Here is a 144,179-nt window from a genome sequence, read left to right as displayed (position 1 = left end):
TGGCCTGGTTTCAGGTTCTGGATTGGTTTGTAGCACTGGCCTGGTTTCAGGTTCTGGAGTGGTTTGTAGCACTGGCCTGGTTTCAGGTGCTGGAATGGTTTGTACCACTGGCCTGGTTTCAGGTTCTGGAGTGGTTTGTAGCACTGGCCTGGTTTCAGGTTCTGGATTGGTTTGTAGCACTGGCCTGGTTTCAGGTTCTGGAGTGGTTTGTAGCACTGGCCTGCTTTCAGGTGCTGGAATGGTTTGTAGCCCAGGCCTGGTTTCAGATGCTGGAATGGTTTGTAGCACTGGCCTGGTTTCAGGTGCTGGAATGGTTTGTAGCACTGGCCTGGTTTCAGGTGCTGGAATGGTTTGTAGCCCTGGCCTGGATTCAGGTGCTGGAATGGTTTGTAGCACTGGCCTGGTTTCAGGTGCTGGAATGGTTTGTAGCTCTGGCCTGGTTTCAGGTTCTGGAGTGGTTTGTAGCACTGGCCTGGTTTCAGGTGCTGGAATGGTTTGTAGCACTGGCCTGGTTTCAGGTTCTGGAGTGGTTTGTAGCACTGGCCTGGTTTCAGGTTCTGGAGTGGCTTGTAGCACTGGCCTGGTTTCAGGTGCTGGAATGGTTTGTAGCACTGGCCTGGTTTCAGGTGCTGGAGTGGTTTGTAGCACTGGCCTGGTTTCAGGTGCTGGAATGGTTTTAGCACTGGCCTGGTTTCAGGTTCTGGAGTGGTTTGTAGCACTGGCCTGGTTTCAGGTGCTGGAATGGTTTGTAGCACTGGCCTGGTTTCAGGTTCTGGAGTGGTTTGTAGCACTGGCCTGGTTTCAGATTCTGGAGTGGTTTGTAGCACTGGCCTGGTTTCAGGTTCTGGATTGGTTTGTAGCACTGGCCTGGTTTCAGGTTCTGGAGTGGTTTGTAGCACTGGCCTGGTTTCAGGTGCTGGAATGGTTTGTAGTGCTGGCCTGGTTTCAGGTTCTGGAATGGTTTGTAGCACTGGCCTGGTTTCAGGTGCTGGAGTGCTTTGTAGCATTGGTCTAGTTTCAGGTGCTGGAGTGGTTTGTAGCACTGGCCTGGTTTCAGGTGCTGGAGTGGTTTGTAGCACTGGCCAATTTCAGGTGCTGGAATGGTTTGTTGCACTGGCCTGGTATCAGGTGCTGGAATGGTTTGTAGCACTGGCCTGGTTTCAGGTGCTGGAATGGTTTGTAGCACTGGCCTGGTTTCAGGTGCTGGAGTGGTTTGTAGCACTGGCCTGGTTCCAGGTGCTGGAGTGGTTTGTAGCACTGGCCTGGTTTCAGGTGCTGGAATGGTTTGTCGCACTGGCCAATTTCAGGTTCTGGAATGGTTTGTAGAACTGGCCTGGTTTCAGGTGCTGGAATGGTTTGTAGCACTGGCCTGGTTTCAGGTGCTGGAATGGTTTGTAGCACTGGCCTGGTTTCAGGCGCTGGAGTGGTTTGTACCACTGGCCTGGTTTCAGGTGCTGGAATGGTTTGTAGCACTGGCCTGGTTTCAGGTGCTGGAATGGTTTGTAGCACTGTCCTGGTTTCAGGTTCTGGAGTGGTTTGTAGCACTGGCCTGGTTTCAGGTGCTGGAGTGGTTTGTAGCACTGGCCTGGTTTCAGGTGCTGGAGTGGTTTGTAGCGTTGGTCTAGTTTCAGGTGCTGGAGTGGTTTGTAGCACTGGCCAATTTCAGGTTCTGGAATGGTTTGTCGCACTGGCCTGGTTTCAGGTGCTGGAATGGTTTGTAGCACTGGCCTGGTTTCAGGTGCTGGAATGGTTTGTAGCACTGGCCTGGTTTCAGGTGCTGGAGTGGTTTGTAGCACTGGCCTGGTTTCAGGTTCTGGAATGGTTTATACCACTGGCCTGGTTTCAGGCTCTGGAGTGGTTTGTAGCACTGGCCTGGTTTCAGGTGCTGGAATGGTTTGTAGCACTGGCGTGGTCTCAGGTTCTGGAGTGGTTTGTACCCCTGGCCTGGTTTCAGGTGCTGGAGTGGTTTGTAGCACTGGCCTGGTTTCAGGTGCTGGATTGGTTTGTAGCACTGGCCTGGTTTCAGATGCTGGAATGGTTTGTAGCACTGGCCTGGTTTCAGGTTCTGGAGTGGTTTGTCGCACTGGCCTGGCTTCAGGTCCTGGAATGGTTTGTAGCACTGGCCTGGTTTTAGGTTCTGGAGTGGTTTGTAGCTCTGGCCTGGTTTCAGGTTCTGGAGTGGTTTGTAGCGCTGGCCTGATTTCAGTTGCTGGGATGGTTTGTAGCACTGGCCTGGTTTTAGGTTCTGGAGTGGTTTGTAGCTCTGGCCTGGTTTTAGGTTCTGGAGTGGTTTGTAGCGCTGGCCTGATTTCAGTTGCTGGGATGGTTTGTAGCGCTGGCCTGTTTTCAGGTGCTGGAGTGCTTTGTAGCACTGGCCTGGTTTCAGGTGCTGGAGTGGTTTGTAGTGCTGGCCTTGTTTCAGGTTCTGAAATGGTTTGGGCTGCTGCAGCACCCTGTGATCCTGTGGCAGCTACAGGTGCTGCGGTGGTTTGAAGTGCCAGGGTAGTTGCAGGCAGTGGGGTGAGTTTGGCTGCTGGATTAGTTCTCAGGTGTTGGGGAGGTTTCTGCTGCGAGGTTGATTGGGTTACTGTGTTAGCTTTGGGTGCTGGGGTGGTTTGGAGTTACAAGTTGAGTTTGGAGTGCAGCACACTTTGCAATGCTGATTTAGTTTGAGAGGGTGGGTTGGTATCAGTGACCTTGATTGGTGTGTGGGGGCTGAATTAGTTTGAGCTGCTGGGTTAGTTTAGGTGCTGTTTCAGAGTGGATATTGTCTTGGGTAGTTGCAGCATTAATCTGAGGGACTATATCGGTTTGATGTGTGGGGGTGTTTTCAGGCACTGCAACGGTACGAGGGTTTAGTTTGCTGTGTGATTTTGATGCGCTGACAAGGTTTCCAGTGCTGGCTTAAACAGGGATGCTGGGTGTTGGGGTAGTTTTTGGCGTGGGTTAGTTGGAGATACTGGGGTAATTTGGGTGCTGTGGTGCTGCGTTAGGATGAGGTGATGTTGTGGTTTGGAGCACTGGGTCAGTTTGGAATGCTGCTTTAGTCTGAGGTGTTGTATTAGTCTGAGGTACAGGTATTAGTTTTAGATTCTGGTGTGGTTTGGGATTCTGGATCGGTTTGGCCTGTAGAGAATATTTAGGCAGCAGTGGTGGTTTGGGGCGTTGGTTGAACTTAAGGTGCCGGGTTAGTTTGGGGTGTTGGGTGAAGGGGTGGTTTCGGATGACTGGTTAGTTTGAGCTGCTGGGCTTGTTTGGCGTTGGGTATCTGGTTGAATTTGAGGACACTCACAGATTATGTGACCAGTTTCTCTCTCTTCTGCTTGGTGCATTTTCCCTCCATATTTGAAGCCTGGTGGCCTTCAGTTTCCTGTTGAACCCAGAGACTCAGATGTTGGCATGACGTTGGGTTTGAATTTTCCGTCTGTCAATTGTTCACTTCTAATCCCCTGTAAAATGGGATAATGAAGATCAGTGCTGTAACCACGGGATAGAAATTCACAACAAACAATTTCACTTTCTATAGTCCGTTCCTTCTTCTTCCTCCATGATGCCGTTCCTCCTGCCTGCATTCTCACTGGGATAAATTCATGCCGTATCACAATCTCTCCTAATCTGTGTCGCCCCCTTTGGACTTCTTCTTTCAACTCTTCTCCCCAAGGAGCTCCCACAGGTTTCATTATAGCCTCCCCTCCGCTTTAATATCTCCCCAATAAATGGCCACTGTTAGAATGTTTTAAGATGTTTTAAATGGTCAATTTATTCCAGCATCCTTTTGCTTAGTGTTGTGTCCGTGTATAATAAGACACAGACTGCGGACAACGGTACAACAGGTGTTTACTCAACGTGGCTCACACTGCAACTGATCTGTGCAGATTACTACTCAGGGCTATATACAGGTGTGGTCAGTGCCGGTACTACAGTATACATGAGCTGTAAAAGATAGTTCCCCACTGAAAGGTATATACATTACACTTTGGTTCTTAGTGTTATAGCAATAGTGGAGTAAAGGGAAAACCTTAAATGTGTCTCTATATATGAACAGCAGACAGTCTGGAAATGCAAGGACACATATTGATAAACACCCAGGTCATAGAAACATAGAAGATAGCAGCAGGAGTAGGCCATTCAGCCCCTCGAGCCTGCTCCGCCATTTAATGAGATCATGGCTGATCATCCAAATTCAGTACCTTGTTCCTGCCTTCTCTCTATCCCTTGATCCCTTCAGCCTTAAGAAATATATCTAACTCTTTCTTGAATATATTTAATGAATTGGCCTCTACGGCCTTCTTTGGCAGAGAATTCCACAGGTTCACCACTCTCTGGGTGAAGAAATTCCTCCTCATCTCTGTCCTAAATGGCTTACCCCTTATCCTTAGACTGTGACCCCTGGTTCTGGACTCCCCGACCATCGGGAACATCCTTCCCGCATCTAGTCTGTCTAGTCCTTTTAGAATTTTATAAGTTTCAATGAGATCCCCTCTCATTCTTCTAAACTCCAGCGAGTATAAGCCCAATCGACCCAATCTCTCCTCATACGTCATTCCTGCCATCCTAGGTATCAGCCTGGTGAATCTTCGCTGCACTCCCTCCATGGCAAGAACATCCTTCCTCAGATAAGGCAACCAAAACTGCACACAATACTCAAGATGTGGTCTCACCAAGGCCCTGTACAACTCAGCAAGACATCCTTGTTCCTGTACTCAAACCCTCTCGCTACGAAGACCAACATACCATTTGCCTTCTTAACCGCCTGCTGCACCTGCATGCTTACCTTCAGCGACTGGTGCACAAGGACACCCAGGTCTCGTTGCACTTCCCCTTCTCCCAATCTATTGCCATTCAGATAATAATCTGCCTTCCTGTTTTTGACACCAAAGCGGATAACCTCACATTTATCCACGTTATATTGCATCTGCCATGCTTCTGCCCAATCACCCAACCTGTCCAAATCATACTGGAGTTTCTCGGCATCCTCCTCACAGCACACACGCCCACCCAGCTTTGTGTCGTCTGCAAACTTGGAGATATTACATCTAGTTCCCTCGCCTAGATCATTAATATATATTGTGAATAGCTGGGGTCCAAGGACCGATCCCTGCGGTACCCCACTAGCCACTGCCTGCCACTCGGGAAAAGACCCGTTTATTCCAACTCTTTGCTTTCTGTCTGCCAACCAGTTCTCTATCCAAGTCAATACCTTGCCCCCAATCCCATGTGCCTTAACTTTTCATGCTAATCTCTTATGCGGGACCTTATTGAACGCCTTTTGAAAGTCCAAATACACCACATCCACTGGTTCTCCCTTATCTATTTTACCAGTTACATCCTCAAAAAATTCCAGTAGATTAGTCAAGCACGATTTACCTTTTGTAAATCCATGTTGACTTTGTCTGATCCGGTCACTGTTTTCCAAGTGCTCTGCTATTACATCTTTTATAATGGACTCTAGCATTTTCCCCACTACCGATGTCAGGCTTACTGGTCTGTAATTCCCCATTTTCTCTCTACCACCTTTTTTGAATAGTGGGGTAACATTAGCTACCCTCCAATCCATGGGTACTGTTCCAGAGTCTATCGAATTTTGGAAGATGACCAGCAATGCATCTACTATTTCTAGGGCCACTTCCTTAAGTACCCTAGGATGTAGATTATCAGGCCCTGGGGATTTATCATCCTTCAATCCCATCAATTTCCCTAACACCATTTCCCTACAAATACTGATTTCTTTCAGTTCCTCCCTCTCATTAGACCCTATGTTCCCCGACATCTCTGGTGTAGTGTATGTAACCTGTACCACCTTAAGAGGATACCTTAAGGTGATGGACTACTTTTTGATGGCTCCTGTACATTGTAGTACCGGTGGTGACCACACCGGTATATAAACCCTGCGGAGCAAAGTGTAACCCAGTTCAGCCCTGACCCTCAATTACTAAAGACCTGTTTACTTACTTCTGTAGTCTGTGTCCTGTTATTCAGTATAACTGCAATTGAAACCACAGACTCAACAGTGGCGACAAGTCTGATCTTACCTTGCGGCAGTTTTGCATCAAAGGAAGCTTCATCCTCAGAAACGGGCGTCGAAAAAGGGCATCCGCCCTCAACATCCTGCATCGCACGGGAGGCCATCGGAAACCCAGGTTGGTTTGCTAACCACGAAGTCAAGCATCAGTGAGCATCCCTTCTACGACAGCGGCGGGTAAGCCCGATCGAGCAGCACGGGGGGGGGGGGGATGTCGGCCGAGTTGTCAGTGGGAGAAGGGGAGGGGAAAGGACGAAAAGGGCGGAGAACATGACCGCAGCCGGTGTCAGGGGCCGGACTGCAATCGGGCAGAGATGCGCAGCAGCCAGAAAAGCGTTTATGGCCACAAGGACCGCGGGAGCGGCGGGGGAACAAGAGCAGCAACGCAGGGGAAAATAAAGGACCGCTGGGAGGCGTGGACGGCAACAGCGTGGAAATCGCCATTTTGAGTCGGCGGGGGGGAAGAAGACAAGCGCGGGAAAAGCCGCCAAGCGCGGGAAAAGCCGCCATCTTGGAAAAAAAAAAAAAATAATAATATCCAAAGGGGAAGGAGAAACTCAGCAAGGATGCCAAAAATGGGTAACATCACTGCTTTTGATAACGATGTGGAGGATTGGGCCACTTATGTGGAACGCATCGAAGTTTACTGTACAACGAATGAGGTACCGGATGATAAGAAAGCACTAACCCTATTAAACTCAATGGGTGCGAAGATGTACGGGTTATTAAGGAACCAGACAAACCGGTAGGAAAGAGTTTCGCGGATATTGTTACTATCCTGCAGGAACATTTAAACCCCACGCCGCTGCTGATAGCGGAACGATTTAAATTCTACAAAAGAATTCAACTGAAAGCAGAAAGCAACGCTGAATTCCTAACAGAACTGCGCAAGTTATCAAAGTACTGCCAGTTCGGAACAGGACTAGCAGACGCACTGAGAGATAAGTTTGTGTGTGGGCTCCTCAGGGAAGGAACCCAGAAGCGACTGCTAGAGGAAAAAGACCTTACGCTGGACAAAGCTTTCAGCATTGCAGCATCCCACGAGGCAGCAGCACGGGGCGCTGCAGAGATACAGCAAAGGCCATTGGAATTCAGCACCAATGAAATGGCATTGGGCACAGTAAAGTGCTATCGTTGTGGAAGGACAACGCATGACCAGAACCAGTGCTGGTTCAAAGATAAAGAATGCAGGCAATGTGGCAAACTTGGTCACATAGCGAGAGTATGCCGGTCCGGAAAGAAGACCAGCAGCAAGAAGTCACCGCAGGAGAAATACAAAAAAGTACACAAGGTGACAGAGAACAGTTCGGATGAACAGAAGACGGATTCAGACTCCAGCAGTAAGCAACTGGGTTGTCTGAAAATACATAATGTGGGTAACACAGCAGACCACCAAACTATCTGGGTCATGCTTCGGATTGCAGGAGTCCAAGTGAAGATAGAATTGGACACTGGGTCGGCATTAACGGTCATGAATAAGCATGATTACAAAAGGTTATTCTCGCACATTCCCCTGAGGGATACGGAGATTGTATTGAAAACATACACGGGGCAAATAGTATACCCCAAAGGAAAGATAAAAGTAAGCGTGGTCTACAATGGTAAAGAAAGTCAGAAAATGGACTTGTATGTGTTACCTGATGGAGGTCCGCCACTACTGGGACGAGAATGGATCCGGAGAATAAATGTGGACTGGCATTCCATACAAGCACTGACTGTAGATGCCTGTAAGGAGGACGACGTCAAACCTAAACGACTGTCCAAAATCTTAGACGATGCTAAGGAGGTGTTCCAACAGGGACTTGGAACACTGAAAGGAATTACGGCAACCATCAAGGTTGAAGAACATGCAAACCCAAAATTTTTCAAAGCCAGACTGGTGCCTTATGCGATACGACCTGCTGTGGAAGCAGAGCTAGAAGGGCTAGAACGTTCAGGGGTACTGTCCAAGGTGGATTGGAGCGAATGGGCTACACCCATTGTTCCTGTCATGAAACGTTCGTTGAGCAACAAGCCGGGGGAACCTGGGAAGGTTCGCATCTGTGGCGATTTCAAGATCACTGTTAATCCGGTTCTTCACACGGTGCAATATCCGCTTCCGCGGATTGAAGATATCTTCGCTTCGCTGTCTGGCGGGAAACACTTCACTAAGATAGACCTGGCGCAGGCGTACCTACAGATGGAAGTTGATGAAGCGTCACGTCAGTATCTCACGATCAACACGCATAAGGGCTTATATCGGTATAATAGACTGGTTTTTGGAGTGGCATCGGCTCCAGCGATTTGGCAAAGGGCCATGGAGCAGGTATTGCAGGGAATTCCAGGCACACAATGCTACCTGGATGACATCCTGATTACAGGAGATAACGATAAGGATCACCTCGCGAATTTGGAGCAGGTGCTCATCAGATTGAAAGAATATGGGCTCAGAGTTAATCGCCAGAAATGCGAGTTCTTTCAAAAGCGAATCTCGTACTGCGGCCATGTCATTGACCGGGAGGGGCTCCATAAGTCACCTGACAAGATCGAAGCTGGTGTAAAAGCTCCTGCACCGGAAAATGTATCCCAGTTGAGGTCGTTCCTCGGGTTGGTTAACTATTACCACAAGTTTCTTCCAAATTTATCCACGGTGTTACACCCGCTCAACACTCTTTGCAAATGGGAATACCATGGAAGTGGAGCGATGATTGTAAGCGGGCTTTTCAAAAGAGCAAGGCACTGATCACCTCTAAGGAAGTGTTGGCTCACTTTAACCCAACGCTGCCTATTCGCTTAGCTTGTGATGCTTCTCCATATGGTATCGGGGCAGTGCTCTCACATAAGTTTCCAGATGGCTCGGAAAGGCCAGTCGCTTTCGCATCCAGATCATTGACCTCCGCTGAGCGCAACTATGCTCAGATAGATAGGGAGGCTCTCAGCCTCGTGTGGGGAGTTAAGAAATTTAACCATTACCTGCAAGGCCAAAAGTTTACGCTGCTGACAGATCACCAGCCGTTGGTTTCCATTTTCAACCCTAAGAAGGGTGTTCCGGTAATGACGGCGCAGCGGCTTCAGAGATGGTCCCTTTTCCTAGGGGCACATCAATATGATATTGAATTCAAAGGTACAAAGCAACATGGTAATGCTGATGGGCTGTCGCGCCTGCCACTACCTACAGCGGAAGAGGCACCGGCAGTTGACCCTGTCGAGATATTTCATTCGACCATCATCGAATGCTTACCAGTCACCAATGCGGGTATTGAGAGAGAGACCCGAAATGACCCGACACTGTCTCGGGTCTACGACTTGACAATGAAGGGATGGCCAGCACATGGCAAACCACTGTTACCAGCATTCTCAGCCAGACGAGAACAGCTGTCCGTATGTCAAGGAACATTGATGTATGGAACAAGGGTGATTATTCCTCCGAAATTAAGAGAGAGAGTTCTGAAAGAATTGCACGAAGGTCATCTGCGGGGAGTCAAGATGAAAAGCCTTGCTAGGGCTTATGTGTGGTGGCCAGGTATCGACAAACAAATAGAGGATCTGACTAAAAGCTGCTCAGGGTGCCAAAAAGTTCAAAACGCACCTCCAATTGCACCGCTGCATCCGTGGGAATGGCCTTCAGCCCCATGGCAACATGTGCATATCGACTTTGCAGGTCCATTCATGGATTCCATGTTTTTGATAGCAGTAGACGCACATTCTAAATGGCCAGAAGTGATTAAGATGTCGACCACTACCTCTGAGAAAACGATCGCAGTTCTAAGAACCATATTAGCAAGGAATGGGTTGCCGGAGCAAATATGTTCAGACAACGGACCACAGTTCGTGTCAGAAGAATTCCAGAAATTCATGAAAAAGAATGGGGTGAAACACTATACATCTGCCCCATATCATCCGGCTACAAATGGGTTGGCCGAGAGATTTGTACAAACGTTCAAAAAGGCGATAAAGGCCATGAGTGAAGACCATATTCCACTACAACACAAGGTGGACAATTTCCTGATGGCATATCGAAACGCCACGCATGCAGTGACAAATCAAAGCCCTGCCATAATGTTCTATAACAGAAGGTTGCGGTCCCGGTTGGATTTGTTAAAACCCAATGTGCGAAGGGAAGTCGAAAACAAGCAATTCCAGCATGTAAATAACAAGGCCACTTGTAGTTTCGAAATAGGACAACCAGTGTTGGCCAGGGACTATAGGGATGATAAATGGCAACCTGGAACAATTCGTGCACGACAAGGACCCTTGATGTACACGGTAGACGTTGGAGAGAACGTAATACGACGTCATGCTGACCAACTTGTGGAATCGAGAACAAGGGTCGACCCCATGTCTACGGCAGAGACACCAGTTGAAGAACTTATTGAGCCTGTAGCATTTACCTCAGACTCGAACGTACCTGATGGTGTTCAATCCATAGGAGATCAAGTGGATGAGTCACCCCAGCAACGAGAACCAGAGACCCCTGAAAGGCATTATCCGGCCCGGATCAGGAGGCCTCCTCAGAGACTGAATCTTTGAACAGTTTTGTGTGTAAATTGTATATATGTTATCCATGTAATGTTTAATTTGGGGTGTACACTGTTAAGCTAAAAGGGGAGGAATTGTAGTGTATGTAACCTGTACCACCTTAAGAGGATACCTTAAGGTGATGGACTACTTTTTGATGGCTCCTGTACATTGTAGTACCGGTGGTGACCACACCGGTATATAAACCCTGCGGAGCAAAGTGTATCCCAGTTCAGCCCTGACCCTCAATCACTAAAGATCTGTTTACTTACTTCTGTAGTCTGTGTGCTGTTATTCAGTATAACTGCAATTGAAACCACAGACTCAACATCTGGGAGGTTATTTGTGTCCTCCTTTGTGAAGATAAAACCAAAGTATGTATTTAATTGGTCTGCCATTTCTTTGTCCCCCATTATAAATTCCCCTGATTCTGACTGCAAGGGACCTACGCTTGACTTCACCAATCTTTTTCTCTTCACATGTCTATAAAAGCTTTTACAGTCAGTTTTTATGTTCCCTGCAAGCTTACTCTCATACCCTATTTTCCCCCTCTTAATTAATCCCTTTGTCCTCCTTTGTTGAATCCTAAACTGCTCCCAATCCTCAGGTTTACTGCTTTTTCTGGCCAATTTATATGCCCTCTCCTTGGATCTTATGCTATCCCTAATTTCCCTTGTTAGCCACGTTTGAATCACCTTTTTTGTTTTATTTTTATGCCAAACTGGGATGAACAAATTCTGTAGTTCATCCATGCGATCTTTGAATGTTTGCCATTGCCTATCCACCGTCAACCCTTTGAGTGACATTCCCCAATCAATCCTACCCAACTCGCGCCTCATACCATCATAGTTTCCTTTATTTAAATTCAGGACCCTAGTCTCTGAGTCAACTACTTCACTCTCCATCTTAATGAAGAATTCAATCATATTATGATCGCTCCGACCCAAGGGGCCTCGCATAACAAGATTGCTAATTAATCCTTTCTCATTATATAATACCCAGTCCAAGATGGCCTGATCTCTAGTTGGTTCCTCGTCATATTGGTCCAGGAAACCATCCCGTATACACTCTAGGAATTCCTCCTCCACAGTATTGTTACTAATTTGGTTAGCCCAATCTATATGTAGATTAAAGTCACCCACGATAACTGCTGTGCCCTTATTGCACGCTTCTCTAATTTCCCTTTTAATGCCATCCCCAACCTCTGCATTACTGTTTGGACGTCTATATACCACTCCCACTAATGTTTTCTGTCAAGAAAAAGGCGCATACCCTGATAAGAGGCTAGTTGCCAAGACATCACATACCACAATTTAAGATAAAGATTGGCCTACGCAATTACTGTATTATAAACAAAGCTTGTAGACCAGTGTCAGCTGTGGCTCAGTGGGTAGCACTCTCTAGCTGGGAGGGGCTCGGAGTGAGCAGGTGCTGCTCGGTGCTTGATTACTGCAGGGAGTTGGATTGGGTTTGTAAAAAGTTGTTAGTTTTTTTCAGATTTTAGGGCCGTTTTGGTCCATAAACAGCAGCCAGAGGGGTCCGGAGTGTTTGGGCCCTCAGGGGACAATGTTCCCAGGATGTCTTTAATCAGGGGAGCAATTGTTAGGGGAAGGGAGAATAAAAGGCCAAAGATTTGGGCCGGGACCCCAGGAGGTTTGGAAAAGAAAGCACAGTGGTAGTTCAGTGAGAGGATAAGGAGATACGAGTTTGGGATATTATCCAGGAGGTAGCTGAGGACTGCGGCGAGGGAAGCTGCTTTGCCTGCCAACCAAAGTCGAATGTTGGGTTTGAGATGACGGTCAGTGGCCGAGAGGAGATACTTTTACTGAGTTTGAAGGTTGGAGATAAGTTCTTGGAGGTATCTCTGCTATATTCTGAAGAGGTGGTGGTCTCATTCTTAAACCTGCCGGTTTTATTGAGGACGATGTGCTAATAAAAAAGTTGGAGTCATGGGACATTAAAATTTGCTCAGCGATAAAAAGGAGATACTATCCAGGAACGCGGGTAGCAGATGGAACCCGTTACGTAAAGGTGCGGTTCCCAGAGGGGGTGAAGTCATTGCCGTATAGCATGAAATTCGAGACAATGGAAGAAGTGCAGTACTTCTGGGTACTGCATGATAACCAGGTGAAGGTTTGTTATTATTGTCTTGGACACAACCATCTTGTAAGAAACTGTCCAGACTTGTACTGTTATAACTGTGGCGAGTCTGGACACATCGCTCGGAGCTGCAAGTTGTGGGGTGTGTCACAAAGGCCCCACCCTTTGTGAGTGTGAGGCGGAAGGAAGCCCTCTGAGTAACGAGGAGATAGGAGAAGGAGAAGGAGCAGGAGGTGTGAGTGGAGTGGCTGGAGGAGCGGAGCAGGCGGAGGACACAGCTGGTGAATGGAAAGAGAAAAGAGCGCAGGAAGAGGCAGAAAATTGCAGAGCAGAGAACAGGATGGAGATGGCGGAAAACACATCAAGTACGGTGGAAAAGGACAAAGACAGCAGCAGACAGCATGGGTCGAGGGCAGAGTCGAGCCATAATATGGCTCGGCTCTCCCTAAAGAATCTGGTATCTGCGGGGGGAGAGGAGATGGGAGCGGGGTGCGGGGTAAGTGTAAGTACTCCAAAGAAAGACGGGGAGTCGGATATCTCGGGGAGCAGGAGGGGGCAAGATAAGGAGAGGGTGCAAGAGGCAGGAGCCTTAAAGGGGCAGTAGGACAGGAGCGGGGAGACAAAGACGTCAGAAGGGAGCAAGATAGGGGCAGATGCGCCATTGTCCCAGAGAGAGAAGAAACGGGGGACAAGAGTCAGTGGCGGAGATGAGGCCGAAGGGAACGACACTGTTGGAGAAACTGTGGTAGCAGGAAGACTCTCTATGGGATGTTATGGGCTCGATTTTCCCAGCCCTGAGGAGGCAGGTTTGGAGGCGTGCGAGTTGTTAAAATCATCAAAACTGGCAGGCGGGCCCGTTCCCGTCTCCATCCCGCCTCTGAGCAATTTTCCCAAGTGCGTGTTTTCTGACCCGCTTTTCATCCCGCCTCCAAGAGGCGGGATAGGCCCTTAAGAATCACTTAATTGCCTCTATAATCCCATTTTGAGAGGCCTTTCCGATTTTAACACATTTCCCCCATCCTACACACCTCCTCTGGAACACGCCAGGTAATCCTGGTGGCCTCACTAGTGGACTGCTTACGAACAGCTGCAGCTCCACCATTACAAAGGAGTTTTCACCGATGATCATTTGCAGGTGGCAGAACTTTGTTGTTTTAGGTCTGGGGGAACTTTTAGCAGGCATACTCAGTGTTGTGGAAGTTTGGAGCCTGACACCCATCTCCAGTGTGACCTCCTTGGAAACCCCTCTCCCCACCTTGACTAAGCGCTTCCTCAACTGAGGCATATACCAGAAGCATGGCAACCATTTAATTCCTTTCCTCCTGGACATCAGATTCGGATGAAGACCAGCCGCGGCAGCAGCAGAACCAGGAGCAACAGCAGCACCAACAGCAGGAGCATCAACAGGAGCGCCAAGCTGCTAGTCACCCACCTGAAGATGCACAGGCCAGATTGTGCCAGCGCGCGACCACATTGCTGCCCGGGATGCAAGGGACGCACTCATCCTGGCCGCATTTGCTTAGCCTGCACAATCAAACACTTTAGTCTCGCTCCTTCTTACCAGATCATCGACAATGGAGAAGAACCTACGGAATCCTGTAACTCTGACCACCATTCTGATAATTGCAAGGCGCCCTAAGCCCTCAATGTGAAAGTCCCATTTGCGAAATGACACAGGCCACCACTTCAACAGTTTGCCATCAAAACACTTTATGATACAATCACAATGGTGGCTGGTCCAAAAACAAAACAACACAGCCCCCAAGTGACTACCCTTGTGACTACTTGTGCTTTATCTTCCTCTTACGCGTGCTCCTACGTGGTGCTTCCCCTGTGGCTTCAGCAGGTGTGGAGGCCCCTTGCTCGCTCTCTTGCTGCTCCTGTCTCGACGCCTTTAGCGGGCATCCTCTGGGGTGGTGAACCTGTGCGGGTTCGCCAACAGTCTGCTGCTCCTACGGCTGTGCAGGGGCTGAGACGCCCATTTCATTTGGGTGAGGACTCTGGTGGGGCTCGGACCGAGGGCTTTGCTGTGGCATGGTCGTGTGAGCGCTTGGAGAGGAGCCCCCACTTCTTTGTTGTCTGCCACCAACATCCCTCTCATGGGTCAGCCCCACTTCAGAACTAGCAAGTAGCTTGACAGCACCTTGTTGCACTGCAGGGGGGCCATGAGGACCCATTTCTGCACTGGATGTCCTACTCCAGAGGTCTGCTTTGTTTGCCCAATAGCTAACCATCACTCCTCAAGAGATGTCATTCTATTCTGAACATTGACCATGTTTTCAATACACTTGCGACTAAGCTCCTCCATGGACCATGGAAGGAGTGAGTGTAGTGAATGCATAGCACAGATGCTTAGAAGGATACGAAGGACCGTCCCTGTGTGTTGTAAGTAGTTGTTGTCATGTCATCACAGTGATAGGAAGTGTGAGGGCTGCATGGTCGAATAGTTAAGTGAATGTGACCATAGAGAGAGAGGGAATGGGTAAGGGTGCAGAGATGTAAGTGTCAAGTGGGATGTGGAGGACGCCCGTTTCCCCTTTGCCTTCCCCTGCCCAGACATGACCAGTTCTCCCGGCAGCGCTGCATTCCATCCGGTCACTGCTTTGCACTGCCATTAACGCCACCCCCCATGAACGAATGTTTGTTTTCCCCAGGAAGTCGACTACGGGAACCTCGCTACCAACATGGCTGACTTCTCCGGGGCCCGTCTTGCTGCGAAAGCACGTGAGGGCCCATAAAATGGACCCCCTGGTCGAGAGGGTGGACCTCCTGCACACCAACCCCCAGTACGCCTATGTGGTATACCCAGACGGGCGGGAGGACACAGTCTCCTTACGAGACCTCGCACCCTCGGGCACCCCTGAGACACCACCGTTACCCCCCACCACCCCCCCAAATCCAGCCCAAGTAGACGGCATGCCGGAACCCCATGAGCCTTCGCCGACCACGCAGACACCAGCATTAACATCGGATACTGCACCACCGCCGCCGCTGCTGCGCCGATCAGAAAGGCTTACGAGGCCTCCGGACAGACTGACAAACCCGAACTGGTAGTACACTTCACCCCGCCGGACTCAAATTTAAACAAGGGGTGAATGTGGTAAACCACTTTTATCGTTCACTATCGTTACACTATGGTTATCACTGTTTACACTGTTGTATCACTACACAAGGTCACCTCTTGCCACGCTGCTATACCTGGGCTGACCACAGCTGACTCTGCCCATGGCTCCGCCTGCTTGCCCAGGTATAAAGGTGGTCGACTGGCTGGTATTCCTTCTTGTTGGATCCGATCACCCACGAGGGTGGGCTCTGTTATTTAGCCAATAAAAACCTATAGTTACTAACTTAACTCGTCGCTTTTCATGAACTGAATTGATAGGTATATCAATTTTATTGGCTAAATTTTGAAATGTCTACAACGGAGCAGCCAAACGACCAGTCAGACGTACAGCCCCAGCCAAACGGCCATCTACAACAGCCCCAGCAGCCGGTCTGGCTACGAGCCCTCCGGCCGTCGTACCTGGATCTAAACCCACAGGCTGCGAATTCAGCCCTCGACTTCGAACACTGGCTGAGCTGCTTCGAAGCCTACCTGGGAGAATCTGGCGTGCCTCCGGCATCCAAACTAAGAGTTCTGACCGCTCAGGTGAGCCCTAAAGTATTTGCACTCATCCGGGACATTGCCACATACGAGGACGCCCTCAACCTGCTAAAAGAACAGTATCGGAGCCCTGTAAACTCAATGTACGCCAGGCATCTCTTAAGATCCCGCTCGCAACAGCCAGGAGAGTCGGTTGATGATTTCTTACGGGCGCTGCAAATACTCGGCAGGGACTGTGACTTTAAAGCCGTAACAGCTGCAGAACATACAGATGGAAACATCCGAGATACCTTCGTGAAAGGCCTTCGGTCAGACTACTCACGGCAAAGACTGCTGGAATCAAAGGACCTCGACCTGAAAACAGCTGCTATCCTCGCTCGCTCCTTGGAAGTGGCCCATCGGGACCTCGAGGCGTACTCCAGGTACTGTGCTGCGCGACCCTGGGACTCGGGCCCAACCCCGGCCGCAATACCCCTCGCACCGCCGCCTCTGGGACCTACCACAGCATCGGTGTCCCAGAACCGATCGGGACCGCCACCCCCGGTACCGGCTGCGACATCGGAGCCCCGCGATCGGGCCGCCGGCTGCTTCTTCTGTGGCCAGGCGAAACACCCGAGGGCGCGCTGCCCTGCAAGAAACGCGACCTGCTCCGACTGCCACAAGAAAAGCCACTTCGCGAAGGCCTGCAGGGGGAAAGCCACAGACGCCAGCAGTGCCTCATGCGAGTTGTGGGGGCGGCCATCTTTCATCAAGGCCACAGATGCCAGTATCCCCTCGTGTGAGTCGTGGGGGCGGCCATCTGTGATCAAGGCCACCGACGCCGGCAGTGCCTCATGTGAGTTGTGGGGGCGGCCATCTTCTCCGCCATTTTATTCAACGTCGTGGGCGCCGCCATTTTGTTCACCACACTCGACCGCCACCTTGTCTCCAGACCTGACCACCGCCTCACCCGCAGACTACAGCAGCTCGCTCAGCCATACACTAGCCTCCGTCACACTTGACCAAGCTCGCCCGCATCACCTGTCCAAGTCCATGATGGACATCAAAGTAAACGGCCACGCCACGACCTGCCTGTTCGACAGCGGAAGCACGGAGAGTTTCATCCATCCAGACACGGTGAGCCACTACTCCCTCACTGTCCGGCCAACGCGCAATCGGATCTCGATGGCGTCGAGGTCCCATTCTACAGACATCAGCGGCTACTGTGCTGTGACCCTGTCGGTTAGGGGCACGGAGTATAAAAATTTTAAACTTCTCGTCCTGCCCCAGCTCTGCGCTGCCGTCCTACTAGGGCTAGATTTCCAATCCCACCTTCAAAGTGTCACTTTGGCATACGGTGGACCCCTCCCCCCACTCACAGTCTACAACCAGCAGCTTTTAAACCGCCCACCGCGTACCACCTGCGGCCTATCCACCCTCAAGGTCCCGCCCCCCTCCCTGTTCGCTAACCTCACCCGCGACTGTAAACCCGTCGCTACCAAGAGCAGGCGGTACAGCGCCGGGGACAGAGCTTTTATTAGCTCCGAGGTGCAGCGACTCCTGAAGGAGGGCATCATCGAGGGAAGCAACAGCCCCTGGCGTGCCCAGGTCGTAGTCGTTAAGACCGGCGATAAACACCGCCTGGTCATCAACTACAGCCAAACCATAAACCGGTACACCCAGCTGGACGCATACCCCCTTCCCCGCATATCTGATATGGTCAATCAGATTGCACAGTACCGGGTATTCTCTACCATCGACCTTAAGTCGGCCTATCACCAACTCCCTATCCGCCCTGAGGACCGCCAGTATACCGCCTTCAAGGCGAATGGCCGCCTCTACCACTTCCTTAGGGTTCCCTTCGGCGTCACCAACGGGGTTCGGTCTTCCAAAGGGAGATGGACCGGATGGTTGACCAGAACGGGCTGCATGCCACGTTCCCTTATCTAGATAACGTCACCATCTGCGGCCACGACCGGCAGGACCATGATGTTAATCTGGAGAGATTCCTCCGTACGGCCCAACGGCTGAACCTCACCTACAATAAGGAGAAATGTGTGTTTAACACCTCGCGCCTTGCCATCCTCGGCTGCGTAGTAGAGAACGGAGTCATCGGCCCCGACCCCGAAAGAATGCGCCCCCTCATGGAGCTTCCCCTCCCCCACTGTCCAAAGGCGCTGAAGAGAACCCTGGGGCTCTTCGCCTACTATGCCCAATGGGTGCCCAATTATGCGGACAAAGCCAGACCCCTCATGAAGTCCACCTCCTTCCCCCTGACGGCAGAAGCATGCGCAGCCTTCTCCCTCATAAAGGGAGACATTGCTAAGGCCACAATGCACGTGGTGGATGAGTCTATCCCTTTCCAAGTGGAGAGCGATGCATCCGACTTCGCCCTAGCTGCAACCCTTAACCAGGCGGGGAGACCTGTGGCCTTCTTCTCAAGGACCCTCCAGGGCCCTGAGATCCGACACTCTTTGGTCGAGAAGGAGGCCCAGGCGATCGTGGAGGCAGTACGACGCTGGAGGCATTACCTGGCAGGCAAACGATTTACCCTCCTCACCGACCAGCGCTCGGTCGCTTTTATGTTTAATAACAAGCTGAGGGGCAAAATCAAGAACGACAAGATCTTGAGGTGGAGAATCGAGCTCTCCACCTACGATTATGATATCTTGTACCGGCCTGGTAAACTGAACGAACCCCCAGATGCTCTATCACGAAGTACATGCGCCAACGCGCAAATTGATAGACTGCAGACCCTCCACAACGACCTCTGCCACCCCGGGGTCACCAGACTTTACCACTTCATTAAGGCCCGCAACCTGCCCTACTCCATCGAGGAGGTCAGGACCATGACCAGGAACTGCCAAACCTGTGCCGAATGCATACCGCATTTCTTTAGGCCGGACAGAGCAAGCCTGATCAAGGCCACCCGCCCCTTCGAGCACTTGAGCATCGATTTTAAGGGGCCCCTCCCATCCTCTGACCGTAATGTGTACTTCCTCAACATTATTGATGAGTACTCCCGTTTCCCCTTTGCCTTCCCCTGCCCAGACATGACCAGTACCACGGTCATCAAATGCCTGAACGACCTCTTCGCCTTGTTCGGGTTCCCGAACTATATACATAGCGACCGGGGCTCATCCTTCATGAGCGAGGAACTTCGCCAGTTCCTACTAGCGAGAGGTATTGCTGCAAGCAGGACCACCAGCTACAACCCCCGAGGGAACGGCCAGGTGGAAAGAGAGAACGCGACTGTCTGGAAGGCCGTTCTCTTAGCCTTAAAGTCTAAGGGCCTCCCAACCTCTCGCTGGCAGGAAGTCCTCCCGGCAGCGCTGCATTCCATCCGGTCACTGCTTTGCACTGCCATTAACGCCACCCCCCATGAACGAATGTTTGTTTTCCCCAGGAAGTCAACTACGGGAACCTCGCTACCAACATGGCTGACTTCTCCGGGGCCCGTCTTGCTGCGAAAGCACGTGAGGGCCCATAAAATGGACCCCCTGGTCGAGAGGGTGGACCTCCTGCACGCCAACCCCCAGTACGCCTATGTGGCATACCCAGACGGGCGGGAGGACACAGTCTCCTTACGAGACCTCGCACCCTCGGGCACCCCTGAGACACCACCGTTACGCCCCACCACCCCCCCAAATCCAGCCCAGGTAGACGGCATGCCGGAACCCCACGAGCCTTCGCCGACCACGCAGACACCAGCATTAACATCGGATACTGCACCACCGCCGCCGCTGCTGCGCCGATCAGAAAGGCTTACGAGGCCTCCGGACAGACTGACATACCCGAACTGGTAGTACACTTCACCCCGCCGGACTCAAATTTAAACAAGGGGTGAATGTGGTAAACCACTTTTATCGTTCACTATCGTTACACTATGGTTATCACTGTTTATATCGTTACACTATGGTTATCACTGTTTACACTGTTGTATCACTACACAAGGTCACCTCTTGCCACGCTGTTATACCTGGGCTGACCACAGCTGACTCCGCCCATGGCTCCGCCTGCTTGCCCAGGTATAAAGGTGGTCGACTGGCTGGCATTCCTCCTTGTTGGATCCGATCACCCACGAGGGTGGGCTTTGTTATTTAGCCAATAAAAACCGAAAGTTACTAACTTAACTCGTCGCTTTTCATGAACTGAATTGATAGGTGTATCATAAGGAAGAGGCTGAAACTGCATGGAAGGTTCAAACAGGAGGTGAAAAAAAGTCAGAGGCTGCAGGAGAAAGCAACAGCTGCCCGAAACGTTGGGAAGGAGCATGAGAGGAGGGAAGGGCTAGAGATTAAATGATGGGGGATTATCAGGCACACTGGTCAATTTTTAAAGTACAATAGCTTAGTATATGTTATGGGAGACAAATTAAATTTCAGGTTTTGATGTTAATATGTGGTGGAGGAATGGCTGTGCAGAGCAGCGGAATGAATTTGTATGACACAATGGAATGATCATGATGTTGTAAATATTTTTAATGTTCAATAAATAATATATTTTAAAAAAGTTGGTAGCACCCTCACCTCTGAGTCTGAAGGTTGTGGGTTCAAGTCCCACTCCAGAGACTTGAGCACAAAAATCTAGGCTGACACTGCAGTGTCGTACTGAGGGAGTGCTGCACTGTCACAGGTGCCGCCTTTCGGATGAGATGTTAAACCGAGGCCCCGTCTGCTCTTTCAGGTGAATGTAAAAGATCCCATGGCACTATTTCGAATAAGAGCAGGGAAGTTATCCCTGTTGTCCTGGCCAATAGTTATCCTTCAAGCAACATCACTAAAACAGATTATCTGGTCATTATCACATTGTTGTTTGTGGGAGCTTACTGTATGTGAATTGGCTGCCACATTTCCTACATTACAACAGTGAAGTACTTCATTGGCTGTAAAGTGCTTTGGGATGTCTGGTGGTCATGAAAGGTGCTATATAAATTCAAGTCTTTCTTTTAGAGGCAAAGGTTATAAGTGGGGTAAACACCTAAAATGTGACCTCAGCTAAGCATGCAATCTATGTAGTAAGTAGGCACAGAGCAAGGTTGTATTATAATATAATAGAGCCTGTTTCCCCCTTTAAAGCAGAGTGTTCTTGTGGGGGGGGGGTGGGTACAAGAGGCATACAGCTACACGGAGCACCTGGAGGGCTGGAGCTGGTCGCTCCAGGTCAGGTCTTGAGAATGGGATGTGTTGTTCTCTTGGGTCGGAGTGCGCTCTTGAGGTTGTCAGAGCCTGGGAACCATGTTATTATTTGCATGTCATCTTGTCATTTAATATAATATAGAAGACCGCTATTAGTCAATGTAATTAATCTTATTATAAAAAACACACGTGCGTGAATCATAAGTGGAGTTATTGTCGCCAGACTAACAACCCTTTTTTGTGACGGTAACCACGGAGAAAATCCATAAAATTTTGCGTCTCCTGGGTTGGCATGAGTTAAAGGTTTGGAAATAACCAGTGTTAATAGATTAACTGGTTTCTGACCAGGGAGAGGTACATATGAAGATGGGGATTTTGGCTGTGACCGAGTTATAGATGGTAGTCAACCCCGGGAGCAGACCTGACCAGGGTAAAGGATAGCAAACTGAGAAAAACCTTGACAATGTACAGACTTAGTGAACATAGCCTGGCGATCGAAAAAGGTAGACACAGGCAGACCCGGCTACCAAGAGAGGACAGGATATGCTCTCACTGCAGTCAGGGAGTGGTGGAGACAGAGATGCACTTCCTCACAGCTTGTAGAAAATACCAGGGCATAAGGGAGAATTTCTACCCAAAATTCACAAAAATATGCCCGGAATTCAGAAATTTGAATGACGACCAAAAACTCCCATACCTACTAGGGGAAGAGAGAAATTGTGTAACCTTAGCGGCACACTATGTTACAGCTTGCCATAAACAGAGGGACAACCACTAAATATAAGAAAAGAGTATATACAAATTATATGAATGCATATTTATACACTCAGGGATATATCTGTTTATACACTGTATGGATAGATCTGTATTTTTGTGTACAACCATGAATGTTTTTCGATGCTTTGGCAACATAAGATGTACCTTGTCATGCCAATAAAGCGATTTGAATTGAATTGATTGAGCAAACAGAAAACATAGAACAGCTAGGGGAGGTGGTTAAATTAGAAGCAGCGTGTAATCGCAGCCAGAGCCTATAAATTCAATTAGTCCAAAACACCCAAACAGAGAATGATTGCATCAAAAATTTGAAAACCCAATTAGAAAAAAACAAAGAAAGCAGGGCCTTAGCCATGTCAGTAGATTATCTTCTACCCGAAGGTGCAAGAAAATGAACATGTAAAGCCAAGCAAGGTCAGGAGGGTTTAAATAAATGTTTAAACAAAAGGTAGAGGAATTAGCCAGTGCCTTAGGTGGGATCCTCAAACAACAACAGGGGAACCGACACAGTGCTGGAGACATGACAGTCCCAGGTACACACTGTCAAAAGGAAATGCAGGAGCTGGAGGAGAATTTAAAAGTGTGAAAGGGTGTGTGAATGTGTGGAAGTTTACGAATGTTTAACAGAGCTATAAGCAGTTTAAACCTCTGTAGTCTTGTCTTTGATAGCTTTTTGTGAAAGTCTGTCTTTAAAAAAGTGTCTGCGTGATGTTTGTTTTTATTGTTAGCACCACCCTCTGTGTTCACAGAGATAAAACCAGTTTAACCCTCTTTAGATGATTGGAAGTATTTAAGCATTTTAATCAATGGTTTTTCTGTAAGCATGTGCTGTTTTAAGTTTGTTAATTGTTTGCTCTATGTATGTATACACATGAGTATTATTCTTGAGATACTTTGAGTCATGTTTTTGGTTTTGAACTGATTTAAACTGTAAATATTCCTTGGGCTCGCGACTGGAAATATCATGTAAAAATTTGGCACTTTTTGAGTTCATAGACCATTACAGGGATCAATATTTCTAAGTTGCACGAAAGTGTGAATATGTTTTTTGAGCATGTTCATTTCAATTCAAGTTTGTGCACCTAGAAGTGGGGAAAACTTTGTGATTTACATTTTAGATTAAAGACGCTGGTGTGTATTTGTTCTGACTAAAGCAGTCTTAGTTGTGCAACTGTAAAAGCAGAAGGGAGTTTGTTTAAAATAATAAGATTCAGCCTTGACATTACGGTTGCTATGGTGTCTGCTATTGGTCAATTTAAACTTTCCACAGCACTTTGATTTAATTTGGTTTGTGAAAACTAATTTTTTCTTCAGTTATATTCAGTATTTTTGCAGTCATTTGGAAAGGCACCTGAAGAAACTTGACACAATTAACTGGGTTTTTGTAAGCACGTGCTATTTTGATTATTTTATCTGTTATGAATTGTGCTTAGTTAATAAATATTGGTCTGAATTAAATTGAAATTATTGAGGTTAACTAACTTATTAAATTGTGAAAACCTGACTTTCATTGTGGCCACAGTGAAATTCAGGTTATTGTAAAAATATGTGCAGGTCTCTGATTCCAGACTTAGGATTCTCACATAAAAATTGGCAGTTTGAATTCCTTAAATGTTTAATGATTTGAAGTAGAAATTGCTATCTCTATGGCAACAATCTGAAGACACCTTGTAATTGGACTGTACTATCTAACCAAAGAGTTAATTCCTATGGAAGTCTTGAAGGTACAAATGGTCTAAATTCGATAGCCCCCGAAAAAGGGTGTGGGGATTGTGGTGCGCGATTAACCTGCGCCCATAGCTTCTGATGTAGGCAGCGCGTAACCTTTGTGCTGCCTGCTAATTTAAATGATTGCAGCGTTGAGGAAGCTAAATGCACTGTTGTGTGGCTGAGTCTTAAAGTGGAGGTGCATTGTGCCTGGACCAGGCGCTGGAAGTGGCTGGGGAAGAGAAACTGACCTGCAAGAACACTGACTAATGGTGCAACAGGGGAGAGAGCGTGCTCCAAGGTTCCCAAATGCTGCACTGGGGCCTTGGTGGAGGAGGTGGGCAGGAGGAGAGAGGTCCTCTAGCCACAGGAGGCCCTCCAGACAAACTCTGCGAAGACAGTGGGAGCAGGTAGCCCTGGAGGTCAATGCCAGAAGTCAACCCCTGAGGATCTGAATGCAGTGCCACAATGACCTCACACAAGCAGTCAAGGTCAGTAAATTCATCATCAAATGCCATATCCCACCAGCTGCACCACTAGCCTCAATGCACCCCCCGCCCCCAATCACTCACCTATCAACAACCTCTATCAATCAGGACTATGAGAGTGAAATCAAGGGATGGTGCTGTGACTTCAGCATCACTGCCTTCTTCCTCTTCCAGTTCTTGCTCCTCCACCACTGCCTGGCCAGGTTGCACTCACTTTCATAGCTTCACATTACCTCATATATTTACCACTGTTGCAAACCTCACACCCACACCTCACACCTTGCACACAATGCCAGCTATTCAACCATGACAGGCACATCACCCAAACATCTTGCACCAAACTCACTCGCAAACTTCCCTTTCTCTTGTAGGCCAAGGAGGTGCATAACTGGTGTCAGCAGCAGCTAACAGGCAGGGGCAAACATGGCTGCAGAACCCGACCCAGCTGGAGGAGACAGTTCTGGATATAATTGGAAGGGCCATCACTGAGGCCGTGGTGATCAGCGAGGCTGAAAGCATTGATGATGATGGTATGATCATACCTAATCCTTCTTCTCACATCCCACTTCCTCCTCATCCCACAATCTCTTATAACTTACAAGCTGCTGATGGTGTAAGCATGCACATCTTGCTTCCTCTCCTCCCCTCACCACAACCCTACCCTTGTGCCTATCTCCTTTCAGATACCTAAGAACTCCAATAAGCCCAACCTGTGCAGGAATAATAAAAGGAGGCAAGTGATAGAGAAGAAGAGACACCGTCACTCGATCTGACACTCGCAGACACCAGCTCAGAAAATGGCACTGCGCACTTTAGAGCATAGTATAGAGGTGAGATCTGCATGTGGTGAGTCAATGGGCATGACTGGGCTGCAGCAAGGGCAGGGGGAAAGGGTAACATAGGTGCCAGCTCCCCGGAGGGCGAGGGTGCACACTAGTTCTGCTGCAGAGGAGCCAGACAAAGACTTCAATGGAATAAAAACAGAAAATGCTGGAAATGCTCAGCAGGTCAGGCAGCATCTGTGGAGAGAGAAACAGAGTTACTGTTTCAGTTCGATGACCCTTCGTCAGAACTGGAAAAAGTTGGAGATGTAACAGATTTTAAAGCAAGTGTAGGGGCAGGGAGAGGGGGGAGGGGAGGAAAGAACAAAAGGGAAGGCCTGTGATAGGATGGAAGGCAGGAGAGATTAAGAGACAAAAGCAATGATGGTGCAAGGCAAAAGGAGATGGTAATGGGACAAGTTAAGAAACAAAAGATGACTCCAGATGAAGTGTAAATGGCAATGGCAGAATGATCGACAGCTGCCATGTGAGAGAGAAAAAATAAAGAGAAAAAAAGATAGGGGCAGAGGTTATGGTCTAAAATTGTTGAACTCGGCGTTGAGTCCAAAAGGCTGTAAAGTGCCTAATTGAAAGATGAGGTGCTGTTCCTCGAGCTTACGTTGAGCTTCATTGGAACAGTGAAAGAGACCGAGGACGGAGAGATCAGAGTGGGAGTTGAGCGGAGAATTAAAGTGACAGCGACCGGAAGCTCGGGGTCACCCTTGCGGACTGAATGGAGGTATTCCGCAAAGCAGTCACCCAATCTATGTTTGGTCTGCTCAATGTAGAGGAGACCGCATCGTGAGCATCGAATACAGCATACTAAATTTTCAAGAAGTACAAGTAAACCACTGTTTCACCTGGAAGGAGTGTTTGGGGCCCTGGATTTCGATGGGGCGGCCTTCAGAAAAAGGGTTGATGGGCATGCACACAGAAAAGTTTGGTGCATTGGCAGGCCTGCCAGAGAGCCTTTTGTCACTGTCAAGGAGTATGGAGGAGTTCGGCTCCAATCTTGGACAGAGCTTTGCGCAGAGCTTGGAGCCCATGATTTCTAGGATGGAAGTGGTGGGCAACTCCATTAGAGCACTTGTGGACCCAACCATGATGCGGCATCTGATGGACGATGTCTCAGCTTCCATTGCAGCACAAGCGGAAGCGATGGAACATCTGAGTGCTGCAGTGAAAGCTCAGACTTCTGTCATGCAAGCTTAGGCTGCTGCCATCATGGCTGCATTTACCAGTGTGGAAAGGGGCTTACAGGGTCTCACAGCAGTCCAGCAATCTGTCCTCCAGTAATCCTAGATTACTAGGATTGCTGAGGCACTGCCGCGGGGGAGTGCCAGTGACTCTGTGGTGCACAAACCTGCTAAGCCTCTCTCATGATTTGTACTTCCACCACTGCTTCGCCCGTGTTCTTGCTGTTGCCTGTTAGCCAGCCACAAAGCCACATTTGTGCAGTCGATGGTGCCCTGAACTATGGGGTAGCCCGATATCCTGGCAAAGCCACGTGTGTGCACCTCCAAGTCCCACAATGCCTAGTGAACTCGTTGCCTCACTTCCAGAGGCTGTTGGAAGATGGAACGCCGCTTCTGGACGCCAACTTCGCTACCGATGCCTGCACTAATGCCACCAGGAGGGCATTACATGGTGAATTAGCGTTGGGCTAAAAACCTTTAGTCCCCAACACAAATTTTTCTCTTCTACCGCTTCAACCATTTTCAGAGGCCGTTAACCCGAGGCCGCGGTGACATCGGCAACTCTCATGGCGGCCACGAATTTCTAGCCCAATGGAATTGAGTGACAGCTACCCCTAGGATCTACCTCCACAGCTTTCTTGTCAGGGGGCAACTACTGTGCTCCTTCCACAATGTAGTGCTGTCTACAAGAAGAAACATTTACTGTGCAGCTTAAGGCTGCTGTGTTAGCAGCCTCTTCTCAATCACTCCCGCATCAACTCTGAAAGCTTGGGTTCAAATGAAGCTCATGGGCAGGTCTGTATCCTCTGACGGCCGTCGTGAACACAAATAAATCCATTCTGACAGCACTAGTGTAGTTCCTAATTGGCATGTCCAGCACAAGCCTGACATTTATTTGGTGCCCGTAATTTCACATCAAGGTGAAGATGACAAAAATTGAACAGATAGCATTGCTGTATTGGGGCTTCTCTTCAGCTTGCAATTTGTTGATTGAGCAAGAATACAGATGATTTAATGAAATTACAGGTATTCTTTTTAAACCAAAACATTTGATCAGTTCTGCATTGTTGTCACTCTAGACTCTAACACATGGACTTACAAGGATAAATGCTGTGATACACGGTGCTCCATGCTCCTGTTTTCCCCCTGATTACTTTTAACGACCTGAAAATTGGGAGCACTGCAAATCAAGACACGCTGACCTCCATCCTCAGTTCTCTAATTCACACTCCCGTTGATTGAAACTCAGGTGCTGGGAGCCTCACCTCACAAAAGTTAACCTATAACCTACTCAAACTAGATCTGGTCATCGTACTGTGCGTATACCCAAACTGATATTAGGACCAATTTTCCTGGGGTCTTTGTTCTGGATTGGAACATAAACACTGGAAATGCCCCCCATCCCCCCTGCTCACTGGTTAGCGCCCTGATTTCCTGTTGTGGTTAATTTTAGTATGGGGGGACAGTAACATGGGCGAGTGCAGAGAAAGAGGGCCAGGAAATTAGAAAACTGCCACAGGCTATAAAAGCCTGAGGCAGCTTAAAGGGGCTGCAGCTTTCTGGTTCTGTGGGAAAGCCTGCGCAGTAAACACTAAAGATTAAAGTATGCCACTTGGAAAGTCTGCAACTTTATTACAAAAATTGTGGCAAGTTATTTGTACCAGAGGTCAAAATAACAAACGCCAACAAAAATAACTAGTATAATAAAAACAGAAAATGCTAGAAATACTCAGCAAGTCAGGCAGCATCTGTGGAGAGAGAAACAGAGTTAATGTTTCAGGTCGATGACCTTTCGTTTGTGCTCTGACATCACAGGAAATTAGAGAGGCGTGCAATAAGAGCACAGCAGTTATCATGGGTGACTTTAATCTACATATAGATTGGGCTAACCAAATTAGTAACAATACTGTGAAGGAGGAATTCCTGGAGTGTTTACGGGATGGTTTCCTGGACCAATATGTCGAGGAACCAACTAGAGATCAGGCCATTATAGACTGGGTATTATGTAATGAGAAAGGATTAATTAGCAATCTTGTTATGCGAGGCCCCTTGGGGCGGTGTGATCATAATATGATAGAATTCCTCATTAAGATGGAGAGTGAAATATTTGACTCAGAGACTAGGGTACTGAATTTAAATAAGGGAAACTACGATGGTATGAGGTGTGAGCTGGGTAGGATGGATTGGGGAACGTTACTTAAAGGGTTGACGGTGGATAGGCAAAGGCAAACATTTAAAGATCACATGGATGAACTACAGAATTTGTTCATCCCAGTTTGGCATAAAAATAAAACAAAAAATGTGACTCAACCGTGGCTAACAAGGGAAATTAGGGATAGCATAAGATAAGATCCAAGGAGAGGACATATAAATTGTCCAGAAAAAGCAGCAAACCTGAGGATTGGGAGCAGTTTAGGATTCAGCGAAGGAGGACAAAGGGATTGATTAAGAGGGGGAAAATAGAGTATGAGAGTAAGCTTTCAAGGAACATAAAAACTGACTGTAAAAGCTTCTATAGATATGTGAAGAGAAAAAGATTGCTGAAGTCAAGCATAGGTCCCTTGCAGTCAGAATCAGGGGAATTTATAATGGAGAACAAAGAAATGGCAGACCAATTAAATGCATACTTTGGTTCTATCTTCACAAAGGAGGACACAAATAACCTCCCAGAGATGTCGGGGAACATAGGGTCTAATGAGAGGGAGGAACTGAATGAAATCAGTATTTGTAGGGAAATGGTGTTAGGGAAATTGATGGGATTGAAGGCCGTTAAACCCCCAGGGCCTGATAATCTACATTCTAGGATACTTAAAGAAGTGGCCCTAGAAATAGTAGATGCATTGCTGGTCATCTTCCAAAATTCTATAGACTCTGGAACAGTTCCCATGGATTAGAAGGTAGCTAATGTTACCCCACTATTCAAAAAAGGTGGTAGAGAGAAAACGGGGAATTATAAACCGGTAAGCCTGACATCGGTAGTGGGGAAAATGCTAGAGTCCATTATAAAAGATGTAATAGCAGAGCACTTGGAAAACAGTGACAGGATCGGACAAAGTCAACATGGATTTACAAAAGGTAAATCGTGTTTGACTAATGTACTGGAATTTTTTGAGGATGTGACTGGTAGAATAGATAAGGGAGAACCAGTGGATGTGGTGTATTTGGACTTTCAGAAGGCTTTCGATAAGGTCCCGCATAAGAGATTAGCGTGTAAAGTTAAAGCACAAGGGATTGGGGGCAAGGTACTGACTTGGATAGAGAACTGGTTGGCAGGCAGGAAGCAAAGATTTGGAATAAACGGGTCTTTTTCCATGGAGGGAGTGCAGTGAAGATTCACCAGACTGATACCTGGGATGGCAGGAATGACTTATGAGGAGAGATTGGGTCGATTGGGATTATACTCGCTGGAGTTTAGAAGAATGAGAGGGGATCTCATTGAAACTTATAAAATTCTAAACAGACTAGATGCAGGAAGGATGTTCCCGATGGCGGGGGAGTCCAGAACCAGGGTTCACAGTCTAAAGATACGGGGTAAGCCATTTAGGACAGAGATGAGGAGGAATTTCTTCACCCAGAGCGTGGTGAACCTGTTGAATTCTCTACCACAGAAGGCAGTTGAGGCCAATTCATTAAATATATTCAAGAAGGGGTTAGATATATTTCTTAAGGCTAAAGGGATCAAAGGATATGGGGAGAAGGCAGGGCTAGGGTACTGAGTTTGGATGATCAGCCATGATCTCATTGAATGGCGGCACAGGCTCGAGGGGCCAAATGGCCTACTCCTGCTCCTATCTTCTATGTTTCTATGTTTCTATGCAGTGTCTCCTGCCCATTTAGGAATATCTCCCTCGTCACAATCTACATACACTGATTCCACACAGGTGCTTGAAAGGATATAATGCATGAAGAAACATTAAGCAGCTACCGCGCTATTTGATCACAACTCCTTATTAATGTGCAGGGTGAGGAGTCAGCTAATATTGGACAGTTTCCCAATACTACTATCAGTAATGAAAGTCTGATATGTCTCTGCAGGAGAAGGCTCTTTTTATCAGAAGACAACCCCTCGCCACTGCAGAAAGACCTGCAACTATCCAAGAAATCTCCCAGTTTAAGTGCTATAGAGCTAAAAGGACTTGAGAGGTAGCAGGAGATGGCGATATGGGTGGGCAAGTCTGAGGGTTTGTAGTTCTTTTAATTTCCCTTCCCCCTTCCATACTCACGCGTTTGGGGAGGAATTACTGCCCCTATGTCTTCACAAGAACAGCACAACAATCAGATTCCAGACTCTCTGCTCAGCTGAATGCAGAGTGGAGGCCAGATTATACGTACGATTGAGTATGATTCCAGTGTGTCAGGTGACCTGGGCTTTGTGGATGATAGTCTGATTCTGATTCAGCCTCTGTCCTGAGAAAGAGGAGTTCAGAGGCTTGAAAGACTGCAGTTACAGAGAGGCAACACCAAAATCTAAATTGAACAACTTCTCCTTTGACTCCACTCATTTCCTCCAAATTAAAGGTGTTGCTATGGGAACTCGCATGGGTCCTAGCTATGCCTGCCTTTTCGTGGGATATGTGGAACATTCTTTGTTCCAGTCCTACTCGGGTCCCCTCCCTCAACTCTTTTTCCAGTATATTGATGACTGTATCGGTGCTGTTTCCTGCTCTTGCCCTGAACTAGAAAATTTCATTCACTTTGTTTCCAATTTCCACCTTTCCCTCACCTTCACATGGTCCATCTCTGACTCTTCCCTTCCCTTCCTCGACTTCTCTGTCTTCATCTCTGGGGATAGGCTATTGACAAACATTCACTACAAGCCCACTGACTCCCACAGCTATCTGGACTACACTTCCTCCTACCCCGCTTCCTGTAAGGACTCGATTCCATTCTTCCAGTTTCTCCATCTCCGCCGCATCTGCTCTGACGATGCCACCTTCCATACTAGTGCTTCCGACATGTCTTGCTTTTTCCTCAACCGAGGAGTCCCCTCTGCTGTGGTTGACACGGCCCTTGACCATGTCCATTCTATTTCCCGCACTTCTGCTCTCACCCCTTCCCTTCCCTCCCGGAACCACAATAGGGTTCCCCTTGTCCTCACCTTTCACCCCACCAGCATCCACATTCAACAGATCATCCTCCGCCTTTCTGCTACCTCCAGCATGATCCCACCACCAAACACATCGTCCCCTCACCTCCTTTCAGCATTCCGAAGGGATCGCTCCCTCTGTGACACCCTGGTCCACTCCTCCATCACCCCTTCCCCTTTGCCCAGCACCTCCCCGTGCAAGCGCAGGAGATGCAACACATGCCTTTTTACCTCCTCCCTTCCCACTGTCCAGGGCCTCAAACACTCCTTCCAGGTGAAACAGCGATTTACTTGTACTTCTTGCAATCTAATATACTGTATTCGCTGCTCACGATGCGGTCTCCTCTACATTGGGCAGACCAAATGCAGATTGGGTGACTGCTTTGCGGAACACCTCTGTTCAGTCCGCAAGTGTGACCCCGAGCTTCCGGTCACCTGTCACTTTAATTCACTGCTCCACTCCCACTCAGACCTCACCGTCCTCGGCCTCTTGCACTGTTCCAATGAGGCTCAACGTAAGCTCGAGGAACAGCACCTCATCTTTCGATTAGGCACTTTACAGTCTTCTGGACTCAACATTGAGTTCAACAATTTCAGACCAGTACCTCTGCCCCTATCTTTATTTCCATTTTTTTTTTTTCTCTTTCACATGGCAGCTGTCTTTCATTCTGCCAGTGCCATTTACACTTCATCTCGAGCCATCTTTTGTTTCTTAACTTGTTCCATTACATCTCCTTTTGCCTTGCACCATCATTCCTTTTGTCTCTTAATCTCTCCTGCCTTCCTTCCTATCACAGACCTTCCCTTTTGTTCTTTCCTCCCCCCCCCCTTTCCCTGTCCCTGCACTTGCTTTAAAACCTGTTCCATCTCCAGCTTTTTCCAGTTCTGACGAAGGGTCACAGACCTGAAACGTTAACTCTGTTTCTCGCTCCACATTTGCTGCCTGACCTGCTGAGCATTTCCAGCATTTCTGTTTTAATACCAAGTTCTATGTTTTTTGAGTGAAAGAATATATAGTGTCACATCCAAAGAGACTTTCCAGGTGGTGTGCGAAATAATGTGAGTACTGAGCAGGGCTGGCGTTACAGGACATCTGACGGCCGAACTCCACACCCGCCTCCTGGCTCACACCAAGCCCACCTCTGGTCTATATAGTATATATGCGTGTACAGTACAGGTAAACTATCCTTTATCTGCACTTCCGAAAATCGAAAACCTCTAAAAACCGAAAGTTTTTTCGTGGAGCGTAAGTCGTGCGACATGACCCGAGTGGCGCCAAACATGACAGGAGTGGTCCGGGAGCTCTGAGGGCAGAGGGTCACAGAGTTCCCTCCTGGGTAGGAGATTGCAGGCTGAGCCGGGCAGTGTGAAGGAGGTACCGGGAGAGTGAACCCAACAATACAGCGGCCCGTCCGATAGCTGCAGCGGCCCGTCCGATAGTCTTTTCTTCACCCCCCCCCCCTGACCTGATTTGCGGGCCAGCTTAGTGTAGGAGTCAGCCGATATCCGGCTTTCCCACAACTGGCGGTGGCAGTCGAGCCCCAGACCTGCGCTAAGTCAAGGAATTCAGATACGGAGCAGGGGGAGCCGGAAACCTCGATCTAACGGCAGAAATCAGCAGCCGTTTTGTTAGGTTTTTTTCTTCCCCTAGCATTTTTTTTCTTCCCCTAGCATTTTTTTAAACAGTCAGGCTGTGGAAAGAGTCTCTGTAGCTTAGCAACAGCTTCAGAGACACTTCCAAGGCAGGGCCCGAGTGTTTACAAGCTGTTGCTAAGCAACAGTGTTTGTTGTCAGATACGGAGATGAAAACCTTCTGAAATCCGAAAAATTCCGAAAACCGAAACACAGCTGGTCCCAAGGTTTTCGGATAAAGGATAATCTACCTCTATACAAATCAGAGGAGAGGTCGGTTCCATTTTTTTTCCATGCGCTTTTTTTTGTGACTGTGGGTCTTATGTAATGACAAATAGTGGTAGACGGCAGGCTCTCTGATTGAGCACACATTTTAAAGTAAACTGTTTTGAACGTCATTTATTGTATACCTTATATAATATGGGTATAGAGTGGAACCTCTATTATCTACCTTCATGATTGACTGCCAAAATTTTCATAGGACAAAACTTTACACGGGACATCAAAGTTACAGGATGTTTTTCTAATTTGTATCGTACTTGGCTTTACTTTCTTGCATCAAGGATAGATGTACCATAAGTGTACGACTGCAATATGGGGACTCAACATTCCGACAATTTCCAGTTAAGAGCAGATAATGAAGGTTTCACTGGATGTAGGAGTATAATATAATACAGGATGTTTTCCTTACATTATGTGTGAATTAAGTATGTGCACGTTATGTGTATAATTACAATTCACAGAATCACAGAAACCCCACAGTGCAGATAGAGGCCATTTCGGCCCATCGAGCCTGCACCGACACATATCCCACCCGATCCCCGTAACCCCTACACCAACACATATCCCACCCTATCCCCGTAACCCCACGTATTTAATCCCCCTAACACTAAGGGTCAATTTATCATAGCCAATCAACCTAACCCGCACATCTTTGGACTGTGGGAGGAAACCGGAGCACCCGGAGGAAACCCACGCAAACACGGGGAGAATGTGCAAACTCCACACAGACAGTCGCCCGAGGCCGGATTCGAACCCGGGTCCCTGGCGCTGTGAGGCAACAGTGCAATCAACACTTATAACAGTGGTAGTAGACCAACACTATGGCACATTTATAAGCCTGTGTTTACCAATTCAGAAAGACTTAGAATCATAAAATCAGAGAATGGTTACAGCACAGAAGGAGTTCATTCCGCCTGTCGAGCCCATTTCAGCTCTCTGTAAGAGCACTTCAGCTAATCCCACTCCCCCGCCCTTTCCCATAGCCCTGCAATTTTTTTTCTTTCAAGTACTTATCCAATTCCCTTTTGAAAGCCACGATTGAATCTGCCTCCACCACCCTCTCAGGCAGTGCATTCAAGATCATAACCACTCGCTGCGTAAAAAGGTTTTTCCTCATGTCACCTTTGGTGGTTCTGCCAATCACCTTAAATCTGTGTCCTTTGGTTCTTGACCCTTCTGCCAATGGGAACACTTTCTCTCTATCTACTCTGTCTAGACTCCTCATGATTTTGAACACCTCGATCAAATCTCCTCTCAACCTTCTCTGCTCCAAGGAGAACAATCCTAATTTTTCCAGTTTATCCACATAACTGAAATCCCTCATCCCTGGAACCATTTTTGTAAATCTTTTCTGCACCCTCCCTAAGGCCTTCACATCCTTCCTAAAGTGTGGTGTCCGGAATTGGACACAGTACTCCAGTTGAGGTTGGACCAGTGTTTTATAAAGGTTCATCATAACTTCCTTGCTTTTGTACTCTATGCCTCTATTTATGAAGCCCAGGATCCCGTATGCTTTTTTAACCACTTTCTCAACCTGCCCTGCCACCTTCAACGATTTGTGCACATATACCCCCAGGTCTCTCTGTTCATGCACCCCCTTTAGAATTGTACCCTTTAGTTTATATTGCCTCTCCTTGTTCTTCCCACCAAAATGTATCACTTCGCATTTTTCTGCGTTAAATTTCATTTGCCACGTGTCCGCCTATTCCACCAGCCTGTTTATGTCCTCTTGAAGTCTATCACTATCCTCCTCACTGTTCACTATACTTCCAAGTTTTGTGTCATCTGCAGATTTTGAAATTGTGCCCTGTATACCCAAGTCCAAGTCAGTCCAAGTCATTAATATATGTCAAGAAAAGCAGTGGTCCTAGTCCCGACCCCTGGGGAACACCACTGTGTACGTTCCTCCAACAAACAACTGTGCACCACTACTCTCTGTTTCCTGTCACTAGGCCAATTTCGTATCCATGCTGCCACTGTCCCTTTTATTCCACGGGCTTCAACTTTGCTGGCAAGCCTATTATGTGGCACTTTACTTGTTTAGTAAAGGGATACTTTAACACTAATGAGTGCATTGTGCTTTCTGGTCCTGTCTAAGAGATGAATAAATGTAACTGAACACAGAATGAGTCTTAACCACCACCGCCACGCTGCAATTACAGAACACAAGTACAGAGTGACTAAACATAAGAACATAAGAAATAGAAGGAGGAGGAGGCCATTCGGCCCCTCGAGCCTGCTCCACCATTCAATAAGATCATGGCTGATCTTCTACCTCCACTCCACTTTTCTGCACTAACCCATATCCCTTAATTCTCTTAACATCCAAAAATCTATCGATCTCTGTCTTGAATATTCTCGACGACTGAGCCTCCACAGCCCTCTAGGGTAGAGGATTCCAAAGATTCACCACCCTCTGAGTGAAGAAATTTCTCCTCATCTCAGTCCTAAATGGCCGACCCCTTATTCCGAGACTGTGACCCCTGGTTCTAGACTCCCCAGCCAGGGGAAACATCCTCCCTGCATCTACCCTGTCAAGCCCTGTAAGAATTTTGTAAGTTTCAATGAGATCACCTCTCATTCTTCTAAACTCAAGAATATAGGCCTAGTCTACTCAATCTGTCCTCATAGGACAATCCCCCCATCCCAGGAACCAGTCTGGTGAACCTTTGTTGCACTCCCTCAATGGCAAGTATATCCTTCCTTAGGTAAGGAGACCAAAACTGTACACAATACTCCAGGTGTGGTCTCACCAGGGCCCTATATAATTGCAGTAAGACGTCTTTACTGTTATACTCAAATCCTCTTGTAATAAAGGCCAACGTACCATTTGCTTTCCTAATTGTTTGCTGTACCTGTATATTAACTTTCAGTGATTCGTGTACAAGGACACCCAGGTCCCTCTGAACACCAACATTTCCCAATCTCTCACCATTTAAAAAATACTCTGCTTTTCTATTTTTCCTACCAAAGTGGATAACTTCACATTTCTCCGCATTATTTTCCATTTGCCATGTTCTTGCCCACTCACTTAACCTGTCCATATCCCCTTGAAGCCTCTTTGCATCCTCCTCACAACTTAAATTCCAACCTAGCTTTGTATCATCAACAAATTTGGATATATTACATTTGGCCCCCTCATTCAAATCATTGATATAGATTGTGAATAGCTAAGGCCCAAGCACTGATCCTTGCGGTACCCCACTAGTTACAGCCTGCCAACCCGAAAATGACCTGTTTATTCCTACTCTCTGTTTTCTGTCCGTTAACCAATCCTCAATCCATGCTAGTATATAACCCCCAATCCCATGAGCCCTAATTTTGTTTAATAACCTCTTGTGTGGCACCTTATCGAATGCCTTCTGAAAATCCAAATACACCACATCCACTGGTTCCCCCTTACCTATTCTGCTAGTTACAACCACAAAAAACTCTAACAGATTTGTCAAACATGACTTCCCTTTCATAAATCCATGTTGAATCTGCCCAATCCTATTATTATTTTCTAAGTGCCCTGTTACCACGCCCTTAATAATAGATTCCAGCATTTTCCCTACTACTGATGTCAGGCTAACTGGTCTGTAGTTCCCCATTTTCTCTCTCCCTCCTTTCTTAAATAGTGGGGTTATATTTGCTACCTTCCAATCCGCAGGAACCATTCTAGAATCTATGGAATTTTGGAAGATGACAACCAACACATCCACTATCTCTATAGCCACCTCTTTTAAAACCCTTGGATGTAGGCCATTAGGTCCAGGGGATTTATCGGCTTTCAGTCCCATTAATTTCTCCAGTACTTTTGTTTTTTACTAATACTAATTTCTTTCAGTTCCTCCTTCTCGCCAGACCCTTGGTTCTCCACTATTTCTGGGAGGTTTTTTGCATCTTCTTCCATGAAGACAGACACAAAGTATTTGTTTAATTTCTCCACCATTTCCTTATTCCCCATTATAAATTCTCCTGCCTCAGCCTGTAAGGGACACATGTTTACTTTTGCTAATCTTATCCTTTTTACATACCTATAGAAGCTTTTACAGTCTGTTTTTATGTCTCTCGCTAGTTTACTCTCACATTCTATTTTCCCTTACTTTATCAATTTCTTGGTCCTCATTTGCTGAATTGTAAAATTCTCCCAATCCTCAGGCTTGCTACTCTTTTTGGCAACATTATAAGCCTCTTCCTTTAATCTAATGCTGTCTTTAATTTCTCTTGTTAGCCACGGTTGGACCATTGTTCCTGTGATGTTTTTGTTCCTTAAGGGAATGTATATTCATTGTGAATTATGAATTATTTCTTTAAATGTGCCATTGCCTTTCTACTGTCATATCTTTTAATCTAGTTTCCCAACCTACCTTAGCCAACTCGCCTCTCATGCCTACGTAGTTTGCTTTGTTCTGGTTTAGGACCCTAGTTTCGGACTTAACTAAATCACTCTCACTATGGTATACAAGTGAAAATACAGTTTACAGGTTTGTGAAAAACAAATCCTATATATGCGTTCTAAAGTTTATATAAGTCTTAAGTAGTATTATCATTTAGTTGCGGGTGAGGGTCTGTGATTACTAATCCATTTGAAATGGGGTCCTTCAAACAAAAAAGTTGGAGAACCACCAGACTAGAACATGCTGTTGTAGATGGGTGCACTATAATCAGCTGGCCACCACTGCCACCTTGTGGAGTATATCCAGCCTTGCAGTATTCAGCTGCTCACTGTTGTGAAGGTTCACGTTTACTTTCCTCTAGTGCTCTTTAACACATAAAATTCCTTTGTACACTGTTTTAATGACGTTGTTAAACAGTTTAAAATAAATGGATCAATGATCACTCAAAGGATGGTACATGGGTGTGTTACCCATATGCTACCAAAGGGATTTAAACCCCTAAGCCATTTACAGTGTGGTACATTATAAAATGTGTCCAATTTACACTTGTGATGTATTGAGAATCCAGAGCATGCATCGCTTTCTAAGCTGGATGACAAAAAGACATGGAAACACTTGTAGGTGTTCCGGTATAGAACCAATGCTTCTCCACTTCCCCCAAGTGTATATAACTATTACTTTCAAACCAATAATCATAAAATCATGGAATGATACAGCATAGAAGGAGGCCATTCGGCCCATTGTGCCTGTGCTGTTTTTTTGGTATAGCTATCCAATTAGTGTCACTCCCCTGCTCTTCCCTATAGCCCTGTAAATATTTTCCATTCAAGTATTTATCCAATTCCCCATTGAAAGTTACTACTGTATTGAATCTGCTTCCACAGTCTTTTCATCACAGCAGAGGGTAGTGTAAGGGCAGGCAATATAAAAGGTAATGTGCTGCTATGAGAAGAGCATCGTAGGTTGTTTTCAACAAAGCAATGGCTCAGGGAAAACAATGATAGGAAGCATCAAATATGATGTGAAAGGCATGGTATCTCTCATCTCTGTTTGACAATCAGTTCAAACAACTGGATGGTCATAAAACATCGAGGGTAGAGTTTCCGCTTTGTGTGCCATTGGCAATCTAGGCGCAAATTTCGCTACTTTTCCCAATTGATTTTATGGTTCAAGTTTCCGCTCAAGCTCATTTGCATCATCACAAATGTAAAATCGTCCATGAACCAGCGCAATCGGGCAGCGTTTTAGAACATAATTGTTTTAATTTCTTGTATTAAAAAAAATTCCTTGAAATATTTTTAGAGTGGTAAGCTGGTGCAGTTTTATTAATACAGCTGAAAATGGGTTTATCACAAAAATTAAGCATTTTCAAATCAAATCAAATCAAATCAACTTTTATTGTCATTGTTAGTGCACAAGTGCAGTACAACGAAATGTAGGCTTGCGGCTCCCGAGAGTGTACATTTAGATTAAGACATTTAAACATTCAACATACATTTGGCTTGTAATACATTAACATAAACATAACCATAATAAAGTACATTAGCAGATGTGCAGGCTTTAGAGTTTATTTGTGGATTTCAGTAGGATGACAGCCCTGGGAAAGAAGCTGTTCCTAAATCTGGTCGTACGGGTGCGAATGCATCTGTAGCGTCTCCCAGATGGCAGGAGGGCGAACAGACTGTGGCTGGGGTGGGTAGGGTCTTTGATGATGGACCGTGACCTCCGTAAACAGCGTTTCTGGTATATGTGCTCTATGGTCGGTAGCCGGGTGCCGGTAATGCGTTGGGCAGTTTTAACTACCCGCTGCAGGGCTTTCCGGTCATAGTAGCTACAGCTGCCATACAATACTGTGATACAGTTTGTCAGGATGCTCTCTATTGTGCAGCGGTAAAAGTTAGAGAGGATCAGGGGTGACAGGTTACATCCCTTCAGCCTCCTTAGGAAATAAAGGCGCTGCTGGGCCTTCTTCACCAGAGGGGAGGTATTGAGGGACCAGGGGAGGTCTTCCGTGATGTGGACTCCGAGGAACTTAAAGCTGTCCACCCTTTCCACCACAGCCCCATTGATGTGGATGGGGGTGTGACTTCCGCCTTTAGACTTCCTGAAGTCCACAATGATTTCTTTGGTTTTCTTGATGTTAAGGGTCAGGTTGTTATCGGCGCACCACTTCACGAGATGCTGGACCTCCTCCCTGTAGGCTGACTCATCGTTGTTGGTGATCTGGCCTACTACCGTTGTATCATCCGCAAACTTGATGGTGTTGGAGCCATGAACAGCCACACAGTCGTGGGTGAAGAGGGAGTAGAGGAGGGGGCTCAGCACACATCCTTGTGGGGCCCCCGTGTTCAGGGTCGGGGGGGGGAGGTGTGGTTACCTAATTTGACAGACTGGGGTCTGTTTGTTAGGAAGTCCAGGGTCCAGTTGCAGAGGGAAGTGTTCAGGCCAAGAGTTTGGAGTTTGGTGGCCAGCTTGTTGGGGATGATAGTGTTGAATGCTGAGCTGTAGTCTATGAACAGCATTCTGATGTAGGTCTCCTTACCATCTAAGTGATTCAGTGCCGAGTGTAGAGCAGTTGTGATTGCATCCTCCGTTGATCTGTTTGCACGATAGGCAAACTGGTGTTGGTCAAGAGAGGCGGGAACACTGGCTTTGATGTGAGCCAGGACCAGTCTCTCGAAACACTTCATTATGATGGGTGTGAGTGCGACAGGTCGATAGTCGTTCAGGCACGTCACAGCCGTTTGTTTTGGCACAGGAATAATGGTAGCGGTCTTGAAGCATGTAGGGACTACTGCCTGGGCCAATGACAGATTGAAGATGGCGGTGAAGACATCAGCCAGCTGATCAGCACATTCCTTGAGTACCCGTCCAGGGATGCTATCCGGTCCAGCAGCCTTTCGTGTGTTCACTCCGCGTAGAACACCCCTTACATCGGAGGTCGACAGAGTGAGCACCTGGTCTTCCGGGGGTGGCAAGGCTTTGGTAGCCGGCTCCCTGTTGTCCCTGTCGAAGCGAGCGTAGAAGTTGTTAAGCTCCTCCGGAAGGGAGGCATCGCTAACCGGGGGGCTGGTGTTTTTGCCCTTGTAGTCAGTGATGGACTGGATGCCTTGCCACATGCGCCAGGGGTCCGAGTTGTTGTGGAAATGATCCTCTATCCGCAGTGTCTGTTTCCTCTTGGCAGTCCTGATACCCTTTTTTAGGTTGGTCCTAGCTGCACTGTAAGCCGCCGTGTCACCAGATTTAAATGCTGCGTCGCGTGCTTTCAACAGTGAGCGGACCTCTCCGTTCATCCAGGGTTTCTGGTTGGGGTATGTCCTGATATTTTTATGGGTCGTGACGACCTCGACGCAGCTGTTAATGTAGAATAGCACTGTGGATGCGTATTCCTCGATGTCATTATGGGCAAACATGCCCCAATCAGTGCGTTCGAAGCAATCCTGAAGCTCCGATACTGCCCCCTCTGGCCATACTTTCACTGCTCTCACTGATGTTCTCCCTCTTTTGATGAGCGGTTTGTATGCCGGGGCTAGAAACAGGGAGAGGTGGTCAGACTTCCCAAGGTGGGGGCAGGGGATGGCCTTATAAGCGTCTACAACGCTCATGTAGACTTGATCCAGTGTGTTCTCCCCTCTTGTGGGGCAGGAAACATTCTGGTGGAATTTCGGTAGTACAGTTTTTAGGCTTATGTGATTGAAGTCCCCCGCGATGATAAAAGCTCCGTCTGGGTGCGCAGTTTGTTGTTCGCTGATGGCCCTGTAGAGGTCCTTCAATGCTAGTTTAGCATTAGCGTGTGGTGTGATGTAGACCGCAGTGATGATAACAGCCGTGAATTCCCGAGGCAGGTAGAAGGGTCTGCACCTTACCATGAGGAATTCCAAATCAGCCGAGCAGGATCTATCGATTATGTCCGTGTTAGTGCACCAGGCATTGTTAGTGTAAATGCACAAACCGCCTCCCTTGCTCTTACTGGAGTCTGCAGTTCTGTCGGCACGGAAGACCGTGCGTCCTTCTAGTTGAATGGTGGTGTCAGGGATGCCGTTGTTCAACCAGGTCTCCATGAAGATCATGGTGCAGCATTCCTTTGTCCTTTTCTGTGTGGAGAGATCAAGTTTGATCTCATCCATTTTGTTTTCTAGTGACCTGACGTTGGCCAGGAAAATACTTGGGAGGGAGGGTTTGTGTGGGGCCCTCTTCAGCCTGTTTTGGATACCGGCCCTCTTACCCAGCTTCTGCTTGCGTTCCCTGCGCGGTCTGCGCCGACTTCCGGCTGGGGAAGGACGCCACGCTGGTCCCGGGGGTCGGGCGATGTCGGGAGGCAGATCGATGTCGCCGAGTGTGAGCCGCCCGCAGTCGGGCCCGATGTCTAGGAGCGTCTGCCGGCTGAACGGTAGGTCTGCCCTCAATTCCCGTATCAGCAGAGTCCAGAAGAGACTCAGAAGGAGGGTGAAAACGCTCAGTCTCGGGAGAGACAAAGCCGCTGCGTCCGTGCGCACCGCCATTTTGTTCATGCAGTGTCTTAGCAAGTGTCTAGTTGACCACCTGTAACTATTTTAAATAACTAAAATTGACTTTAAAAAACTATACAGAACCAGTTACTAGTTTCTTTGGTGTATAGTAGTCAGTTTCTTAGTAAGTTAAAAAAAATTAATATTTAAAAGCTTTTAAAAGGTGTCCTTGCGCCTAAAAATACCCAGCTTAATTTTAAGAGCCTCCTCAAAAGCCTGCAAATGGGCACAAATAGCGGAAACTTGCCATGGTGATTTATTTGATCTGGGCACGTGGCCAGTTTGGTGGGCAGGGCTGGCTTCTAGAGCAATGTTTTTTAAATCAGCGCAAAAGATCACGGAAACTCGATTTTTGCTGAACGTAACTTATGTTTGAAATTCTACAATCTTTTGCGCTGGTTTGGCCGATTTTGGGTGAATTCCGCTGGAAATACCAGCGCAACTGAATGGAAACTCTACCCCCAGATAGGGTTGCATCCAACAGGAAGAGAACCATAAGAGAAAATGGTATAAAGAGATGTCATGATTTTGCTTAGTTAGAAAAAAAGCCTCTTGCTACTTAAGAGACCAGATAGCTTGGAGAAGCCAACTTCACAGGTTAAATCCACGCACACAAGGTTTAGACGTGAGACTAATGTGCATTACTCGGTATGGTTGGTTAGCGTGTTTAAGATTAATGTTTTGTTAATAATAAATGAAGTGAATTATCAAGCACATAATTCTCTAGCTTTATAAATCTGTTTAATGGGTAAAGGAATTAACCATCAAGTTTCATATTGCTATTTGTAGGACCTTGCTGTGCGCAAATTGGCTGCTGCGTTTCCTATGTTACAACAGTGACTACACTTCAGAAGTAACTTCAAAACTTAATTGGCTGTAAAGTGCTTTGGGATGTCCTGAGGTTGTGAAAGGTGCAATATAAATGCAAGTCTTTCACTCTTCTAATTCATGATGACAGTCTTTTCAACCCCAAGTGTAACTGGAGAAACGAGAACAGATAGAGAGCTGGGATCAGGAATGCCCACTGTGGGCAAAGGGAAAAAAAGTGTTTAGTGAAGGATAGGGGGTTTGTTGTGGAGCTTTTCAGGAGAGTTTATGGGGCAAAGAAAACAGGGGTCTAATGTCAGCTGGAAATGTTTAGGCAGATGAACACAATGGTAGAATGCTGCAGGCAGAATCAGTGGCGCTGGATAACCCCAGTCCTTCTTTCTTAGAGTGGAATTAGATGTGATGATGTGCAGTGGAAGGGTCAACCAATTCACTGTGGTGGACGGTAAATAGTTGTTGAGAATTGAAACTTTTAAAAAGGTGAACGTTTTGGAGGAACTGGGGACAATAAGTGAACGGTATCCAGAGGGCTTGATGCCAGCTGTAGCAATTACGTGGCACAATGTGTGAAAAGTAATGTTCCCATTTCTTTATAGCATTTCTGTCAGAGTGCATATCTTTTCCAGTGCTAGCTTATAGCTAATTATTGCACTTTCATTTTAAAACTAGAATGAACAGCAATGAATCAAAGTCAGTTAGTGCTTGAAGGAATAAAGCACAACTTGAATTCTATGAACTGCAGCCATCAGCAAACCATTTCTCTAACTAGCCTTCAAAAAGGATAAAAACCATGAACCAGTTGGCTAGGATTAGCTCATAACCAGGCTCTTTGACATTGGTGTAATTACCTTGAAATAAACTGCCTGATGCTCTACTTAAAATGTTTGTATTTAAAGCATTATTTTATATTAGCTGATTGTTTAGGTATTAAGAACACAAACCCTACAAAACCTTTTCTATGCTATGCTGTACAGTATGTGGACAATCAACAAAGTATCTGTGAAATCCAAAACTTCGGGATTGTGTAGCCACAACTGTAATTATATCATAAACGGTGTAATGATATCAGCAAATAGAGATGGTATTTGCCTGTTCGATTATGATGCCTTAATAGCATGATTGCATGTATTGATTGCTTGTGCCTGACCAGCAGAGGGCATGTGACCGAGAGAAGCAAGGCAGTTAGTTTAGTTTTGGTTTCGTTCTAGATGCATCACAGCATCGTGTCTCCTGTAAAAGCTGTATAAAAGAGTTGAACAGACTTTAGATTAAAACTCATTCTCTTTCATAAATGTCTCATCATTGAACCCACAAAGAAATCAATACATGGTGTCAGAAGTGGGATTTTCTGATTGATTGTCCTTGAATCTGAGTTGTTGCCTCAGATGATGTGTTCTCAGCTGTGTGATCAGGTTGTTCAACAGTATCAGTCTCTTGACCTGCTGTGGCTGGTCCCATGAGAAGATCTCGACGATTTCTTCTCAGAACAGCACCCTCATCTGTCTGAATGGTGTATGATCTTGGTTGAACTTCACTCAGGACAGTTCCCTTCGGAGTCCATATGTTTGTTTTGTCTTTGAACCTTACTTGGTCACCAGTGTGGAGTTCAGGTAGGTTTTGTGTTCCTCTGTCATCGTAGTACTTTTGCTTTTCTTTCTGTTGTTCTTTGAACTTCCTCACTTTCTCCCCCTCTTTTGTTTTCAGGAGGTTCTCCGGGATGGGTAGGTTTGACCTTAGCCGACGTCCCATCAGGAGTTGGGCTGGTGACATACCACACTCGAGCGGCGTTGTGCGGTATACAAGCATGCTCTCGTAGAAGTCAGTTCCACTGTCTTTTGCCTTGTACATCAGTCTTTTCACTGTCTGGACCGATTTTTCCACTAGTCCATTGGACTGTGGAAAGTGAGGACTTGACGTTGTGTGGACAAAGTCCCACTCTTTGGCAAAGTGTCGGAAACTTGCATTGTAAAACTGAGGTCCGTTGTCTGTGAAGACCTCGCTTGCCACGCCATGTCTGGAGAATATGGCTTTCATACATGTTATCACAGCATCTGCAGTGGTGGTGTGCAGTCTACAAACCTCTGGATACAGGGAGTAATAGTCTGTGGCTACAAGATAGTCCTTCCCTTGACATACGAATAGGTCAGCGCCTACCTTCTGGTAAGGTCTGTCTGGTGCTGGGTGTGGCTTTAGTGGTTCTACCGGATTGCTTGCTCGATATTTCAGGCATATTGTGCAGTTTGACACCTCATTTGTCACATCTTGGTTGATTCGTGGCCAATACATCACCTCTCGTGCTCTTTTCTTACACTTTTCGATTCCCAGATGTCCTCCATGGATCTTTTTTAGCATCTCTCTTCTCAGACTCTTTGGGATAACTATTTTACTTCCTTTGTAGATGATGTCTTCGACCACTGATAGTTCCGCCCTGCAGTTCCAGTACTCTGCTATATCAGGTGAGCAGTCTTGCTTCATGTTGGGCCATCCATCCAAGATGCTTTTTCTGAGTCGTCTCATTGTTTCATCTTTGTTTGTCTCAGTCTTTATGAGCTCCATTTTTGCATCTGCTATGGGCAGTGCACTTGTGATCATGTCCACGTAGGCGTTCACTTTGTCATCCATTGTGGTGTTTGCGGGCTCACTTGGGTCTACAGCTCTGGACAACGTGTCTGCTGTATACATCAGCTTACCCGGTGTGTACGCAACATTCAGTGTATAGCGTTGCAGCCTGATCATCATTCTTTGTATTCTAAGCGGACAGCTATTTAGTGGCTTTTGGAACAATGCAATCAAGGGCTTATGGTCAGTCTCTACACCGATTGCTTGTCCTGCCACAAACTGGTGAAATCTTTCACAGGCGTATGTGATGCTGAGCAGCTCCTTTTCTATTTGAGCATATTGCGTCTCCGCGTCTGTCATTGAGCGCGATGTATATGCAATAGGTTGCCAGTAGTCATATTGTTGCAGAAGAACGGCACCGAGCCCACTCTGTGATGCATTAGATGATAGCTTGATGGGTCTCGCTGGGTCATAAAACCTTAGAACTGGTTCCTCTGTGAGCAGTTTCTTTAGATCGCTCCATGACTTCTTATGCTCATGATTCCATTCCCATTCTATGTTCTTTTCAGTTAGTCTTCTCAGTGGCGCCATCTTTTCTGAGAGGTTGGATATGAATTTCCCCATGTAGTTGATCATTCCATTAAACCTCTGCACGTCCTTTTTGCATTGTGGCTTTGGCATATTCTCAATGGCGGACACCTTTCTGGGATCTGGTCTGATGCCCTCACTGCTAAGGATATCTCCCACGAATGTCAGTTCTGTCACCCCGAGCTGGCATTTCTCTATATTCAGCATCAGGTTTGTTTTCCTTGTTGCTTCTAGCACTTTTTTCAGTCTCTCGTCATGCTCAGTTCTCGTGGTTCCCCATACTATGATGTCATCCATTGATGTATCAACTCCCTCCAGGTGCTCATAGATCATATGGATAGTCTTGTGATACACTTCAGGAGCTGAGGCAATGCCAAATGGTAACCTTAGGAATCTGTATCTGCCAAATGGACTGTTGAACGTGCACAGTCTTGAACTTGCTTCGTCCAGCTTCATCTGCCAAAATCCTGATGATGCATCTAACTTGCTGAAATATTTTGCATTTGCAAACTGTGCCATGATTTCCTCACGTGTAGGAAGCTTGAACTGCTCTCTCTTTATTGCTCTGTTTAGATCTCTTGGATCCAGGCAAATTCTGAGCTTTCCATTCTTTTTGTCCACTACGACGAGGGAACTCACCCACTCAGTTGGCTCATCTATCTTCTGAATCACGTTCAGGCTTTCCATCCTGTCCAACTCTGCCTTCAGTTGCTTTTGAAGAGCAAACAGAACTTTTCTGCATGGATGTATGACCGGTGTCATACTTTTATCTACTCTGGTCGTGTGTTCTCCTGGAATGCAGCCTAGACCCTTAAATAGGTCGCTGTACTCTTTCATGAGTTCATCATAGACTGTCTCTCCTTCGCTTTCCACAACGAGGACTCTCTTTACCAGGTTCAGTCTCTCACAGGCTTTTAAACCTAGTATGGCTTGCACATCCTTTGGCACCACGATTAATGCTAGCATGTGCTCTCTGTCCTTGTGTGTTACTTTGACAATGCATCTTCCTTTCACTGGTAAACGGCATTTCTGCCGAACTTCCAGCAGCAGAGCAGGAGAAGCCCCGAGAAATTGAACCCCCCACTTTCTTCCTGTGTTGCTACACTTCATCTCCATTCTAGTTTGAAGCTCTGGATCACCATCTCATTTCCTTCCAGCCTTGGCCACCATTCCGTTTCCATCCTGAGACCCCTTAAGTTCCCACTCAGACCCAATTTCTCACAATTACCAATGCCTTGATGTTTTCTGGATCCATGAGTAACAGCCAGTGTGCTGCTCCAGATCCACCTCGACATCAACATTTAGATCATCTGGCTTGGTATAGAAGCCAGAGACTCTTAGGTTCGCTGCTGCCTCTAAAACCAGTCCTCAATTCCCCCCCACACGCTCCCAACCTGAGCCCGCCCCACACACTATCCCAGCACGAGCCCCCCCCCAACACTATCCCAGCCCGAGCGCCCCCCCACACTATCCCAGCCCGAGCCCCCCCCCACACTATCCCAGCCCGAGCCCCCCCCACACTATCCCAGCCCGAGCCCCCCCCACACTATCCCAGCCCGAGCCCCCCCCCACACTATCCCAGCCCGAGCCCCCCCCACACTATCCCAGCCCGAGCCCCCCCCCCACACTATCCCAGCCTGAGGCCCCCCCCCACACTATCCCAGCCTGAGGCCCCCCCCCACACTATCCCAGCCCGAGGCCCCCCCCACACTATCCCAGCCCTAGCCCCCCCACACTATCCCAGCCTGAGCCCCCCCCACACTATCCCAGCCTGAGCCCCCCCACACTATCCCAGCCTGAGCCCCCCCCACACTATCCCAGCCTGAGCCCCCCCCACACACTATCCCAGCCTGAGCCCCCCCCCACACACTATCCCAGCCTGAGCCCCCCCCCACACTATCCCAGCCTGAGCCCCCCCACATACTATCCCAGCCCCCCCCACACTATCCCAGCCTGAGGCCCCCCCCACACTATCCCAGCCCGAGCCCCCCCCACACTATCCCAGCCTGAGCCCCCCCCACACACTATCCCAGCCTGAGCCCCCCCCACACACTATCCCAGCCTGAGCCCCCCCCACACTATCCCAGCCTGAGCCCCCCCCCACACTATCCCAGCCTGAGCCCCCCCACACACTATCCCAGCCCCCCCACACACTATCCCAGCCCCCCCACACACTATCCCAGCCTGAGCCCCCCCACACTATCCCAGCCTGAGCCCCCCCACACTATCCCAGCCTGAGCCCCCCCACACTATCCCAGCCTGAGCCCCCCCACACTATCCCAGCCTGAGCCCCCCCACACTATCCCAGCCCGAGCCCCCCCCACACTATCCCAGCCCGAGCCCCCCCCACACTATCCCAGCCCGAGCCCCCCCCACACTATCCCAGCCCGAGCCCCCCCCACACTATCCCAGCCCGAGCCCCCCCCACACTATCCCAGCCCGAGCCCCCCCACACTATCCCAGCCCGAGCCCCCCCACACTATCCCAGCCCGAGCCCCCCCACACTATCCCAGCCTGAGCCCCCCCCACACTATCCCAGCCTGAGCCCCCCCACACAATCCCAGCCTGAGCCCCCCCCACATTATCCCAGCCCCCCCACACTATCCCAGCCCGAGCCCCCCCCACACTATCCCAGTCTGAGCCCCCCCCACACTATCCCAGTCTGAGCCCCCCCCACACTATCCCAGTCTGAGCCCCCCCACACTATCCCAGCCCGAGCCCCCCCCACACTATCCCAGCCCGAGCCCCCCCCACACTATCCCAGCCCGAGCCCCCCCCACACTATCCCAGCCCGAGCCCCCCCCACACTATCCCAGCCCGAGCCCCCCCCCACACTATCCCAGCCCGAGCCCCCCCCACACTATCCCAGCCCGAGCCCCCCCACACTATCCCAGCCCGAGCCCCCCCCACACTATCCCAGCCCGAGCCCCCCCCACACTATCCCAGCCCGAGCCCCCCCCACACTATCCCAGCCCGAGCCCCCCCCACACTATCCCAGCCCGAGCCCCCCCCCACACTATCCCAGCCCGAGCCCCCCCCACACTATCCCAGCCCGAGCCCCCCCACACTATCCCAGCCCGAGCCCCCCCACACTATCCCAGCCCGAGCCCCCCCACACTATCCCAGCCCGAGCCCCCCCCACACTATCCCAGCCCGAGCCCCCCCCCACACTATCCCAGCCCGAGCCCCCCCCACACTATCCCAGCCCGAGCCCCCCCACACTATCCCAGCCCGAGCCCCCCCACACTATCCCAGCCCGAGCCCCCCCACACTATCCCAGCCCGAGCCCCCCCCCACTATCCCAGCCTGAGCCCCCCCCACACTATCCCAGCCTGAGCCCCCCCACACAATCCCAGCCTGAGCCCCCCCCACACTATCCCAGCCCCCCACACTATCCCAGCCCGAGCCCCCCCCACACTATCCCAGTCTGAGCCCCCCCCACACTATCCCAGTCTGAGCCCCCCCCACACTATCCCAGTCTGAGCCCCCCCCACACTATCCCAGTCTGAGCCCCCCCCCACACTATCCCAGTCTGAGCCCCCCCCACACTATCCCAGTCTGAGCCCCCCCCCACTATCCCAGTCTCAGCCCCCTCCACACTATCCCAGCCTGAGCCCCCCCCCCCAAAACGATCCCAGCCTCAGCCCCCCACCCAACACTATCCCAGCCTGAGCCCCCCCCACACTAACCCAGCCTGAGCCCCCCCCACACTATCCCAACCTGAGCCCCCCCCACCCCACACTATCCCAGCCTGAGCCCCCCCCACCCCACACTATCCCAGCCTGAGCCCCCCCCACCCCACACTATCCCAGCCTGAGCCCCCCCCCACACTATCCCTGCCCGAGCCCCCCGCAGAGCCCTCCCCACACACTATACCAGCCTGACCCACCCCACTATCCCAAACTGAGCACCCCCCACACTATCCCAGCGCCCCCCACACTATCCCAGCCCCCTCCACACTATCCCAGCCCGAGCCCCCCCCACACTATCCCAGCCCGAGCCCCCCCCACACTATCCCAGCCCGAGCGAGCCCCCCCCCCCCCCCCCCACACACTATCCCAGCCTGAGCCCCCCACACACTATCCCTAGCACCATTTAATATTTTATAAATTTCAAGGAGGTTCCTTTTTAATTATCTTCTTTCTGGACTGTAAAGTTTAAGCTTCTCTGTATTGCCTCATAATTGATCGCCTCTACATCGGAGATCAGTCCTGCTGTTCTTTTTTTTGTAATCTCTCCAATGCAAATCAATCTTTTTTGTGTTATGGTGGCCAAATCTTAAGTTTTCCAAGGGTGGTCTGGCCAGTTTGCTGTAAATCTTCAGCATAATTTCTGTAGAATTATATTCTAGTGCTCTGACTATATATTCTAAACAATATGGAGGCATACAAGGTGAAGTGTTTAAGGTAGTCATCCTTATTTTTCAGCCTTATCTTGAGAGTTTTTTTCTTATAGCAGCAACTATTTTCAGCTGATTTTGGACGCTACATTTGGAGCTTGCTGTCCACAAGCAAATATGGCAGGTCTAAAGTGGGACGCATCATCTTTGTGTGTGCGCAAAAATGTGTACACAAATTCATGTACTGTACATGCATCTGCAATTGGAAAAAGATTTATACACCGTGTATTGCTGAAAAGCAAATAATTGCATAACACTAAAAGTAGCCCTTAAAAGCCTTTACAAAATACTGTAGCTTAAAGGGGCAGTTTTTGTGCAATATTTACTTTACACACACCAGCTGATCCCAACGGCAAGTAACAGAGACTCGAAGAGAGCTGGTGTTATTGATACAGTAAGGAAGACTATCTGGTGAAATTTTTTTTTTTTTTTTCCCCCCCCCCCCCCCAGTGTTCAGAATTTCAGACTTTTCCAGCTGCATAGTTTACCTTACTCTTGGTTTGCGGACTGTAAGGAATCGAAGAATCAAGCAGGGTTAGATAGGAAATGTTTGGTAAAAGTCTATTAAGTCTTTGCAATGAACTTGCTTCTTACATTGAAACAAGATGCTGAGGCATTTGGGTTCCAAGACAAGGTTATTTTGTTTATAAAAAATATGCACCACAACATATTGTATGGTCCCACTGATCAGGTTCTGTTAAATATCTAAGATCGAATTTATTAAAACTTACAAAAATACATTTCTCAAGCCGTTTCGCCCCCTTGAGTCAGCAATTACACCAAAAATAAAATTAAAGTGCATTCTAATTGTCACTTATATTAGTTGAACCAAAATAATAGATGGTCATTGATCTAACTCATTATCATTCTGTAAAGTTTTCATAGCTAGGCCCCACAGCGTCAGGCTAGAGAGGAATGGTCCTTCATTTGTTCTATATGAAACACTAGGTGTGTGATTTCCAAAGGGCACGTTAATGTGAATGTCCAGGCTAGTCACTGATGATCGCACAGTTGAGGGGTTTTGGGATGGCAGGGACTCTTCAGGCCTTGGACTGCTGTCAACAGTGTGAGTGTGGGGCTGATGGGAAGCTTGAGGCTTCTGGGTTTTGGCAGAACTCAAGGCCATCTTGTTTTGATGATCATCCGCTTGTTGTTGGACCAAAGAATTGTATTCAGAAGGAGAATTTTCATGCATAGTTGCTGATGTCTCAGTCACCCCAACAGAAGGCTGTTCTGGATCACCACGAAGCTTGTCTAATGGAGATGCAGGCAACAGTGCAACTTCCATAACCTGGCTGAGTGGCTCAGGCGATCTTTGCTCTACAGACTGTTGATAATTTTCCTCAGACCTGTCAATTTCCTCATTTCTTACTTCGTGATCTCCGTTGTACCTGCAGTGCATTCGTTTGTGTCTGTGCAGAACAGCAGAACGTGTGAAGCACTTGCCACACGTCTCACAGTTATATGGCCTTTCACCAGTGTGTGTTCGGACATGGCGACGCAAGTCACCAGAACCCGCAAACCGTTTTCCTGCAAGTTAAAATAAGAAAGGTCATGTATACATTGTTCATGTAATTCAGCACCAAGGAAAATTGTTTCAGCACCATGGATGAATAAAGACACAAGGGAAAAATTGAGGGTGAGGAAAGATGCATACACTAAGTACATGGACAGCAGGGGAGAGCATGACAAGAATACGGAGGGATTAGGAGCAAAGTCAAAAAAAATTAGAAAGGCAAAAAGGAACTATGAAATTAAATTAGCAAGGAACATCACAAAATAGTAAAATACATTTACAATAAATAAAAAAAAGGAAAATCAGGATCGGAATAGGGCAACTAAGGGATGGACAGGATAATATCACAGGCAGCAATAGAGAGATGGCAGAAATATTAAATAATTACTTTGCTTCAGTATTTACCAGGGAGACAGAACAGGTGGACATGACATCAGATGATGAGATTAGAAATGAGATAATTGCATTTAAAATAAAGGAAAAACATTAAATAAACTAATCAAACTCAAAGAGGATAAAACCCCTGGTCCGGATGGATTACATCCGTGTATTTTAAAAGAATCTAGGGAAGAGGTAGCAGAGGCATTAGTACACATATATAATAATTTGTTAGAACAAGATGTAGTGCCAGAGGACTGGTGGATAGCTAACATAATACCTATATTTAAGGGAGATAGAACATATCCAGGGAACTATAGACCAGTCAGCTTAACATCGGTGGTAGGAAAAATAATGGAATCCCTACTAAAAGGAGAAAATAGAAGAATATCTAGAAACCAAAAATATAATAATGAATAGTCAGCATGGATTTCAAAAGGGAAAGTCTTGCTTGACCAAACTTATTGAATTTTTTTGAAGAGGTAACAGAGAGAGAGTAGACAAGGGTAGGCAATGTAGTAGATGTAATTTATCTAGATTTTCAAAAGGCCTTCAATAAGGTACCACATAATAGACTAATGAATAAGGTCAGACAATGCGGAGTCAGGGGACAAGTAGCAGAATGGAAAATTGCTGGCTTCAAGACAGAAAGCAGAGTAGGGGTAAAGGGTAGCTATTAGAGTGGCAGAAGGTAGAAAGTGGTGTTGCACAAGGATCAGTGCTGTGACCACTGTTCACAATTTATATTAATGATTTAGACTTTGGAATCAAAAACACAATTTCTAAATTTGCAGATGACACCAAATCAGTCAATACTGAGGAGGACTGCAACAAATTACAAGAAGACATTAATAAACAAAGAATGGGCATATAATTGGCAAATTAATTTCAATACAGATGAATGCGAGATATTACATTTTGGTAAGAAAAATAGGGAGGTCACATATTACTTGGAAAATATGAAGAGCAATGGGATCTCAGTAGAAATACACAAAATCACTGAAAGTAGCGGCATAGGTCAACAGGGCCATAAAAATAGCAAACCAAGCACTAGGGTTTATTTCTAGAGGGATAGAATTGAAAAGTAGAGAAGTTGTTCTAAACTTGTATCGAACCTTGGTTAGACTACACTTTGGAGTACTGCATACAATTCTGGTCGCTGTATTATAAAAAAAGATAGAGGCACTGGAGAGGGTGCAGAGAAGATTTACAAGGATGATAGCAGAAATGCGAGGGTATGCCTATCAGGAAAGGATGAACAGGCTGGCTCTTTTTTCTCTTGAAAAGAAAAGGCTGAGGGGTGACCTGAAAGACCTCTTTCATAATTTTAGATTAGACACTGAAAGTGTTTCCACTTGTGGGGAAGAGCAAAACTAGAGGTCATCAATATAAGGTAGTCAGCAAGAAATCAAATAGGGAATTCAGAAGAAACTTCTTTACCCAAAGAGTGGTGAGAATGTGGAACTCGCTACCACAGGGAGTGGTTGAAGGGAATAGTGTAGATGCATTTAAGGGGAGGCTAGATAAGCATATGAGGGAGAAGGGAATAGAGGATTATGCCGATAGAGTTAGATGAGGAAAGGCGGGAGGAGGCTCAAGTGGAGCATAAACGCCGGCATGGGCTGGTTGGGCTGAATGGCCTGTTTCTGTGCTGTATATCCTATGTAATCCTCTGTAAAAACTGGCACCAGTTAGTTACTCTGTGGTGTTCAATGAAGGTAGGATAATGTCAAATTAACATGACATATATGTAATCCCCGTCATCTCTACCTCTAAAACGTTTTAAATAAAGAAAATGACACAAGAAGTATGATAGCAAAATACTGCAGATGCTGGAAATCCGAAATAACAACAGAAAATGCTGGAAAAACTCAGCAGGCCAGGCAACATCCGTGGAGAGAAATTAGAGTCGACGTTTCAGGTCTAACCCTTTTTCAAAACTGGAAAGGAAATGAAATAGATCGAAAGGCAGGGCTGGGAGGGAACAAAAGAAGTGAAGAGACATTAAGAGGTATTCAAAACGAGACGAGATGGTGATAGGACTAGTGGAGACAAAAGACGGCTCAGATTAGGTGTGAAATGTTCTGGCAGAATGAGAATGAGAGACAGGGAGAGAGAAAAAGAGGGGGGGGGGGGGGGAGGGAAAAACCAAAACAAAGGGGTGGACAAAAAATATAAGTAAAAATGTAATAGGGGCCAAGGTTATGATCTGAAATTGTTGAATTTGTTAGCTATTTAACTGAAATATCCATATGTACAAAGATATGCCTTTGAAATTAGTTTTTTGCTCATGCCATTTGTACTATTAAATTAAGTGCTTTAAGTATTTCTATGCTTGATTGTAGTACACCAATACTAGTATATTACGTAACTGTTAGTGACATCTATTTATGAAGAGCCTGCTAAAAATTATGGTCATTTTTATGTTGGTGACTTGTTCTAATCAGTTAGCAGCAACTGAGACTGTAGCGGTCATTAATGTTGATAATGATTTTCCTTATTGTCACAGAGCTTTCGTGTGATAGAAATTGGGGTTTTGCTGGTGAAAAGGGACTGTAGACTGTTTTAACAAGGGCACTATCTATACTTTTAGAATATGTGAATGAATGGTCAAGTATTAGAGGTACACTGCTCACAATAACAATGAATGTAAGAACTTGTCCAAAGGCTTAATGGATATCTGCATCACCAAGTATAGTACTAAATCACAGTTCAGTAAGGTCCCTAGCTTAAATCTCTAATCTATGCTAAGTTAGTTGATCTTGTTTGGGGTGGCATTAAGATGTTATAAATGGGTTTGAGCACCTCTGGTCCAGAGAAGGAAGGTTAGGGAAAAGTGTGTGTGTGGGTGCATGTGTATACATCTAGATAGATAGATGATTCAGCAGTGATATCTTTCACAATTGAAGAACTTGCTGATAAGCACTGCTGTGGATCATATATGAAATAATGGCCACTTGGCTGAGGTACCAAAAGATGTTTGACACCTACAGAACCACATCCCAGCACAAGCCAACGCCCTTATGAGAAATGGAATAAAAACAAAAAGAAAATTTTTTGTTGTAGTATTCCCTCAACTGAATTACTCTTGAAAAGTTATATTTTTAACCTGCTTGTTTTTGTTGCAGGATCAGACATTCCTCAGATATATTATGCAATGCTGGTCTGGCAGTCTTGGGTTCAACCAATTGTTTAGAGCAATGCAGATGAGATTTCAGGAAAAGAAACTTCTAAAAGTATCAGAGCACGAATCATTGTAAGAAAAATATCAAAGTTTTCACAATATAAAAAGTTAAGAAAAAACAAAGCATTTGAGCTAAAAAGAGACTTAATTTTTGTAATCATGTTTGTGATTTTGTGTGTCAGCTGTGGTTCAGTTGGTAGCACCCTCGCCTCCGAGTCAAAAGGTTGGGGGTTCAAGTCCCACTCCAAAGACTTGAGCACAAAAATCTAGGCCAACACCCCAGTGCAGTGCTGAGGGAGTGCTGCATTGTCAGAGGTGACGTCTTTCAGACGAGATGTTAAACCGAGGCCCCGTCTGTGCTCTCAGGTGGACGTAAAAGATCCCATGGCATTATTTTGAAGAGGAGCAGAGGAGTTATCCCCAGTGTCCTGGCCAATATTTATCCCTCAATCAACATCACTAAAGCAGATTATCTAGTCATTATTACATTGCTGTTTATGGGAGCTTGCTGTGCGCAAATTGGCTGCTGCGATTCCCACATTACAACAGTGACTACACTTCAAAAAGTACTTCATTGGCTGTAAAGGGCTTTGGGACTTCGCCCGGTGGTCATGAAAGACACTATATAAATGCAATGATTTGGAAGCTGAAAGTCTGTATTTATATATCTGAACTAAAATCCCACACCTATTAAAAAAGTTACATAATAAAAAAATCCATAAACTTATCAAAACAGAAATTCATTGTTGAGTTCTGGGATTTCCTTTGAGTATTACATCACAATCTAACTATGCAGTGCATTAAGACGTCCCTTCTCTATCCACTCACAACATACGTTCAGGACCCTCATCTGTATTGATTAGTACTTTTTGTGACAGTAAGTACACTTCCCAGCACCACCAGGGATCAAACCAGATCCGTGTGGTCCAGCTACTATCTGGAAAATCTTGCTGAGCCATCAGTAAACCAATAAACATTTTAAACAAAAAAATGTTAAAAGCACAAGCATATCTAGATGTTTTAACAATGAACCTACCGCACGTTAAACAATTATACGGTCGCTCTCCTGTATGACGGATTCTGTGTTTGACAAGCTTCCTCTGCATGTTAAAAGACTTTCCACACTGGTCACAAGTGAACAGTTTATCTGCACTGTGTGTCTTCTTGTGTTCCTTTAAATTACTGAAGTTACTGAAACCTGGGCAAAATTTTAACAAATTAAAATGTTAAAAAAAAAATCACATTGCTGCATACAGCAACACAAGTATTCAGACTTTGATTAGTTTATTAGTAACAAGCAGTGCGGTCACTAGCATGTCAGTACAGTATCAATATGCTATAGGAAACATTGTACATACGTTGATATACTTCTTGTTGGCTACTCTTAGTTTATCACCTCGAATTATCCCCATCATCGTCAGCAGTATTTCTGACACAAGGCAAGTTAGAAGATTAAAATCTATTATTGTATTGCAGGTTTTTTTTTCCAGAATTCAAATAATTATACTTTTCTAAAGTCCTATTGAAAACACTCCCAAGCATGAAGCCATGTGCTTTTTATTCCCAAAGCAAGGGTGTGAAGAAGTCAGCAGAGTGCATCAACATGCTGCGCAGGGGGAGCAGATTTTCCACAAAGCCAGTTACTGTTTGCAGTAGCCATGATGGCAGGGATGGGAGAGACCAGGCTTGTGTCCAGAGGAAGAGTAAAAGAAAATCAGGAAAGTCACACAGGCCTCTTTTGTGCTCCTCACAGATACTGGCCGACAAGCCAAAGCTCATCTGTTTCTCCTGTTGAGTTGTAGAATGGTCTATTTCGGTGTGTAGAAGCTTAAGAAAATGCGAGTAGAAAAAAGGGGCGCAAAGACAAATTAAAATCATGAGTCTGACTACAGTAACCAGCTTTCAAAACAGCAGGTTCTGTAGTTTATTGAAAACAAATGGCAACTGAGGTCTGGGTGGTACACAAAGACTCTTGACCTTTCACTTCTGCGACTGGAGCTGCAACCCAGCCCTAAAGATTGATTTAAAGCATCTTGTGGATTTGAAGGATCCATGGTCAGGTGAATTAAAAAGAGCCCCAGTCTGGTTTCCAGTGACATGTGTCTGCAGCACAAAATAGTCTGAATATAATAGGACATCAACTTGGCAAATCGAATGGAAAAGATTGACAAAATTAGAAATGGAAAAAATTAGAGCATGCTTTAATTGTGCATCAGATCACACTGTTGCTCTACATAGCATTTGACTAAGTAAGAAACTGAGGCTTGAAAAGAGAGGAAGAGAAAAAGACTCAGAATGCAAAGTACCATGATAAAGAGATGCCCAAATACAGAAACTGAGGATACTCACCAACAGACTTGTTTTTTTGTTTTTTTTAAAATTAAAAAAGTTAAACACATTAAAGTTTTACAAATACAATAATGAACTGAGTTAATGTTTCAGGCTGATACCTTTCATCAGAATGATGAAATGACCTGAAACGTTAACTCTGTTGCTCTCTCCATAGATGCTGCCTGACCTGAGTATTTCCAGAAGGTTCTAAGCTGGAATAATGGACTCAGCTTTACCCCATCTTTGCCTTCCATATTGGATCTAGGTCAGAATTTATACATCATCAGTTTATAGATCAAGAGAAATGAAATATTTCAAACACAAACCTCGACCACAAATGTCACACAGATGAGGTTTCTGACCTGTGTGAATAACAATATGGCGCTGTACATCACCCGAGGCAGCAAACCTGAAATAAAGGGCAAGGCTTTAGAAATAAAGAACAAATTTGCTTTTTAAAAAAAAAAATTAAGCATTACAAGTTTCAAAATATTGTACACACTCCTATGCAACAGACTATCTTCGCCCCAAAAAATCTCATGCAAATGTCTAACACCAGACAGTAAAATTACTAGACATTCATAATAACTGTGCATTCTTTTGAATGGTAATCTAGTTATAGAATCATACAATGGTTACAGCACGGAAGGAGGCCATTCGGCCCGTCGCACCCATGTCAGCTTCAGCTAGTCCCACTCCCCCGCCCTTTCCCCATAGCCCTGCAAATTTCTTTCCTTCATGTACTTATCCAACTCCCTTCTGAAAGCCGTGATTGCGTCTACCTCCACCACCCTTTCAGGCAGTGCATTCCAGATCCTAACCACTCACTGAGTAAAAAGGTTTTTCCTCATGTCGCCTTAAATCTGTGTCCTCTGGTTCTCGAACCTTCTGCCAATGGGAACAGTTTCTCTCTATCTACTCTGTCTAGACCCCTCATGATTTTAAATACCTCTATTAAATCTCCTCTCAATCTTCTCTGCTCTAAGGAGAATAATCCCAGCTTCTCCAGTCTATCCACATAACTGAAGTCCCTCATTCCTGGAATCAGTCTCGTAAATCTTTTCTGCACCCTCTCTAAGGCCTTCACATCCTTCCTAAAGTGCGGTGCCCAGAATTGGATGCAATACTCCAGTTGAGGCCGAACCAGTCTTTTTATAAAGGTTCATCATAATTTCCTTGCTTTTGTACTCCATGCCTCTATTTATGAAGCCCAGGATTCCGTAAGCTTTTTCAACAGCTTTCTCAACCTGCCCTGCCACCTTCAATGATTTGTGCACATATACCCCTAGGTCTCTCTGTTCATGCACCCACTTTAGGATTGTACCCTTTAATTTATATTTCCTCTCTTCATTCTTTCTACCAAAATGTTATCACTTCGCACTTTTCTGCGTTAAATTTCATCTGCCACATGTCTGCCCATTCCACCAGCCTGTTTATGTCCTCTTGAAGTCTATCAATATCCTCCTCACTGTTCACTATACTTCCAAGTTTTGAGCCATCTGCACATTTTGAAATTGTGCCCTGTACACCCACATCCAAGTCATTAATATATATCAAGAAAAGCAGTGGTCCTAGAACCAACCCCTGGGAAACACCACTGTATTCCTTCCTCCAGTCCAAAAAACAACCATTCACCACTACTCTCTGTTTCCTGTCACTTAGCCAATTTCATATCCATGCTACCACTGTCCCTTTTATTCCAGGGGCTTCAACTTTGCCGGCAAGCCTATTACGTGGCACTTTGTCAAACGCCTTTTGGAAATCCATGTACACCACGTCAACCACATTGCCCTCACCAACCCTCTGTTACCATATCAAAAAACCCGATCAAGTTGGTTAAACACGATTTGCCTTTAACAAATCCCTGCTGACGTTCCTCAATTAATGCACACTTGTCCAAGTGACTCTTAATTTTGTCCCTGATTATTGTTTCTAAAAGCTTCCCCACTACTGAGGTTAAATTGACTGGCCTTTAGTTGCTGGGTTTATCTTTACACCCTTTTTTGAACAAGGGTGTAACATTTGCAATTCTCCAGTTCTCTGGCACCAGCCCCGTATCTAAGGAGGATTGGAATATTATGGCCAGTGTAGTGTGTGCCTTTAAGAGCCCCAGGTGTGCTGTAATGCCGGTAATTGCCACTCGGGGTATATAAGCCTGTATATTGTGTATATCCGTTAGAACCCCCCCCCGCCAGACTTTGCTTAGTAAACACCTATGAACCAACTCCTGTCTTCAGTGTCTTCATCAACACACGGACACTACAGTGGCGATGAAGTGGAAACGGACTTACCTGCAATTCGGCAGCACCTCAAGGACATCGATTCCTCGGGCGTCCAAAGACTCAAGAAAGTGAGAGAAGCTGTGGTTTCACCAGCTGGCCAAGCTGGTGGCAGGTACTGCGCTAATCCTTCCTGGGCGTCAGGCTGGGGCTACAGCGGCTGGCTCTACAGCCGAGACAGGCAGCGAAATTGGAGGCAAGCAATAACGGACTGGGAGGGAGCACTCAGGAGACGGCCGGCGCGGCAAGCAGGTCAGCGTTCAGACCTGGAGAGAAAGTCCGGTGGGAACGAGTCTCCAACTGTAAATAAAAAGAGAACGGAAACCGCGGGAAACAGCGTCGTCATCGGCAGCAGCGGCGGGAAAGCGCGGGAAGTGCCATATCTTTGCTGCAGAAAAGAAAAAAGCACGGGAAGCGCCATATCTTTTCTGAAATGCCTAAGTCTGGCAATATTGATGCTTTTGATAGCGAAATAGAGGATTGGACCACATACGTGGAAAGAGTAGAGGTATATTGCACTGCAAATGGAATAGATGATGAAAAAAAAGCTTCAGTACTGCTGAACCTAATGGGCGCAAAGACATACGGGCTGTTACAAAATTTAATCACTCCAGCCAAACCAAAGGACAAGAATTTTAAAGAAATTGTTGATACCCTGCAGGAGCACTTAAACCCAACACCGCTGCTGATAGCAGAACGATTCAAATTCTTCAAGAGAAATCAACACAAGAATGAAAGTAATGCTGATTACCTAACCGAATTAAGAAAGCTATCAAAGTACTGCCAATTCGGGGCAGGACTATCAGATTATCTTCGAGACAAATTCGTTTGCGGTCTCTTAAGTGAAGGAACACAAAAAAGGCTGCTTTCTGAAAAAGATTTAACATTGGACAAAGCTTTCAGTATGGCTGTATCATACGAAGCAGCAGCAAGAGGAGCTGCAGAGATACAACAAAAGACACAGGACTTCGGCACCCATGAAATGACACAGGGTTTCGAAAGCTGTTATCGCTGCGGCAGATCCACCCATAACCAGAGGGACTGCTGGTTCAAGGACAAAGCATGCAGGCAATGCGGAAAGATTGGACACATTGCACGGGTATGCCGATCTGGACAAAATAAATCCACAGACAAAAAAAAAAATCAATAAAGGAAAGTACAGGAAGGTACAAATGATGACGGACAGTAGCTCCAAAGACCAAAAGAGCGATAGCGACTCCGAAAACAAGAGACTAAGCTGTCTCAAATTACATAATGTACTTGTCAAAGATGATTACCAAACCATTTGGGTTACCCTCACGATAGCAGGGTCCCCCAGTTAAAATGGAGCTAGATACAGGATCAGCTCTAACCGTAATAAATCGACGGGATTACGAGAGGCTATTTTCACATATACCTCTAAAAGACACATCCATTATCTTAAAAACATATACGGGGCAGAAAGTATACCCCAAAGGAAAAATAAGGGTGCCTGTTGTATACAACGGCAAAGAAATACAAAAGTTGTATTTATACATTCTACAAGATGGTGGTCCACCGTTGTTGGGACGTGAATGGATCAGAAAGATACGTTTAGACTGGCACTCCATTCAGGCACTGACGGTGACCAGTAAGAAAAAAAACAATGATGACATCATACCTGAACGATTAAAAGACATCTTGGCCAACGCCAAAGAAGTGTTTCAAGAGAAACTAGGAACCTTGAAAGGCATCACCGCCTCAATAAAAGTGGAAGATGCAGCAATTCCCAAATTTTTTAAGGCAAGACCGGTGCCATACGCAATTCGTCCAGCAGTCGAGGCAGAGCTGGAGAATTTGGAAAAGGCAGGCGTATTATCCAAAATAGATTGGAGCGAGTGGGCAACACCCATCATTCTAGTCATGAAAAAAGCATTGAATAATGATAAATCTGAGGAACAGAGAAAAATTCGCATCTGTGGAGACTTTAAGGTGACTGTAAACCCAGTCCTTCACACAGTACAGTATCCTCTTCCGAGGATAGAAGATATTTTTGCCTCACTATCCGGAGGGAAACGTTTCACCAAAATTGACTTGGCACAGGCATATCTACAGATGGAGGTTGAGGAGGCCTCTAAAAAGTATCTCACGATAAACACACACAAAGGCCTGTACCAGTACAATCGACTGGTTTTCAGAGTAGCATCAGCTCCAGCTATCTGGCAAAGAGCTATGGAGCAAGTCCTGCAAGGGATTCCGGGGACTCAATGCTACCTAGACGACATCCTTGTAACAGGAAGAAAACGACAACGAGCACCTTGCCAATTTGGAACAGGTGCTCACTAGGCTGAAAGAACGGGGCCTACGAGCAAATTGCCCCAAGTGCGAATTTTTCCAAAATCAGATATCATATTGTGGCCATAGAATTAATAATGAAGGGTTGCATAAGTCACCTGAAAAAATTGAAGCGGTCATAAAAGCCCCAGCACCTGAAAATGTTTCACAATTAAGGTCGTTCCTGGGATTAATAAATTACTATCATAAATTTTTACCGAACTTATCAACTCTTCTACACCCTCTTAATGAACTTCTACAAACAGGAGTGATTTGGAAATGGAACGAAGACTGTAAACGTGCCTTCCATAAATGCAAAGACTTAATCACATCCGAAGAAGTTTTGGCTCATTACAACCCATCACTGCCAATCAGACTGGCGTGCGATGCATCCCCTTACGGCATAGGAGCAGTATTATCCCATAAATTCCTTGATGGCTCAGAACGGCCAATAGCTTTTGCGTCACGCTCATTAAACTCAGCTGAGCGTAACTATGCCCAAATCGACAGGGAAGCACTCAGCCTGGTATGGGGAGTGAAGAAATTCAACCATTACCTACACGGACAAAAATTTACCTTGTTGACTGACCATCAACCCCTCATCTCCATATTCAACCCTAAAAAGGGTGTTCCCATTATGACAGCGCAAAAGCTAGAGGTGGTCCCTTTTTCTAGGGGCACACCAATACAACATAGAATACAAAAGATCAAAACAGCATGGGAATGCTGACGGTTTATCGCGCCTACCGTTGCCAACGGTAGAAGAGGCACCTACAGTAGACCCAGTAGAGATGTTCCACTCTACCATAGTGGAATGTCTACCAGTAACAAATTCTGCCATTAAAAGGGAGACGAGAAATGACCCGACTCTCTCACGAGTCTACGATTTAACAGTGAAGGGATGGCCAGCACATGGCGAACCATTGTTGCCAGCATTCTCGCAAAGAGGAGAACAGCTGTCAGTGTGCCGAGGAACCTTGATGTGTGGATCCAGAGTGGTGATTCCACCCAAACTCCAGGATAAAGTGCTAAAGGAGCTTCACGAGGGGCATCTGGGTGGAGTGAAAATGAAGAACCTAGCTAGGGCGTTTGTATGGTGGCCAGGTATCGATGGAGACATCGAAGAAATGACCAAGAGCTGCCTAGGATGCCAGAAGGTCCAAAACGCTCCACCACAAGCCCCTCTACATCCATGGGAGTGGCCCTCATCTCCCTGGCAAAGGGTGCACATCGACGTTGCTGGTCCATTTATGGACTCAATGTTCTTAATCGCGGTTGATGCACACTCCAAGTGGCCGGAGGTAATAAAGATGTCCTCCACCACCACGGAAAAAAACATCACAGTATTAAGGACCATATTTGCCAGGAATGGCCTGCCGGAACAGATATGTTCTGATAATGGACCGCAATTTGTGTCCGAAGAATTCAGAAAGTTCTTAAAAAACAATGGGGTTAAGCACTACACGTCTGCCCCATACCATCCCGCCACCAATGGATTGGCTGAAAAGTTTGTCCAGACCTTCATTACCCATGGCTTTTATGGCCTTCTTGAAGACATAAAACTTCAGCACAAGGTGGATAACTTCTTATTCGCATACAGGAATGCAACACATATGGTTACCAACCAAACTCCCGCCATGATGTTCTTCAATAGAAACCTAAGATGCCGGCTGGATTTGGTCAAGCCCAACATCAGAAGGGACGTGGAGAACCGGCAGTTTCAAGGCATGAATGAAAGGCCAACTAGAACCTTCCAGATAGGTCAACAAGTTTTGGCCCGGGACTACCGTACCGAGAAATGGCAGCCTGGAACTATCTGCACACGACTAGGACCACTGATGTATACCGTGGACATCGGAGAAAGCATAATAAGGCGCCATGCTGACCAAATCATAAAGTCATCCGAAAAAGGGACAACCTACACCACAACTCTATACATCTAACGATGAAGTAGAGATACCCATATCTACCTCCGATCCGGTGATACTGGAACCCGATGAACCAGACACTGGCATTCAAGCCGAATCAGCCTTGCCAAAAGAACCTACTACACCCCCGAGGCGTTATCTGGACCGAGTCAGGAAGCCTCCTGAGAGACTGACTTATAATTAATTAACTACAGCAATGTGTATATTATTTTTCTTATAACATGCAATTAATAATTACTTAAAATAAGATGTACTGGTTAGCTAAAAGGGGAGGAATTGTAGTGTATGTGCCTTTAAGAGCCCCAGGTGTGCTGTAATGCCGGTAATTGCCACTCGGGCTATATAAGCCTGTATATTTTGTGTATATCCGTTAGAAACCCCCCCAGACTTTGCTTAGTAAACACCTATGAACCAACTCCTGTCTTCAGTGTCTTTATCAACACACAGACACTACAGCCAGTACCTCTGTGATTTCCTCCCTCAATTCCCTCAGCATCCTAGGGTGCATCCCATCTGTTCCTGGTGACTTACCTACTTTAAGTACAGCCAGCCTTTCTAGTACCTCCTCTATCAATTTTTATCCCATCCAGTATCTCCTCTACCTCCTCCTTCACTATGTCTATGGCAGCATCTTCTTCCTTGGTGAAGACAGATGCAAAGTACTCATTTAGCACCTCAGCCATGCCCTCTGCCTCCATGCGTAGGTCTCCTTTTTGGTCCCTAATCAGCCCCACCCCTCCTCTTATTACCCGTTTACTATTTATATGCCTATAGAAGACTTTTGGATTACCTTTTATGTTAGTTGCCATTCTATTCTCATACCCTCTCTTTGCCCCTCTTATTTTCTTTTTCATTTCTCCTCTGACCTTTCTATATTTAGCCTGATTCTCAGATGTAGTCTCAACCTGACATCTGTCATACGCACTCTTTTTCTGCTTCATCTTACTCTCTATCTCTTTTGTCATCCAGGGAGCTCTGACTTTAGTTGCCCCATCTTTCCCCCTAGTGGGAATGTACCTCGACTGTATCCAAACTATTTCCTCTTTAAAGGCATTGTTCAGGTACAGTTTTGCCTGCCAATCTTTGATTGCAATTTACCTGGGCCAGATCCACACTCTTCCCACTGAAATTGAAATTGGTCTTCCCATTGAAGTATTTTTACTCTAGATTGCTCCCTGTCCTTTTCCATAGCTAATCTAAACCTTGAGATACTATAATCACTGTTCCCTAAATGTTCACCTACTGACACTTGCTTCACCTCATTCCCCAGAACCAGATCCAGCAATGCCTCCTTCCTCGTTGGGCCGGAAACATACTGATCAAGAAAGTTCTCCTGAATACACTTTAGAAATTCTTCCCCCCTCTCTGCCCTTTACACTATTACTATCACCGTCTATATTAGGATAGTTAAAGTCCCCCATTATCAGTACTTTATAGTTCTTGCATTTCTTTGCAAATTTGCTCCTCTATATTTTTCCCCACTAGTTGGTGGCTATAGAATACACCTAGTAGTGTAATGGCACCTCTATTATTTCTTAACTCTAGCCATATAGATTCTGTCCTTGACCCCTCCAGGCCATCCTCTCATCCAGCACTGTAACATTCTCCTTAACCAATACTGCCACACCACCTCCCATCTCTCCTTCCCTATCTTTCCTGAACACCTTATATCCAGGAATATTTAGTACCCAATCCTGCCCTTTTTTGAGCCAGGTCTCCATAATTGCCACGACATCATATTCTCATGTGGCTATTTGTGCCTGCAGCTCATCAACCTTGTTTACTATGCTTCGTGTATTCACATACACTGTAAACCTATCTTAGACCAATGTGTTCTCTTAGTCTGACCCCACCTAATACCTTACTATTTCTTACTTTAGTGCCATCAGTCTCTCCCAAGCCTTTGCACCCTTATCTCACTTCTACCCATAGTACAGAAATCTTACCATATTTTTAAATCCCAAATTTAGATCTAACATTGTGTGTGGAGAGGGGAAAACAATTAGAACACTCTATATGATGCGATAATCACTTTTCAAAATAACGGCATGCTCCACACAACAAACAAAACATGACCGTTGCCAGTTAAGCTTCGAAAAATATTCATCCAGGTATCCCTGACTTTACTAAACTCAGAACTCCCTGCCTCTCTACTTATTGTCAACCTTGGCTCTCTGGGCCTTCTTAACCTGACACAACTCTTCAGGTTTTCCCCGCGTCTCCGCAACCTGCCCACTTATCGCAGACTGATCCACGGGGACACAATGGGCTCGATTTTCCAAGCCCCAAGGGGAGGTGGGCATGGAGGCGGGATAGCACATAAAATCGGAGAAATTGGGGGCGGGTGGCAAACCCGCCCCCATCCCGCCTCCGTGCCCTTTTGCCAGGAGGCAGGAAGGTATGCAGCTTCAGGTCCCGTTTCCTAGAGGCGGGAAAGGCTTTTAATCCTTTTAACTGCCGGTTAACAGGTAATTAACAGGCAGAAAAAGGGATTAGTGCTATTTTACCTTCACAGGTGAAGGCTTCCCAACCTTGGAGAACCTCGCCGGGTTGGAGGAGATGTGGAGGAAGTCGTGGAGGAAGTCTGCGGCGGTCGGAAGCACCTGGAAGTAAGGTGTAGAGGTGAGTGATTGGTGCAAGTGTGGAGTGGTAAGTATGCAAGGTGAGTGATAAGTTTAAAAAAGTGTTCACTTACCTTTTTTTTACTTCTGTAGCCTTTAGCCGTGCTGGATCAGGAGAGCGGACATCCACCTTGTCAATTTCAGGTAATGGCTAATGGACCCTCCGATCCATCAGACATCTGAAATTTACTTTTTTACAATGTTTTTTCAGTCCTCACCACAAATACAAATCAAACTCAAGAGAATCAGTGTTTGACAGCTTCACAGAGCTGTCAAACGCTGTCATTTCTTCTTTCAAGAAGTCTTGACAGATAGCACGTCTGAGGTTGACATGATCTGTCAGTGACTTCTTCCCTAATTGACTTGCTGAGCCCACCGGGCGGGCTTAACAAGCTCAATCAGGAGAAAATCCCTCTGAATGGTCAGGCAAGGATGGAGGCGGGACATTGACACGACAAGCAGCAGTCCCGCCTCCAAGTTGCCTCCAATGACAAAATCCAGCCCAATGTGTCCCTTCTAACTGGTAAAATCAGGTCTCATGGATTAAATTTGCTATAAGCAGTTTACACCGCAGTAGATAACAATCAATAATACGTTTGAAAAACAGGTTGCTACCATTACCTTTTGCCACAGATTTCACAAATGTATGGCTTTTCACCAGAGTGTCGTCGTAAATGAGTTTGCAGATTTCCTGCCTGGCAAAAATTAAAATAAAAATTTAAGCCAATATATTGAATCCCACAACACAAAGGGATATACAATCTCAAACAAACAATCAACTTCCCCACTTTATACAGTCATCGTCATTCTTTGAATAGAAGTATCCTTCACACATCAGTAAGAGCGAGGCCAGTCCCCAACAGAAAGGCAATACTGCTTTTAAGAGGCTTTTGTTCGCTCTCATGACAATTACATGATTTGCTCTTTCTCACACCAGATACAAAGGGTGGTTTATATCAGGGTATTAACCTCTGTCCAGCAAAAGCATTGGTAACAGCATACAAGGAATGGTAATACAGCTCCATTATAGCAGAGATAAATCAGACAAATACTGTCTGTCCATACCAAACACGTTAACATAGGCACGTTTTATTGGTTTTTCTAGATAGGGTGATCAGAGAAACTGCAACTTGTGTGTGTCCAAGCCGTTTTGTTTTAATGTTCCCTGACTCAACTCCATACCTCCCCAGGCATCTCCAACCCGGCAACACCACTCGACTCTTCAGACCTCCCTAAGCCTACCCCGTTCTTCACCCTGCAGACCTCCCCTACCTCCACCTGACTGCCCACTCTACTGACCTCCTTGACCTGACTCAAATCTCCAGCCAGCCCCTATCCTAGGCCTAAGCTTTCAGGCCTCCCAGAGTCTTCACAAGCAGCACATATGGTGGACGTAGTCACGCAGAACAAGTTTTCAGGCATGCCCCATGGCTGTTGTAATTGAACAGATAACTTTGCTATAAGCAGCTTACACTATAACAAAATAAACTTCAGCAATAACTCTCTACAGAACTGATCTCTGAAAGGTACAGAACATGGACAATTGGACAGGTGGGTAGTATGTGAATGATGCTTCCATCCATCCATCTATCAACAGGATTCTGACTTAAATGGTACCTCAGAATAAGAATCATCTTTCAGGTCACTATTCAAAAATACAAATACCAAATTCCAACTATTTTTTAGCAGATCCAAACAGCAGTGTTTAGCAGAAGTATCGAGGATAGCTCCAACAATTTTACCGATTCTTTCCTAATTAACCTTGATCCTGAGGTTGGTCTAAGATGTAGCTGCGAAGCAATACTGATGGCTTGTAACATTTATCGATGGTTACCTCCCCACTAAACGGGTAACAGTGTAAAACATATTCCACTAGCTACTTGGCAAGCCTCTATTTGGAAATTAGAGCCCAAACGACATGAGGGCCAGCTGATAAAAATTGTTTTTAATCAACTGATCTAGTCTGGTTCATTGTATGGTACACCTGGAGTTACTAACTTTTTTGGCCCTAAGTTATCAAGACTGCTTTCTATGTGGGAAATTTAAGGTCACAGGAACTGAATAGCTCTAAAAGAAATGTACATAAAGCTTCCAGAAACCAAAATTTAACTCCCACAAAGGCACCAGAATGTTGGAAAATTCTTTCAGGCTCCCTTTACGAATCAGGAGATAAGGGTCTGCTCTCCCAAAAAACATTCTGATAAGGGAAGGAGGAAAAACTGCCACAGCGGACACATATGCACATTTGAAACTTTGAGCTGCTAGAAGTTCTTCAATTTGCAAGATCTCACCAGATACGGGATTGTGGCTTTATACCAGAGAACAGATTTCTTCGATCTCTTATTGGCAGAAGCCTCCTTGAAGACCCATGAAGTCACCAATATCGACAGTGGATGACATTCCTGTAATAACTGAACTCATTCAATATCCTAGACATCAATTGGAAACTGTCTGTGAAAGGATGCAAACTTTTGCCTTTAACTGAGACAGAAAACCTGCTGACCATGACAGTGAGATCAGAAGGTGAAAATCTGAGCAATGTCCATGATTTGCTTTACCAATAAAAGGCAATGAGAATGATCTGAATCTAATCCATCCATTACTTCCGTAGAACTTTAAGAGTTAGAGTAAATGAATGAAACATTCATGTTGCTCAAATATATGGGTCGGAATTTTCCGGGGGGGGGGGGGGGGGGGGGGGTTCAGTGGGCGTGATCGGTGGCGGGTCGGGTGGGAAATTTGGATTTTTTTTGACAGCGGGTCAGGACCATTGCAATGTGCCTATCCCAATGTCAGGTCTTTCAACACTGAACAGACCAGACAGGCAGCGGCGGGCAACCCAATTAAACTCATTAGCATCTAGTTGACAGACGATTAACAGGCTATTTTAACTTACGTTTTGACTTTAACGTCATGGCCTCGGGAACCACACTGTTCGGGAACCATGGCTGTCAACCCAATCAGGAGTTCAGTGGCCATTGCTCCAGCTTCAAATGTACAGTAAAAGCTCCCACCTGACAGATCATCACTTTCCTCAGCCACAAGCGGTTTCTCAGTCCAGTTCCACCTCACTGGGAAGAACTAACACCATTGGCAGAATGCTTCTGCCATCTATTCCATCAACATGGATACCCTTTATACTGTCTCACCTTGGTCCTCAGAATCCCATCACGATCAGCCCCAACACCAGCAGCACCAGGCATACCAGCAGCTCCAACACCAACCTTCTCCGCAATCACCTGATGCCGCACAGGACAGAGGGCATTAGCACCGGAGCACATTGTGGCCAGAGATGGCCTCACCATGACCATTTACTTCACTTGAAGCTGTACACCCTGGCTGCCACATGATGCGCCAGGTTGGCACCACCCCACACCAACACCATAAAGCATCCCTACAATGTCCAAGCCATTCCTTTCACACTCACCACCATTGCCGGGGGGGGGGGGGTACCGTTATGTCTCACCATTCACTGCAAGTCACTAAGCCACTTCCAAAGGTGCACATAAATCTGCCAAGAACGCAAAGTGTTGAAAATAAAGGTTTCAATGTTTGACAGCACATTAACAGAAACTTTACATGAACATTGCATAAAACACCCAAATGGCTACCCTTCTGTGTTGTTAGGTATGACTACACTAGGATGAGGATAAGTATGAGGGGTGGCTAGTGAGATGGGGATGTGCTAATGTAGATAGAGAGGGGGGGAATGGGTGGAGGTGCAAGGTAATTTGGTGTAAGGATGTGCAGGAGTAGGGTTGGGAAGGCAGAGTGATGGGGATGTGATGAGAGGCACAGTAGGATGAAAGTGAGTGTGGTTTTGTACTAACGTTTCGTGATCTAATGAGATCATTGAAAGGTTTGCGCCACTGCAGCCTGGTCCTCCTTACGATATCCCTGCTTGTGACCTCCTCTGCAATGTGCAACCAAGCTGTGTTGGTCTCCTGGGGAGGTGTCTTCCACCCATTGGAAGGGAAGAGAACCTCCCTGTGTGTTGTGACTCCATCCATAAGCATATGGAAGGAGTCAAGGGAGCGCCTAGGTGCAGCCCTGCACCTCTGTGCAGGCATTGTCAGTGTTGCAGCACTTAAATGCTGTAGAACACTGACAGCACAAATGTCAAAATAAAGTTGGCCATGGTCCCTTTAAGGAAACCGTCTGATGATGCGGCATGAATGACATCACCAGACCCGCTTCCTCTAATTGGACCGGAAATGCGCTGGGTGGGCTTAACAAGCCCCATTAATGGAAAATCATTTTCCAGAGCGGGATGGAGCTAGCAGCGGGGCCACGACCCACCACCAACTGCACTGGACCCGCCGAGGTAAGGAAAATCTCGGCCATGGTTAGACTAGGTTCAACAGTTTCGCTAAGTGGAACAAAACTAGAAGTCTCCTACTGGCGTGTGTTAGGATGGGGTTTATGACTGGAAAAGAAAGCAGTGTACCCCCCTCCCATGGCAGAGATCTACTCCTTGAAGGTCTTGGTTTTGATCTGGTCAAAAAAAGCTCTGGCTGGATTTGATTTGTACAGAGACCCAGACTTGCTTAAAAAGACTTTCCCCACTGTTCCTCTGAATCCGAGAGAATTACGATAATGTCATCGACCATGAGATTGCATAAAAACGTTGGCCACGTCACATAAATCTGAGTCTATGGCGCACACAACTTTTGTATTGCTACTGATGCAGCTAAACTGGAATATGTGTCCCGCTGTTTCCTTAATGGATGAATAGCTGTCTGTTAGTTGGGTAAGGCGACCAGAAATATTAAGCAGAACTCTGGAGACACCACTTGAGGGATGTCTAATATTGATCACAGCAGCAACAACCTTAGAAAGAGGACATAATTCAAGAACAACTATACATAAATGTTCAAAGCAGATGGTGATGGGCAGCTCCTGGTATTTAAATGCACTGAAAATGCATCATGACACAGAGGGTCAGTAATGAAGAGTGTAACTCAACACGGAGCATTGGCACCAGAATTTGACAACACACATCCCCAATGAAAGAGTCCCAGGAGGCACAAGATTGGTTGGTAGAGCAGGCCTCAGCATTGAAACTACCAGACGAAGAATGAAGCAATTTCTGTGGATGGGCCCTTCCCCATTCTGGACCTGTGAAGACTCGGTACCATATGGATCAATCTGCCTTTGGTGAGGGTCTTCACTCTACAGCCAAAAACCTATTCCAAATGCTCACTACTGGCCCGTATGAAGCTTGTATTCAAATACTATTTTGATACATTTATGCAACTTCCAAGTTGAGGTTTTGTCATAAGCTGCAGTGATTGGGATGATTTCCAGACTCAGTCCTTTGTAACTTAGCCTGAATAATCTGCAATGACCACCTTTGTTAGGACCAGTGTCAGGCTGTTTCTTCCCGTTACTGCTGCTTGATCTGATTGGAACCAAGCACCAAGAGGTGCCAATGAACATGTTTCATTAGGGTTGGAATGGGAACTTCTTCCTTACAAGAAAAACCCTAGGTGAGGCAACAACTCCAATCATGTTTCAAATGGTGATGTAGGTCATCGTTGTAACCTTGACGAGCATTTTTGTGGAGATCCTGGCCACAAGGACAGACCAAAGGGCAGTATTCAGGTCGGAACTGTTGTGTCCGTCAGTAGTAAGACACAGACTGCAGGAGAACGGTACAACAGGTGTTTACTCAACGTGGCTCACTCTGGAACTGAACTGTACAGATTACTACTCAGTGCTATATACAGGTGTGGTCACTGCCGGTACTACAGTATACAGGAGCTGTAAAAAGTAGTTCCCCCCTTAAAAAAGGTATATACACATTACAATTCCTCCCCTTTTAAATTAACAGTACCATAGCACTCATTTAACAATTAAATATCAAACTAATTACAATTAACACTTTTAACATGCAACGTTAGCTGAAAATAGTTCATTTATATATTCAGTCTTTGGGGAGGCTTTCTGATCCTTTCTGGATAGCGCCTTTCCAGAGTGTCTCGCTCTTTGTGCGGAGGCGAATCTGGCACCCTGTCGTTGGTTGGGTCATCACCTTCCGATGCTACTGTTTCTGGGGTAGATGCGACCTGTACGTTGGGTTCCTCACCAGGTACGTATGGGCGAGGCATGGGGTCGACTTGTTCCTGTGACTCTAGGATCTGGTCAGCATGGCGTCTCACGATGTTCTCCCCAACGTCCACTGTGTACATTAGTGGGCCCTGCCGTGTGCATATCGTTCCTGGCTGCCATTTTTCTGTTCGGTAGTCGCGGGCCAAGACTGGTTGCCCTACATTGAAGCTCCTTGTTGGCTTCTCATGGATGTGCTGGAATTGCTTACTCTCAACATCTCTTCGTACGTTTGGTCTGAGCAAATCCAGGCGAGATCTTAACCTTCGGTTAAAGAACATCATGGCCGGGGCCTGGTTGGTGACTGCATGTGTCGCATTCCGGCAGGTGAACAGGAAATTGTCCACCTTATGCTGCAGCGGAATGTTGTCATTGTACATAGCCTTTATTGCCTTCTTAAAGGTTTGTACGAACCGCTCAGCCAATCCATTTGTGGCTGGATGATACGGGGCGGATGTGTAATGCCTTACCCCATTCTTCTGCATAAACCTCCGGAACTCGTCGGACACAAACTGTGGTCCGTTATCGGAGCAAATCTGTTCTGGCAAGCCGTTCCTGGCAAAAATGGTCCGTAGGACTGCAATAGTTTTCTCCGTGGTAGTGGAGGACATTTTGATGACCTCAGGCCATTGAGTGCGCATCCGCGGCTATTAAAAACATTGGCCCCGATTTTCGGGCAGCTGTCGGGCGGCTTTTCATGCGGCCGTGGTCTGAAAATCGCGGAAAAAGTGGGTCGGGACCACCCCGCCTGATTCCCCGCCCCGTCCGACTTTCGGACCGCCGATTCCACGCGCCCAGCTTCAGTCCCGCCCACCGCTGGCGGGCCTGCTCGTCGGCACACTAATCACCAATGATCACCTTGTTAAGGACGATTTTCCCGTGCCGTTGCGACTTTGGGGCTTTCCCCACCTGAAACCCGCCTGCGGGGAACCCCGCCAAAGAGAGCTGGCGTGAAAACAGCTGGCTTGCTTGCAGCAGCAGGTCGCTGAGGGCTGAAGATATTTAAAGAGGCAGCATTTGCAGGCTGCAGGACCTTGTTGATCAAGGCTTGGGGGGACTATTTGAAGCCTTAGGAGCAGCTGCAGAAAGTTGGAGCCTCACACACTTCTTCAGTGTGAGCTCCTGGGAAGCCCCTCTCACCACCCTAACTCAGGACCTCCTCAACCGAGGCATCTGCTAGAAGCCTGGGAGGCCTTTGGCACCTTCCCTTCCTGGCATTAGAGGATCTCCAACAGCAGAGGTGACAGCAGCAGAACCAGGAACAGCAGGATGATTACCAGGAGCACCAGGCTGCTGCTCACTCACCTGAAGCTGCACAAGCCAGAAGGGGCCAGCGCTTGGAAGTGGCTTGAGAGCACCTTGCTGCGCTTTAGGGGGCCAGTGGGACCCGTTTCTGCACTGGCAGTCCTACTCAGAAGGACTTCCATGAAGATCTGGTTTCTCTGTTCAACAGATGGCCAACGCTCCTCAAGAGATGTCATTCTCTTATGAGCACTCACCATGTTTTCCGTATGCTGGCGAGTTATCTCCTCCATGGAGGTTGCCAACTTTTCCACGGTGCTGCGTTCATGCACCAATGACTCCACAAAGGCTCTGCTCATGGTCGCTATGGACTCCTCCATTCGCTCCACACTCGCAGCGACCCTGGAGACAAAACCTGCCAGAGACTCCTGCATCTGTGCATGGAGATCCATCACCTCTTCTCTTGCGGATGGACCCAGAGGCAGAGGGTCGAGATGCAGCGCAGCTGAGCTGAGCTGGCAGAGCCCTGCGCCCTCCGACAAGGACTCTCCACTGCTGTCCCTGTCTCCAGAATCTGCTGAGGCTCACTTATCAGCTGTGAAACACCAGGTGGCAACACTACTCTATGTCCCGAAGGTCTCCCCCCGAGGTGAGTGTCTGCGCTGGTGCTGGGTGCGCTTACTTCTGCTGACGCTGCACCCTCAGGAGGTTGGAGCTTCCTCTGAGGAGTCTGGCTGCACAGCCTCTTCCTCCTCCACAGTGAGGACAGGGGCTCTGGATGGTACTGTGGGGGAGTAAAGGAAGGAGTTACAGATGTAATGCCAAGGTTCCTCTGGTGACTCCCAGCGAGTTGGCATCTGCTGACACCTGCATCATTGGTCTCAGTGGGAGGCCTCTTCCTCCCTGACCTAGGGAAGAGGACCTCCCTGTGGGCCCTAACCCCATCCAATAATGCCTGCAGTGAAGCCTCGTCGAATTTGAAGGCAGCTCGGGGTCTGGCACTGGCCACAGCTGCTGCAGGCTCCTCTGCCATCCTGTATGGTTCATTTGGAAGCCTTCAGAGGATGCAGTGCTTGCCATGGACCTTGAAAGCACCACGAATGATGACATCATACTGTGGGGATTTCTGACTCGATTTAGACAATTAGCAAGGCTTCCCACATGCTGGGAATTAATTGGCCAATTGAGGGAAAATTGCGTGGGGCTGGCTGACACTTTTTTATGTGCGTCAGAAACCCCACATTCGGGGAAATCCGACCATTTCCCACACAAGCCGAAAATTGGGGCCATTGAGTCCATGAATGGACCAGCAAAATCAATATGCACCCGTTGCCATGGAGATGAGGGCCACTCCCATGGGTGTAGAGGGGCATGTGGTGGTGCATTTTGGACTTTCTGGCATCCTGAGCAGCTCTTGGTCAGGTCCTCGATTTGTTTATCAATTCCTGGCCACCACACATAAGCCCTGGCAAGGCTTTTCATTTTTACCCCTCCCAGATGACCCTCATGAAGCTCATTGAGCACTCTATCCCTTAACTTGGGTGGAATTACCACTCAGGATCCACACATCAAGGTCCCCTGGCACACTGACAGCTGTTCTCTCCTTGTCAAGAATGCTGGCAACAGTGAGTTGCCATGTGCTGGCCATCCCTTCACCGTCAAATCATATACCCGAGACAGTGTCGGGTCATTTCGGGTCTCCTTTTCTATACGAGCGTTAGTTACCGGTAGGTATTCAACTATAGTCGAATGAAATATTTTGACAGCATCCACTGCTGCTGCTTCCTCCGCAGTAGGCAGTGGCAGGCGTGATAGCCCATCAGCATTTCCATGCTGTTTCGTGCCCTTATATTCAATCTCATAGTGGTGCGCCCCTAGAAAAAGTGACCATCTTTGTAGTCGTTGCGCAGTCATCACCGGAACGCCCTTCTTCGGATTAAAAATGGAGACAAGAGGCTGGTGGTCAGTCAGCAAGGTGAATTTCTGCCCGTGCAGATAGTGATTGAACTTTTTCACTCCCCACACTAGGCTGAGGGCCTCCCTGTCAATCTGGGCGTAGTTACGCTCGGCTGAGGTTAGTGATCGTGACGCAAAGGCTATTGGCCTCTCCGAGCCGTCCGAGAATTTGTGCGACAGCACCGCTCCAATGCCGTAGGGTGACGCATCACACGCCAACCGAATTGGTAGTGCTGGGTTGAAATGGGCCAATACCTCTTTCGATGTGATTAGTGTTTTGCTCTTCTGGAAAGCTCGTTTACATTCGTCACTCCACTTTCATGGCACCCCAGTTTGCAGTAGGGTGTTCAGTGGGTGTAGTATTGTAGACAAATTTGGCAAGAACTTATGGTAGTAGTTTACCAGCCCGAGGAACGACCTCAGTTGTGACACATTTTCCGGTGCTGGAGCCTTGACTACTGCCTCAAATCTTTTCTGGGGACTTATGTAACCCCTCTTTATCGATAACGTGGCCACAATACAAGATCTGTTTTTTAAAAAACTCGCATTTGGGGCGGTTAGCTCGGAGCCCATATTCCTTCAATCTAGTGAGCACCTGCTCCAGGTTGGCGAGGTGATCACTGTCATTTTCGCCCGTGACCAGGATGTCGTCCAAATAACACTGGGTCCCTGGGATCCCTTGCAGGACTTGTTCCATTGCCCTTTGCCAAATAGCCGGAGCTGATGCTACCCCGAATACCAGCCGGTTGTATTGGTAGAGACCTTTATGGGTGTTGATTGTGAGGTATTTTTTTGATGCTTCTTCTACCTCCATTTGCAGATACGCCTGGGCCAGATCAATCTTTGTGAAGCGTTTCCCTCCAGATAGCGAGGCGAAAATATCTTCAATCCGCAGAAGTGGATATTGCACGGTGTGAAGGACTGGGTTCACTGTTACCTTAAAGTCCCCACAGATGCGAACCTTCCTTGGTTCCCCATGCGTGCTGCTCAACGACTTTTTCATCACAGGGACGATGGGTGTAGCCCACTCGTTCCAGTCTACCTTGGGCAGTACTCCTGAACGTTCCAAACTCTCCAGCTCTGCTTCGACAGCTGGGCGGATCGCATAAGGTACCGGTCTGGCCTTAAAAAATTTTGGGCTTGCGTTTTCTTCAATTTTAATTGTTGCTGTCATGCCTTTTAGTGTTCCGAGTCCTTGCTGGAACACTTCTTGCGCATCGGTTAGGGTCTTTGACAGTCGCCCAGGTGTGACGTCGTCATCCTTTTTGGCAGCCAGTCAGTGCTTGTATGGAATGCCAATCCAGCTGTATTTTCCAGATCCATTCACGTCCCAGTAATGGTGGTCCTCCATCTTGCAATACATACAGGTCTAGTTTTGGTGTTTCCTTACCGTTATATATAACGGTCACCCTTATTTTTCCTTTGGGGTAGACTTTTTGCCCCGTGTACGTCTTCAAAATAATTTTTGTGTCTCTCAAGGGTATGTGTGAGAATAGGTGCTCATAGTCCTGTCAGTTTATGACTGTTAGGGCTGATCCTGTGTCCAATTCCATTTTTACCTGGACTTCTGCTATCTTGAGTGTGACCCAAATGGTTCGGTGATCCTCCGTTTTGATCACATTATGTAGTTTCAGACAACTCAGCTCCCTGTTTTCGGAGTCGGTATCACTCTTTTGTTCGTCTGAACTATTCTCCGTCACCTTATGTACCTTCTTGTACTTTTCTTTTGGAGATTTCTTATTGCTGGTTTTCTTTCCCGACCTGCAGACTCGTGCTATGTGTCCTACTTTTCCACACTGTCTGCACACTTTGTCTTTGAACCAGCAATCATTGTGGTCGTGTGTTGTTCTGCCAACAATAGCACTTCTCTGTTCTGTATGACATTTCGTTTGTGCCATATTCTTGCGGTCTCTGTTGTATCTCTGCAGCGCCCCGTGCTGCTGCTTCATATGATACCGCAATGCTGAAAGCCTTGTCCAGCGTAAGGTCCTTTTCAGATAAAAGCCGTTTCTGGGTTTCTTCACTTCTGAAGCCCACACACAAACTTGTCCCTTAAGGTATCTGCCAGTCCCGTTCCAAACTGGCAGTGTTTCGATAGTTTGCGCAGTTCTGTTAAATATTCAGCATTGCTTTCATCCTTATGCTGGTTCAGTTTGTGAAACTTGAATCTTTCTGCTATCAGCAGCGGTGTGGGGTTTAAATGTTCCTGTAGTATCGTCACTATGTTTCCAAAACTCTTTTCCACTGGCTTCGCTGGGGTTACTAGATTTTGTAATAAGCCATACGTCTTTGCACCCATTAAATTTAATAATACCGGCGCTTTCTTGTCATCTGACACCTCATTTGCCTTGCAGGATACCTCTATTCGTTCGACATATGTAGTCCAATCTTCGACTTCATTGTCAAATGCGGTGATACTGCCACTCTTCGGCATTTTGGGTGTGGTTTAAAATGGCGTCTCCCGCGCGTTCCTTCTTCCCCCGCTGCTGCCAATGCCGCTCTCGGAGGTCCTCGTGGCAATGGCGGCGCCCTGTAGGTTTCGCGCGCTTCTCCTGCGCTGCTGCTCGGCCCCTGAACACCGGCTGCGCCCTGTGTGCTCTGCCCTCTCTCCCATCGACGCTGCTCGGCCCTTTGCTGTGCCGCTCGGTCGGGCTCTAGCCCGCCGCTGTCCGGGAAGGGTCTGCGCACTACCTGTTGCCAGCCCGTTTCACTGGACCACCGCGACTGGAAAGCCAAGCCTGGCTCTCAACAGCCTCCCCCGCAATTCTCGAGTCTCTGCTGGATGACTGGGTGGTTGCCCGTGGTCGACGCCCGAGTCTCTGGCCTTGACCTCCAATCTACTGGTCTCCAGGAACGAATCCCTGGGAGGTGATGCAGAGTTGCAGGTAGGATTGAATTTGCCTCGTCGCCAATGTTGTGTCCGTCAGTAGTAAGACACAGACTGCAGGAGAATGGTGCAACAGGTGTTTACTCAACGTGGCTCACTCTGGAACTGAACAGTACAGATTACTACTCTGCTATATACAGGTGTGGTCACTGCCAGTACTATATACAGTATACATGAGCTGTAAAAAGTAGTTTCCCCCTTAAAAAAGGTATATACATTACAGGAACCATTAACCACTACTTTAAATTAATGATACCTTCTGGGGTGCACCACAATGGCAACCAGCAGTAGCCACATTGAGGACACTCTCCCATATAGAAGTAAATCCTCGTTACAGTTCAGGATTTTGCGACCATTTTCTATAGAAAGTATTTTGGGGGAAAATGTTACTTTAAATGTTGCGTTTTAAAAGCATAGTTTCTACTTGCAAGTGAAAAAAGGGTCGGAGACTGTAAGTAGTCAGGATACTAATGAGCTAACTGTGATGATGTTTCCTCATAGACTACAAATAATAAGCAATTTAGTGGCTTGTCCCCATTATCAATAAACACCACATACCCATATAGTGTTTAATGTTTTCTTAAATTTCTTTCAGACTGAACAGTCAGGAATAAAGCTGCGTTACAGAACTTAAAAGACTATGGCCCTGAATTTGTGGTTGGCATGACAGCAAACTGTCTCGTTTGCCGTCATACCGCCTTTGAAACGGACCGCAAGTTGCACTAAATCCCGAACTTGTGATCTGTTAAGTTACGAATACACAGAGGCTTCGCTGTGTCTTTCAACTCCCGATAGAAATCAATGTATAGGTGAAAAGTTGGGCTCCCTGCCCACCTACTTCGAAGTAATTATGCTTTCAATTTTTAAGTCTTGTGCAAGCAGGCACAGGCAGACTGGAAGAAAGAACTTCATTCCCAATAAAAAACCTAACAACAATTAATAGGTACCATCGATTGTATATTGTATATAGCCCCGTTAGGCTGTGTATCCTGCAAGAAATTAGTTTGCAATCAGCAAACGCAAATTTGGAACAATCACTGCAGATTGCCTTTTTTGCTTTAATTTAAATCATGAGGATGGAAGCATTTTTATTTTTTAGATGTCCCGAACATGTGTCACCAAATGGTATGTTTAGTGTTGCAATTACTGAGGAAATTGACCTAGATATTTTGTAGAATATACGCCACCGAGGACAGTGACTGCCTTGCTATCTACAGTAACATAACATCACAGAATGACGAGTCAGTCACTAACTCTGTCTGAACAAACCTGGCGGGGAAAAAAAAAGGAAAAATTGTCCATGCTACAGGGACAATACTGTGCTTACACAAACTTGCCTTTTCTCACCACTTTTGCATGGCGACAGATTTGACTTCACTCATTTAAACAACGTTATTAAATGCAAACCATCAAACCAGTTACTTTACAGAATGCTCGTTGCTGACGTGGGGAGACCCGAATGAATGGCTTATAGGCTAAGAATCAGGAAGTGAAATAACCACCGCCCCACATGATCCCAGGTTCGCATAAGCACAATGGTGCACTCCTGGGCTCCATGGGGGGGTACGCTGTGCGGAACTCTGCAGCGTTTTAAAGGAAGTTCTCGCAGGGGGGGAAAATTTGCACGAGGCAGGTGTGGATTTACTTGTGATGTCGACAGCGTACTCCTTAGCTTCGTTGACCACAAATTCAGGCCCAGTCTCATTTTCACAGCAGAGAAGCTGCTGAAGCAGATAGATCCCAGGAAAGGATGGTTTAATAAGTTAGCATGCAGAGGAGTTAATCTGTTTAAGTCAAGCAAGGTGACCCAGTGAGGCAGCGTAGTGTGTTTGTTATCTTTATGTCACAACAGAGATAAATTGTATCAACTGAACAAGGTGAATCTGATCATAACTATCGCTCTATATGTTCATCTTACTATGTAACAAAGCAGCTTAATAATTCGAATCAAGCCTTGCCTCATCTAGTGTTAACTTGGTCCACCTAGAGAGATTGAAGATATACACGTGCAAAAGACGTGGTCCGGATCACGAGAAGACATTATTAAGTCAAGTGACTGGGTTCTGCTATCGTGCAAATGGATACAGGGCAGTATGAGTCGCTGCCATAAAAGTAAGATGCACAGGCCGCTGAAGGGAATGAGTGACACCACGGAACCCCAAAAGGTATTTACGGCAGAACCGAATTTGTAACAGTCCAGCGCCACACAGGCAAGGTTATCCACATTTAACCTTGTTTAAAAAAAAAGACAGCATAAAAATACATTTAGAATACCTTTTACAATAACTATTTTACCTGTGAAAAGTGCTTCCCACAGATGTTACATTCAAATGGTTTCTCTCCTGTTAAACACAATGAAATACATATTAGAAGATAGACAAAACAAAATCACAATGGACATCGGTCATCCTTCCTTTGTATGTGTGTTCTGGTTACCTACATTTAGCAAAGCAAGAATCTATAAACCGATCTCATAGTCAGCAATCACTGAAAAAAGTCATGTAAAGTACCAAATTGTCAGTTACATATTTAATGACAACAGTTACTGCCATCTGGCCTCCCTTCAAGTAAAAAGTAGCCTTAGAGTAAATTCTACTCCTTTTTACGCGCAACAACTTGAATTTATATAGTGCCTTTAACATAATTACAATGTCCCAAGGCGCATCATAGGAGTGTTATCAAACAAAATTTGGCACTGAGCCACGTAGGAGTTATTAGGGCAGATGAGGCCGGAGTTATTAGGGCAGATGAGGCCGGAGTTATTAGGGCAGATGAGGCCGGAGTTATTAGGGCAGATGAGGCCGGAGTTATTAGGGCAGATGAGGCCGGAGTTATTAGGGCAGATGAGGCCGGAGTTATTAGGGCAGATGAGGCCGGAGTTATTTGGGCAGATGAGGCCGGAGTTATTAGGGCAGATGAGGCCGGAGTTATTAGGGCAGATGAGGCCGGAGTTATTAGGGCAGATGAGGCCGGAGTTATTAGGGCAGATGAGGCAGGTTTTAAGAGTGTCTGCGGGTGGAGAGTTCCGCTTTCTGCAGAACCCCCGCCCGCTGAAATCATTTAAAAATCTTACGCCTGGTAAAAACAGGCACAAGGCCTGCTTTTACCAGCATAAGAGTTTTAAAAAGTTTTAAAAATTATTTTCACTCATTTATAATTTTTAAATACTTTTTTTTTTTTTAAAAAGTTAAGTTTATTTTTAGACCCGTAAAAAACAATTTATTTTTAAAAATTTAATTTTTGTTTAAAATATTTAATTTAATGTAATTTTAACTCATTTTAAAACGTGATGGTTTAAAAAAAAAAAAAAAAAAAAAAAATTATTTAATGTTTGTGATTTTTTTTCAGTGATCCCCATTCATACTTTTGACAGGTCTATCTGTCAAAAGTATGAAGGGAGATTCCCTTCTTTCATTGGCTCGTCTGGCCCACGTGATCCCAGGGATGCCTGTGAACCGCATGCACCCCTGGGATATGTGGGCCCTGCGCATTTCGACTGTGGAGAGGCCCAGGATCGGAAATGACCGGACCTGCAAAGTGATATAGACAGGCTAAGTGAGTGGGCAAACATTTGGCCGATGGAGTATAATGTGAGAAAGGGCGAGGTTATACACTTTGGCAGGAAAAATAAAAAAGCAAATTATTATTTAAATGGAGAGATTTTACAAAATGCTACAGTTCAGAGGGACCTGGGGGTCCTTGTGCATGAAACACAAAGTTAGCATGTAGGTACAGCAAGTAATCAAAAAGGCAAATGGAATGTTGGCCTTTATTTCAAGGGGGTTGGAGTATAAAAGCAGGGAAGTCCTGCTACAACTGTACAGGGTATTGGTGAGACCACACCTTGAGTACTGCGTACAGTTTTGGTCTCCTTATTTAAGGAAGGAAATACTTGCATTGGAGGCAGTTCAGAGACTATTCACTAGGTTAATTCCAGAGACGAGGGGGTTGACTTATGAAGAAAGTTTGAGCAGGCTGGGACTATACTCATTGGAATTTAGAAGAATGAGAGGTGATCTTATTGAAACATAAAAGATACCGAGGGGGCTCAACAAGGTAGATGCAGAGAGGATGTTTCCCCTCGTGGGGAAATCTAGAACTCGGTGGCATAGTTTCAGAATAAAGGGTCGCCCTTTTAGAACTGAGAAGGAGGAATTTCTTCTCTCAGAGGGTCGTAAATCGGTGGAATTCTCTGCCCCAGAGAGCTGTGGAGGCTGGGTCATTAACTACATTTAAAGTGGAGATAGACAGATTTTTTGCAAGATAAGGGAGTGAAGGGTTATGGGGAGCAGGCGGGGAAGTGGCTTTGAGCCCAAGATCAGCCATGATCTTATTGAATGGCGGAGCAGGCTCGAGGGGCCAAGTGGCCTAATCCTGCTCCTATTTCTTATGTTAGGCCCTTGGGAGCCCTCAGGTAAGGGCGTAGATTTTTCCCCGATAGGAGGCATCCACACGCAGGAAATTACAGGCCAATATCAGTTCTACTCTGGATTAGGAGAAAATAACACCTTCATACAAAAGGAAGCTAATCTATTTTTGTGAGCAGCATAAAAAGTAGCCTATTGAGCCTCTGAGAAGGGGAGAACATACTTCTATTGTGCATAGTTTACAAGTGATTTTTATCTTAATTTGATGAAATAACCCTCCATCAAATCACAATTGACTTGAATTGCAGTAAATGTCAACCTAAAAATATATTTCCCCAAAGTGAATTTGTTCTTGTTTAATCACAGTTGTGTTTACCAACATTGGTCAACTTCACAAGATAGACCCAAAACAAGGCCCTTTGGGTCATTCGATCTCTTCCTTCCAGGATACTACTCCTACTGTCTTTCCTTTTTAATGACATCTTTGACATTGCAGCATTCCCCAAGTATAGGACTGACGTGGCACCCTAGATTGTGAGCTCAAGTCCTGGTGTAAGTTTGAACTCACCACTTCCTGATCCAGAGGCAAGAGTGATACCAACTGAGCCAACCTGACATACAAAGTGGCACAACACGAGAAATTGTTTAGTAACTGGCCCCTGTTCCTGGTTTACTGCCAACATACAACCATACTACTAACACTCCTCAAGACATATGGCATGCACTCAACTAAAGACAAGTCACAAGGACTTGACCAGGGGTGGAGAAAACTATATCCTCACAATTCCCTTACCACGTAAGTAAACATAATAAATATTAATGCAAGGTTGTTCACAAGTCATGCAAGACTATAATTAAATTGTAGCAGATATGACACCCATCAACAATGTATTATAAAGTGCATACCATGGGTTGCCAACTCATGACTTGTGGGTTTCATGCAGCTCTGTATTCAAATTCTCTGTAGTGCAGTGTTCCTTACCTCATTGATTAGATGAACCAGCGCTAGCGTGACCAATGTCTGTTGTTGATCGGGCAGTCACAGCATTTGCACGCTCAGAAGGGAGCGTGAACAAGCGGCATAGAGAAAGGAGTGGCAGGAAGTGGAAAACAGTGTACAGTGAGGATCATTGAGCAGGGAGTGGCAGGGTGCACTGGGGACCAAGCAAACTGGTGAGTCAGACAAACAGTACAGAATAAATTTGTTTTGAGCGCTGCGGAGGAAAGTTGTACTTCCATAATATTCAACTAATATTAATTCACACGGAAATTTTGATTAACTCAATTCAAATAATTGTCAAAGTGCAGAACTGAACCTAGGGGAACATGGAAGGGAAAACTAATTTCTGTGCAATGCGAGAGGAAGACCCAGAGCCAGGCAGTGCTATGTAAATGTTTTAAATGAAAGCATCAATTTTCCTGATAGCATGGGTCTCTCCAACGGTAGGTTATTCTGATGATGTTAATTATGGGAAACATCCTAGAACAGCTCCATTGTAAACAGCAGGGACAAGACTTCAAACCAGCCTGAGGGCTGCTCTGGAGCTGCCCGACTCAAAAACTACGCTACAGGCTAGGATTATTATCTTGATTGGAGTGTCAACTGTGGACAAGCAGTTTTCGCAGTCAACGACAGCACTCTTGAACATAAATTTCCTAACCTCTACAGAGCAGACAGCAGTGAGGCTTTATCGGATGTAATTTCTTTTTCTGGCTCTTCAGCTGTGAATGATTGACTACCTCTCCTCCCATGTATACAACACAAAGCCTACCATGATGCACTGTAATTATAGATTTTCAAAACGGAAATAAAATTTAAAATTACGTGTTTCGAACACTTACTATACCTGTATGAGAACGTCTGTGTAGTTCTAGATTGCTTGGGTGCTTAAAGGTTTTCCCACACAGTTCACAACAATATTGCTTCTGTGACTGACAAAGTTGGGACTGAGAGTTTGAGTTAGTTAAAGACTGGTCAAGAACGTCCTCTGAATCTCCAGTAGCTGCACAGTCACCTTGTGCTAGATCACTCGCTCGCAAAGGCGGCTCAGCTAGTTTCATTTGTTCCTGATCTTTTTCCCCAGTACCATTGCCTTGACTCAGATTCTCCTTGGGCATCTTGCTTGAACAAAGTTCATTCATTTTCTCTGTTTCGGTTGCTTCATTCACTTTAGGTAGCACAGAAGGTGGCTCAAGCAGCTTCTGGGACCTCAAATAATCATACTTCTTCAGAGGGATTGTCTTTTTCACATGAGGCAATTGCCTAATGGGTTGAGATTCGATGTTCCCTGTACCCTGACCAAAGGACCACCTTTCTTCTGTATGAATAGCCATGCCTGACAAGGAGGGCTCCTGACTAGCAGTGTTGCATTCGGAATGCTCAAGGGAAGATACATCCTTAGTGGCTACTGCTGCACTTAAACCATCATCGAGGTCTGCTCTTCTTTGTTCCCCTTGATTATTATTGAAAAAAGGAGACAGATTTTGTTTGAACATTTCTTTACCATAACAGTTGTACAATTTAGAAGGCTGTTGAGAATTTGGCCTCAGTGGATAATCTGAAGAATTCTTGTCCGGAAGTCCAGGTGTTTGGTTCTGCAAAGTGGCTGATATTTCAGTTTGGGAAATATCTGGGAGCGGTCTAAATAAAAGGCCCAGCTCCTGTGCTTTATGAATATGACTCTGTATCCCAAATGAGCAGTCACGGTTTATCTCAGCACCATTGCTATTCTCTAACATGTCCTCTGTATCGGTTGTCAGGGCCCCATGCAATGAAATGGCGCCAGTGGCTGACAAGTTGGCGGTACCACCGATGACATTTGTTGAAGCCTTTAGGAAAGTATAACACATACTGAGCACATTTGGTACCTGCAAGCACTGAGCAATGTCTAACACTGCCTGGACATTTTCATGGCTAAGATCAAGGTGTGAAGTATACATAAAATCCAGAATCTGGCCAATGCCACCAACATTTTTAATGTCCAAATGGAAGACGTCACGACTCTGACCTGAAGAATTCTGAAATAAGGTCCTGAAACGGAATAGATATAGCACAAAATTATTTCAAGCTAAAAAGCATCATTGGCAGCAGTTTACTACTTAAATGCCTTTATTAAAAAACAATGAAGCTCTAAAGACATTTACTTGAAAAGAATTAGATCTTAAATTGTCACAGCATTTGCTGCGATAGTGAAAGTGAAATTTGATGCTTTCAGTTCACTCTATAAATACTATGCTGCACAGCAATTCAAAGGTGCACTAAAGGCACCCAAGGAAAAGCATTCAGGAAGAAATGTGGTCCTTCAGCTAATAACTCCAGCTGGCTGAAGAACCACATGGCAAGCAAAAACTCTTGCCTAGATGTCTTGAGAGATTTGCCACTGGTGTTACTGGCTGATGGATCACAATCATCCAAGATCCATAATTAATTTTGAATTTAAAGAGCACAAAAAAGATACATGCAAAATATAACTAACAATTTCTAGATTATTCAAACACAGAAAATGTGTTAAAAAAAGTCAATATGAAAATTTTATGGTGCATTAAATATAACTTGCAACAAAAAAAACCCACCAAATAGAAAGACATCTAAAGTAACTTTAGAGATAGCTGTAAATCCAGTCCAAGTTAGGTGAATTCTGACACATTGTAACGTGAATTATAATGAAACAAAAGTTAAGTAGAAAATTTTGAAACATCCCATGTGCATTAAAACAATGGGACGGATATTCCGATCCCTACGGGTGTGTATGCGCTGGAAACCGACATTTCCGATCTGTCAAGAAAGCTCTTGACAGATCCTCCGGCTGCCGGGAGAAGGGCCTCTGCGGGCGGATAGTTCCGCTTTTTGGAGACCCTCCGCCCGCAGAAAACCCTTACAATTCTTGCGCCTGGTAAAAGCAGGCGTAAGGCCTGCTTTTACCAGGGTAAAAGTTGAAAAAAGTAAAACAAAAACAAAAATTTTCACTGATTTATCATTTAAAAATACTTTAAAAAAGGTAAGTTTATTTTTAGCCCCATAAAAAAACTTTAATTTATTTTTCCCAAAAACTTAAAAGTTTTGTTTAAAATAGTTAATTTATTGTACTTAAGTCATTCTAAAAATGTGATTTTTTAAAAATTATTTAAAGTTTTACTATGTTTTGGGGGTGATCTCCATTCATATATTGGACAGGTCTTCTTGTCAAGTGTATGAAGGGAGATTCCCTTCTGTGATTGGCTCCCCATGGCCCACGTGATCCCAGGGACGCTGCGAACTACCTGCGCCTCTGGGATACATGGGCCCTGCGCACTTGGAGTTTGGAGAGGCCCAGCATCGGAATTGTGCGCGTCCCGGGAGTCCTCAGGTAAGGGTGCAGATTTTTCCAGATTGCCCTGCGATCGGAATATCTGGGCCAATGGATTTTTTCACAATCTATTTATAGAAACTAACAAATCTCCCATTGCGTTGCTCATGGTCAGCTGGAAGTGTGTGATGGGGAATTTTTTTTATAGGGAGCAAGTGTGATACTTGAAGTGTTTGCTACATGTAAGACTTTTAATTTATTATATACACGTGAACACTTCCATTTGTCTGTTGTGTGCTTTAAGCAAAGACTGGCTGATCTAAAAGCCATCTGTTTTATTTTTATAACGAGTATAATTCCAGTGCAGAACTTTAAAATAAATATTACAAACAGTTCATACCCACCTAAAATACTGGCTGAATGCAGCCAGCACATTCTTATGGGCCTTAAAGCAGACACCCTTTACAACCAGCATGCAGTCACATAGAAAGCCTTGGATTCGCTGTTCATGAAGCTGTTGTAAAAGATGACAGCTGTGGCTTCCTAGGGATTCAGCTGCCATTCTTTAGCTACCCTAGGACAGAAAAAAAAACTCCTACTTAACATGAGACTCATTAAAAGATACAAAACCAACCAACTGGAGGGGATGTGGTTTTATTTGTAAAGCGGGATGAATCAAACTCCGCTCAGGCAGAAAGCCATTCACAATTAACCCAAGAGCATTTGCAACTTTTTTTCCACAAGTTACAAAGAAAATGGTCAGCTAATATTATTTGTACAACTTACATTAGTTAAAATATAATTGTGTGTGCGTGGTTCACAAGATAAACCTACCTTACATGTCTACACAGTTTTGCACTGTTACAATTAACATTAGTTTACAGCGGTTTGTTTATGTTACACTTTCACCTGTGCAGTGGGTAGGAAACAGTGGCTGGGACGTTTTATTACATTAAATGCACTACACAAATGTAAGTTGCTGTAGTAAAAGGTGAAAGTTCAAAGATATAATTTCCTCCCCACTAATGGAATGGTTTTAGCTTTAAAAAGGGCCCATTGAGACTGCCATCATCGTAAGTGTACCATAATCGTGCACTATCACTAAAGGGAGATGAAGAGGATGAAAAGAGGGAAGCGGGTGGGTGAACATGAAGAAAATACTGTCAGCTCCAATCTTTCTAAAATGAAATTTAGCCCAGTATGGGCCGATGCAAGTTAATTTATCTTCGATAAGAAAATTACTATGTTTTACTGCAGTGCAACCTGGTAGCTTAAGTCAACTGTTTTACTTTAGAATAGCATCCTACTTTCATTTCTTCCATCTTAGCAGGCATTTAAGTGTCATCCATGGCTCAGTGGGTAGCACCCTTGCCTCGGAGTCAGAAGGTTGTGGGTTCAAGTCTCACTCCAGGGACTTGGGCACATAAAGCTAGGCTGACACTCCAGTGCAGTACTGAGGGAGTGCTGCACTATCAGAGGTGCAGTCTTTCGGATGAGACATTAAACCGAGGTCCTGTCTGCTCTCTCAGGTGGACGTAAAAGATCCCAGGGCACTATTTCAAAGAAGAGCAGGGGAGTTATCTCTGGTGTCCTGGCCAATATTTATCCCTCAACCAACATAACAAAAAAACAGATTATCTGGTCATTTTCACATTGCTGTTTGTGGGAGCTTGCAGTGTGCAAAATGGCTGCCACGTTTCCCACATTACAACAGTGACTACACTTCAGAAGTACTTCATTGGCTGTAAAGCGCTTTGAGATGTCCAGTGGTCGTGAAAGGCGCTATATAAATGCAAGTCTTTCTTTCTTTGGGTTAAAACTAAATTAACCACAGATCTATTTAAAAAGAGGGAGCAATCACTTTTGGTTCAATGATTTATTGCCTGGTTTACTTTTCTAAATATGTTTCTTCCAACCGTCAACAACATTTTAAACAACTATCTCTACACCATACCCAACATCTCTTCAGTTAAAGAACCATCCATAATCATAATTTTTTCACAAGAGTAGAAACATCTAGAAACAAAACGTATAATAATGAATAGTCAGCATGAATTTCAAAAGGGAAAATCTTGCTTGACCAAACTTATTGAATTTTTTGAAGAGGTAACAGAGAGTAGACAAGGGTAATGCAGTAGACGTAATTTATCTAGATTTTCAAAAGGCCTTCGATAAGGTACCTCATAATATACTAATGAACAAGAAATCCAATAAAGAATTCAGAAGTAACTTCTTTACGCAAAGAGTGGTGGGAATGTGGAACTCGCTACCACAGGGAGTGGTTGAAGCGAATAGTATAGATGTATTTAAGGGGAGGCTGGACAAGCATATGAGGGAGAAGGGAATAGAGGGTGTAATCAACCACCACCTAGACCGAAGGGTGTGTTGATGCAAGGGGGGGGGGGGGGGGGGGGGGATGAGCACAGTCACAAGATCGGTAAATTAAAAACAGCAGTTAGCTGTGTTTTATTTTTAGAAAACAGGGAAAAAAGGTTCACGTCTGGCAAAATCCAAAACACACATGACGTTCAACAAGAAAAATGACGAACAAAAACCATCACCCGCCCCGGGTGGTAAGGAAAGCAGTCCTTAAATCAATTTTTTTCAAAAACAATAAGCCAGGGTTACTTTACCACTGGATCTTTCTTAGCCGGTCCAGGGATCATATCAGACTCTCAGAACTAAACAATATTCCACTCGGGTTCAATAGTAGACCTCTCTGTGGCAGCTGCAAGCTGGTTTTCAACAATGTCTTGGCTTTCTCCCTAGGTACTGGCCCTGAAGGGACGCACTAGTTTGCCTTTTGTACTCTTGAGCTAATGGGTAGATTTGCCTCAGGTGTGTTGGAGGTGGGTGTGGCCTTCACCTGAATTGGAGTGAGAGGGGGACTTTGTCTCCATCTGGTGGCCACATACCGTCCATCCACCACAAACCGCCCCCATAGCTCACATATCCCCACCCTCAGCTCCGACCTCCGGGAAGGGGCGCAGGCAGACCAAAGGGCCTCCTCTTTTCTGCTTTTAGTTCATCCTCTATTTTTTCGGAGTTTTCTGTTGCTGTTTTATAATGAAGCACCTGTCCTTCGAGTCTGGCAACATTTTGTTCCATTTGTTAAAATCCATGATATACTCCTCCATGGAATAACTGTCCATTTTCCAAAATCTATCGAATTCTGACCAGGCCTCACAGGCACTTAACAGGTCATCTTTCTTGTAAATTTTATCCACAAATTCCATTAGAAAGTCAAGACCATCATCATTATTCAACTGAGTTGCATCCAATTCAGAAAATACCTTACTTCTGATTTTACTTCATTCCAGAAGCAACAACACCAGCATGTCTTGTTTTCTCTTTGGTAGAGCAGTAACCACATATCAACCTCATTCTTCCACTGGTCATACACTTCAAGCTCCAAGAACATTGGCAGGTAGTCACACTCGTTTTAAACTTGCTTTCTTCCATTTTCCACTATGTTTCCAACCTCCACCTTTAGGAAACCATTCTCTACTACCTTGCTATACATCCACTTTGGCAACATTGACACCCAGGTCATCGCTCCACCAAAGGGTTTTCAACAATGTGGAGCATAAATGCCGGCATGGACTGGTTGGGCCCAATGGCCTGTTGTTGTGCTGTATATCTTATGTAATCCTATGTAGTACAAAACCTTCCAAAACTGTTCAGTAAAACTGGCCATACATAGTGGGCATGGATCAATATCCTTTCCCTCCATTCCAGAGTATCTGTAACCCCATCCTTTTCAGTAATCATAAGAACATAAGAAATAGGAGCAGGAGGAGGCCAATCGGCCCCTCGAGCCTGCTCCGCCATTCAATAAGATCATGGCTGATCTGATCCTAACCGCCAATCTACTATCACAGAACCATCTCCTGAATCTAACAGAATTAGACACACGAAATAGGAGCAGGATCAGGCTACACGGCCCCTGAGCCCGCTCCGCTACCCACAGGGCCATGTCCGATCCGAACCTAGACTCATGTCCAAATTCCTGCCCGCTCCCCGTAATCCTTAATTCCCTTTACTTCTAGGAAACTGTCTATTTCTGTTTTAAATTTATGTAATGATGTAGCTTCTACAGCTTTTTGGGGCAGCATATTCCATGGACCTACCACCCTCTGAGTGAAGTAGTTCCTCCTCATCTCAGTTTTGAAAGAGCAGCCCCTTATTCTAAGACTATGCCCCCTAGTTCTAGTTTCACCCATCATCGGGAACATCCTCCCCGCATCCACCCGATCCAACCCCTTCACAATCTTATATGTTTCAATAAGATCGCCTCTCATTCTTCTGAACTCCAATGAGTAGAGTCCCAATCTACTCAACCTCTCCTCATATGTCCATCCCCTCATCCCCGGGATTAACCGAGTGAACCTTCTTTGTACTGACTCGAGAGCAAGTATGTCTTTTCTTAAGTATAGACACCAAAACTGTATGCAGTATTCCAGGTGCGGTCTCACCAATACCTTGTACAACTGAAGCAATACCTCCCTATTTTTATATTCTATCCCCCTAGCAATGAAAGCCAACATTCCATTGGCCTTCTTAATCACTTGCTGCACCTGCATACTAACCTTTTGAGTTCCGTGCACCAGGACCCCCAGATCCCTTTGTACTTCAGTACTTTCCAGTTTCTTGCCATTAAGATAACAACTTGCTCTACGATTTTTCCTGCCAAAGTGCATAACCTCACACTTTCCAGTATTGTATTCCATCTGCCAAATCTCTGCCCACTTACTTAGCCTGTCTATGTCCCCTTGCAGGTTTTTTTATGTCCTCCTCACTCACTACTTTCCCCCCCATCTTAGTATCATCTGCAAACTTTGATATGTTACACTCGGTCCCCTCCTCCAAATCGTTAATATAGATTGTAAAGAGTTGGGGACCCAGCACTGACCCCTGCGGAACACCACTAGTTACTGATTGCCAGTCTGAGAATGAACCATTTATCCCAACTCTCTGCCTTCTGTTAGATAGCCAATCCTCTAGCCATGCCAGAACATTACCCCCAATCCCGTGATTTTTTATCTTAAGCAATAATCTTTTGTGTGGCACACGAGGCCCCAGGTATGTGGGCATTTTATTTGCAGATCGGAGGCATTCCCTGCAGGAAGCCTCCGACCGCAAATTCAGGGTCATTAGTATGTAGTTTGAGGATTTCCGGCTGGAAAGTATTTTTGACCTTTCAAAGTATGCAGAGTTGTTCGGTCATGTAACTCATTTAATTTTATGTGCATTTTGAATACTAAATATAGATTACAAAGAGAATCAGTTGCAAAAGTACAAAACCATTGATCAACTTCTGATAACTAGGAAAAGAAAAACTGCATTGGAGGCAGTTCAGAGACAATTCACTAGGTTAATTCCAGAGATGAGGGGGCTGACTTATGAGGAAAGGTTGAGCAGGCTGGGCCTTTACTCATTGGACTTTAGAAGAATGAGAGGTGATCTTATTGAAACATGTAAGATACTGAGGGGGCATGACAAGGTAGATGCAGAGAGGATGTTTCCCCTCGTGGGGTAACCTAGAACGTGGGGGCACAGTTTTAGAATAAAGGGTCGCCCTTTTAGAACTGAGATGAGGAGGAATTTCTTCTCTGAGGGTCATAAATCTGTGGAATTCTCTGCCCCAGAGAGTTGTGGAGGCTGGGTCATTAAATACATTTAAGGTGGAGATAGACAGATTTTTGCAAGATATGGGAGTGAAGGGTTATGGGGAGCGGGCGGGGAAGTGGCTTTGAGCCCAAGATCAGCCGTGATCTTATTGAATGGCGGAGCAAGCTCGAGGGGCCAAGTGGCCTATTCCTGCTCCTATTTCTTCTGTTGTTATGTACTTACCTTGTCATTTCCCCTTTGGCTACTCAGTCACTTTTTGGTTAATTTTACATTTTCCAAATCAGCAATTCACAATCTCTGCAGTTCCTTCACATTCTTGTGATATTGATGCTAATACACATAGACTTATGGTCAGTCAACAGGAAAGCAGACACCACACAATAAGCAGAATAGCACTTGGAACACCAAAGACATTGAAGTCTGCAACTATTCCATAAGTTATTGCTACAATGTGGAAAAGATTTGACTTAACACCACTGTAATTTGTTCTATGGTTCAAAATTAATACTTTCCCCTGCTGTTTAATTTTAATGAAAATTAAACAAATAAAGCAATGTTCCCCATTTTATACTTTTCATTAAAAATAGCAAAGATGAAGTTTTACCCAAACATTTCTGCAAGCTCCTGCAGTTTTGGAGGGAAACTAAACTTTTAAAAGTCAGCTTTCTGTAAAACAAGATGATAAACAGCAGTGAGGTGTCTCAGGGAGGGGAAGGTGCAAAAAGCAGCACTCCAAGGTTGAATGGTGGACAGGATTAGGAAGGGCGCTACAGGAGATGGTCAAAGGCATAACTGAAGGAGTTGGTTGAAAGGAGAATTTTGAAGAAGGGGAGAAATGTCACAAGCTGGAAGGGTTTAGGAAAAAAAAGAGTTCCAGAGTGTGGGGGCATGTTTGAAGTCTGCCATCAATAGTAGAACAGAGGGAGGCGTGGAATGCATAGCAGACCAGAGTTGGAAAAGCAGAGGGTATGAGCACGCATTCAGGGCTGGAGAAAGGATTTGGTAGATGAGGGTTTTGAAGTCAACGTGCTGAGGGACAGAGAGCCAATAGAGGTTGATAAGGACTTGGGCGATCGACAAATGGGACTTTATGCATGATGGGATGCAGGCGGTAAAGTTCTGGATGAGTTGGAGTTTATGGAGGGTGGAGCTCAGGAAGCTGATGAGGAAAGTGTTGAAAATGCCAAGATCGTAAAGATGTGAATGAAGGTTTTCAGTGGGAGTGTGTATAAAGTAGGGATGAAGATGAGTGATATTTCTGAGGTGGAAGTAGGCAGCCATGCTGCTGCATTGGACATGGGGTTTGTATCTCAGCTCGGGAACAAGTGGAACACTGAGGTTGCGGGTAAAGGAGGCAGAGAAAATTTATTTAGAGCTTGCTTGAACACTATCTGCTGGAAAATGTTCATCTCAAACTCTGACATTTATTAACATAATTCTAAACTCATCATTGTTAAGAAAGTACCTTCTAAGTTATTCATCATTTAAATATAGTGCTAGATGTTTATTAAGATTTCCAACTGAACATTATAAAAAGAGAGTATTGTTCATGTTATACATTATTTTATTATGGTAGTGCTAGAATTAAACTAAATGTAATGGAAATAGCATTCTTTCTAATTGCAAGAGTATATTCCATCTTTATTTGATTTGAGAACTTTGTCAGGGGAAAAGCAGCAATGCTTTTCCCCTGACTACATTAATGATTTATACGGAGAACTGTAGGGAATGCCACATTCATGAAGGCTCCAAAATTAAAAATTACAACCATAAAAAAATCACATTATTTTCAAAATAATAAGCATGTGAAATAAGATAAACTGGATGATACAGTTAGTTCTATTCACCTGATATCAGATCTTGAAATCCATCCACGGTGGGTAAGGCTAAAAGCTTCTCCCTACTGCTAAGACGCTGAGTAAAATGAACTTTAGAAATCTCATTGGTTCCCACTGAGTTTACAATGAAAGCTGGTGTGGGAAATGGGAATGTCATACTGGTTCAGGTGCGACCCGTGGAGGTGGTCGCTCTGGCTGCCTGCCTCGCTTCTGCGGCTTTGTCTGCGCCCGGATGGTCCTGGAGAAGGAGCATGTGGTGTTCACCAGTATGCTTGAAACCTTCCATGACCAGTGGGTACCACAGGGACTGGAGTGTGTAATGGATACAGGGAATATTATTATTTAATTTGATAAGTTTCCTTTGTCTTTTTATGATTTGGGTTTCATTAGTTGTTCCCCTCTAAAAAGGGGCACTTTTGTTAGATTTTTTTGGGTTGATGACACAGGGGCAACCCAGTGTCTCCTTATGGGTTAACAGAAAAGACATACTGGTGCAGCAAGGGATGCACTTTTGAAGTAGGCAGTTAAGGCACACTGTTGAGTCAGATTAGAGTTTTACTTAGCAATGGTCTCATGCTGTATCTGGCCTGTGAATGCTTGATGCCCACATCAAAACTGACATTCCTTATCCTACCATCTGAAAGAACTGCTGGATCTCAATCCTTGCTTGCACTTCGCCCACACAGTTTACCCTTGGTCACCCAGCATGCAGGTCAGAGTAGGTCTTCTCCTAGGGCAGGTGAGAACAAAAAAAATCCACTGTGCACAGGTTCAAGGAGCACAAAGCACCAGGGAAGGTCTGTCAAACTGCCTGTCCATGTTCTGGTTTCTGGCACTTGCCCTGGTAACTATGGAGTACAACCACACAGTGCCAACTGGTTCAATTGAAGCGTTCTGCAGCCATTGAGAATTGAGCTACATCAATTGCTTCACCAACTGAAATTGTTTAAAACATTTTAACTGCTAGGCTACCCAATATTTATTAATGGTATTCTCCTTCATGGAGGATGGTGGGGGGGGGGTGTTTGAAGTTGTTCTACCCACCCAGTACCAGCCCATTAGCCTGAACAAAAGCATAATACTGCAGATGCTGGGAATCTGAAATATAAACAGAAAATGCTGGAAATACTCAGCAGGTCAGGCAGCATCTGTAGAGAGAGAAACAGAGTTAACGTTTCAGGAAAGGTCATTGATCAGAAACATTAACTCTGTTCCTCTCTCCACAGATGCTGTCTGACCTGTTGAGTGTTTCCAGTATTTTCTGTTTTTAGGACATTCCTTACCTTGCTGAATAACTGGATTAAAATAATGTTTACTTGCAGTTATTATTAGCGGTGACAGGTGGAACAGATCCAGGCTTGTTAGTAAGAAATGACATATAAACTAACTCGGTACAAGGCACTGTGATGTAGACATGCATCAATGTACTGAACCATGCGACAGATAGTAATTAGTCACTTATCTTACCAGCAGCTTGTTTGGTACTTTGGTACAATGAAAAATAAATCCCTTAAGACATCACTCTCTTAGTCACATCCAACAGCAAAGACTACAAATTCTGACTGATTACATATACGCGAAAGACTTTAAAATTAGGATAAATTCCACGAAATGAATGAAAATAGCGAAGACTAAAACAATTTTAAATAAGCATCAAGGTAGAAACCAAACCATCATTCATCTTTAAAATTACGTTTTAAATATAATTATATTAAATTTTAAATTCCGCTTTCCTTCTGAAGGGGTTTTCAATCTGCAGTAGATTCTCACCCTCAATCATAGTCCATCCTTTCGCTCTGGTTTCCCTGCCAAGCCCGAGCGGAGGCTTCCCCTGACTCGGTTTCCAGGACAACAGTTACTGAACGGGACTCGAGGCCTAAGTCGGGCGCTGTAGAGCCGCAATGAAGAGCCCGAAGCACGAAAACCGAGGGGGAAAGGAGGCAGCAATCGAACCAACCGGTCTTGTGGCGCCTCAGGACGCTTTTCTTGGTACTAGGTCATACCAAAAGGCGCTGCCTCCTCAACCTTTGAAAGAGAAACATAAGGCAGGTAAGACTGGGCGGGGACGCTGCTGGTCTGCAGCGGTCGCACCAACAATTGCAAGAAGCCCCGGGCAAGCTCCATGAGACTGGCTCTTTACCTGATGGCTTTCGAATCCCGCTTCCTCTCTTCGCTCGTCCTGCCTCTCTGTCTGGGTAGCTCTGCAGCATCTCTATTTCCTCCTTTCCAGTGAGCTCCAACAGGCCCGGAACCTCAGCCCGGGGAGGAGGAGAAAGGGGAAGGAACAGAGCCTTGTGCCTTTTCCGGTACCGCGCCTGCAATGTGCTCGGGCTTGTTGGAACGGCAGTATTTCAGAGGCGGAACAGCGGCTCGTGGCTCTGAGGAAATAAGTTTAAATATTGTAAGTGTGCATTAATCTGCTGGAGCTCTGAGTAGAGTTGTACGATAACCTGTAAATCATTCGGTTTAAGAAAGTCGCCTATTTCTGTACTATTGATTATAGTAGTTATCTGTTTTCCTGTTGCTTTGGTCTAAATTAAGCAAAATGTTTTAGTCATCGTAGATCATTTTTCGCATTTGGTTGAATCACCTACCTGAAGGCTTGATTTTTCTAGACTGTTTCCTCCGGTTTTTTGTTAAATTTTATTCTGTGCTTTTCTTCCGTTCGCCTCACCCCACATGTTTGGTTTAAAGAGAAACTTACTTGTGATAGGTTCAGACCGTGGATGTTTCCAGAATGTCCGACAAAAATTGACTTTGGGGGGGGGTCTCAGTCTCCTCTAAATTAATGCTTTTATTTAACAGTAATTTCTAATGAAAGACAGACTTGAATTTCTGTCGCGCCTTTCACAACCTTAGGACGTCCCAAAGTGCTTTACAGCTAATGATGTATTTTTGAAGTGTAGTCACTGTTGTAATGTAGGAAACGTGGCAGCCAATATGTGCACAGAAAAATAAATGTTCACCAGGACACCAGGAAGAATGCCCCATCTCCTCTTTGAATAGTGCCGTGGGATCTTTTAGGTCCACCTGAGGGTAGACGATGCCTCGGTTTAACGTCTCCTCTGAAAGACCGCACCTCCAACAGTGCAGCACTCAGCACTGCACTGGAGTGTCAACCTGGATTGTGTGCTCAAGTTTCAGGAGTGGGACATGAACTCACAACCTTCTGACTCGGGCAATATGATGATGTATAGTACAGGAAACTTTGTGCTATCCGGCACCCCCGGGACCGAGCTGCTGCCGTTGCCTGAAAACTGCCGTACTCTCCAGAGTTAATGTTGAGAGATACGGAGATTCTTATCTCCGTATTTGACAACAAACACTGTTGCTTAGCAACAGCTTCTAAACACTCGGGTGTGCCCCTAAAGCTCTGTAGCTGAAGCTGTTGCTATAGCTACAGACCTTGCACAGCTTGACTGTTCAAACAAAGCAACAACAAAAAAGAATAAAAAACGGCTGCTGATTTTTGCCAGTGGCTCCAGATTGCCGGATAGCTCACCTCTGGATAGCACAAAGTTTCCTGTATCAGTTTTGGTCTTTTGGTGTAGTTCTTCTTCTTAGGCAGTCCTTCGGAACCGAGGATGACTTGCTTCCACATTAAAAATGAGTTCGCAGGTGACTGATGAGTCCAGTGCGGGACCTACAGTCTCTGTCACAGGTGGGGTAGACGGTGGTTGAAGGAGCAGGTGGGTGGGGTGTTTGGGTTGACGTGTGCTCCTTGCGCTGCCTGCGCTTGGCTTCCGCTTGCTCCCGGCGAAGAGACTCGAGGTGTTCGGCGCCTTCCCGGATGCTTCTCCTCCACTTTGTGCGGTCTTGGGCTAGGGATTCCCAGGTGTCGGTGGGGATGTTACACCTCTCCAGTGCTTTAAGGTGCCCGTTGTACATGGTCCATGTCTCTGAGGCATACAGCAGGGCGGGTGTCACTGCTGCCCATGAGCTTAGTGCCGGGTTTGAGGTCCTGGTCTTCAAACACTCTCTTCCTCAGGTGACTGAAGGCTGCACTGGCACACTAAAGGCGGTGTTGGACTTCGTCGTCGACGTCTGCCCTTGTTGACAGTAGGCTTCCGAGGTATGGAAAGTGGTCCACGTTGTCCAAGGCCTTGTCGTGGATTTTGATAATCGGGGGGCAGTACTGTGTGGTGGGGGCAGGTTGGTCGAGAACCTTTGTCTTACGGATGTTTAGTGTAAGGCCCATGCTCTCGTACGCTTCGGTGAAGGTGTTGACGATGGTTTGGAGTTCGGCCTCCAAGTGAGCGCAGACGCAAGCATCGTCTGCATACTGTAATTCGACGACAGAGGATGGGACGACCTTGGATCTGGACTGGAGATGACGGAGGTTGAACAGTTTCCCGTTTGTTCTGTAAATTAGCTCCACTCCAGCGGGGAGCTTACTGAGGGTGAGATGGAGCATTGCAGCAAGGAAGATTGAGAAGAGCATTGGTGCGATGACACAGCCTTGCTTGACCCCGGTTCGTATGTGAATTGGGTCTGTGGTGGAACCGTTGGTCAGGACCATGGCTTGCATGTTGTCGTGAAGCAGGCGGAGAATGTTGACAAACTTTTGAGGGCAGCCGAATTTGAGGAGGACACTCCATAATCCCTCACGGTTGACAGTGACGAAGGCCTTTGTGAGATCAAAGAAGGCCATGTACAGCGGCTGGTGCTGTTCCCTGCATTTCTCTTGTAGTTGTCGCACGATGAAGATCATGTCCATTGTGCCCCTTAATGGGCGGAATCCGCATTGCGACTCTGGGAGGAACTCTTCGGCCACTGGGAGAAGGCGATTAAGGAGGATTCTTGCGATGACTTTCCCTGTGGCAGACAGCAGGAAAACTCCTCTGTAATTACCGCAATCAGACTTGTCACCTTTCTTGAAGGTGGTCACAATTACGGCGTCTCTGAGATCCCCGGCATGCTCTCCTCCTTCCAGATAAGAGAAATGAGTTCATGAATTCACGCCAGTAGTGCTTCTCCGCCATGCTTTAGTGCCTCCGGGGGGATTCCATCTGCTCCTGAGGCCTTGTTCTTCAGTTGTCGGATGGCCTTTTCAACCTCATGCCGGGTTGGGGTTGTGCTGAGATGGTGGCGGGTAGCATGCTGCGGGATGGAGTTGAGGACACGCGCGTCGAAGACAGAGTCGCGGTTAAGGAGATCTTCGAAGTGCTCCTTCCAGCGGGCACTGACTGCCCCTCTGCCCTTGATGAGTATCTCTCCGTTCTTGGCTCGCAGTGGGGTAGGGCCTTGGGTGCTTGGGCTGTAGATGGTCTTGACTGCGCTAAAGAATCCACGCACGTCGTGGTTGTCGGCAAGCTGCTGGATCTCCTGCGCTTTCTCCATCCACCATCTGTTCTTTAGGTCACGAGTTTTTTGGTCTCTTGGTGTAGTAGTGGGAGACAGGTTCATATTCCTGCATTTGATGGAATTCCTAATCTTAGTTGTTTTCTCATCTCTTTCACCACCCAACTAATCTCACTTCAAGTTCGCTTCAAACTGTTCTACCCTCACCTTCTGCCTCTGGACAAAAACTCCCATTGTCTTCGGTCCCTGCTCCACAAACTCCATTCCCTAGCCACCGACTCCATCCCTCTTCTTGACCACTGTCTAAGGCTGAACCAGACTGTTTGCAACATTGGCATCCTATTTGACCCACAGCTGAGCTTTGGACCCCGTATTCTCTCCATCACCAAGAGCGCCTACTTCCGCCTCCGTAACATTGCCTGTATCTGCCCCTGCCTCGGCTCACAAGCTGCTGAAACCCTCATCCATGCCATTGTTACCTATAGACTTGACTATTCCAATTCTCTCCTGGCCGGCCTCCCATTTAGCACTGTCCATAAACTTGAGCTCATCCAAAACTCTGCTGCCTGGATCCTAACTCGCACCAAGTCCTGTTCACCCATCGCCCCTGTGCTCGCTGACCTACATTGGCTCCCAGTCCGGCAATGCCTCGATTTTTGAAATCTCTAAGGCCTCACCCCCCTCTATCTCTCTAACCTGCTCCAGCCGCACAAGCCTCGAGATCTCTACGCTCCTCTAATTCTGGCCTCTTGCGCATCCACTATTGGCGGGCATTCCTTCTGTTGCCTAGGCCCTAAGCTCTGGCATTCTCTCTCTACCTCACTTTCCTTTAAGACACTCCTTAAAACCTACCTCATTGACCAAGCTTTTGATTACCTGCCCTAATATCTCTATGTGGCTCGGTGTCAGATTTTGTTTGATAATCACTGAAGTACCTTGGGCTGTTTTACTAAGTTAAAGGTGCTCTATAAATGCAGGTTACTGTTAACAACTGCATTGATTATTTCTTTTGACACCCTCATCCCCACCAAACTCTAGACAATTTAATTCCCCCCCCCCCATGTTTGCAATTGAAAGCTAGCTCTAGACAGAGTCTGAACCAGAGTGCTTTAGATCATTACAATTTGGGTTTTGTTCCACTTTTTAACTATAACCACTGAATTTGCTTCTTTACAATTATGTGGAATTTCACCACTTGTCTGCAGCCAGTGCCCCACAAATTTCCTCCCTCGTCTCATTGATAACTTTATGATATATGCCATCTGGCCCAGGGGATTTGTTACACTTCATCCACTTAACCTAACCAATCGAGAGCGTCTTCCACACTGATTCAAAATCCTGTAGGATACAGTTCCTGTCCATCACACTTCGGATATCAAAATTGTCTAATGCAAATTTTTGTAGCACGATTAAAAAAAAATAGAAACAAGGGGCGGTTATTTGGAATACGCAAACAAACTCCAGCAATGCAAAATGCCAGAGCCCCAATGTCATAATTCATTTGTGTATGAATTTACCTAATGTTTATTAACATTGTAGCCTTAAAGGGCAAAGTATTTACAGCACAGAAACTGGCCATTCGGCCCAACTGGTCTGTGCCGGTGTTTATGCTCCACACGAGCCTCCTCTCACCCTTCTTCATCTAACCCCATCGACATATCCCTCTATTCCTTGCTCCCTCGTGCACTTATCTAGCTTCTCCTTGAATGCATCTATGCTATTTGCCTCAACTGCTCCTTGTGGTAGCGAGTTCCACATTCTAATCGCCCTCTGGGTAAAGAAGTTGCTCCTGAATTCTCTGTTGGATTTATTAGTGACTGTCTTCTATTTATGGGCCCTAGTTCTGGTCTCGCCCGCAAGTGGAAACATCTTCTCTACATCTACCCTATCAAACCCTTTCATAAGCTTAAAGACCTCTATATCGGGTCACCCCTTAGTCTTCTCTTTCTAGAGAAATGAGCCCAGCCTGTTCAGTCTTTCCTGGTAGGTATAACCTCTCCGTTCTGGTATCATTCGAATAAATCTTTTTTGCACCTTCTCCAGTGCCTCTCTTTATAATATGGAGACCAGAATTGTTCACAGTACTCCGGTCTAACCAAGGTTCTATACAAGTTTAACAGACTTTCTCTGCTTTTCAATTCTACCCCTCTAGAAATGAACCCCAGTGCTTCGTTTGCTTTTTTTAATGGCTTTATTAACCTGTGCTGCTACTTTTAGCGATTTGTGTATCTACCCCCAGATCTCTCTGTTCCTCTACCCCAGTTAAACACTTATTTTCCAAGGAGTATGTGGCCTCCTTATTCTTCCTACCAAAATGTACGAGCTCACACTTAGCGATATTGAAGTTCATTTGCCAATTACACACCCATTCTGCTAGTTTAATAATGGTCCTGAATTTGCGGTCGGAGGCTTCCGCGGGGAAATGCCTCTGATCCGCAAATAAAATCAGCGCCTACCTTCTGCCTCGGGATCCGTGGAGACTCGCGTTCCTGGGCCTCTATGTATAGACATGCGTAGGGGCCCACTTACCCCAGGGGTGCATGCGGTTCGCAAGCGCCCCTGGGATCACGTGGGCCAGCCCAACCAGTGAAAGAAGGGGGATCCCCATTCATGCTTATGGGGATTCCGTACGTACGGAATCCCCATAAACATGAATGGGGATCACATAAAAAATACATTTACATACCAAATAAATAAAAAATACATATTTAAAATTAATTAAAATACAATTTAATTAAGCATTTAAAACACAAATTTTATTTTTTGAAAAATAAATTTAAATGTTTTAATGGGGCTAAAAATAACCTTAACTTATTTTACAGGTGTTTTAATGTTTAAATAATGTGAAAAAATTATTTTTACATTCATTTAAACTCTTACCAGGCATAAGAATTTCACGGGCATTTGCTGGGCAGTAGTTGGGCAAATAGCCCACCTCCCCCCGTGGATGCCCTTTTCCTGGGGATGGCTATGATCTTTCAAGAAGATTCTTGACAGGCCGCAAGATCTGGGTTTTTGCACATGTGCCTCGCGTGCGAAAACCTGGAACTTATGGGCGCTTATGCACCCGTAAGCCCTGGAAAATCTGGGCCAATGTCTTCCTGTATTTTATCGCCGTCCTCCTTTGTATTAACTACACCCCCCAATTTGGTGTCATTCGCAAATTTTAAAATTGTATTTCCAATCCTTGTGTCCAAATTGTTTATGTAAATGGTGAACAACAATGGTCCCAGCACCGATCCTTGTGGAACACCACTGACCACCATTTGCCAATCTGAGTAACTACCTTTAACCCCTACTCTCTCTCTTCTGTTTTGTCGCCAGCTTGCTATCCATTCTGCTACTTGTCCCCTGGCTCCACATGTTCTGACTTTAGTCATGAGTCTACTATGCAGTACCTTTATCCAAGGCTTTTTGGAAATCCAAATACATTGCATCTACTACATTACCCTTATCTACCCTTTCTGTTACTTCTTCAAAGATTTCAGTAAAGTTGGTCAAGCATGACCTTCCCTTTTGGGATCTGTGCTGACTATTACTTATTGTATTTTCAGTTTCTAGATGTTTTTCTGTTACATCTTTGAGTAAGAATTTCATTATCTTTCCTACCACCGCCATTAAGCTAATTGGTCTTTAGTTCCCTGGACTTGTTGTCTCTCCCTTTTGATGTATAGGAAAATAGGCAAATCCCCACACTGTGGCGTTTTACATGCTATAGTGTTCCTGCATTATAAAACAGCGTTGTTTCACATACTGTATGCAGTGCCAATGGAGATTCACATATAAGTGATACAGGAAACACTCGTTTAAACTGCACCTAAATATCCGGAATTCTCTTAACCGGCAAAATTCTCACTTTGAAAACAACACCTCAATAACCGGCAATGTTGCCGAGTCCGAGTCTCCCGCAGTGGCCGAGTTGGTCAGTGGGGGTAGTTCTCCAAACTGCCATTTCTTGGTGCTGTCGGAACACCTCAATACCCCGTAACAGGAGTCTGACTCTCCCGCGCTGCCGGTAGTCTCTTCTGATCTGCCATTTTACAGGGGTACTGTGTGTCTCCCACGCTGCTGGTAGTCATTGCATTGCATTACCCTCAACTGGCAGTACTGTACTTAAGCATCTTCCACCATCCATTTAACACAACATTCTGTAGGTGAGTACCCAATTACTGTATATTGCACATTTCTTTATTTTTATTTGTTAAAAATAGCCTCGGTAGATAACCCTCTCCGTCATCCGGAATTTTTGATCAACCAGCAACATGCCGGTCCCGTCGGTACCGGATACCAAAGAGTTTCCTGTATATTACTTATTTCATTTGCCATACACAAGATATCACATTTTGTTATGGATGCAAAAAAGGGAAGCCAGTCACTTAATTCTGATTGTTTCTGACGTAGACGCTGAACCGTAGAAGCATTTTTCAATCTGCATTCTTCCCTCACCAATCCATTCTGATTGACTTGAAGTTGGATTTTATGAACTTAAAGGGACACTGTTGCAGTTAGTAATAGGATAATATGTTGTAGATTTATATGTTGCAGTGCTCTTGTCCTTGGAGTGCATCATCGAGTTTACAGTGAGCAATGCCATGGAAGATCTGCTATATGTTTCTCTTAGATTTCTCTAAAATATGTATGTTTTACCCTGACAAAAGCAATACTTTGTGGTATATGCGGAGAAGCTGGATGCTAGTATCAGCTGTAGAGTGCCAAATCTTAAAAATTCTAGGATCAGCTCTGAACTTAAACTTCCCGGCAAAATCAGCTACTGGTATACTGCCAGTGTGTTACAGTTGATCCTGAAGATGAAGCTTGTAACACTGATAACAACCCTAAAATCAGTGCAGCGACTGACTATTCCTCTGCTGGTGTTACATTGAGCACACAATTCACTCGCAGCACAGTAGCAGATTTAAAAAATCAAGCCTTGGCCTCATCAGGAGTGAAACACATCGGGCCAGATTTTCAGTGTGCATGCGAGGGGCAAAAATCCTGAATTTGGGTGTCCCGACACCATCCCGCCCAAAACCCGCCTCCACGTAAGTTTCAAGGGAGGCGGGTACCCACCCCGCACTGGGACCCGAGGCGGGAAGGGATTAGTGCCAATTAACTGCCTGTTAACAGGCAGTTTTTAGCCTAATCCCTATTTTGAGGGGGTGTGTGGGATTCCCGACGGCTCCAAACCATGCCAGGTTAGAGCAGGCGGGCCATCGTTGAAGGACTTGGAGGGGTCGCGATGTCGGTGTTCAGGTGAGTGATGGGTGCATGAGTGCAAAGGTAAGTGTGTTTGGTGTGTCTAAAGTGTGTAAAGAAGTTTAAATTACCTGTACTTACCTTTACAGCCTTTCTTCCTCTCTGCTTCGGGAGTCCATCATTCAGCCGGAACTGAAAGCTGAATGGCTGCGATCTGTCAAAAGTGACAGCCTTCAGCTTTGAGTGCCGGTGAGAGTTCTAACTGAGTCTGTGTAGAAGGACTCATGTTAGAAGTCAGGCTGTCAGTGTTTGACAGCTTCAAACAGCTGTGAAACACTGATATTTCATCTGTCAAAAACTCTTGACAGATGAAATTTCAGTCTGTGACGTCACCTGTTGCCAGGTGGCCCTTAATTGGCCTGCTGAGCGGGCTCAACAAGGTCAATCAAGGGAAAATCGCGTTGATTGGCCGGATGTCGATGGAGGCGGGACTGAAACCCAAAAGTTGTAGTCCCGCCTCCTTCCCGACAGCTTAATGAAAATCCAGCCCATCGACTCTGTAATGATTTTGAAATCTAGCTCTGAGGAGAAATCTGGACAAAAGTGTAAATGAGAAGAATTATCTGAGGTATGCAATTACCCATTATAGCCACAACAGATATAGTAGAGCCAACTGTGCAAATAAGATAAAATCTGCACAAGTAAAGCTTATATTGAAACTGATTGTTCTTCTATTTCTCAAAATGTGTATATTTGTTCCTGACACAGGCATTGCTTTATGGTGTGTGAGGAGAAAGTGCCTAGAATAAAATAAAATGGTCTTCTTCACCTGTAATGGATGTGGAGAGTCTGTCAAGAAAGCTCAAGTGGAAAAACATTCTACTATCTGTCGGAACTGCTCATGTTTGTCATGTATTGACTGTGGCAAGGACTTTTGGTAAGCATTTGGTATGGGGTGTACAACATTTGGTTTGTACACACATATTGTATTCTATCTGAATTTAAAGTTTTTAGTATTGTTTAGTTTACCTCTTTCGTGAGTTTCTCGGCACCACACATCAAACATCCAGTACAGAGAGTGGACAACCTGCTTGCAGGTTTTTGCCCAAGTTACTGATCACTAAGAGTACTGTAGAAAAAACTCTGTTTATTGCTCCCTCTCTGAGGAAGCACTTAGCCTCTTTCTAGTTGCTGTCCATTACAGCACAACTGAGATTATGAGCTCTCACTGGCACAATAGTTCAGTGGGTTCTGATGCAACTTTTCACCACCTTGTATGTTAAAATAGCTTATCTTTTTGCCTGAAAATTGTTATCTTTAGGGGAAAGAATGACTGAAGATTTACTTTTCAGAACATGTACAGTACATTGGCCCCAAACATTTAAATGTGCAAGATTGAATGCTAATGTGGAAAATTTTGTATGTGACAAATTGAGCTAGTTTTACTTTGATCATCTTCATTAGTGATAGTTGTGGTAAACCACTGTTATTGTTGTTGTTGTTGTTGTTAGACACTGTTGTACCTATGCATGCCTCAACATGTCTCGGCTGGCTCCACCCACAGGCCCAGGTATAAAGGTGATTGACCTGCAGCCCCCTGCCTTCTTGGAACCCAGTCAACCACCACGAGAGGCATGCTCTGTTCTTTGCTAATAAAAGCCTTTAGTTACTCTCTTAACTCTCAGTCTTTTATGAGTAATTGATAGCGCATCAATAGTCTATCGCAGTCTCGCTACTTCTACTAGTACTCCCGCTGATGGACAGCATAGTCCTGAAATGGTTAAATTGATAGAATATTGAACGGTACACATTGCTATCACCACATGTAGAGCAGAACTATTGTTAAACTATTGCTGCTACAGGTTTGAAGAACTCATTTTAGGGTTTTGCTGTGAGCTATAAGCATCACCCAATGAAATGCACAACAGAAACTCACTCCTAGGTAAGCTAGATGAAGTATTATTTTACATTTCCTCCTAATAGAGATCTGTCAATGTTTATAGGGGAGAGGATTACAAGACCCATATTAAATGCATTAGTGAAGATCAGAAGTATGGTGGTAAAGGATTTGAAGCCAAGGCCAAAAAGGGAGATACGAAACAACAACAGTGGATGCAGGTAAATCAATTTTAGTATGTATATTACTCTTGCTGTGCTTCTTGGAACTCCAATCACAACAGTAGTTCATTCCTGAACACTTTTAAATGACTGGGTTTCTCGGCTGTAGTGGGCTGTTCAACTTTCTAATTCAATGTTGCCCACCTTTTATATTGTTAATGGTAGTTGCGTGGAAGACACTACATAAGTTGTTGGATACTATTTTTATTACATGAGCGAATAAGACTACAACTCATGACCAACAGGTCCTAAGTGAGTTATTTGGGATTTCATAGATGGAACGTCAAGAACATCTTGTGCAGCATTCTGATGAAATGTACATGTTTGACTTCAGAAGGAAAAAAAATGCTGGCAAACACATTTTTAGTCGGCCTCTTTAAAGGGAAAAGACCGATTATTGGGCCGGATATTCCAATCCCTACGGGTGTGTACGCGCTGTGTACTCACCCATAGGGACATTGGAAATGCTGGTTTCAGGCATGCACAGTACTGTATGTTGCTCTGACTGATTTGAAAATTGGGTTTAGTATCTGCAATCATATTTAACCGTGCCCGACATTGATCACTCTGCAGCCAAATAAACAATGTTGGTCCTAGAAAGCTATAGTTGATGAGCCTGCATCCGTGAGTGATGCTTTTCTAATGTGATGTTGTTGAACTTGGGATTTGTAAAATGTTTTGAACTATGATCGAGGAAAGACAACACAACACCATCACTTTGTATATGTGATAGATATGAAGCATATAATGAATATCCTAGACTCTTGCCTATTCTAGTTATGAAGCACAATCTGTAGTGTGCACAAGGTTTCCTGTTATTGAAGGAGCCAGTTATACCGTAGTTCCCACTGGGTTTGAGAGACTTTCAATTTTGTCAAGTGATATGACAACACTTTTTGAGGAGACAGTCTTGAACCATTGACTTTATGTCGATTGCAGCATAACTGCAACTGGTGTGAAACTATCTTTTAAACTTTAAATAGTTTTGTGGGCATCCTGAGTGTAGTTGTGCATGCTTATTAAGCATGCATATCTGGAGCTCCATTTTGTGCGAGTACGAAGTGGCACAAGCTGGTATTTTACTTCTGCCTGCTCACACTGCTTTAGATGCAGGTATCAAACTAGTGCCAGTAGTACAAAGGAAACATAAGAGTTGCATTTTATTATCGTGGACTGTTCACTGCAGTTTATATTTGCTACAGTTGATTGTAATAGTGGATCAGATACATATTTATAGTGCATCATGTCTAAAAGTTAACAAGGGCAGTATGCATTATTATGGTACAGCTGCATATGTTTAATTTAGTCTCTTTTTCCTGTGTATAGAAAGTTCACGAAGCTATGAATGAAACAAAAGTTAGTCCCAGGGTGCGCGAAATTCTGGAGCAAATGGATTCTTATGACAACATACCACGAAAGAAAGCCAAATTTCAGGTTGGTTTCTTTTTTTAAAACTTTTCCTATTTAATAGTAATCTGATTTTAATATTGTTTCAAATGTCCCAAGATGCAATTGCATAGTTTTTGTGTTGTGTAGATTTTTGCAGTTTGAGATTGACAGAAAGGGCCTCTACACTAAATATGGGATATTTCAACATGTTTAGTAAAGTACTAATTCCATAAATCAAATAATTTAAACAGGAACTGCCCTAAGGTGAGCTGCATCATATACACCATCACCATTTACCATGCATGGCTGTATTATTCCATATCCACGATTGGTATTTGCTGAATAATTGCAAATGTACATTATGAATTCTGGTTTCTTGCGAGGTGACTGCCCTTCATTATGAATGGTAACTTGAAATAAGGTTAAATTGGAAGTTGTTCAATACAAATGTATGTGAGAAACAGAAGTCACTTTCTTAACCTATAAAATTTTAACTAGCTACTTACAGATCTCCTGTGGTATTGCTCACAATGCCAATAATATTGGGCCGTATTTTCCAATAGCAGGCCTCCCGTGGGCGGAGGCCTGCGATCTGGAAAAATCTGCGCCCTTACCTGAGGGCTCCCGGGACGTGCACTGTTCCGATGCTGGGCCTCTCCAAACTGCCGGTGCGCAGGGCCCACGTATCCCAGAGGCGCAGGTAGTTCGCAGTGTCCCTGGGATCACGTGGGCCATGGGGAGCCAATCAAAGAAGGGAATCTCCCTTCATACATTTGACAGGAAGACCTTTCAAATATATGAATGGAGATCACCCCCAAAACATAATAAAACTTCAAATACATTTTTAAAAAACATCCTATTTTTAAAATGATTGAAAGTGCAATAAATTAACTATTTTAAACAAAACTTTAAATTTTTCAAAAAAATAATTAAAGTTTTTTACGGGACTAAAAATAAACACCTTTTTTTAAAGTATTTTTAAATGATAAATCAGTGGAAATTTAAAAAAAACTTTTTTCAACTCTTACCCTGGTAAAAGCAGGCCTTACGCCTACTTTTACCAGGCACAAGAATTGTAAGGGTTTTCTGCGGGCGGAGAGCCTCCAAAAAGCGTAACTAGCCGCCCGCAGAGGCCCTTCTCCAGGGCAGCCGGAGGATCTGTCGAGCATTCTCGACAGATCGGAAATGCCAGTTTTCAGCGCATGCGCAGTGCATGCCTGAAACCGGCATTTCCAATGTCCCTATGGGTGGGTACACTGCGCATACACACCCGTAGGGATCAGAATATCCAGCCCATAGTGTTTTAATAGAACAGATGCAGGAAACTCTCGATTTACCGGCACCCAAACAACCGGTAATCTCGGTTAACCGGCAAAATTCAGGAGTAGGTTCAGTTAAGTTTTTCTTCATATTGGTGGCCGTTTCTTGATTCTTGGCTGTGTAATCGGAGGTTCCTGCACTTGTTGCTAAGCAACAGGGACGCTTGGTCTGTGGTCGGGCTTCTTGCAGCTGTTGCTAATCAACAGGGAAGCTTGGATTTGTTGCTGTGTACGAGCTCTCGTACCTTTTCACTATAACTCTCTGTAATCCGGACTTTTTGATAAACCGGCACCACGCCGGTCCCGTCTGTGCCGGATAAAAAAGAGCTTCCTGTAATGTACCGTGCATTATTCTGCTATGTTTGGTCGGGGAACTTTGCAGATTGGAAAGTACTTGGCAGTTTCAGACTGCAGTTCAGAAGTACCCAGCATTTTAAGACTCTTGCATCTGTTACAAAATAACCCATATGTAAATGAGATGCTGTGTTTATAATATATACACAAACGTGTGTGCGTGAAATGTCATAAGGTTTCTCTTTACAGATGTTGACTGTGTATTGCCAGCATGTTTTATTTTGAACAGTGTATCGACTTCTAAAGGTCCAAAGTTGAATTCATCAGATTATGGCTTTGCAAATGGTCCTTAGGAAGTTTATTTCTGATACTCTTTTAAAAATAAAAGTTTTAAAATCCTTGTTAATAGGAATGGTGGGTTTCGGAAACAACAAAAAATGTTATGCAGCTAAAAATGATATTACCAGATACTTAGATCTTTTCCATTGTGTTACAGAACTGGATGAAAAACAGTTTGAACATCCATGATGAGGCTCTACAAGGGCAGGTGTGGGAGATCTTTGCTGCTGCTATCAGCAATGTAAGTCACGACATGTACAAAACTAATTCAAACAAAAACAAATTACCCGCAATTGAAATTGAACAGAAATGGAATGAACCATGTTCTTTTGATTTCCCACCTGTTTGCAAATTCCAGGATCGACACCGATTGCAATATGCTGATTGACAGGGATGTCATAGGAGTTTCAGCGAACAAATCATAGCTATTGAATCTAGATAATTTGAATAAAACACTAATCAAATGGTAATTCAAACTAACCAGTTCAAATTTGCTGTGTTGGACTGTTAGCAGTATTTCAGCCCAGGAAAATTGCAGGTTCAATCCTTGGTCAACTCAACCAGGTTTGGGAATGCAAATTCAGCCAGAATTTGATGAATGGCTGTAATGGAAGAAGCAAAAGATAAGGAGAAGTCTGGTATTGGAGGAACAGAGGGTGTGTATGGGGCCTTAGGCAGGAAGAAATCACTAAGGTGGGGTGGGGCGACACCATGAAGAGATTTGAAAACAAGGACAAGAATTTTGAAATCGACATGTTTGGAGTAGAGAGAGCCAGTGGAGTTTGGAGAGGATTGGAGTGATTTGTGTGACTTAATGCAGCTAAGGATGAGGGATTGAATCATTTTGGGTGAGTCAAAGCTTGCAGAGAGTTGAGGAGGGAGGTCAGCTTGGATGGCATGGAGACATCAAGCCTCAAGATGATTTAAAGCATGGACTGGAATTTCGGCAACAGAACAGGCGAGGCACTGGCCGAGGCAAGCAATATTGTGGAGTTGGAGCAAAGTGGTTTTGGGACATAGTGGATGTGGGAGAGGAAGTTGAGCTTGGGCACAAGTGGCTTGTACCTTCAGACTTTGCTTGAGAGGGCAGCCAAGGAGGTTGATGGAATCTAGACAAGTGGCGGGGAGGTTTTGACATGAGTGAGAGGTTTGCTTCAGTTTTGCCACCTTGAATCTAGAGGAAGTTTTTGCTCATCCAGGGCTTGATAGCAAGCAAGAAATTTGAGTGTGGCAACAATCTGGCCTTGAAGCTTACCCTGTGCTTTTAGATAATGTTTGTGAGTGCGAGTCAGCAGAGAGTGCTGAGAGTTTGGGTAAGTGTGAGAGTTCTTTAATTGTTATTTCTCTTTAAATCATTCTTGATAAGATTACTTAAGCAGTTTAAGTAAAGGGGAAAAGTTAAATATTTGGGATTCTGTTGGTTTAAGAAGAGTAAAACAAGGTTACACTGCAGTAGGAGTAAATTGGCACAGCAGGCAGTGGAAACCAGTTTTCTAACCAATCAGCAGGGGTGACTCATTTGGCTGTAAACAAACAAACAGTATAAAAAGACCAGTGCGAGTGTGAGCAAGCACTGAGTGCGAGTCAGCAGAGAGTGCTGTGAGTTTGGGTAAGTGTGAGTTAGGGTAAGTGGGGTGTTAGGTGCTCTTTTCAAACTTTAACTCTGTGGGTTGTAGTTAATAAGGCCTTTCTGGTGCAGAGTGACTGTTGGTAAACCATTTAACTGGTGTAACTAGAGGGATTGATTTAATTTAAATCCAATTAATTAAAGTGGATACTAGCATCTAAAATCGGGCAGAGGGTGTCCATAACTAACAATAAAAAATTTAATTAATTACATAGAATGGAGCAGGTGATGTGTTACTGTTGCGAGATGTGGGAGCTGGTGAACCCCATTGAGGCTCACGGTGATTACGTCTGTGACAAGTGTCTGCTGCTACAGGAACTCCAGCTCCGTGTTGATGAGCTGGAGTCTGAGCTTCAGACACTGCGACACATCAGGGAGGGGGAGAAGTACCTGGACTCTCTGTATCAGGAGGTGGTCACACCTATGAAGTTAAGTAATTCAGATGTAGCCCATGGTCAGGGACAAGACGGTGTGACTACGAGTGAGGCAGGTACGGGGGGGAATCCAGGAGGTAGAGCTGGAGGAGCCGCAGCCCTTGCTCTTGACCAACAGGTTCGAGGTTCTTACTCCCTGTGGGGACAGGAGCAGGGACTACAGGGAGGATGAGCAACCTGGCCACAGCACCGTGGAACGGGGGGCCATTCAAGAGGGGGGAGTAAATAGAAATGTTGTAGTGGTAGGGGATAGTATTATTAGGGGGATAGATAGAGTTCTCTGCAGCCGAGAGCGAGAGTCCCGAAGGCTGTGTTGCCTACCCGGTGCCAGGGTTAAGGACATCTCCTCTGGGCTGGAAAGAAACTTGCAGTGGGAGGGGGTGGATCCAGTTGTCGTGGTCGATGTTGGTACAAACGACGTAGATAGGACTAGGAAGCCGGTTCTGTTAAAGGAGTATGAGCAGCTAGGGGTCAAATTAAAAAACAGAACCTCAAGGGTAATAATCTGGATTATTACCTGAGCCACGAGCGAATTTGGCTAGGACAAATAAAATTAGAGAGTTAAATGCGTGGCTCAAAGACTGGTGTGGGAGAAATGGGTTTTGCTTCCTGGGACACTGGCACCAGTACTGGGGCAGGAGGGAGCTGTTCCGTTGGGACGGGCTTCACTTGACCAGTGCTGGGACTAGCGTCCTGGCGGATCATATAACTAGGGCTGTAGAGAGGGCTTTAAACTAACTAGTGGGGGGGAGGTTCCTAGAGAGCAAATAATAAAAATGACAACAGAGAAGGTCGTATACTTAGGTAGCAGTGGGGAAATTAAAAACCAGAGCGTGTCAGGAAGGGGCAGAAGGTATGGAGTAAAAGGTAAAGTAATAAAAAGGGCAAAAGCAGGAACTAAGTGTCACAAAACATATTTGAAAGTTCTCTATCTGAATGCATGTAGCATTCGTAACAAAATAGACGAGTTAATGGCACAAATAACTACATATGGGTATGATCTTGTGGCCATTACAGAAACATGGCTGCAGGGTGACAATGCCTGGGAATTAAACATACCAGGTTATTTAACGATCAGGAAGGACAGGCAGGAAGGAAGGGGAGGTGGGGTGGCTATGTTAATAAAGGAAGGAATCACTGTAATACAGAGAAATGATATTGGATCAAAAGATCAGGATAATGAAACAGTTTGGGTGGAGGTAAGGAATAATAAGGGGGAAAAAACACTAGTGGGCGTAGTCTATAGGCCTCCGAACAGTTGCAACTCTGTTGGACGGAGTATCAACCAGGAAATAGTTGAGGCTTGTAATAAGGGAACATCTATAATTTATGGGGGATTTTAACTATCATATTAATTGGACAAATCAAATTGGGCAGGGCTGCCTTGAGGATGAGTTCATTGGATGTACTAGGAATGGGTTTCTTGAGCAGTATGTAACTGAACCGACCAGGGGGCAAGCAACCTTAGATCTGGTCCTGTGTAATGAGACGGGATTAATTAAAAATGTCCTAGTAAAGGATCCCCTTGGAATGAGTGACCATAACATGGTTGAATTCCATATTCAATTAGAGGGTGAGAAGGTTGGATCTCAAACAAGCGTGCTAAGCTTGAATAAAGGAGACTATGAAGGTATGAGAGCGGAATTGAGTAGAGTGGATTGGGAAAATAGATTAAAGGGTAAGACGATACATGATCAGTGGTGTACATTTAAGGAGTTATTTTACAACTTCCAAAAAAAAATATTCCACTGAGAAGAAAAGGGTGTAAAAGAAAAGACAGCCATCCGTAGCTAAGTAAAGAAATTAAGGATAGTATTCGACTAAAAACAAGGGCATATAAGGTAGCCAAATCTAGTGGGAGGATAGAGGATTGGGAAAACTTTAAAAGACAGCAAAAAATAACAAAAAGATTGATTAAGAAAGGGAAGATAGATTATGAAAGTAAATTAGCAAAAAATATAAAAACAGATAGTAAGAGTTTCTATAGTTATATAAAAAGAAAAAGGGTGGCTAAAGTAAATGTTGGTCCCTTAGAGGATGAGACCAGGAAATTAATGGTGGGAAATATGGAGATGGCAAAAACACTGAATATTTTGTATCAGTCTTTACAGTAGAGGACACTTAAGAATATCCGAACACTGGACAAACAGTGGGCTATCGGGGGGGGGAGGAGCTAAACACGATCAAAATCACTAAGGAAGTGGTACTCAGTAAAAATAATGGGACTCAAGGCGGATAAATCACCTGGACCTGATGGCTTACATCCTAGGGTCTTGAGGGAAGTGGCAGTAGGGATTGTGGAAGCATTGGTAATAATTTTCCAAAACTCCCTGGACTCGGCAAAGGTCCCGGCAGACTGGAAAACTGCTAATGTAACACCCTTATTTAAAAAGGGCAGTAGACAGAAGGCTGGAAACTATAGACCGGTTAGCCTAACATCTGTGGTAGGTAAAATTTTGGAGTCCATTATTAAGGAGACAGTAACAGGACATTTGGATAATCATAATTTAATAGGACAAAGTCAGCATGGTTTTATGAAGGGGAAGTCATGTTTGACAAATTTGCTGGAGTTCTTTGAGGAAGTAACATATAGGGTGGATAAAGGGGAACCAGTGGACATAGTGTATTTAGACTTCCAAAAGGCATTTGACAAGGTGCCACACAAAAGATTATTGCTTAAGATAAAAAATCACGGGATTGGAGGTAATATTCTGGCATGGATAGAGGATTGGCTATCTAACAGAAGGCAGAGAGTTGGGATAAATGGTTCATTCTCAGACTGGCAATCGGTAACTAGTGGTGTTCTGCAGGGGTCAGTGCTGGGTCCCCAACTCTTTACAATCGATATTAACGATTTGGAGGCGGGGACCGAGTGTAACACATCAAAGTTTGCAGATGATACTAAGATGGGAGGGAAAGTAGTGAGTGAGGAGGACATAAAAAACTTGCAAGGGGACGTAGACAGGCTAAGTAAGTGGGCAGAGATTTGGCAGATGGAATACAATACTGGAAAGTGAGGTTATGCACTTTGGCAGGAAAAATCGTAGAGCAAGTTATTATCTTAATGGCAAGAAACTGGAAAGTACTGAAGTACAAAGGGATCTGGGGGTCCTGGTGCACGAAACTCAAAAGGTTAGTATGCAGGTGCAGCAAGTGATTAAGAAGGCCAATGGAATGTTGGCTTTCATTGCTAGGGGGATAGAATATAAAAATAGGGAGGTATTGCTTCAGTTGTACAAGGTATTGGTGAGACCGCACCTGGAATACTGCATACAGTTTTGGTGTCTATACTTAAGAAAAGACATATTTGCTCTCGAGTCAGTACAAAGAAAGTTCACTCGGTTAATCCCGGGGATGAGGGGATGGACATATGAGGAGAGGTTGAGTAGATTGGGACTCTACTCATTGGAGTTCAGAAGAATGAGAGGCGATCTTATTGAAACATATAAGATTGTGAAGGGGTTGGATCGGGTGGATGTGGGGAGGATGTTCCCGATGATGGGTGAAACTAGAACTAGGGGGCATAGTCTTAGAATAAGGGGCTGCTCTTTCAAAACTGAGATGAGGAGGAACTACTTCACTCAGAGGGTGGTAGGTCCATGGAATATGCTGCCCCAAAAAGCTGTAGAAGCTACATCATTACATAAATTTAAAACAGAAATAGACAGTTTCCTAGAAGTAAAGGGAATTAAGGATTACGGGGAGCGGGCAGGAATTTGGACATGAGTCTAGGTTCGGATCGGACATGGCCCTGTGGGTAGCGGAGCGGGCCCAGGGGCCGTGTAGCCTGATCCTGCTCCTATTTCGTGTGTCTAATTCTGTTAGATTCAGGAGATGGTTCTGTGATAGTAGATTGGCAGTTAGGATCAGATCAGCCATGATCTTATTGAATGGCGGAGCAGGCTCGAGGGGCCGATTGGCCTACTCCTGCTCCTATTTCTTATGTTCTTATGATTACTGAAAAGGATGGGGTTACAGATGGATCTCTGGGGTACACCTAAAGGTAACTGAGAACAAAGGAGGAGAAGATAAGAGGCAGGGAGGTACTGACAGTATACTATAAATGGCACAATTTTGAAAAGTGTAGATGAGCAGAGAGACCTTGGTGTCCATATATACAAATCCTTAAAGGTGGCAGAGCAAGTTGATAATGTGGTTAAAAAGGCATATGGGTTAATTGGCTTATAAATAGAGGTGTAGAATATAATAGCAAAGAGATCATGCTAGAACTTTATAAATCACTGGTTTGGCCTCCGTTGGAGTATTGTGGACAATTCTGGGCACCACACTTCAGGAAAGATGTAATGGCCTTGGAAAGGATACAGAAGAGGTCTACTAGTATGTTACCAGGGATGAGGGACTTCAGTTATGAGGAGAGGTTGGAAAAGTTAGGACTGTTCTCCTTGGAACAATGAAGGCTAAGAGGTGACCTCATAGAGATTTTCAAGATGATGAGAGGTTTTGATAGTGTAGATAGAGGCAAACTTCCATCTGGCGAGTGGGTGAATAACCAGATGACATAGATTTAAAATCATTGGCAAAAGACCGAGAGGGGAGATGAGAACTTTTTTCAGAATTGTTGGGATCTGGAACGCTCTACCTGAAAACGTGGTGGAAGCTGATTCCATAAGTAATTTTAAAAGGGAGTTGCACAGGTACTTGAGGATGAGGAACTTACAGGGTTACGGGAAAAAAGCAGGGGTGTGGGACTAAGCATGACTGCTCTCTCAAAAAGCCAGCACATGCACGACGGGCTGAATGGCCTCCTGTGCTGTAAGTTTCTATGATTCTGTGAAGATGTTGACAGCAGTTTAGCACCTGTGTTGAGTCAGGTGAGAGTGGAACGTGTAGAGAGCATTACCTCAGAGGTGGACTGCTGAGGGCAGATGTTGGAGGTGGATGGAATGATCAAGTGTTAGGGGTGACTGAGAGGTCAAAGAGGATGATAAGAGAATAGGGGTCCTGGTCGAAATCACGCAGGATGTCATTTGTGACTTGACCGATTCAGCCTGTTTGTGGGGCAGAAGCCAGTTTGGAGGGACTCGGTGTTTGGATCAATACTCTTCTGAATGGAATTGGATATTGGAAGCACAATATCAAAATTTGCAGAGATCACAAAAATAGGGAGCATGGCTAACTGAAAAGAGGACTAAAAGCATCTTCGGGAGGATATAGACAAGTTAGATCAAGCAGATAGTTGCTAGATGAAGATTAGTGTGAGAATAAATTTTGGGAGAAATAATGAGAGGACATAATACACTAAACTTTAAAGGAGCTAGAAGGGCAGAGAACTTAAAGGTTTAGATAAACAGGAAAAATGGGAAGACCAGTTGATGAAACAATTTTTAAAAAGCATTTGGGATCCTAGGTTTTATAAATCGGGGCATAGAGTACAAAAGCAAAGAGGTGATGCTTAACCTTTGCAAATCATTGGTTAGGCCACAGTTAAAAACAATCAAGTTTTGGGCACCTCATTAGGAAGGTTATCAAGGCCATCGAAAAATTACAGAAGAGATTCACTAAATGATACCAAAGATGAAAGACTTTATTTACAAGGAGAGACTAGAGAAGCGGGAGCTCTTTACACTGGAACAAGAGGACATGATTTTAAAATAAGAGCTAGAACATTTAGGCGTGAAATCAGGAAACACACTTTCAACTGCGTATAATCTTGATAATTCTGTGTATAATATATAAATAAATTAAATTTGTTTTGCAAAGGATAAAAACAACCAGAAACACACTCAGACCAGTAAAGGCCCATCAGAGTCAGTCGAAGCAGACCAGGATCAGGCACCTGTAGCAGAAAATGAAGATAAGAAAAAAAACAAACGGGAAAGAAAAGAAGAAAGGCAAAAGAAATCCAAAAAAGAAAAGAAACACTTAAACTCAAAGGAAGATGAAAAATCTTTAAAGCATGAACCAGATTCCAAAACAAATCAGCTGGAAGAGAAAAAGAAGAAAAAACTTAAAAAGAAGCATAACAAAGATGGAGCCCATATAGTAGAAGAAAATGGCAATCAAACAAACGGTTACGAGCAACAGGACAGTGAACATTTACATGGCAACAAGAAGAGTAAGAAGCGTAAATATGAAAAATCCAGTGATGGTAGGTAATTATAGTGTTTTGGTTCTTTAGTGAAATCCGAATACTCATGAGAAAACCAGATTGTTCGCTATTATCAGCATTACTTGGATAGCAGAATTCATTTTAAATTTCAGTCAGCAATCAGTAACTTTTGGCTTTTTAAAAAAAAAGTCATCTGGAATTTCCGCTGGAGTTCTCCGGCGGATTTGGTAGAACCCCCAGAGAAATGGCTTCAACAACTATAAACCACCATTTACGCTATCTCTTCAAGGGTTTCATCAGAGTTGAGGCAGGAGATTGGAAAAAGCCCATGAAAATTCAGGGCCACTGTGTCTATTTTAGATAACATCTCCACTGTAAAGCTGTACTGAAGTTATAAGCACCTGTCCTCTTGATCTCCATGTATAGTTCTCTGCTGGAGTGACCTTACAGGCAAACAAACTGTCCCTTGATCATTTGCCAGTGCTGCTCATGAATTAGGACCAAGAGTTGCCGAGAAAGATGTGGATGGGATTGATGTATGCGTGTGTTTTGAAGGGTGGGAATCTATCTGAAATATTTGGATTTTCTTACTACTGTGACAAGTTGTAGCATTCAGTAAAATTGTTATTTGGAATTGGATACAAGTAAGTGGTGTAGAGATTCTCTTCCTCCCCTCCCCCCCTCCCAATCTACTAACTTTAGTCTTTGGTATTGATCTAATATGTTCCTGGGTAAGTGTGTATCCTAATCATGGCCAACCACTGTCTTTTTATCCAAGACTAAAAACTTGTGATTTACTGATACTCTTCTTTCACATCAAACAGATGGACCCAACTCTAAGCAGAAGAAAGTTGAAATTATAGAAACCAAGGAAGTGGAAGAAAATGATGAGACAAAGCCAGGTATTTCTATATCTGTATAATATAATCTATATATATAAAAAGGATCGATCTGTCTGTCTGTCTGTGTGTATGTCCGGGCATCACTCAAAAGTTATAGAGCGTACCTACACATATGTTATATCAAAAGAAAGCTTATGATTAGGGGAGCGTCATAGGCATATTTACTTTTTGGTCAGACAAAAATTGTTCGGACAGTATACAAAAAACGGCAAAATTCCGCTCATTAGCGATTGACCAATCCTACGGCTCATTAGCGTTGAGTGACGTGAAGGTTGACCAATCCTACGGGGGGAGCGTGCTGCGTCACGGGGGGCCTTTCATGACGTGTGTGGGCGGGGCCTAATCTTTCAAACTGCCGTTAATTCGGCCATCTTTACCTCCGCTTTTAGTTTTATTCACATTTTAACAGCTGCCACCTTCCTGTTCTATATGGCTTAATGCCAGATCATGTACTGCAGTTGTCTTCTTAGCTATGGGGTGCTTAAAAACCTGAACTTTAATACAGGGAACTAAGGAAAAGAACAAATTAATTCCGTTTTAAATAGTATTTAGGAACAGTTAGAAATGAAGTGATCCATTTCAAGTATGAAGGAACTCAGTTGTCTTCCAGGGTAGGTCTCCCCACCTTGTGGAGCTGGAGGCCCCAGCCGGGGACTCGGGCTTTCCCCCCCTCGGCCCGGTCCCGGGGCTCGGCTCCGTTTGTGGCCGTGGGCCAGGGACTCGGCCTTTCCCCCCCTCGGCCCGGTCCGAGGGCTCGGCTCCATTTGCGGCCGCGGGCCGGGGACTCGGCCTTTTCCCCCCCCCCCCCCCCCTCGGCCTGGTCCCGGGGCTCGGCTCAGTGTCCCAGCACCGATAACCACGTGACACCCCCGCCCGGGTATCACCCTACTCGGTCTGCTCTCAGTGTCCCAGCCCAGCAACTGCCGGAGGGAGTCTGGCAAACCCGGCTCCGAGAACCACGTGACACCCCGCCCCACCCCCGCCCATGGGGTTCACCCTACTCTGTCCGCTCTCAGTGTCCCAGCCCAGGGAGGGAGGGAGCGGGCGGGCGGGCGAAAGCGATCACGTGCTTTCTCCAATGGTTTTGTTTGATTTCAAACTCTGGTGCGCTCCCTGTTTCTCGCGCGCCGCCCACTCACACTCTTGCTTTTTCCCGCCCCAATGGCCAGCCGTTGGCAAACCGCCGCCATCTTTCCTGTGGCAGCTCATTGAAGCTCCGCTTTGCATTTTTATTTTTGGAATTAACTGTCACTTTTCTTCTCCAGCAATAATAATGCACTTTTTTTTTTAATGGCTTTCTCCTTGAAAAATCTGAAGTAGTGTCTGAAACAAGCCCAAGGTGTTTTTTTTTCCCCCCTTTCATTTGAAGTTTCATCCACATTTGTTCAATTTCCAAATCTGGTAGCCTTTGACATAAACATTGGCATCTCGGATGACTGGTAAGAGTGGTAGGGGGGGTTTTGTTGTTGTTGAGAGAAACAGTGAGGTGAATTGCCAACCTCATTAGCGGTTGACCAATCAGGGGAGTGTCATAGACGTATTTACTTTTTAAAAAACGGACAAAATCCGCTCATTAGCGTTGACCAATCAGGGGAGTGTTATAGGCGTATTTACTTTTTTTAAATGTTCAAAAAACAGTCTAAATTCGCTCATTAGCGGTTGACCAATCCTACCGCTCATTAGCGTTGAGTGACGTGATGGTTGACCAATCCTACGGGGGAAGCGCTGTGCGTCACGGGGGGGGCGTTTCATGGCGTGTGTGGGCAGAGCCTGGGTTAGATACAGAGTAAAGCTCCCTCTGCATTGCCCCATCAAACACTCCCAGGGCAGCGACAGCACTGGTTAGATACCGAGTAAAGCTCCCTCTACTGTCCCATCAAACACCCGAGATCCCGGGGGAGAGGGAAGCGAGCAGGTGAGCGCAAGATAAACTGCCTACCCCTTCCCCGCGGTATCAACCGTGCGGCCCGAGAGCCTGGGGGAGAGGGAAGCCGGCTCTATTACAGCCCCGGGGGCTCGGGGTGTGTGAGAGAGACTCGGCGCCATTCCCTCCTTCCTCCCCGCCCCCGGCCAATCACCCCCCACACACCCGGGGGGTGCTGGGCTCAGCTCACACTCTGTGAAATAGGAGGAGGAGGCCGGGGATCCGCGGCCTACCGCTTCAACATCAATCCCCGAGCTCAGAGCTTTAGCAAAGCGCAGAGAGAGAGAGAGAGACTCACCTCAGCTGGTGTCCGGCGGGGCTGCGGAGAGTCTCCATCTCCTCACACAACACACACACAGCCCAAGCGATGAGAACCTCTGGCTTCACCTACATCTCCTCTCTCTGGATCCTTTTTTTAAAATTTTAAACCCACAATCTCGCCGCCTTCCTTCCTTCGGCCGCCACGATTCAAACTTTCTGCCGACCTCACAAAATGGCGGCCGACCTTCTTCACCCGCCGGGCTCCGAGTCCAGCCCCTTCCCCGGGGTGTCTTCCTCTCTTCTCTATCTCCTTTCCTCACTCTCTCCCCTCTCTCTCTCTCTCTCTCCTTCCCTCTCTGTGTCTCTCTCTCCTTCCCTCTCTCTCTCTCTCTTTCCCTCTGTCTCTCTCTCCTTCCCTCTGTCTCTCTCTCTCCTCTCTCCTTCCCCCCCTCTCTCTCTCTCTCTCTCTCTCTCTCTCTCTCTCTCTCTCTCCTTCCTTCCCCCTCTCTCTCCTTCCCCCTCTCTCTCTCCTTCCCCCTCTCTCTCTCTCCTTCCCCCTCTCTCTCTCTCTCCTTCCCCCTCTCTCTCCTTCCCCCTCTCTCTCCTTCCCCCTCTCTCTCTCTCTCCTTCCCCCTCTCTCTCTCTCTCCTTCCCTCTCTCTCTCTCCTTCCCTCTCTCTCTCTCCTTCCCTCTCTCTCTCTCCTTCCCCCTCTCTCTCCTTCCCCCTCTCTCTCCTTCCCCCTCTCCCTCTCTCTCCTTCCCTCTCTCTCTCTCCTTCCCTCTCTGTCTCTCTCTCTCCTCTCTCTCTCTCTCTCCTTCCCTCTCTCTCTCCTTCCCTCTCTCTCTCTCTCCTTCCCTCTCTCTCCTTCCCTCTCTTTCTCTCTCTCTCTCTCTCCTTCCCTCTCTGTCTCTCTCTCTCTCTCTCTCCTTCCCTCGCTCTCTCCTTCCCTCGCTCTCTCCTTCCCTCGCTCTCTCCTTCCCTCGCTCTCTCCTTCCCTCCCCTGCTCGCTCTCTCTCCTTCCCTCCCCTGCTCTCTCTCTCTCCTTCCCTCCCCTGCTCTCTCTCTCTCCTTCCCCCTTTCTCTCTCTCCTTCCCCCTTTCTCTCTCTCTCATTTATATATATCCTTCACCCCAGTCTCTCTCTCTCTTCCCCCGGCTCTCTCTTCCCCCGGCTCTCTCTTTCCCCCCACCCCCCCCGTCCCTCTCTTTCCCCCCCCCCCCCCCCGTCCCTCTCTTTCCCCCCCCCCCGTCCCTCTCTTTCCCCCCCCCCCGTCCCTCTCTTTCCCCCCCCCCCGTCCCTCTCTTTCCCCCCCCCCCGTCCCTCTCTTTCCCCCCCCCCGTCCCTCTCTTTCCCCCCCCCGTCCCTCTCTTTCCCCCCCCCCGTCCCTCTCTTTCCCCCCCCCGTCCCTCTCTTTCCCCCCCCCCCCGTCCCTCTCTTCCCCCCCCCGTCCCTCTCTTTCCCCCCCCCGTCCCTCTCTTCCCCCCCCCGTCCCTCTCTTTCCCCCCCCCGTCCCTCTCTTCCCCCCCCCCCCCGTCCCTCTCTTCCCCCCCCCCCCCCGTCCCTCTCTTCCCCCCCCCGTCCCTCTCTTCCCCCCCCCCGTCCCTCTCTTCCCCCCCCCCCCGTCCCTCTCTTCCCCCCCCCGTCCCTCTCTTCCCCCCCCGTCCCTCTCTTCCCCCCCCCGTCCCTCTCTTCCCCCCCCCGTCCCTCTCTTCCCCCCCCGTCCCTCTCTTCCCCCCCCCCGTCCCTCTCTTCCCCCCCCCCGTCCCTCTCTTCCCCCCCCCCCCGTCCCTCTCTTCCCCCCCCCCGTCCCTCTCTTCCCCCCCCCCGTCCCTCTCTTCCCCCCCCCCGTCCCTCTCTTCCCCCCCCCCCGTCCCTCTCTTCCCCCCCCCCGTCCCTCTCTTCCCCCCCCCCCCGTCCCTCTCTTTCCCCCCCCCCGTCCCTCTCTTTCCCCCCCCCCGTCCCTCTCTTTCCCCCCCCCCGTCCCTCTCTTTCCCCCCCCCCCGTCCCTCTCTTTCCCCCCCCCGTCCCTCTCTTTCCCCCCCCCGTCCCTCTCTTCCCCCCCCCCGTCCCTCTCTTCCCCCCCCCCCGTCCCTCTCTTCCCCCCCCCCGTCCCTCTCTTCCCCCCCCCCCGTCCCTCTCTTTCCCCCCCCGTCCCTCTCTTTCCCCCCCCCCCGTCCCTCTCTTTCCCCCCCCCCCGTCCCTCTCTTTCCCCCCCCCCGTCCCTCTCTTTCCCCCCCCCCCGTCCCTCTCTTTCCCCCCCCCCCGTCCCTCTCTTCCCCCCCCCCCCCGTCCCTCTCTTTTCCCCCCCCCGTCCCTCTCTTTTCCCCCCCCCGTCCCTCTCTTTTCCCCCCCCCGTCCCTCTCTTTCCCCCCCGTCCCTCTCTTCCGCCCCCGTCCCTCTCTTCCGCCCCCCCCCGTCCCTCTCTTCCGCCCCCCCCCCGTCCCTCTCTTCCCCCCCGTCCCTCTCTTTCCCCCCCCCGTCCCTCTCTTTTCCCCCCCCGTCCCTCTCTTTTCCCCCCCCGTCCCTCTCTTTTCCCCCCCCGTCCCTCTCTTTTCCCCCCCCGTCCCTCTCTTTTCCCCCCCCGTCCCTCTCTTTCCCCCCCCCCCCGTCCCTCTCTTTTCCCCCGGCCCTCTCTTCCCCCCCGTCCCTCTCTTCCCCCCCCGTCCCTCTCTTCCCCCCCGTCCCTCTCTTCCCCCCCGTCCCTCTCTTTCCCCCCCGTCCCTCTCTTTCCCCCCCGTCCCTCTCTTTCCCCCCCGTCCCTCTCTTTCCCCCCCGTCCCTCTCTTTCCCCCCCGTCCCTCTCTTTCCCCCCCGTCCCTCTCTTTCCCCCCCGTCCCTCTCTTTCCCCCCCGTCCCTCTCTTTCCCCCCCGTCCCTCTCTTTCCCCCCGTCCCTCTCTTTCCCCCCCCGTCCCTCTCTTTCCCCCCCCGTCCCTCTCTTTCCCCCCCGTCCCTCTCTTTCCCCCCCGTCCCTCTCTTTCCCCCCCGTCCCTCTCTTTCCCCCCCGTCCCTCTCTTTCCCCCCCGTCCCTCTCTTTCCCTCTCTTCCCCCCCCCCCCCCCGTCCCTCTCTTTCACCCCCGTCCCTCTCTTTCCCCCCCCCGTCCCTCTCTTTCCCTCTCTTTCACCCCCGTCCCTCTCTTTCACCCCCGTCCCTCTCTTTCACCCCCGTCCCTCTCTTCCCCCCCGTCCCTCTCTTCCCCCCCGTCCCTCTCTTCCCCCCCGTCCCTCTCTTCCCCCCCGTCCCTCTCTTCCCCCCCGTCCCTCTCTTCCCCCCCGTCCCTCTCTTCCCCCCCGTCCCTCTCTTCCCCCCCGTCCCTCTCTTCCCCCCGTCCCTCTCTTCCCCCCCGTCCCTCTCTTCCCCCCCGTCCCTCTCTTCCCCCCCGTCCCTCTCTTCCCCCCCCGTCCCTCTCTTCCCCCCCCGTCCCTCTCTTCCCCCCCGTCCCTCTCTTCCCCCCCGTCCCTCTCTTCCCCCCCGTCCCTCTCTTCCCCCCCGTCCCTCTCTTCCCCCCCGTCCCTCTCTTCCCCCCCGTCCCTCTCTTCCCCCCCGTCCCTCTCTTCCCCCCCGTCCCTCTCTTCCCCCCCGTCCCTCTCTTCCCCCCCGTCCCTCTCTTCCCCCCCGTCCCTCTCTTCCCCCCCGTCCCTCTCTTCTCCCCCCAGTCTCTCTCTCTCTCTCTCTCCTTCCCCCTCTCTCTTTCCCTCTCTCTCTCCTTCCCACACAGACAGACAAACTCATTTTTATATATATAAGAATTATTTCTACTTTTTTCATAACAACATGCCCTCAAAAAACCCTCGGCACCGCCGGGCACTCCAGCTAGTATATTATAAATCTTACAACTATCTGAACTTGCTGTCTGCGCCACATGACTTCCTGTTTATGCTTTTTTGTCACTTGTTATCTTTTTCCCAATATTTCCTGTATCAACATTTATAAGTATTGTATCTGTCACGTTATAATTGCACAATTTGGCTGCTTGGTGCCAAATTTGTGAGCATCCTCAGGCTAACTCTCAGGAAAAAATTCTAACCCTCCAGTCACATTTCTGCTTAATCTGCACATAAGTTTTGCTTTCTTGATCTAGGTTGAATCTTTTTATTCATTTTATTTTAAATTTGTTAACTTCTTTGGTCTATATAGACATATAAATAAATCCTTCAGCCTGAAATCTCCCTGTTGAATTAAAAAGTTAAGTGATTCTCCCTCCCCCCAACCCCCACCCTCTATATTGCTGTCACTGGAGTGTTCTTTTTGATCCACTGAACACTCACTTGCTCACTCAGAATTGGAGCCCTGAAAAGCAGTCAACAGAAAAAGTACGAATACACAATGCTGAAAGAAGTGTAATTAATCTGAATTTTATGTTGGGTCACACCATACTATGGCCCAGGCTAAAGCCTCTCACGACAGTGGGTCACTCTGCCACATGCAGTCCAGTAATGTGCCCCCATCCCGGTGGCACGCAACGCATCTTTTACTGCTGAAGCCAACACTTGCTAAAGCCCTGTGACCGATTATATAAATGGTGGCAATGTAAAAAGCACAATTATTCTCTCCTCCAAAAGAAAGAGGAAAAAAGAGAAATGGACCTGTATAAAAGACATCCCTATTGAGCAGTGTATTCTCCCCGCCAATCCCCATCTACCCTGAACTCAGATTGCGATCGCCATACCCACCCCCCCACTCATCCCCTAATTACCAGTATCGATGGCACCATTCCGACCACTAACCAACATCATCCAGCAACCCCCATATCCCCGCACACCTCACCCCACCCCACTAATCAGCATGTCCCCGAGCAACTTTTTTTAATCCCTCCTTGCCCCACTGAGCAAGTTCACCCTCATTGCACAATGTCCCTTCCCGTTTAGCAAGTTGGGCTGCATCTCTGCCAGCCCACCCCCCCGCATCAATTTATCATGGTATACACACTCAATCTTCCCCAAGGAGAAGAAGGAATAAGAGTTGAAGGAGGAGATTTTAAAAATGTCAAATTTTTAATTTTAACTTTTTTCTTACTTTTCCATTCTGTCTCTTCTCTCTCTCTCTCCCTCCTAATCCAATCTTTCTTTCCTTCTCTTTATTTCTCTTTCTGTACCTGATTTGACATTGAATTCACCCTCCTTCTCAGTCCATTTCTCAATCCTTTAATCTCATTGGTTAAGGAGATACACTTTTTGTCCCGTTGTTCACCAAGGTCCCAGTTGCCCTTCATGCACCATTATCAGCTTGCACTTCCAGCAACTTTGTGAGTGAATTTTTTTAAAACCTAAACATGCACCAACAAATCTAACTAATGGGGCATGCCGCGAGATGCCCCGCGCCAGCAAAATCTGGCCCGTCGTGTTTTAATTATTGTGTAATTACAGCATGACAAGTTTATATATGCAGTTTCCATCATAAATGTGGACATGGGAATTTATAATGGAAATATAAAAATAAAGACAAAATCTAAGACTTTAAAATGAATACTGAATTAGATGTGCATGCCCTAGTCCAGTTACCTCCCACTCTTCATTGACATGAGATGAGAAAATTGTGTACTGGTAATGTTCCTGCAATCACTTGCATCAAAAATATTGTATAATTGGTAAGGATTGACTCTGTTTGATTAACAGCATGCAACTAGTGTGAACTGTGGTACCTAGACACTTTTCTCCAATGAGCTTTGATATTTTGTGTCCATAATAGAAAGAAAGAACTTACATAGGAACAGGAGTAGGCCATTCAGCCCCTTGAGTCTGTTCAATTAGACATTCAATTAGATAATGGCTGATCTGTATCTTAACTCTATCTACCCACCTTAGTTTCGTAACTCATAATACCCTTGTTTTCTGACATCGCCCCGAACGGCCTAGCTCTAATTTTAAGGTTATGCCCCCTTGTTCTGGACTCTTCCACCGGAGGAAATAGCTTCTCCCTATCTAACCTATCAAATCCTCTTAATCATCTTAATCACCTCAATTACATCACCCCATAATCTTCTATACGCAAGGGAATACAGGCCTAGTCTATGCAACATGTCCTCATAATTTAACCCTTTTAGCCACGGTATCATTCTGGTGAATTTATACTGCACCCCCTCCAAGGCCAGTATATTCTTACTGAGGTGCAGTGCCCAGAACTGTACACCGTGTTCCAGCTGGCATCTAAAGAGAGCTCTAGATCTGTACCGTAACTTCCACCCCATTGTATTCCACCCCATTGTATTCCAGCCCTCTTGAGATAAAGGCCAACATTCCATTAACCTTCCTAATTATTTTTTGTACATGTACACTGGCTTTTAGTAATTTCGGTAGTTGGACCCCTAAATCTCTCTGCTCATCCACAGTTCCTAGCTTCTAGCCATTTAGAAAATGCTCTGAACTATCTTTCTTAGGTCCAAAATTTGCATTTATATAACACCTTTCATGATCTCGGGGCGTCGCAAAGCATTTTACAGTCCATGACGTACTTTTGAAGTGTAGTTACTGCTGTAATGTCGGGAAACACAGGAGCCAAATTGTGCACAGCAAGATCCCACAAACAGCGATGTGATAAATCACCAGATAATCTGTTTTAGTGATGTTGGTTGAGGGATAAGTTGTACCTTTTTGCTATGTAAGCTTTGGCAATATGGTTCTCTGTAAACTTTCATGCCAATAAAGCATTTGAACTGAAACTGAACTGATAAGTATTGGCCTGGGAGAACTCCCCTGCTCTTCTTCGAATAATGCCATGGGAACTTTTACGTCCACCTGAGAGAGCAGGTGGGACCTCAGTTTACAGTCTCATCCAAAAGACGGCACCTCTGACTGCAGCACTCCCTCAGTACTACACTGAAGTCTAGATTATGTGTTCAAGTCTCTGGACTGGGACTTGAACCCACAACCTTCTGACTCACTTGAGAGTGCTACCGCTGGGCTCCACGGCCCTTTCAAATTCCTGTGCATGCGCATTCTTTCTATTTAAAAGCCAGTGTGCGGGAGCTGCACGTCCACGCAGCTTAACGGGAACATTACTCCATACTTGCTCCATTTTTGAAAGCGGTGCTTGGAATACAAGCTGCTGTTTGTAAACCAGTATGGTGCATTTATGTTTGCATATTTGTAGAAAGCTGTTCATTTTTGGATGCACAGAAATGTAGAGGGTGCATATCCAATTGACAGACCAACTCATCTTGAGTTCTATTTTGTATTTGGGACTAAACAAGTTCTAATAAACTGGAAGATGCTACATTGTGAGTTCTGTTTAGTTCAGTTGCTTTTAGCTTCGAATTCTGAAATTTATATCTTATACATAATTGACTGTTTACTTCAGGAAAATTCAACTGGAAAAGAACGATCAAAATTGTTCTACAGCAGTCTCCGGAGCATGAAGTTTCTGTTAAAAAATTAAGGAAAAAGGTACGGTTCACTGTGGCTTTAAAAATATGTACACAATAGCTGTAGTAAGATATTGATATAGTAATGTCAAAACTGAAAATATGAAATTGTGGTCAATGATAGAAATAATTCCTGCATTCAAAGTCTATTTTGTATTGCCCTGTTGAATATTGAAAGATTATTTGATTTAGATAGTTATTTTATCTGGTGTTTTTCTGATGTATTAAAATAAAATGCTAATTACTCTTTTGTAACAGTCTCACTTGACATGTATCCAAATTCTTGCAGGTTCTAGCCCAGTACTATGCTGAGAGTGGCGATAATAACTACAAATCTGAGGAGGAGCTCCTGGCAACTTTTAACAAGAAGATAACCTGTAACCCCAAATTGAAAGTACTGAAAGATAAAGTGAAACTTGTAAAATAACACTCTCTATGACTGGACTGTTGTACTTTAGGTAGAAAAGACTGGACCATATACAGGCAGAAAATTGATTTTTTCTGTAATTGGATTTCAGAATATTTTAATTTTTTACCTAATGCTGAATTTTCAGCATTGAATTGGGTGACAACTGGTGCTTCACCGTGGCTTAGAAATGCCCTACTCTTTAATAAAATGTACTATTTTTACATGTGCTAGAAGAGCTTGACTCCTTCACAATCTTGTATTTAAAAAGAAATGACCCACATTACAATGCAGTGTGTAGAAGCAGTAACGTGATCACAAGATAGATACAAATCAGAGAGGCCGTGTGACCCATCCATGCACCAGAACAATCCTACAATCTATCCATTTCCCCCATCATAGAATCCAAATGGTTTCTTAAATTATTTTATGGTTTTGCCTCAATTGATCTATCTGAAAGTTCATTCCGTGTGCTGAATTCTCTGTGTGAAGAACATCGTGACATTAGTCCAATATACATCAAAATGGTCAGTAGCATGCCTCCCTTCTGACCTTTAGTACATTTGGATGTCAGACTATGCAACATGCTGAAGTAATTCAGCCTTTGATTCAACACTATTTGGACTGAATTAATGTTATTGTCATGAAGTGTCTAATCAAATGGAAAAAACTACAGAGACATCTCCAGTGTCTCAGTTATTATGTTGCTAGTTGCTTACAATGGTGCAAAACCATTAATGCAACTTTCTGACAAAAACATATTTTAAAAATGGAGAAATCACTTTGCAAAAGCTATTTCAGGGCATGAACGTTCCTCTGTGTGAACGTTCTTCAATACCCAACATGCAGCACTGGAGCAGACTGTTGGGAGCAGGGCTTTACCCAATTGGAGTCTACCTTCAGTCAGTCAGTTACCATAATCAGGCTGAGCATGTATACTACAATACCTTGCTATCTCACAGCCCCTTCTGCTCCTGTACTTTTTTTCCCCATTGTCACTCTTTCATTCAGGTCTTTCTGTATACAGCTCCACCATCTCGGCTTTGGTTTTCCACAAGGTGAGTTTGCGAGAAAGAAAAATGGTGGGCAAGACAGTGATTTGGTTCAGTTTCTGCTTTTTAATATAATTGGTAGATTTCTCAGTCACTGGATTCTGATGTGTTGCAGCCGAAAGGACTTTGAAAACATTTTTTGAGTACTTTAATTGGTTGGTTCATTTTTTGGTACATAAATATTTGTGTGTTCATGGAGTTCTGATTTGCTGCAGATTTATGAATATTAAATTTGAGTGAATCAGTGAAAATTTGACATGTGCTTGTTTTAAAGTATGATGTCGAAGTATTACAAACAACAATCTTACCTTGTAGTAAAGTTCTGGCTTGGCTCTATAGCAGTCGGAGCCTGCACCTAATAATATAGAATCTGCTTATTGTATGTGAAATAACAGAGAATTTTAGGGTAAACTGTAAGGAAAGTAGTTGGGATATTTTTAAATAAATCAATAGTGGTATAATTAAAGAAATCATAATTGTCAGAGGGATCCTGCCAGTCAGCAACATGAGACTGTTGACCATTGCAGCAGATCTGTTAATTGGAAAGTACTAAAGGGTTTGAATTTTCGCCCAAAATAGGGCACAAAGTCAGCAGTGTGTCTGCCTGACTGATTCAGCGGGAAAATCAAACTATTTTTGGGTTTGTGCCTCATTTGAATATAGTTGGCGAACTGCCCAATGCTCAATGAGTACAAGCAGACATCTCGTCAAACTGGTGGGGTGGGGGTGGGGAAATCAGGTGGCTCCATTGGCTAGACAATCCAGAAGTCGACAGTAAAAAGTGGGGGGGAAAGGCACACCAGAAGGCGCTACTGGCCCCATAAAAGTTCCCCCAAAAATATTCTAGGCTGTTTTTGGAGCGGTCTCCAACGGTACCAATGCGGACGGGAAACCTGGGAGAACAGATTTCCCGCAGGCCCTGCCGACTTTAACAGCAGGGCCTGATTTGTATTTGAAGCCTCTGTTTCCCACCCGCAGATAGAGGGGTGGGTAGGCCTGCGGCACTAGGCCGCACAGGAGGGAGGAATCAGGTGGGGGCTGGTGCCGGCCTCCGGAGGATCGGGGCAAGAAGGTACATCAGGGCCGTCGAGGGAAGGGTGGGGGAAGAAGGAAGTCGGGCCGGGGGAGGAGATGGAAGATCGGGGAGGGAGGAGAATATCGGGGGGGATTGTGGCCGGCCTCGGGATCATCGGTTGTGGGGGGTGGGTGGAGAGAGGAAAAGGGCTGGTCTGATGATCATCGTGGGGATGGGTGCGGAGTCCGGGAATGTGATTGGAGGCCTCGTGAGGGGTCTCCGATTGCGGAGGGTGGGCTAGGCAGGGATCCTGGATCCAGGAGGTAGGTATAAAGGCACTTGCCTCCTGGATGCTGCAGTCTTGTTGTAACTTGCTGTAACTGCCGGGTTTTACGAGGTGTGTAAAACCTGACCAGGTACAATTAAAAACAAAATGTAGGTTAAAGAAGAGGCCTTCAGCCTCATTGTAATATTAAATTAATGTCCCGCCTCCTGGCAGCGTGCCCCGTTCTGCCTCCGTTGAAACCGAAGTAGGCAGGTTCAGGTCAGGATTCCAATTTTTAACAATTTAACTACCCCCATGCTCCAAACTCACCTGTTTATTTCAGGTAAAAATTCCCCCCATGGAGTCTAAACCAGGAAGTATAAATTAGATTTAATTAATTGTAAAATCATGTACAGAAAGCAAAAAAGAGAGGGGGGAAATGGGATAAAGAGACAGAAAAATTTTAAAAATATATATTTAATTTTAAAAAAAATCTCCCAACACTAATTCATTCTGAAGGAATGAGACTCCACACTTGTAAAATTCAATTTTCAATGCCAGAGAGGTTGTTTGACAGTAATTAAGACTTATCGCACCACTAAAAATTCACTTACACCTGAATGCACTAGCCCTAACTTTTTCTGGTGTGTTTAGTGGCTAACCAGTGGGTAAGTACAGCAACTTCACACCCTTACGTGGATTTCAAACTTCACACCCTTACAAAGAATACAATGCTCAGATTTGGCGTAAGGATACAGTGAGGCTAAGCAGCGCTCACTGTGGAGGAGAGGGTAAATTGGACTAGCACTTTGGACTTTCTGAGTCGCATGTGTGGACTCCAGAAGTCGCTGTCCAATTTACTCCATAACAGTGAGCGCTGTTAGCCTCACTGTTATCCTTAACGCAAAATCTGAGCCATTGTATTTTTGTGGGGGGAAATATGTGTTTGGAGTACTTTTTGAAAATAGTTTAGTATATGAACTAGCAGGGCAGCTAGTTCATATACTAAACTATTGAAGTGTCTTTTTAAGAGCATGTATTACATAGAATTTAGAACACAAACAGACCATTTGGCCCAACAGGTCTATACCGGTGGTTTTGCGTCACGAGCCTCCTCCCATCTTAATTCATCTCACCCTATAACCATATCCTTCTATTCCTTTCTCCCTCATGTACTTATCTAGCTTCCCCTTAAATGGACCTATGCTGTTCGCCTCAACCACTCCCTGTGGTAGTTAGTTCCAAATTCTCACCACACTGAGCAAAGAAGTTTCTCCTGAATTCCTTATTGGATTTATTAGTGACTAGCTGAAGTGCCCGGCGGTGCCGAGGCTTTTTCGAGGGCATGTTGTTGTTGGAAGAGAGAGAGAGAGAGCGACTGGGGGGGGGGGGGAGAGAGAGCGCGCGACTGGGGGGTAGAGAGAGCGACGGGGGGAAGAGAGAGAGAGAGAGACTGGGGGGAAGGGAGGGCGGGGGGGAGGGGAAGGGAGGGAAGGGAGGGCGGGGGGGAGGGGAAGGGAGGGCGGGGGGGAGGGGAAGGGAGGGCAGGGGGTGGAGGGGGAGGGGAAGGGAGGGGGGGTGTGGGGGAAGGGGGTGTGGGAGGAGGGTGGGGGAAGGGGAGAGGAGGGAAGTGGGGGCTGGGGGGAAGTGAGGGGGGAAGGGGGTGTGAGGGGGGAAGGGGGTGTGAGGCTGGGGGGTGGAAAGGGAGCGGGGAGATAAACCTAAAGTACAGGAAACTTTGTGCTATCCGGCACCCACTCTTCAGAGTTAATGTTGAGAGATACAGAGATTCTTATTTCTGTATTTAACAACAAACACTGTTGCTTAGCAACAGCTTCTAAACACTCAGGTGTGGCTCTGTAGCTAAAGCTGTTGCTATAGCTACAGACCTTGCACAGCTACACAGTCGATTGTCTGTCACAGACACAGATTTGGAGCACAGAAGCCCCACCCATTCTATGTTCCTGTACTAAGATGGCCGCGCATGCACTCTGTTACACACTGAATCAAAATGGCGTCGCACTGAAACTTTTTGCCCTCCTTGACAAACATGGCTGCCGTTAACCGGGGGCTGTCTGCAGAAGAAATTTCCTCAGCTGCAAACACAGGATCTTCAGATTATTATTTGGGGCTTGCAACCTTACCCCAGTTGCTTATGAAGCCTCCCCACCTACTGACCCCGGGAATGGAGCTGAGGTAGCACACCCTCTGCCACTGTTTGTCTCTGTCTAGGCCGGGAGCCTGGGTCTAGAGTTGCACTGCTGGCAGTTGGAGAAACCTAGGCCCCAGGCCTGGAAAAACGGTGAAAGGTAGGAGAATTATAGAGGTTAGACAAAAGATTTACAAATTAATTAACTTTTTTAAAAAACAATGTGTTTTAAAAGCAACTTTTTTTTTACTGGAAATGTATATTTGAAAAGAAAGACGCAGAAAGCAGGAAAAAGAATGGAAGCAAGATGGCGGCTACTCCCCTCGGTTCAGAACGATAAGGCCCGCCCACACACGCACCGATTGGCCCGGCGGCACACGCCAGCAACCCGGCGTACGATTGGTCAAGCTCGAGGTAACTGTCGCTAATGAGCGGATAATGAGATGCTAATGAGCGGAACGTTAAGGTTTTTCGGATACCGCGGGCGCGATTTTAGCCCGGCCGAAACGTAAATACGCTTAAAACCGTTTTGGAAAGGTAAGCTTTCTTTCGACGTAACGCACGCATAGGTACGTCCTGTAACTTTCGAGCGCATAGCTGGACAAGCACACATGCAGACAGACAGACAGAATGCCAGACAGACAGATCGACCGATTTATATATATACTAGCTGAAGTGCCCGGCGGTGCCGAGGCTTTTTCGAGGGCATGTTGTTGGAAGAGAGAGAGAGAGCGACTGGGGGGGGGTGGGGAAGAGAGAGAGAGAGCGCGACTGGGGGGGAAGAGAGAGAGCGACTGGGGTAGAGAGAGCGACTGGGGGGAAGAGAGAGAGCGACAGGGAGGAGGGGAGGGAGGGAAGGGGAAGAGAAGTGGGTGGGGGGAAGGGGGTGGGGAGGAGGGTTGAACGGGAGGGGGAAGGGGGGTGTGGGGAGGAAGGGGGGTGGGGGCTGGTGGGGGGAAGTGGGTGTGGGGGGGAGGGGTGTGGGGGGGAGGGGTGTGGGGAAGTGGGTGTGGTGGGGGCTGGGGGGAAGTGGGTGTGGGAGGGAGGTGTGGGGGGAAGTGGGTGTGGGAGGGGGGTGGGGGGGAAAGGGGGTGTGGGGAGGGGAAGGGGGTGTGTGGGGGTGGAAAGGGAGGGGGGAGATAAACTTAAAGTACAGGAAACTTTGTGCTATCCGGCACCCACTCTTCAGAGTTAATGTTGAGAGATACGGAGATTCTTATCTCTGTATTTAACAACAAACACTTGCTTAGCAACAGCTTCTGAACACTCAGGTGTGGCCCTGAAGCCCTCTAGCTAAAGCTGTTGCTATAGCGACAGACCTTGCACAGCTACACAGTCGATTGTCTGTCACAGACACAGATTTGGAACACAGAAGCCCCACCCACTCTATGTTCCTGTACTAAGATGGCCACGCATGCACTCTGTTACACACTGAATCAAAATGGCGTCGCACTGAAACTTTTTGCCCTCCTTGACAAACATGGCTGCCGTTAACCGGGGGCTGTCTGCAGAAGAAATTTCCTCAGCTGCAAACACAGGATCTTCAGATTATTATTTGGGGCTTGCAACCTACCCCAGTTGCTTATGAAGCCTCCCCACCTACTGACCCCGGGAATGGAGCTGAGGCAGCACACCCTCTCTGCTCTCTGCCAGTGTTTGTCTCTGTCTAGGCCAGGAGCCTGGGTCTAGAGTTGCACTGCTGGCAGTTGGAGAAGCCTAGGCCCCGGGCCTGGAAAAACGGTGAAAGGTAGGAGAATTATAGAGGTTAGACAAAAGATTTACAAATTAATTAACTTTTTTAAAAAAACAATTTGTGTTTTAAAAGCAACTTTTTTTTTGCTGGAAATGTATATTTGAAAAGAAAGACGCAGAAAGCAGGAAAAAGAATGGAAGCAAGATGGCGGCTACTCACCTCGGTTCAGAACGATAAGGCCCGCCCACACACGCACCGATTGGCCTGGCGGCACACGCCAGCAACCCGGCGTACGATTGGTCGAGCTCGAGGTCACTCTGTCGCTAATGAGCGGATAATGAGATGCTAATGAGCGGAACGTTAAGGTTTTTCGGATACCGCGGGCGCGATTTTAGCCCGGCCGAAACGTAAATACGCTTAAAACCGTTTTGGAAAGGTAAGCTTTCTTTCGACGTAACGCACGCGTAGGTACGCCCTGTAACTTTCGAGCGCATAGCCGCCCAGACGCACACCTGCAGACAGACAGACAGAAGGACCGATTTTTATATATATAGATTATCTTATATTTATGGCCCCTAGTTTTGTACTCCCCCCGCAACTGGAAACATCTATGTCTATCTTATCAAACTCCTTCATAATTTTAAAGACCTCTATCAGGTCACCTCAGTCTTTTCCAGAGAAAGGAGCTCCATGCTGTTCTGTCTCTCCTGATAGTTGTACCCTCTCAGTTCTGGTACCATCCTTGTATATCTTTGTTGCACTTTCTCCAGTTATTCTATACCGTTCTTGTGATGTGGAGACCAGTACTATTAAGTGTAGTCTTAGTAGCTATTCAAAAGGTCAATCAAAGCCACAGAGAAAAGCTGTATTGTAAAGATTTTTAAATGCCCTTTTGAAAACCAGATGGCAAAAGATACATTTTTTTTGAGATAAAGCAGAAAATACTGGAAAGCACAACATCTGTCTGCATTTGAGGGAAAAAAAAGTTTAATATTTCAGGTGTGGCGCCTCCACCAGTACGTCAGCTTTTCTGAGGCTTTTCTATTGTGGAAACTGTTGAACACTGCAGCAGTGGGATAGACATGACAGAGAAAAGTTAACCCACAGTGGCCAGAGTTCTTTTAGAGACATTTAATCTGTCTTGGTGCAGCACAGATCCCAGTTTCTAATGTCACCAGACAGTCAGGAACATCAGAAAACAGTGTGGTGATAACTGCAGTTTCCTGTGTATTCCTCCACATCTTTGGGATTATATAAATCTAGCTGAGCTACCTGACATTAATGTATTTGGGGGGGGGGAAAGGGAGCTTTTATTTGCCTAGTTCCCCTTCCCCCTAAAGGATATGGAGCAAAGGAGGGTAAATGCAGTTGAGATACAGATCCGCCATGATTTAATAGAATGGTGCAACAGGCTCGAGGGGCTTAATGGCCTGTTCCTGTTCCTATGTTCCCTTTCATCTTTCCCTTTTTTTTTCTCCCTGTCCTTCCTTTCTTGTCTCATCCTCTTTCTCTTCTCTCTTCCTTATCCCCTCCCCTTCTGCCTTTCTAGTTGTCCTTCTTGCTCCTTCCAAACCAAATGTGATTTTAAAACAATGGGCAGTATTTTCCGATTGGAGGCTTCCCGCGTGCGGAGGCCTCCGATCTGGAAAAAATCTACGCACTTAACCTGAGTGCTCCCGAGGTGCGTATAGTTCCGATGCTGGGCCTCTCCAACTCCAAGTGCGCAGGGCCCACGTATCCCAGGGGCGCTTGCGGTTTGCAAGCGTCCCTGGGATCACGTGGGCCATGTGGAGCCAATCAAAGAAGGGAATCTCCCTTCATACTTGACAGATAGACCTGTCAAATATGAGTGGAGATCAATGAAAAAACATAGTAAAACTTTAAATAATTTTTTTAAAAACCATCACCTTTTTAAAATTAGTTGAAATTACAATAAATTACAATATTTTAAGCAAAAGTTTAATTTTTTGAAAAAAATAAAGTTTTTTACGGGGCTAAAAATAAACTTACCTTTTTAAAAGTATTTTTTAAATGATTAAGGTGTAAGAATTGTAAGGGTTTTCTGCAGGCGGAGGGTCTCCAGAATGCGGAACTATCCGCCCACAGAGGCCCTTCTCCAGGGCAGGCATCCGATCTGTCAAGAACATTCTTGATGGATCGGAAATGCTGGTTTTCAGCGCATGCGCTGTGCATGCCTGAAACCGGCATTTCCAATGTCCCTACGGGTGGGTACACAGCGCCTAGACGCCCATAGGGATCGGAATATCTGGGCCAATTAATCCTCACAGCAGTGGTTTCATTGAGGTTGAATAACTGTTTAAAAACAGGCATTTTCTCAGTGAATCAAAATTTATAGCTATATAATATGGAAAATTATCTGATCTCTATTGCACAAACTTAAGCACTCATGCCAAGTTATGACTTAGTTTTATAATTTTTTTCTTTAAGTTCTATATACAGTGTTCATACAATTCAACTGTACAGTTGCTTCTATGCTATTCTATTCTCTCATATATACATAACCAGCTGGGGGAGCCTGGCTTTGCCAGGGCTGTTTTGGGCCGGGCGGTTTAAATCGAGTCCCAGGCTTTGGGGCCTCGCTGTGTCCCTCTGTGAATCTGCTGCCGGGCAACATTTTAAATCGAGTCCCAGGCTTTTGGGCCCTGTCTCTGTGTCCCTCTCTCAATCTGCTGCCGGGCAACATTTCTACCTTTTAATACCTTGAAAGATGAAAGTGAAAGTACTTATAAAACGTTTTTGGTAAATCTTATGTTATTTTTAAAAGAGATACTAACTTTTTCGAAGCTGGATTAGCAGATTTTGAGCTGGAAGTAAATGGGGTTTTTAGCTTGAGGCAATGGCTGCCAGATCCCTGAGATGAAAACGATTAGTCCCGCCCACAGACGCAGCGATTAGGCAACCATCAGGCAACTGAACTGTAGGATTGGTCAATCGTGCCGGCACAGGATTGGTCGACCTTGACGTCAGTCAATCAATGCTACTTAGCAGATAATGAGTTTAATTTTGAAGGTTTTTTGCATAACGCGTGAACAATTTTTGTCCGGCCGAAACGTAAATACGCTTAGGACGGTTCTGGAATCGTCAGCTTTCTTTCGACATAACGCACGTGTAGGTACGCTCTATAACTTTCGAGTTAATTCAAGACAGACAGACAGACGGAATGACAGACAGAAGTATCCTTTTATTTATATATATATATATAGATAGATAAGCACATATAAGTCAATCTGCCATGGCGTGTTGCAGATAGAGAGCCAAGTGTGATCTGCAGGAGAAGCCGAGTTAGAAGGTAGGCAATAATTGTAATGACACTCTTCTGCCAGTGGTGGTGCTACAGCAGCACCTCCACTGGTGGGAGAGTGTATTTAAAGTATAACAGGGTCATGTTTATGCAAGTAATATCGGGGCGGAATTGGCCAAACCAGTGCAAAAAATCAGGGAATTTTACACGTGAGTTACGCCCAAAACCACTTGCATTTGTGTTTTCTGCAATCTTTTACACTGGCTCAAGGTTCAGTTTGCCCGTATCAGACCCTGCCTACAAAACTGACCAGGCCCCCAGATCGAAAATGCACGACTCTGCCAATTTGCGGGAAGGCTCTTCAAATTAAATGCATTTTCTTAGGCGCCCTCTTTTTAGGCCCGCGCGGCCCCTTTAACGGTCCGCGGTATTTCTATTTAAAAACTGACTCACAGGCTGCGCGGGACCTTCAGAGAAAGGGAATGTTGTAGGCGCGTTTTAAAAGATTTTCCATATCAAAAAAATTTCAACTGACGAGCGTACACCAATAAAACTAATAAATGGTACAGTATAGTTTTGTCGTTTTCAGTGATTTTAAATCGGGTTACTCACAGGTGGAGGACTGGACACCCTTATTAAACATGCTTATTTCAGCTGATAACCCATTTTCAGCTGTATTAATAAAACTGCACCAGGTTACCACTCTTAAATACATCAGGGAAAACATTTTAATGAAAAGAAAGAAAAGAAGCAGTTGCATCCTAGTACGCTGCTGATTGCGCTGGCTCATGGAAGATTTTGTGTTTGTGATTATGCAAATAAATTTTAGCAGAAATTGAAATGTAACCTAACCAGCACAATTTCAAGCGCATTTTGGGCTTTGGAAACTCTACCCTAACTAGTTTTCTTAGACAGTTTCCATTTTTCAAAAAATGGCCATAGGAATTTATCCATTGAAAATGTTGACAGGAAGTGCGCACACAGAGTAAGATTTTTTATATGCTGCTGGTTGATCCCCTCTGACGTGGAACACCAAGTGTGGGCTTCAAGTCAAGCAGGCTTAGTAGCTGTGAATAATTGGACCAGGGTGTGCAGACGTAATTCAGTCCCCATTTTTAAGTTAAACATTCTGTCCTTATTTTCATACTACCATTATAAATTCTTATATTCACATAATGGATACTGCCTATGTAAACCCGTCATGCTGTAATTACACCCTTCTCCCAGTGGTGCTGCTGCTGTGCGTCTACTGACAGGAGAGTGTAATCAGAGTTGACAAATTTATATTTATATAGGAAGTTTTGATTAGAAATGTGAGCAACGAATTTATAATGGAAATAGTTGACATGAAGTGCACGCAGATCCAAGATTTTTTAATCTATTGGGCCGGATTTTCGGATCAGAGGCTTCCTACGGGCGGATGCCACCGATTGGGGAAAAAAATCTACGCACTTACCTGCTGGCTCCGTAGGTCCCAAGACTTCCGCTCCTGGGCCTCTGCTCTATGAAATGCGCAGAGGCCCAGGTATCCCAGGGGCGCAGGCGGTTCGCAAGCGTCCCTGGGATCACGTGGACCATGGGTAACCAATCAAAGAAGGGAATCCCCCTTCACACTTTTAACAGGTCCCTTCGCACGGAACTGTCAAAAGTATGAATGGGGATCACTTTAAAAAAAAAAGTTAAACGTTAATTTTTTTTTTAATCACGTATTTAAAATTACATTAAATTAAACATTTTAAACATTTAATTTTTTGAAAAAAATAATTAGTTTTTTACAGGGCTAAAAATAAACTTTTTAAAAGTATTTTAAAATTATAAATGTGTGGGGAAAAATTATTTTTTAAACTCTTTTATGCTGGTAAAAGCAGGCCTTACGCCTGCTTCTACCAGGTATAAGATTTTTTAAGGTTTTCAGTGGGCAGAAGTTGTGCAGAAAGCGGAACTCTCCACCCGCGGAGGCCCTTTTCCCAGGCAGGCGGCTGATCTGTCGAGAATTCTTGACGGATCAGAAGTGCCAGGTTTTAGCCCATGCCTGAACCCGGCACTTGCGAGGCCCCTACGGGCGCGTACACACCTCGTATGCACCCGTGGGGGTCGGAAAATCCGGCCCATTATTGGTTAACGTTACACATAGGGAGTCGAGACCAAGTGTAGTCTTCAAGTGAAATGGAGTTAGAGGGCAGGGCATAATTAAATCAAAGTGCACATGTAATTCTGTTTGCATTTTAAAACCATACATTCTGTGCTTTATTTTTTATAAATTTACAAATTCCTATGTCCACATTTATAATGTTAAGTGCTTATGTGAACTCATCACTGTAATTACTCCCTCCTATTTTTCATTATAAATGTGAACATTAGAATTTATAATGGAAAAGTTGACGGGAAGTGCATGAGAGGCAATATTTTTATTATATGTAAAATGAATTGTGCATTTTTTTATCTATAAAGTGTATCAACTATTAAATGTAATTTGTAATATTTGACATATGCTTGATATAAATGTATTAAGAAAATGTAATATTTGTGCATCACTCTTTGTGGTGATTTCAGTGGAAATGCAAAGCTCAGTATGTTAGTTAATGAGGCCCAAAGCCCAATTTCAAGCCAGCCTGGGGCCTCCTGGTTGGGCATGCGCTGCTGCCTGCGCAGTGCTGATTATGGGCCCAGGCAAGTTTCTATCCAATGTGTCTTTCTTCAGGTTAATAGTTCAATTTTCACACAAATGCGCCAGCTGAATTTTGAAGCCAAGTAATTGTCTCACTTGAGTTTTGTTGACGGTAGAGATAAATGTTCATTTCTTACAGCTATGAAGCAGAAATTCTAATTGTTAGCATCTGAATGAGAGCGATAAAGAAAGGAGTAAGAAATCATTGTTCTAATTTATTTTAAAACAAGTTGATTTTTTTTTAAAACAAAAAAGGCTTATTTGAGGGTAATCAGATAGGAAGGGAGGGCAGGGCAGATGGGAAACTTGTGAGAATAAAGGGGCCTCTAGTATCCTAACCTTGGGGAAGCAGGCGGGTGTGGGGGGAGGATATAGGGGGTTGAGCAGGTAGTGATAGGAGTGATGAGTTGGTAGGGAGGTGATGGGATAGTGATAAGGTAAAGGGATAAGGCAGGTGTTAGGAGCCGGGGAGGAGGCGTGATTGATTGGCGAGATGATGGGAAGAGAGTTTCTGAGGGTCACATTTTCTCCATACCAAAAGCAGCCAGCAATTGTTTGTAGCTCCTTTCCCCACTAAACCATGCTATGCCACCCACCACCTCCAACCCAAAACGAAAGATGAAAAGAAAAAGACAAGAAGAGGAGGATACAGAGAAAAGCAAAAAGAGTTGGGGGAGAAAGACCCAGAAGAGAACGAGAAAGGCAAAAGAGAAGAAAAGTAGAGTGAAACAGCAACATGAAGACAATAGTGAGAGATAAGAAAGAGACCACATTCTCTAGGAATCGAACAGTAATCTTGTAGCTGCAATGGATTCCTGTGTTACTTTTTTCCATTGTGAATTCTGATGTCCACATTTATAATAGAAACTGCTTGTGTAAACTTGTCACACTAATTATACCCTTCTGCCAATGGTGTGCAGATCAGCCATGATCTAATAGAATATGAATAAGCAGAGTCAACACGGTTTTATGAAAAGGAAATTGTGTTTTGACTTTTTTTGAGGGTGTAACTAGCAGGGTAGGTGAGGGGAAACCAGTGGATGTAGTATATTTGGATTTTCAGAAGACATTCGATATGGTGCCACACAAGAGGTAGTTACACAAGATTTACAGCTCATGCGATTGGGGGTAATATATTAGCATGGATTGAGGATTGGTTAATGGACAGAAAACCGAGTAAGAATAAATGGGTCATTTTCAGGGTGGAATGGCGCTCTGATCAGTGCTTGGACCTCAGTTATTTACAATCTATATCAATGACTTAAATAAGGGGACGGCGTGCAATATATCTGTGATAAATCCATGTAGTGAGACAAGGACTCGAAGAGGCGATATCGTAGAATTAGCACGAGTACTTTATTAACAAACAGTAACAAACATCATGCCTGCATCCTGGCATTTCACCTTTGCTGACCTTGACAGGAAGCAAACCTCTGACCTTAGCAGCAGCATTGGCTACAGCACCACCTGGTGGATAACTTTAATCATAACATCCCAGATTACTATATCCCTCCCCACTTAAGATTTCAGTATGAATTTCTTAACAAACAACCATTCCTGAGGGTCACATAAGGAGTCTCCATTCATCATGTTCCATACTTGACAAATCTAACAGTTCAGTATCAATCTCTCTGGTGGCTTGCGAGACCTTTGTGAACGTCTAACAGTAAAGTCCCTGCTTGTTTGGGGTGAAGCCAC

At 45.8% G+C, this 144,179-nt stretch overlaps 2 protein-coding genes across 3 annotated transcripts; one reads left to right on the top strand and one right to left on the bottom strand.

Moving 5' to 3' along the window:
• Positions 1-51,037: 51,037 nt before the first annotated feature.
• On the bottom strand, positions 51,038-97,664 carry zbtb49 (zinc finger and BTB domain containing 49). Of its 2 annotated transcripts, XM_085961747.1 has the most exons (9): positions 97,578-97,664; positions 97,208-97,462; positions 88,373-88,542; positions 85,530-86,713; positions 81,611-81,657; positions 67,744-67,817; positions 58,329-58,411; positions 56,708-56,869; positions 51,038-52,123 (listed from the first exon to the last, which is right to left on the bottom strand). In XM_085961747.1, the coding sequence occupies exons 3-9, from the start codon at positions 88,528-88,530 to the stop codon at positions 51,438-51,440; spliced, it is 2,394 nt and encodes a 797-aa protein (XP_085817873.1). In that variant the 5' UTR covers positions 88,531-88,542; positions 97,208-97,462; positions 97,578-97,664; the 3' UTR covers positions 51,038-51,437. The 2 variants fall into 2 exon arrangements, with proteins under 2 accessions (XP_085817873.1, XP_085817882.1); XM_085961756.1 differs by lacking the exon at positions 67,744-67,817 and having other exon boundaries at positions 85,525-86,713.
• Positions 97,665-97,744: 80 nt separating this feature from the next.
• lyar (Ly1 antibody reactive homolog (mouse)) lies at positions 97,745-130,613 on the top strand. Its single transcript, XM_085961767.1, has 9 exons — positions 97,745-97,838; positions 106,703-106,871; positions 107,938-108,052; positions 109,379-109,486; positions 111,551-111,634; positions 119,176-119,563; positions 120,349-120,426; positions 129,908-129,993; positions 130,261-130,613. Exons 2-9 carry the CDS (start codon positions 106,750-106,752, stop codon positions 130,396-130,398), a joined length of 1,119 nt encoding a protein of 372 aa, XP_085817893.1. The 5' UTR covers positions 97,745-97,838; positions 106,703-106,749; the 3' UTR covers positions 130,399-130,613.
• The last annotated feature ends 13,566 nt before the right edge of the window (positions 130,614-144,179 follow it).

The sequence above is a fragment of the Somniosus microcephalus genome, chromosome 2 (genome assembly GCF_052327205.1).
Source record: "Somniosus microcephalus isolate GS21.2 chromosome 2, FLI_Smic_1.0, whole genome shotgun sequence".
Taxonomy (NCBI): Eukaryota; Metazoa; Chordata; class Chondrichthyes; order Squaliformes; family Somniosidae; genus Somniosus; species Somniosus microcephalus.
This window is presented reverse-complemented; position numbering and strand designations above follow the sequence as displayed.

Bases quoted from the DNA above. Each gene is read 5' to 3' on its own strand.
- zbtb49 (XM_085961747.1), bottom strand. From the start codon at position 88,530: ATGGCAGCTGAATCCCTAGGAAGCCACAGCTGTCATCTTTTACAACAG. The intron at 67,818-81,610 runs GTAAAATAGTTA...AATTTTTGCCAG, and splicing joins GTGGGAAGCACTTTTCACAG to GCAGGAAATCTGCAAACTCA. The intron at 56,870-58,328 runs GTTTGTGTTTGA...AATTTTGCCCAG, and splicing joins GTGTGACATTTGTGGTCGAG to GTTTCAGTAACTTCAGTAAT.
- lyar (XM_085961767.1), top strand. From the start codon at position 106,750: ATGGTCTTCTTCACCTGTAATGGATGTGGAGAGTCTGTCAAGAAAGCT. The intron at 119,564-120,348 runs GTAGGTAATTAT...CACATCAAACAG, and splicing joins ATATGAAAAATCCAGTGATG to ATGGACCCAACTCTAAGCAG. The intron at 129,994-130,260 runs GTACGGTTCACT...AAATTCTTGCAG, and splicing joins TTAAAAAATTAAGGAAAAAG to GTTCTAGCCCAGTACTATGC.